Source organism: Trifolium pratense, linkage group LG5, assembly GCF_020283565.1.
Source record: "Trifolium pratense cultivar HEN17-A07 linkage group LG5, ARS_RC_1.1, whole genome shotgun sequence".
In the NCBI taxonomy this organism is placed as follows: domain Eukaryota; kingdom Viridiplantae; phylum Streptophyta; class Magnoliopsida; order Fabales; family Fabaceae; genus Trifolium; species Trifolium pratense.
This window is the reverse complement of record NC_060063.1, coordinates 11870598-12005049: the sequence shown is the minus strand read 5'-3', so window position 1 is coordinate 12005049 and position 134452 is coordinate 11870598. Positions and strand designations below refer to the sequence as shown.

The window sequence follows — 134452 nt, the reverse complement described above, 5'->3', positions numbered from 1 at the left end:
ATTCAAATTTTAGTTTGTCAAGTTGTATGCACATTTATAAAAAAAAAATCACTTTACTTAAACATATATATTAATTTATCATATTAACTTGTTCACTTAATGCTATGCCTATTTTGCATGGTTGAAATAAAATGCATATGGCCAATTCTAGCATAGGAGACCTTGGCATGTCTCCTACCAGTGGGAGACCAACTTTTAGCCGTGGTGATGGAGAGAAAAACACATAAGCGGCTGAGATTCATCATATGCAACCTGTTGCTACAGTGCAAGTGGCAGATTTGGAATTTTACCTTTTATTGTTTTACATTAATTCACCATTACATGAATAATATTAGATTCCTTTAAAAAAATAAATTAAAACTAGTTTTTTAAAAATAAAAAATACCATATGGTTTTTTACATTGACGGTAAATATAAATGTCTGAGTTATTTTAAATAGCACAAAGGTCCCTCTAAGTACGTGTTGTTGTGGTTTTAGTCCCTGGACATATTCATTTTAAACAAATCCCTGCATGTGAAATTCATATTGTGTTTAGTCCTTGTATAAGTAGACAACTGAAGGATGAAAACCAAAAATCATTATAGTCCCGCCCCTAATTCATCTATTTATAGGTAATTCAAGTGATAACCCTAAGATTAAGAGGAGATTTTGGAAATGTGCAAATTTGGGGTTAAGGGGCGTTTGATCCGCTAAAAAAATAGGGGACTGAACTAGACAACGTTTGTTGTACCATTTTTGATTTAAAACTGGTTATGGGATTGGACAAATTAGGCAGCAAGGGATAGGACAAAAAGAAGATATTTTGTCCCTCACATAACAACAAGACAATTTATTGTCCAAAGTACAAAGATAAAAAATCGCCACAAAAATATTATCACCATATATCTCTCCGGTACAATTTTGTCTTGCATTATCTTGTTATGTCTAGTTGTTATTGTTTTATGAATCAAACGCACCCTAAGTGTTTCAGCTCACAATATTTTGAACAAATGTTTTGAAATTACCATTTTAATTCATGTAGACAAGGAGTTGTTATTGTTAAAATGAGATGATGAAATTCATGGTCAACCTTCATATGTGCGACTCCCGATACATGAACATCGAAATGACACAACAAAATTCATGTGTGGTTGCAACTGCTCTGGGTGTGTCAAGAACATAAGTTTCACTTTTAAGTTGTTTGATGCAGTATTAATCAGTTTAGCAAGGCCTACGCCACGATGAATATGTGTAAGCCACAATTAATCAACCGGCTTACTAATTGTACATGAAAGTTGACAATTGCACGAACTAATAAGTTGTCTTACATAATCATAATCAAAATGCATATGACCATTAAGCCACATGACTTGTGTCAAATACATACCAACAAGGCATAACAAGTTGTCTTAAAGGCAATTAACAAGTAGCTTAAGGAGTTAACGATCTAAAATACATAATCAAAATACATATCCGAATAAGCATCGTAATAGCTCTTAACACACATTGCCAACTACTGAGTACATCGCCCGCTAATAAATCCCCAACCCCTCAATGCACCCAAGCATCCTCCAATCTTTGGGTCAATAAAGCTTGGCTGTGATGAAGGATGATCATCTTGCCTAACAGTAGGTTCTTCGTTACCTTCATCGAGTTCATCATCAAAAGTCAGAGGCTGAGTTGGATCACTTCCAGGTCCCTTAAAATTTTTGCATCTCAAAGTCCTTGTCCTATCACTCCTCCTTAAGTTTTTAGGATCAATTTGTCTTACAACCTTCTTTCTTGTTTTCTTTTTCTGCATAACAAGCAGTAACAAGTCAACTACATTGTAAAATGCGGACATGACCATCACATACTCACAGTCCAAAAAAAATCACTTACAACTCAATGACATTAATAGCAAGCTAATTAAAATACTTAACTGGTTTAAGAACTTCAGGGTTTGAAGAAGCACCAAATTCATCGGTAGAAGAGTGATGTACAACTTTTGTTGTTTTCTTTTTCTGTTTAATGAAAAGCGATGACAAAATAATTTAGTTAAATCAGTGGCAACATAATAAAAACACTCAACTGGTATATGCAATCTATGGTTTCTTGAAGAACTAACCTGAGAGGCAGGCACATCACTTTCAACAGGTTGCGACAAAATGAAATCATCTGCAGAAGAAATTATATCACCATCTGGATCAGCATATGTGAGAGCAAGTGTATTACACTTGGTCATAACACTTGCATTAGGAACAGCATCATTAGTAACAGCATTCACAGTTGGTTGAGTTTGAGTTGGTTCAAAAGCTGCTGCAAGATCTGCAGCAAGCATTTCAAACTCAACATCATCATCAACATTAGGAACCTCAGGAGGTGCTGCACTTGTATTCGGATCTTGGGCAGGTTCAACAATTGCATTTTTCTTTGGCTTTCTCTGCATAAATTAGGACAATATATTAGACACAACTGGGTTAAAAAATTGAGCATTACTAAAATAGCCAGATATTAATATAAGTTACCTTTCTCTTTTGAGCCTCTAGGTTAACCTCAAGACTTTTGCAAGACAATGCATTATGTTTTTCACCACCACATGTTGTGCAAGTATAAGTTGTTTTTGTCCTCCGTTTGCTAGGATCGGGATGGGGGTCCCTTCTCTGCCTTTTTTTAGGTCGTCGAGGCCTTCTATTGTATGCTGGAGGAAGCATTTCTTCAACTTCAACATCAGGCCACATGTCTTGGCCATTAATAGGACTCACATAAAAACTGTAGCATCTTTTATATGCTTCTCTTGAGTAAAAGTCATGTAAAAAATCCTCAGGATTTTCTGATATAAGCCCTAGTGCAGATACTGCATGTCTACAAGGGATACCAACTAATTCCCAGAAATTACAAGAACAAGTTCTCTTGTCCGTGTCAACAATATAGCTGCATCCGTTGTTGATATGCTCTACCTGAAATGTGTTATCACCAGTACAGTTTGCTACCCAATTACCACTATGTTCAACCTCCTTTTGTAACCTCAACTTTGGGTTAGGACAAATATTATGTTCCCACATATCAACCTTTTGTCTTAAAGTTGCATTTCTATTCATCAAGTATTTTCTTATCGATTCACACATGGTTAAAATTGGTTTATCTCTATCAGATAAAATTGTAGCATTAAAAGCCTCAGACATATTATTGATAAGTACATCACACTTAGCATAGAAAGGAAATGCATGCTTACACCACAATTTTGTAGGAATTTTTACCAGCCATTCCCAAGCATCTATGTTAATGCTCTTCAGTTCTTGCATCTTAGCCTCCCAGGCCTGTACATATGTTGCCTTTGCAGCTCTCATAATTAAGTCTCTATAGCGTATGCCTCCCCCAAAATTTTGTTTGAAATCAGCATATAAATGCCTGAGACAAAGCCTGTGCTGAACCCCTTCAAACATCTCCTCGAAGACTTCGATCAATCCCTACACAAAATTGAAGATATAATAAAATGAAAAAAAAATTTAAAAATTAGTACCTTGTAGAACAATAACAAGTATATATAGTACTTACATTTTTGTGGTCTGAAATGAAAACCCATTTATTATCTTGACCTATGTCATCCAACAAGAGTGTCATAAACCACCTCCATGATTCTGTTGTTTCAGTTTCGCAAACACCAAATGCCAAAGGAAAATATTGGTCATTTGGGTCCCTTCCAACAGCAATAAGTAAAGTGCCACCATATTTGGTCTTCAGATGGCATCCATCAACTCCTATGAATGGTCTGCAAGCTGATACAAACCCCTTCTTAATGGCATCGAAGCAAAAATAAAAACTGCCAAACCTAGGTTGTAGTGTGGGTCCAATCCTGTTAACATTGATCTTGCAAGTGTTTCCTTTATTTTTATTCCTCAACTCTTCAGAGTACCTCCACAGCAGATTGTACTGTTTTGCTACACTACTGTCAACAATTTCCATTGCAATTTGTCTTGCTTTTCGTGCCCTGCTCAAGGTTATCTCAACAGAATAGATCCTTTTTATCTCAGATATTATGTCACTCAACTTGATAGTGTCTTTTCTTGCCAGCATTTTTTCCACAGTTTTAGAAATCCATTTGGAACTAGCTGTTGTATTGTTCGAAGACGCGGGACACTTGTGAGGACCCACATATTGCTTCATTCTATAAGTTTCCTTATTCCCAACTTTACTTACAAGAGCCAAAAACCCACAATTGTACTTGCAAACCAACCTTACCCTAATTTTGTCATTCTTCACATATTTATGTTCCCTCTGATTCATTACTGCCCAGTCAGTAATAGCTAACTTAAATTCGTCGATTGATGCAAACTCCAACCCCTTTTTAAACTCGTAACTGGCAGTTAACTCCTCCTTTTTAAACTTATCATATTTTGGTAACTTCTCACAATCTGAATCATCAGGATCACTACTACTAAGGTTGTCACTATCATAATCGTCATCCATGTCAAACTGACGATCCCCAAGTGTTGAAGAACCAGTATTAACCACTTTGGTTTTCCCCTGGGATTTCTTTTTTGAAACTGGTTTTTTATTGGATTTTTTTGCACCAGTGACATCAGCATTTTGTGGAGGATTTGGGGGCTGTATGACTACATTAAAGCCGTCGTCCAATCCAAGAGCCCTCTCATCCTCACTGTCGTCAAATGATATACCATTAGCCATATCTTCACCACTGTCATGTTCACCTTCATCTCCCCCACCCCCTTCAACATAATTTGCATCACCTCCTGCTACCTCACATGAATTCCCCACTTCAACATAACTTGCATTGTTACCTGTTGTGCCTTTACTAGAATGCTCCACAAATAACTGCACATCGGTGTTCATTTTAGTGGCATATTTCGAAACCTGATTCGCACCCTTGTCATTAACAATTATTTTGTAAGTATCAAAATCAGGCTTATACCACCATAACTTATATCTACCTTCAACATGACATTCATCTTTCAATATATCCTTAGCTACACTAAAACTCCACCCATCAACATTCATTACAGGTACTTGATGTTTTTTACCCCCTTTGTAATACATCATGGAGTCCCTAACAAATTGACCCCCATAATGGAAAGTTATTTTGAAACTCATCCCTGTAAAATAATGCATATAAGTTAACTACACATGCCACATACATATGGATTGCAACCCTACCACAAAAAGAAACCAATATACACAAAAAGCAAATGGAAAAAAGCAGATAACAACAACAACAACTCCAAGGAACAGGGGGAATATACTAAATACAAATCTAACCCACATGCATAATGGTCCCCACAATGCCATCGAATGGAGTTTATTTACTGCACACGCACTCAACAAACAGCATACTAAGAAACAATCGACAACAGACAGGGAAAAAGTTTACCTCAAACGCAGCGACACAAATTGATCTCCGCTGAAATTGATCGAACGTGCCGGCTTATATTCTGTCACATATGTACCTTGTCATCGTCGATTGCTCGTTTTCGTTGTCGTCATCGATTTCGTTCCCCCTTTACTTGTCGTTGTCTGTATGTGTGTATGTCTAACCGTAAACCCTAAAGAGGATGTACCCAAAAACAGGTGAAAACGTTACTTTACCCTTGTGATTACGTTGTGGGAGGTGAACAAGAAATCTTGAATCAGGAGGTCCATTTACCATTCACCACGTCAAGCCTTGCCACCACACCATTACAACACGTCAGAATATTAGCCAATAGCCACGTCTTACTATATGTGGGTTCTTATATGATGAACACTGTGGTACACCATAGCTATTAGCTAAGGTGAGATACTATGGGGTCGCGGTGCGGGTACGCTACCGTTATTCGCTATGGGTTGTAGGGGTGCTCAAATCCAAACCAATCAAAATAAAAACGGAAAATCGATCCAAAAAAATCAAAAACCGCAAAAAACCGAAGTTTTTTGGATATGTTTGGATCCCTGCATGTGAAAACCGCTGCATCGAATCAGATTTCGAATTGATATCTTTTAACCGATCTATACCGAACCAAACCGCATACTTATAATTTAATATCTATTTATATTTTTATTAGTATAAATATATATATTGCATTAATTTTTTATTTCATTTTAAATTTTGTTAATACTATATGTTAGTTTAATTTCTTCGATTTTAAATTTTGATAATACTATGTGTTAGTTTAATTTAATCTTTTTTTTTTTTACATTTTATATGTTTCGAATATAATTGGTAATTTTCATTCCAAAATATTAATTTTCAATATATTATATGTTATAATTCACATAAAACTTAAATATTTTTTTTTTCAAAAATGTGAAACTATTTTTTGCATCGTTTTTTTGAATATTTATATTTAATACTAAATTTACAATTTATAATTTGGATGTCCGAAAACCAACCCAAATTAAACCGCATATTTATTTGATCGGGCCAAACCGCACGTGAATTTATTTTTGGATCGGATGAGTTTTTTCATCAAAACCGATCCAACCCGAACCGCGAGCACCCTTAACGGGTTGTACGGGATACATCTCTTTTAGAAAAATTAAAGTACCGGTACGTCCGAATACTTATTTTTGAATATAATTATATACACCAAATAACTTAATTATATTATTAAAACAAATAAATATGCGGTTTAACTGATATGTACACCAGATTAAAATTATGTTCAATTTTTATATACAACTAAAAATTGATGTATGTACACCAGATACATCAAACTTTCAATATATCTTAAAAGTAAATGATTACTTACAAACTAAGGATGGAAGGGAGTATATTTTTTTTTCCCCCGGAATTCCATATATGAATAATGTATGCTAATGCAACAGTGGACCACCTTCACAAGTGGTCTATCGTGGACAATTGATATACCGAATTTAAATTTTGAGAAATTCACTGTTGGATTGAATTAATAAACCGTTAATTTTGATGTGTCTCAATAACATATCAAATGATTTTAAATTTTTCTAAATTTTTCTACGGATGATCTATACGATATAAATTTTAAACCCAACGGTAGATTTTGTAAAATCCGTATTCGTTATAATGTTATTCATGACTGGTCCACGAAGGACCACTTGATGAAGTGATCCATATTAGAATTTACGGACTAATGTATACTATTTAAAAAGTAATTAAAAATTGGTTAAATATGTTGTTTTAAATCCCTCTATATATTGTATATAGACTTTTGTATCCCCTTATTGTTTTCTGTTAAGGATTTTAGTCCTTATTATTAACGGATGTTTTCTGTCACATGTTATTAACTTAAGATTAAATTTTTAGGTGAATCCACACCTAAGCATTACTAATTAGTAGAGCTGTCAAAATGGGCGGCCCGGACAATTTCGGGTCGGCCCGGTCGGGCTGCAGTCTTTATCGGGCCGGGCTAAAAAACCCCGATAAAAATCGGGCTATCAAAATTAGTGCCCGAGGCCGGCCCGGTACTGGTAGTCGAGCATTCGGGCCGGCCCGGTTTATTTTTAAATTTTATTTTTTACTTTTAGTGCTCAAACTCAACCATGTAAATAGCATTAATAATTTCGCGCGTCATATTTTTTACTCATCCGCTATATATATATATATATATATATTCTCGCGCGCCCTATTTTTACCCTTCCGCTACGTACGACTTTCTCGCGCGCCCTATTTTTATCCTTCCGCTACGTACGAGTTTCTTGGGTGCCGCATTGTTACTCATCTGCTACTTAAGTAACGGGCGGTGTTTTATAATTTATATTACAAACTAATTTAAAATCATCGAAAACAAATTATATATATATATATATATATATATATATATATATATATATATATATATATATATTAATTTTAATTTCCTTGTTTTTATTTATATATTATTATTAAATTATTTTTATACACGAATTATTTTATTAAAATAAAATTTCGGCATATCAATTTTTTTAATAAAAACATATAATTAATTTAAAAACTATTATTAAACATTAAAGATGATTTTGTGATTCAGTAGAAGTTAGTCGTACTTTTTAAACTACCTATAATTTTCTATGTGTTTCAATGAAACCCAGAAATAGTTTTAAGTTTGAAGTTGAATTCTAGATTGGTTTTATATCAAGTTTGATGTTGATGAAAGTTGCCACATCAAAAAAATTTGCCCTAAAATGGGATGGGATGAAAACCTAAAAAAAAGTTAAAATTGGGGGACTAAAAAGTTTGTTTTTTAATATATGGGAAAAAAACATCATTTTTTTTTAAAATATAGGGATAAAACATGGATTAAAGCCTAATATATTTCTTTAAGCATTCATTAGATCAATATTTTACCAATTTAGTTTATTTTTTTGTAAAAAAGTAATTTTTTTTGGTTAACAGTCTGCGGGTTAACCGTTAGTGATGAAAATGGGTATCGCATTGGTAGGGTACTATAGTACCATTCCCCATATTCGCGGATTAGAAAAAAACTCTTACCCATCATCTTTCCCGTGTGGGTAACAACTCTTCAATCGTCCCCATATCCTATGGGTATCTAGATACCCATACCCGTACACGTTACACGAATTGTCATCCCTATTAAACGTTTAACCCGCGGGCTTATGTGGACCAGGCTTAGGCTTAATATTATAACTCGTTTATATTTGCCGACGGGCATGTTCGGCCCGTTTAATATGCGGATTTATGAGGTCGGGTTTAACGGTCCGGCCTAGCCCGCAAACCCATTTCAATAAAACAACTGCAGATAACACTAAGTACATCAATTTTTTAATGAATATAAACAAGTTACTTTTGCTAATATATGATGCCAGGTTGAATATACCACGTATCTAGCGTATCATGTTTGAGTAATTCATAAGTCGGAAAATTAGCCAAAATTACATTACAGGTCCTTTATCTTATTTTTTTGTAACAGTTTGGTCCTTTATCTTTATTTTTTTGTAACAATTTGGTCCTTTATCCTTTTTTTTTTTTTTGTAACACTTTGGTACTTATCTTATTTATTTATAAAAAAATAAAGGACCAAACTGTTACAACTAAAAAAATATAAAGGACCAACTGTTACAAAAAAAGGGACTAAAGTGTTAACAAAAAAAAAATAAAGGACTAAAGTGTTACAAATGAAAGATAAAGGAGCAAACTGTTACAAAAAAAAAGATAAAAGACCAAAGTGTTACAAATAAATAAGATAAAGGACTTGTGGTGTAATTTTGCATAAAATTTATATACTTAGTTATAACTTTATTTGTTATTTTTTTTAATTTGGATTGTTATAACTTTTTTTGTTTAAAAAGTTCAAATGGTTTTCGGTCCTAGGACCAACTAATCCAGCGGCGTTAAACCCACCGACCATTATCGGGGGCCATGTCAAGCTGTAGTTTTTTTTAAATGCTATGTCTATATGTACCTAGCAATCGCAATTGCCACTACGAGGAATCTAACCAGAGACATTGAGATAACCATATTACAAGGGACCGACTCAACTGCAATATACCAATCCCAAATGGATTTTTTTTTTAATAAATTGTTACGCCCATTATATTGTGTTATCGGGTTTTTTTTTTGTACTCGACTAGAAATACTGTAAACAATTCGGGATATGATTTTGAAAGCCCAAATGTAAGGGAAAAAACTCCAGTTGTGATTTATATTTTTTGACAGGTGGATGTTGTATGCCTGGGGGCTATGTTGCCCAGGTACGGGTACGGTACCGGTATTCGGTACCGGTATTGGTACGCGGTACGATATTTTTAGAAAATTTAAGGTACGGGTACGTTAGTATAAAATATTAGAAAAATTATTTTTAAGTGAATTATTATCATCATGCTTTGAAGATTTAATTTTTTTTGTCTACCGTCTCAACTATTTTCATAAAAAGTGAGAGATAATTGAAATATAATAAAAAATTATAATATTTTAAAAGATTTTTCAACGGCCAATATGTTTTTTCCGTATTCATCATCACAAATCAACCAAATAAAAATGGGTACGGAATCGGTGCGTACCATACGAGTACCATGGAGTATCCGGTACTGATACGTACCCGGTACGGGTACTTCACCATTTTAGGAGTACCCATGCTACATAGCCTGGGGGGAACATTTTTTATGTGGGTCTCACACAACCTTTTATGGCATATCCTAGGTGAATAAAACGAGTTGCAGACTTACAAAATTCCCAAACAAACCGTAGCCTCCATGGATTAATTCTACTAGGTGTCAGTGACATAAATCTAAAATTGCATGCCTTGGTTATTTATTTCCACTTAGACTTATCAACCACCACTTCACATGCATTCAATCCAACGTTTATTACTGCAACCACCACCAACCAAACATAAATCCTCTTATATATTACTACACTGCAACAATTCTTTCATTCACCATTACCGAATGAAAAACAAGAAGAAAGAGGAAGTTACAGACCACCACAACATGAGTTTCTATGTAGTTTTCAAAGAAAATATTATGGGAGTTTACGATTCATGCCCCAAATGTTTGGAAACGGTGAGTGCTTGCGACGACAACAATTGCCAGTCATGTTATTCTCATGAGGAGGCCATCGTTGCATGGGATAAGTTTTGCAGTTCAAACGGTTTGAGCAACATGGAATTTAAAAACGGGTTACTGCATGCACACAAAATTTCCAACACAAATACAAAGAACAAGGGATCTTGCAGTGGAGTTTTCAAATGTGAGCAAGCTGTAACACATGCTCAAAATGCCAACTTAGATGAAGAAAAATTAGCTTGGGAAAAAATACGTGAGTGTCTTATTACTTTAGATTTACATATTTTTTTTCTTTGTAAAATTGTTTTAATATTTTTTTTGGATTTTTTTTTTTTTTTTTTTTATAGATATGGAGGTTACATTTTTTGCAGAGTGTAACAAAAATAATAAATGGATCATACAACATAGCATGCAAGAGGAGTTGAAGTACATGTGCATCACCATCGGGATTAAATCACCAGTTTACACGAAGGAGGAAGTGCATGTTCGACAAGGTGTCCCTTACGTTCGTTATAAGGTTACGTTAGAGGGAATAAGTCCAAGTGGGGAGACTTTTGTGTGTTATGGCCGATTTGCAAGACAATCAAACGATGCAAAAGAGGATGCGGCCGTAGTTGCCATGCGACGCTTGCTTGAAACCACCGGTCATCAGATACGCGATTTCAACTACTACAACGTCAAGATATTGGAGCAGAAAATTCAAGTGTTGGAGGCTGAGAAGATTTCAATGAGAAATGTCATTCGAACTTTGAATGAAGAAATTGATATCATTATGCCCGAATCTAAGTAAAACAACGGCATTACTAGTCGTATTATTAGTTATATTTTACGGATGTTTTAGTACTTATGTGTGTTTAATTATAATCATGTTTTTAAATTATTATGTAGACTTGTATGTATTGTGGGGGTGTCACATGTGGTGTTATCTTAACTAATATTATCAATTTGTCCCTAGTAGGATATAATAGGTTGTGTTTGTTTTTTTTTTTCGTCTTTTTTTAAAAAAATAGCATATTAAATTTTTAAATTTTATAATGTAATTTGATATGCTGTTGACTAGTTTAACTGTATGTAGTTTATCAGTTGACATTGCATTTTAGATTGACTAAAAACATAACATAATACCAGTTTCATTTAAAATTAAAATGGAAGGATGAAGTTCTAGTGCTATGTTCACTTGATAGTAAACTTAATTCATAGCAGTTTACAACCAAAGCTTCGGACAAATTGTAAAAATTACATAAACTTGTTACTTAACCAACACTATAAAAAAGGTTAAAAACACCATTAGTAACATTGAAGTGAACATCAACTTTGAACTGGTTGCAATGTTTTTGATTTCATCCATCACTCTGCTTGTTTTCTTGACATCATTCTCTACCGATGTGATTCTGTCCTCTAGAGCCTTCACCACGTCTGCAACATCTGATACATCTTCAATATCCGCAGCATTATGAGATGATTCTTTATCATGGCAAGGACAATTAATTGGGTGTGCCCAATCGACGAACCCACAAACATGGTCTTTGCATGCAAAAAACAATTTGTGAGGGTTTCGATCTGTAGTTGATATCCTAAGATCTGCAAATTTGTTACATTTACACAACTTTTTCATGTACTGTAAGATGCATGCTCGACCGAAATTTGTGCAGCTAAAGCTTGAAGAAGACATTGCAAATGAACAAACAAAAAACAGAGCACAAGACACCACAACCTCAAAGAGGAGGCTCACTATTTATTTTGGTGACTTACCCACTAGTTTGAAATTCAAAAACAATGTCTCCCGCGGCAAAACAGATTGGAGTGTTTATGTTAGCAATTTTTTAATGTTTGCAAGTTGTGTTGGTGTTGTGTTATATCAATTTAAAATTGTTTTGGGTAGAAGTGTTTGATGCAAGCTATGCAGCAATGACAGTATAGGCGGGTGAATTGCAGCAGTAGGTAGAAGCTACTTTGATTATTATATTGGAAGAGATTTTAATTTCGCTAACCAAGGCCGCTGTCAGCTTATTATATTCTTGGAAAGGAATTAAGGGAAGGTGAGTTAGCGATTTTAGCATATTTTAATGCAACTGCTTTATCCAAAACCGGTCACAAAGCCAACAAAGGATCTGGAAAAATATTTTTATAGTGGTTTACCCATATATAACCTGCATGTCAAATCAGTACTTCTCTGCACAATACCACCTGTGCATATTTGTATTTTCTCTTAGAAAAATAGTAATACCCCATTTGGTCATTATTATTAGCAAAAAAAAAAAAAAAAATTACGCATTAGTCTCGTAAAATTTTTTTACACCGTAAAAGTTTGTAATTTTCGTTAAAATGTTGTTTAAATTTTAGACGTGTATCATTTTATTTGCGTGTGGATATTGCATAATATATCACGATGTTAAAATTTGACAGTAATTTAACTCAAAACTTAACAAAAAAAAGTTACAAACTAATAACTAACAATTTAACGAATAGTTCAAATTTTTGTTTAAATGAAAAACACAAGTTACTTAGTGTATGTTTGGTTTCAATTCTGGAGCATCCAGAATTGATTCTGGACGTGTAGAATTGATTCTGACTTGTTTGGTTTCTCAAAAGTAGAATTGATTCTGCATCCAGAATTGATTCTACTTGAAGCTAGAAATCGTAGCTTCTGATTCTAGACTTGATTTTTACACTCAATTTTTTTGTTCAACTCACTTTTTCATTAATATATCCAAACATAAACCACTTTAGCTTAAAATCAATTTTTGCCAGAATCAATTTTACATAATCAATTCTGCCAAAATCAATTCTCTCCGCCGCAGAACCAAACACACGCTTAGTTAGAATATGCAAACACGCCGGATCATATCGAAGCATGAAATAAATAAAATGACTAAATATGTTAAGAGCGTCAATTTTTTAGTTTAAGTGTTAATGTAACTTACGCCGTAAAATTACTAACCAATGCTTAAATAGAAAACACAAAAATTATCAATTTTTTTAATAACCGTATGGTTAATAAGAAAAGGAACATGGTAGTCCAGAGTTTGGCCGTTTTTATAATCAACAACATGCTAGATACATTGGTTTTGCAAGCTACGTAAATAACAGTTTTTGCTTAAAAATAAGGCCGAGAAGGGAGAATTAATTCGTAACAAAAAATAAAGTTACCCTATAAAACTATTTATCCTGGAAAAAAAAAAATTAAAATAAACAAGACAAAGAGGTGTTAAATGGTTTGGGGAAATACCCTCGTATGGTTGAAAGTAGGTGCAATAAATCCAAATATTTTATTGTCATATCATTGCTTCTGCACCAAGGCTATTTTGAAACGACCTCCATTAGTCATGCATTTATTGTGATTAGCTTGGCCAAATCAAGGTCATCTCATCACAAGATTAATACTAATAATTTTTTTCCTTTTTTTTTTCCAGGATTAATAGTCAATTGGTCCCAAATAATAAAAAAAAAAATCAAAAAAATTGTAATGGATGTCGAGTATTTGGACTGAATACATTTACTTTTGTTGACCACATTTTTTATTTTATTTCTGGACAGAGAGGGAGTACTTATTTTCATTAACTATAATATTGATATTTTTTTAAAATGCAAATAGATAACTACTACAAACAATACAATGATTTTTTTTTCCTTATGTTATCAGATAACTTTTACGATCCCTAAATGCGATATATCATATATATCTCATGATTATTAGCCAAGGAATAATTATAAAATAACTCTTACTTTTTTAAAGTTCATTTTTACTTTTTATATTCGCAGTCAAAATAAACATGTTGTGGATTTATATAGTCTATATTGTGCCTTACTTCTCTTTGATCTTTATGTTTGTTGTTTCGACAGAAATAGTGAATAATTTTTTCCGGACACAAATACAACCAAAATAAATTTTTTTAAATATGTATTCGATATAACATGTATGTAATTTAAATTATAGTCCGAATAGATCCCTTAAAGAAAAAAAAAGTCCGAATAGGTCCCTTAAAGACATCTCCGTTAATCAGTTTGGTCCTGTTTAGACCACTTTTTAGGTACCAAACTGATTAACACAGATGTCTTTAAGGGACCTATTCGGACTTTTTTATCTTTAAGGACCTATTTGAACATTTTTTTCTTTAAGGGACCAATCTGAAACCAAAAATATCTTTAAGGGATCATTTTACTAATTAAACCTATTTTAATAAATACATATTTTACTTACACTTTTGCTTATATTTGGGTCCGGTGAGACTACTAATTAAACACAATAGAGTAGAGGTTACCATTGTTAGCAATCTCAGTTATTTTTTTAAAGTTATGTGTGAGATTTTTACTTACCTCAGTGTGATGATGCCCTCTAGTCCTATAAGTGTTTGTGCCTTTGTACCAATACATCTACTTCCATAACACACCTTATTGGTCTTCTTCTCTCAACCAAATACAGCTCAAAAACCAAAAATAAAACGCAGAGGCCATTCACGCTTCATCCTTCATCTCTTGAATGTACCAAAGCTATCACCATGGATTTCGACGACGCTTTTAGCCAAGAAATTGGGTATGTGACCTTTGCTATTTTGTTATAATTGTTCAAAAAACTTATTCTGATTTGTGAGCAATAAATTTCGATCCATTAATACTCACATCCATTAACTATTGTTCTGTTTGTTTAAATCTACAGGACAAACTTTAATGAACTTGAAAGTGAACTACCAAACGCAATGGAAGGAGTATTTGCAAACACCCCTTATGTGGTATTTACTCATGTTTTGTCTGTAACCTTATTCTTTTTTTAAAAAAAACACTAGATCATTTAATGCTACAAACAACGTTAGTAAAATATGGTTTGTTATGATTTGTTCCTAGATTTTGTCAGACACCAAAGAAAATAGTGAGGTTGGTTCATATTCCGAGTCATGTAGTCACGACGTCCTTCTAAACAAAGTAGTGAATGAACTCAAGGTTGTCATCTATACTTAACCATAAAATGAAAACTGATGCCTGATCTTGTTTTGATTTTTATTTAAACATATATTTCTTATGTTTTATATAGGAGCTTAAATCGAAAGTTGCTGAAATGGACTCTACAAACAATAAAATGCTTGAACTCATGATAGGCCTATTGAAATTAGAAATAAAAACACCAAATGAAACTGATAGTAGCATGTTTGAAACACAAACCACAAAGATTGACCATGAAAATGCAAACTTGACTGCGAAGTTTACAACGCTCAACACCAGGGAAAAGGATGTTAATGTTACAACTAAATTAAGGATCCCTGATTTAGGAAAACAGCCCTTCATGAATGATATTTCAACAGTTTTTATATCATACAATGATGAAAAGCACGAGTCTGATAATCTCAGCAATGTTGTGAGACCATATGAACATGATATGCACTGTAACCACCCAAAAAACATATATAAGGGTCCAACAACTTTGGTATTTGATTCTGATGCTGGTGCAAGAGGTGTTGATGAATTCACTGGCTCTAGATTCGTAACCGGTAGCTGCAGCTATAGACAATCCAAGGTTAAAATCTTGCATATTTAATTTTATGAAATTTATGGAACAAGCTGTGTCTAAATTCATTAATATATTGTGCAGGATGATAGGAATGATCCAATAATGTGTAACAAGAAACTGAATTTCCCTTCTCCGTCGCCAAATCATGGAAAACGAAGACGGTGTGACACACCTAGGCCAGGGTTCAATGCAAAACGCAACATGCCTCCGCCAAAGCCAAACACTGAATCTGCCAAAAAACCTCCTAGGAATTACAAGTTCAACCCAAATAAGGCTACATTGCCAAAAGTATGTCCAACATGTCAAACTTATTCTTTTGCACATGACTATTTGCAAATGTAAAGTCTGAATTTTCCTGCATAAACTTTGTTTTATGTATGTTATGTGACTAATAAATTCTTGTTAAACTTATAGCTTTTGAAATGCAAGTTTCGTCCCACCGGTGAAATGAGACTTAAGGAGCACCAGGCGAAGTTGATTGCTTACATATTTAAAGATGATAATGACAAGACGTATGTGGTTCATCAACAAGAAAACTTGAATACATTTCAATTTGAATCTTCAAAAATTTAACATGAACCCTATATATAATAAGTTATTCATGTTTTTATAAAAAATTATAGGGATGAAGATGTGGTCTCAATTGGCCATGATTTTGTTGGAAAGAGATCTGATTTCCAACATTTTGTCCCCGGAGGATATGTGGGAATGCCGGTAAATAATATAGTTATTTTATCGGCATCTTATATTTGCGATTTATTTCAATAACAATAGGACATAGTCTAACGTATATGTCGGTATAATGTATTTGTAGATCATAAACATGATGGTCAGGAAGCTTACATGGAATCAAGCTAATGCCGTGTCCCCAAATTTCTGGTGTTTACCTCCAGCATTTGCGGTATAGTAAAACTTATTTCATCCATTAACAAATAATTTTTTCAGTATCAAACATTCTTAATGTATGTTAATAATACTGCCATGTTGTTTCTATCGATAGAGAGACGCTTTAATGGGTTATGGTCCTGAAGAATTACAAGCAAAGTATCGAGAACCATACTTGCCTTCTATGCAAAACCTCAAGCTGGTAACTATCTACATTTTTTTATAAACCAGATAATTATTGAGTTCTAGAATTAATACTACATAGGTAAATATTGCATAAGTAGATTTTTGTAGTTCTAACATCGATGAACCTTGCTATAGATATATATTCCTATGGAGGATTCATGTGGCCATTGGTTTATGATGGTAATTCATCTTGAAAAAAGTAAGATATTCCATCTTGATTCATTCTTGGTTGATGACAAAATTGAAGGCAGGCGCCAACAAATTAGGAAAATTGTAAGTTGATTCAATTACCTTAAGTTATTAAGCAACTTTTTACGGTGTTTGTATACTATATTCATTAGTAAAATTATGTGTTTACAAATTTCGTAGGCGATTGTTCTTTCAAGTCTGCTTTTGCTCATATACAAAGCGGACACATCATTTTGTTTATTGCCGGACTTTGAAAAATGGGAGATTGTTGAGCCTAGGGGGATACCAAATGTTGGTAATAGGTATATGGTTTTTATTTCGTAAACTGATTAATATCTCGTAGATGATATATTTTGTATAATTTACTAAAGTTACACTATATTACAACTTTTGAAGCGAAAATTCTGGGTTGTGGGTGGCGGAATGGTTGAACATGGAACAATCGTTCAACGAGCAGATGACAGGAGTGGTAATATTTATTCTTTTTTTTTTTGTTAATTGAATCTAAATACGACACATCTATTTATTGTAATAATTCTTTGTTTGTAAACATTACAGCTTGAAGATCGGACTGTGAGGATGAAAATCGCGTTGAGGTTGTTAACGGGTCCCCACAATGGTCTCCGTCGAGTGTTGGAGATGAAAGCAGCTGACTATTGGAATATGCATACAGATAACACACCATAATCAAGTTTAAATGGAAGTTTGCTTGCGAATGCACAACTGTTTAATGCCTTTTGTAATGTTTTGATGATTATGTTGTTTATTTTGGAAGGGCATTCAATGAAGGCTAAACGTGATCCTCATGTAGGTGATTGCTGGAAAAAAAACCTGTTTTTAAGTTATCAGATTAGGAAAAAAATACTAATTTTAAATGATCTATTATTTTCTATGTTTATCTAGGTACTAAGGTTATATTTTGATCAGTAAAACTGCCTTAATTTTGTATCATTTATGAATACTACTTATTCATGGATTATGCATATATGTGACATTATGTTTATGCATTTGTAATTTTAGATTGCATCAGTCGAACTTGTTCTTAATGTGATAGCTTCTCCTAATGCTAATACCTTCATATTAACAATTATATTCCTTTTCATTTAGTTTGTCTGTGATTAATCTTCTTCTTGGATATGTTTTTCAAGGCAAAGAAAAACATTTTCAAAGTTATACAAAATGGTTTTTTTAGAGATGTTTTTTTCCTAGTATTTTGCGGACAAGTTTTTGAGGTGCCAACAATTCCATAGTGTTCAATTTGTTTATATAGTTGGATTGAATTTTAATTTTTAAATTGGTGTAGGGGAAAAGAGATTTATGGGGTTCTTAAATAAGTAGTAAGAGATTCGATATCCCACTCTTACGTATTAAAAAAAATCGGTTAATATTTCAGAACTCATCATGAGAGTGGAAACTCTACACATGTATTAGCAATTCATGGTTATTGGGATGATATGATGACTACAATAAACAGTCACAATGAGGTAAATTTCATGGAAAAAACAATTAAATTGGTGTTTGTATATGTAATTGACACTCAAATAGGCCACCAACCCTTTCTTCTCAATTTGGTCCCTCGTTTTAAGTGACACGTAGTCAACGGTCAATTTAAAACAACGACTATTTGATGATAAGAATGAAAAAGACATAGTCTAATTTGACGATAAGTTAAATAATATCAAGGATAATTGGTAATAGAAGGTGAATGAAGATAAAAACTGATTTGACAATTAGAATGACCAAATTAGAAAAATTTTGATAGAGACAAAAACTAATTTAAAATATTAAAGTCAATTGAATTTTTTTTTTTTTGTGTACAAAACATGAACTTATTTAAGAATGACTTAGAAAAATAAAAACTAAGGTCAATTCAGTGGTTTGCTTAGTATTTTTCTTTAACTTAAAAATTAGAAACTAAGAAATTTTGATTAGTAGTTTCAACCACCAATAAGGGATTAAATGGCCATTTGAGCTACCATTTACTTATAGCCTAGAGAAAGTTTAATAATGCATGAGTGAGTCACGCAGCAAATGCGAAAGTGTTGTTAATTTCCTCACTTTATACTATTTTTCCCGTCCAAAAACATCTACATCTACAAGGCCCTATGAAAGTCTCTCAGCCTATACAGAGCCCTCAAAGAATTAGGCCCAACACCATCAAATCCGAACCAACATGGACACCTCGAAAGAAATTTATTTTTGGGCGCGCAAAGTGTTTGCAAATGAAATGCACTTCTTGTAAGAGATAGAAGATAAAAAAAATTTCAATCAAACGGAAAAGGCGAGTAACATACGAAAAAGGATTTTATTTCATTGATCTCTCAATCATGGTGAGCATCATTACATATATAGGCCATAACTGGCAAAGCTAACAAACAAACAACACTAACAAATTATTCCTAGTGATCCCACAGGGCACGCCATAAATTTCATGAATACTCCTATATTTAGGGGTACATGACTCAAGTATCAGGTGAAGTCATATACTTCCAATCTATTAGGAGGTTTGATTGTTCTTTTGGGTATTTCTTTCAACTGGATCCTCGTGGGCTGCTTCATGACCCAGATAAATAGATCACCCATATAAGAGTATTACCAAACCATTGTCATCAGCATTTATTTCCATCGAACAAAATTTTTCCTTTTGTTTCGATTACATAATTGTCATGGGCACTATCAAATGTTAAATGTGTGGTTTTATGCAAAATTTCGACAACACAGTTTACACATAATAACCAACCCATCAACGTTCACATTAACAAAAGACCATCGAGGCCCTTAAAATTTCACAGAACAAAAACAATTGTCCATTCAACCAAAATTAAAACTACTAGAACAACACACCAAATACGATCAGATACTTTAAATATTACATCAGAACACATAACTAATTAAAAACGAAAATATACTGAAATGTTCATTTGGCAACATCATAACTGTATAAGACAACGACCATAAAGAACAACACTGCAGAATCGCCGGACCAGTGACAAGTCCTGGATCAAACGAGGATGCATTATATTATTACAAGTTTACGCAGTTCAACAAAAAATAAAATAAAACGGTAACTCGTAAGACACTTACATGATACAACTTTTATTACCACAATCCATAACCATCAACACGCTCAGTATTGCCTTTCATAACCCTACGAACAATGTTTAAAAAAGATTTCAATATTCACTCAACATGTATACAATGAAGAACATAAATTATTTTACTTAATATAACATTTCACTTACAGATTGACCAACGAACTCATAGGAATCGTCATAGTAGTGTCTTGATTCAGATGCCGAATATTGTGTATCTCCACCAAGAGGGGTCGTATGGACGTGAGGACAGCTACGCTTGTTATGACCTACCACGCGACAAACTCCACAGCTACGATGACTTCTATGATTGCTTGGCGTCCCGTTGGGCATTGCACCACACCCTTTGGTTCGAACAACATCAGGGTTCAAAATATCCACTTCTTCGATACCCGTCTGCAGTACTGGAGATAATTCACCACTTCGGTCGCCACTTTGGTCGTTTCTTTTAAGTTTCAACCGCCTTATTTCACCACCCAGTATGTCAACAATGTGATTATACTCCTCTAAATCATTAAACACCAACTCCGCAGCAACTTTGCACATCTGCACAATGGCAGAAAATCTAGCAGCCGGTTGTGCATCCCAGTACAAGGAACCACTAGCATAAGTATCACGAATTGAATCTTTGGCATATTTTGACCACCGGGGCAAAACTAAACACTCAGGAAGCTGATCAAAGTCCAGATACAGCATCGTGGCTAAAATATGATCGCATGGCAATCCAAGAGATTCCATCCTCAAACAAGAACATTTAAAATCGATTGGTTCTTCACAAAAGGTTACGTACCATTCACTGCCATCACCGCAATATTTTGAAACATTGAAAATATACCCCATAGACAGTTCTACACTTCCTGTAATACGTAGGAGCACTGCGTTCTTGAGTATAGAGCGGAACAACAAAAATATCTCCTTTGTAAACTGTTTAGCAGCAGATTTCTCAATGGACCTCATGCTCGTTTGTAATACTGGCTCGCCATAATTGGATTGGAAATCAGCCTCGATCTCTCTAAAACGGAAAAAAGTGAGGCACCTGTGAAATTGCTGAACAAAATCAGTCATATTGATCCGAGAGTGTAGAAACTGTCCAATGTGGCTGTGGAGTGCTTCACATCGAGAAGTAGTTCTTATACCCGCAAAGAAACTACCTCTGATATGAGCGGTCGCCCACATTTTCCTTTTCTCGTACATATCCTTCACCCAATTATTGTCTTGCAACCTAAATTTTTCAACCATCTCAGACCAAAGGTTTTCAAATTTCTCAACTTCCATGTCACCCAACATACATCTTTTGAGATGAGACATACATTCCGGAATCCCAATGTTGGACGATGCATTCCTTAACAAATGCCATGCGCACAATCTGTGGTGGGAAGTGGGGAATACCCTCCTAATAGCATTTCTCATTGCAAGGTCCCCGTCAGTAATTACTGACAACGGATGCTTGCCATTCATTGCAGTCAGGAATTGTTCTAGCAGCCACACATATGTCTCTTCAGTTTCTCGGGTTACAATACCTGTTGCAAACACTATGGTCTGATTATGGTGATTAACCCCGGAAAACACAACAAACGGGCAATTGTACTTGTTTTTCCGGTAAGTGGCATCGAAGGCCACAACATCACCAAATATTTCGTAGTTCTTTCGACTTTCCCCATCACACCAAAATAGCCGCTCAAGCCTTCTTTCTAAGTCAATGGAATGTGTGACAAACATTAGTGGGTCTTTGGTGCTGAGATCTCTGAGATACCTCACTGCACGGCACGTATCAGAATACACTTCTTTGCGCTGTTTCCCAACTTGGTTGTACAAATCCTTTTTAACAAACCCCACTTTGTGGAAACCGCCAGATGCATTAGCCATCGAACCATACACCTGATATGGTCTTATCCCTGCCGTTCGGTTGCGCTCAATCTCATCTATATCACCTTGAGCCATTTTCCTATATGCTGGTAAAAAACCACACATTGTTCCATTCAACAGCTCATGGTTGTGTTCAAATTCAAATACGGTGACATACCATTTTCTGGATCTGATGTCTATGTGCACTCTACATTTTGCCATACACCCACATCTTGTTGTGTTCTTTTGTTGACGTTGTCGATCTTCCGGATTTAAACCCTGCGAATGTCTAAATCCTTCGCGGGAACATAAAAATGTTTGCTGCAAAACATGTCGCTCCCGATTTCTAATCACATGGCCTTTGCGAACAGAAAACCCAGACATTTTAGCAAACCAACAATAAAACTTGTAGGCCACATCCAAGCTCGCAAATTCGTATTTTGATATATCAGTTAAATGAAAATTTTCTAAAGATATTTTCTTTATATCTGCCATGTCTCTTATAACAACAGTGTCTTCTTCAGCAGTATAACTTCCAGCATCATGTTCACTTCCATATTCATTTGAATTGCTATCATGTTCAGGACTTGACATGTAACTACCGTCACTTACATCGTCCTGTGTTATAGTATAATTTTAGCGAAAAACCACAATGATTTAATTGACATTCATACTGGAAAATAACCCTATCACTACAACTTACCGTTTCGAGATCCAAGTTGGTAACCTCCGGATTTTCACAGCTTAATTCTCCTTCCATTGTCTCCAATCCTAAACGTTTCAAAACATAAATATGAAGATTTAACCCAACCAGATGACATAAACATCTTCCAATTGTTTAACATACACATACAGATACACCTAATCGTCTATTGCATAATTTTGTTCCCTAAAGTTAAAATCATACTTTTGCAAGCAACTAACAATATACTTACGATTAAATCTGCAGGCGGGCTTGCTCTTCTTCGCTGATTAGAGTCCGATCTGCTCTTCAAATTGAATTCGTCGGTGTCAATGGTTTCTCTTCAAAGTTCAAAGAACAATCGTGTTCTATCGATGATAAATCTCGGTGAAAAGTGAATAATTTCACTTCTAATTTCTATTAATAAAGTATTGTTTTTAATGAATAAATAAATCAATTTGCCAAATATTTAGAAACATTATTTATTATGTCTAAAACTAAATAGTAAAATAATAAAAAATATATTGGTATTACCGGTTCCACCTTCTATAGCAGGTATTTTGGTCTCCCACTGGTAGGAGACATGCCAAGGTCTCCTATGCTAGAATTGGCCAAATGCATATAATTGCAAGCTAGCAACAACATGATTGAGTTAGAATAGACAAAAGGGAGAGACAAATTGAAAACTGCATGTATCAACTCACAATTGTTGTCAATGTCAGCCCAAATTGTCCCAAATGTATGAGACATGTTTCAATGTTTTATTCAGTGATATGAAATAGTTTTTGACATTCATTTGTACCATAGCTTATATATTCTTATTCTCCCTGTCGTATCGGTTATATTTATATTGAATTTAATGAAAGAATATATGGAATCTTTCAGATAATATTTCATTCTCATCTTGTGTCCTTTTATCTTTGTTGTGTAATTTTGTAGTATGCCCCACTTTTCTCTTTATAATTTTGGATTGAGATGAAAGAAAGTTACATAATATGTTAACGTTTATATCATAGCCTTTGGAAATGCTTATTTCTTATAGAGGTGTTATTATGGGTGTGGTGTGGGTCTACTCACAAACTTGGTATCCAAACCGAACCAATCCGCTAGGTACATACCGAATCCGTTTATATGCGAGTAAAATCCAACCCAATCCATAGGCATCCGTGAATGATTGGTTCGGTCTTTGGGTTTGGATTTTCGAACTTGACCAAACACATTGACACGGAGAATGTGGGGTGGGATGGGTAACCGGATGAGCTAAGGGTTAAAAAAAATTGGAGATCTAGAGTTGAAGTTTTGATAAGATGTAAAAAATTAACATACATTTAATATACTAAAAATTTGACATTAAAGAAATGATTTAATTGATATGTACAGACGGTGTCAAATAATTTTACACTGTCAACCAATACCAATCATGTTTTCCGCCACATCACCCCACTTTCTTGACATGACATGGCAAAATGATGGTTATTTATTGGACGGTCGTGTAAAACTATTTTACACCGTCAGTGCATATCAATTAAACTCTTAAAAGAACACAACGACATGAATGTAAAATATATTATTATTATTATTATTATTATTATTATTATTATTATTATTATTATTGTTTTAAATCAAAAAATATACTTATCCATAATTTAGCAACAAAACATGTAAATTTATTAAACTGAAGAGTAAGGGAATTCTAATTTCATTTCATCCTCAATCATTGATACCTATGAAGCCTAAATACTTGATACGACAAACATATGAAGCTATTAAATTTGATCTAGTAGTGAGAGATTTGAGTATTATGCATGAAGTCCTATGATCGATTCTCATTGACAACATTGTAAATTAAAATAAAGAAATTGTTCTTATAAAAAAAAACTTTATTTATAATTTAAATTTTGTATGTGTTTATATCAATATTTTTATTTTAATGGCAAAATAAAGGAAAGAAAAGATGAACGACCACAGTGGGAGTCGAACCCACGACCTTCTGATCCGAAGTCAGACGCGCTAATCCACTGCGCTATGCAGCCTTTGATGTGCTTAATTATATCAATACTGTATTTAGTATTGAGAAATCAATATGTATTAGTATGTTGTTGGAATTATCTTTTTTATTAAAACATTTTATGAAGCTTTAAAATTGTTACTAACTACACTAATGAAAACGTTATGGCTCTTAATTGATCTTTCTTAAAAGAAAAAATGACAGACATTAAACTGTTCCTGAGCATCATATTTGTATAAACAAATACAGATATAGGGGGCTATGATCATGATAAGAAAATTAAGATTAACTATAATAAGATGGGGCAATTCGCGGCTGAGGCCTAATCAAACGCATGCGAAGGTGGTGATAGTGAGCACGATGATAGAGTGGTGCAGATTTGGTGTTGTGTGCAGCTTGTGGACGAGACAGAGAGAGCCGAGGGGTGTGGATTTTGATTTGTAGTTTCTCTTGAGTGTGACAATTTTCACCGAGTGAGTACAACGGCAAAAAGGGGTTGCATAGTGTCCTTGTTTGCGACAAGTGATCGAGAGGGGTAAGAGTTATGGGTGTGAAAGGAAAGAGTACTTATGGCAAAGTCGAACATGAACTAAATATGAAAACAAATTTTTGTGAGGGTTAAGCCTAACACAGTTTGAAAAGTAGTAATCAATATAAAAAGTGAACTGGAATAATAATTTAATTTTTAAGATTATAAATTGATTTCACATTGAACTGATTGGAAAACATTTTTTGAATGAATAGGTTGTGATGTAACTATTTGATCACAGTAGTATGGCTACTTGAGAAATTGAGGTTTGGGCAAAAAAATGACAGTATGGCTATTTGATCAAATTGGTATGTCATTTTCTTCCTATACTCAACAAAGATGACTAGTCCGCAAAATTAATAATATTTATTAGTATGCTTAACTAGTGCTCCGGGGAACTATTTAGCATTTTCCGATCTAATAGTTACTTAGTTTTTGTTGGATGTGGTCTTAATTAGGTGTTGCATCTTGATATCATATGTCTAGTGACAGAAAGTATGTTATTGTCAATCTTATTTTAAGCAAATATCCTATGGATGTTTTCTAAATTTATACAATTGATCTTTTATACTTACCCTTTTTTCCCATACATCAACCCCTTTAATCAGAAAGGCTAAGGTTGAAATGCTTAGAAAGTATGTATATCACTCTGTTAATATGGAATATGCCGCATCGCAGCAAACTCGAATTGTTAATCGTGAATTTTTCATCATTACTTGCCTTCAATTTGAGAGAACTTTCTTTTCAGGACCTCATTTTCCTTTCTTAGTTTCATGATTTTCTGCTTAAGTGTTTCCACCTGCCAATTTGATGTCATTTCTTGTTGTTGATCAACCACCTTTGCTTTAAAAAGCAGCACTGCAGTGGACACAAATATATAATCACTCTACCACTAATTTTATAAGGTGATAGAATATGAAAATGCTTAAACAAAACAATAAACTGGTTTTATGTAAATTCAATTGCAATTAATTGAATTTGAGTGGAATGAGACTTAAGCTTACATTCTTTTTCCAAATGCTGCACTTTTCTATTTAAGTCATTTTTCTCTTCCTGCTCAGCCATAAGACAATCTTTCAAATCCCGAATTTCAGAACTATCTGTCAAACCATGATGAGCAAAGCAAACAAACTTTCAACCAATACAGAATACAGATATCTTAAAACATTGTCTTAAAGAAAATTTTATACTTCTAAAGCTAAAATATTAATGAAGTGCCTCACACTTTGATTCAACTTCAAAATGGTTTTGATCCAACCGGTTTGCGAGAACTTGCATATGAGTTTTATGGGCTGCTATATCTCCATGGAGTTGATTTATGGTGGCTTCATATGTTGCTTTGTCATGCAGAGATTCCCTAACATAATGTGGGATCAATTTGTTAGGTAGCAGGATTTGCAGCCTAAAAACCAAAATTACTTCCATATAGTAAATTTGACCTGAAACTGATATTTTCGCTCAATCTTAAGATAATGATTTAATGAGAATTTGCTTTAACCTTCAATATGGTATGCTTAATCGACACATACTAGTACATTCTCAATTATGTTAAAGACATTGATAACAGCTTAATTACACAAGGCCGTGTGTACTTTCGTATAAATAGAATTGAGCCAACATGCCGGCGTTACATGTCCATACTTGTCATGTGTCAAGTATCGCTCCCTAGTTGTTTCCGGTTTGATCCTCGGCACACTTCAAAGAATTGAGCTGACTTAGTTTTATGGATTGCAACAACAAATGAGTTATATGTAGGAGGTTCAAAGTTCGATATCTGCTACTAATATTTCCCACTTCCCCTAACAAACTAACCACTAACATTTTCCAATAATAAAAAGAGCTGATGTGAATATAATTTTCTCGGTAAATAATGCCGACAGATATTCATGCAAACGATAGAATAACCATTGAAGCATATATCTTAAATGTGGTGAGTACAATTTTGTAATGAAATTCATTCACCACTAACTTGAAATTTCACAATTCACATTGAATTTCCAATGGCATAACCATTAAAAGAAAGAACAAAACATAAGTTTAGTAACAGAAATACTCACTTAACTTGAGCTTCTAATCTAGTAATTTTTTCATTATATTCTTGCTCAAGCAATTTTAATGCCCTCCTATGTTCCTGCTCCAGAAAAAAAAAACTGAATCAAATTTTTCCAACAATTAACAATCAAATTTTCTATCTTTTATCTTCAATTGACAAAACTCACATCTTCTTTAGAGATAACTTCATTATTCGATCTTTCAAGTTCTTCTTTCAAATTCACGCATTTTGCTCGAAAATCAAGCTGTGCATCAATCAATCAATAAAATTAACAAACATACCAACGAAAAATTATTCGAAAATCCAAATAAAAAACAAATAAACAAGCGATTGATTGAAGAACCTGATCAGCAACATTCTTGAAGGATTCAGAATACAATTTCGCCAACTCTTCATTTTCTTCATTTTGCAAAATTACAACAAATACTATACAAATTGAAATAGGAAATCGTCGAATTCGAATTATTAATTCATCATCGTTGTTGAACATACCTTTTTTGAGGTTATTGCAAGTGATTTGGAGAGATTCACGCAATTTTAACTCTGAATTGTGTTTTGATTGCAGAGATTGGATTTCCGAAATCCCAATCTTCACATCCTGAATCATTACATTACCAGAGGAAATTCATGAAAAATTAACTATGAAAAATCAATAATTAGGGTTAATCGTTGATGATTGAAGCTTAGTTACGGTTTTGAATACCTCGTAGATCTGATTGAAAGCTGAAAGTAGTGATTCCATTTCTTCGTCACTCGTTGCCGCCATTTTTCTCTGCTTTTTTGTTTTTGGAAAGTTCAAAAATTCTTATATACCGTCGCTTTTTTCTCCGCATTTTTCAGTTTCGAGTGATATAATATAATCATAGTTTGGGCCTTGGCCCATTTTAAACATATATGTTTAAGAAAATTTCTCTTCACCCCCCCCTCCCCATGATTCTTTTTTCCCTCCCCAAAAAACTCATTTTACCCCTAAGCTTATTTCGGAATCTATTTTTTGAAATAGAAAAATATTCGGAAAATAGATTCCAAAATTCCTATTTTAGTAACAGAAACAATTACCTTACATTCGTGTTTTGAAGATCCAAAATCCCTCTTGCAATCCATAAACTCTATTTTTGTTAATTCTTACTTCTTGCATCAATTCAACATCAAAGACACTTAATTTTTGACACTTCATTCAACTTTTGTGTTCGGTTAAAGCATTCGGATATTATTTTGATAGTTTAATGATTGGTATTAAAACATTGGAAAATTGTGTAGTTATTTGCAAAAAAAACATGTTAGAACAGAAACAAACATTTCTGATTTTTTATTCTAAAAGGTTTCAGAATCTAGATTTCAAACTACATAACTAAATAGTTTGGAAAATGGATTTTGAATTCAATTTATTTTAGTTTCGGATTCCACTGTTGGATATTGTATATTGGGCCTAGAAATTGTGCAAGCTCAATATCAATTGATTGTACTTTAAGCCCATTGCTTGTATATGGTACATTGCCTATATAAAGTAAATGTGGCTAACAATTGGAATTAATGAGAAAGATCCCTTGACATTAACAAGTGGTATCATCACCAAAAGTTCCAAGGACCTAGTGGTGGTTTTGCAAAACCACCATCAAAAGTTTGTTACAACCGTTTTCCAACTGTTTCTTCTTCAACAAACTTCTTTCTTCTTCAGTTTTTCATCGATCTTGCAGCTTCAATCTGCATCTTTCTGCAAATCCATCAATTCTTTGGCTTTCTTGCGCATCAAGCCATGACAGAGAATTCAGATTTTCTGAAACCTTCAATCCCTAGGTTTGATGGATTTTATGATCATTGGGCAATGTTGATGGAAAACCTGCTGAGATCAAAGGAGTATTGGTCATTGATAGAGAATGGAGTTACAATTGCGCCTGCAAATGCACAAGAAGATCAAATCAAAGCTGCAGCTGCAAGCAAGATTACTGATATGAAGGTAAAGAATTACCTGTTTCAATCTATTGATCGTGCCATTTTAGAAACAATTCTTGCTAAAGATACTGCAAAGGATATTTGGGAGTCAATGAGATTGAAGTATAAGGGATCTACTAAGGTGAAGAGAGCTCAGCTTCAAGTTTCTCGCAGAGAATTTGAGGTAATTGAGATGGGTGAAAGTGAAACTGTGACTGAGTATTTTGCAAGAATCATGGCAATTGCAAACAAGATGACTTCTCAAGGTGAAAGAATGGAGCAAGCAACCATTGTTGATAAAATCTTGAGGTCCATGCCAGAGAAATTCAACTATGTCACTTGTTCCATAGAGGAGTCCAATGATGTGACTACAATGTCTCTTGATGCACTTCAATCCAGCCTGATAGTGCATGAGCAAAAGATGAAAAGCAAGAAAGTGGTGAACCATGATGAACAAGCTCTCACAATCTCTGGTGCAGGGAGAGGGAGAGGAAGGAATAGTTCATCAAGAGGGTGTGGCAGAGGAAGAATAAGTAAAGAAACTGTTGAATGTTTCAAGTGTCACCAGTTAGGCCACTACAAGAATGAATGTCCTACTTGGGAGGAAGCAAAATATGCTGAAGCAGACTATGAAGAAGAGTTTCTTCTTATGAAAGGCAAAGATTGTGAAGAATTTGAGGTTGAAAGATGGTATCTTGACTCAGGTTGCAGCAACCATATGGTTGGCCACAAGAATTGGCTCTATGAATTTGATGAAAATTATAGAGACACTGTGAAACTTGGAGATGATTCAAAGATGAATGTTGTGGGCAAGGGAAATATCAAGCTAAGAATCAATGGCAGGATACATGTTATAACTGAAGTGTATTATATCCTAGGCCTAAAGACCAACCTTCTAAGCATTGGTCAAATTCAACAAAAGAATGTCACAATCATCTTCAAGAATGATACCTGCAAGATCTTTCATGATGACAAATGTTTGCTGTTCACCACTCAGATGTCAGGCAACAGGATGTATACATTGACTGTTACAGTTATCTCACCCAAATGCTTAGCAGTTTCAAGAGAGGATTGGTCACAATTATGGCATGATAGATATGCACATTTGAGTGTTAAAGGCCTAAATGTGCTAGCTAAAAAGAAAATGGTAGATGGATTACCAGTCTTGAAAGAAATTGAGTACAAGTGTGAAGATTGCTTGACTGGCAAGCAACACAGAGAAATCATTCCTAAGCAAGCTATGTGGAGGGCAAATGAGAGGTTGGGGCTGGTACACTCTGACATATGTGGTCCCATAAACCCTACAAGCAATGGAGGCAACAGGTACTTCATTACTTTCACAGATGATTTCTCAAGGAAGACTTGGATTTATTTTTTGAAAGAAAAATCTAGTGCATTAGATACTTTCAAAACATTTAAAGTGCTAGTTGAAAAAGAATCAGGTTGTGCTATCCAATGTCTGAGAACTGATAGAGGTGGTGAATATTTCTCCACTGCTTTCAATGATTTTTGTAGCAATCAAGGCATCAAAAGACAGTTAACTGCCGCTTACACTCCACAGCAAAATGGAGTTTCTGAAAGAAAGAATAGAACATTGATGAATATGGTTAGAAGTATGCTAGCTGGTAAGAAAGTACCTAAAGTTTTTTGGCCTGAAGCTGTGAAATGGGCTACTTATGTCATGAATAGAAGCCCTACCCTGTCTGTTAAAAATATGACTCCTCAGGAAGCTTGGAGTGGGAAGAAGCCTAATATGCAGCACTTTAGAACCTTTGGCTGCTTGGCATTTGTTCATGTACCAGACAGTCAGAGGATTAAGCTGGATAACAAGAGTGTTAAATGCATACATCTTGGAATAAGTGATGAATCCAAAGCCTACAAGCTGTATGATCCAGAGAAAAAGAAAATTATAGTCAGCAGAGATGTAATTTTTGAAGAAAAGAAAGGGTGGGATTGGAACAAATCAGAAGTCAAGAAAAATAGTGAGTTTATTGATGAGCCTGAAGAAGAGGATAATGAACCAGTCAATGATTTAGATGAGAATGTAGAGGATGGTGGAAGTGATTCAGATGCAAGTCTCCCTTCAAACCCTATTCAAACTCCAAATGACTCTGAAGATGATGAACTTGATGTACAAGCCTCAACCTCATTGGGTCCAAGGAGTAGAAGACCACCAGTTAGTCACAATGACTATGTATCTGGTAGTGAGCTAGATAGTGATGATCTGCACAATCTGGCTACTTATACACCAGCTGAAGATCCAAAGACTTATGCAGAAGCTGAGAAACAAGATGTGTGGAGAACTGCAATGGATCAGGAGATGGAGTCTATAAAAAATATACTTGGGAGTTGACAACTCTACCTGAAGGATCCAATGCAATTGGAGTCAAATGGATTTTCAAGACTAAATACAATGAAAGGGGTGAATTTGAGAAGCATAAAGCTAGACTGGTAGCTAAGGGATATACTCAGAAACATGGAATAGATTACAATGAGGTTTTTGTTCCTGTAGCTAGATGGGATACTATAAGAACAATCCTAGCTCTTGCTGCAAAAGAGAGCTGGAATGTGTTTCAATTGGATGTAAAAAGTGCCTTTTTACATGGTGACTTAGCTGAAGACATCTATGTTGAGCAACCGCTTGGATATCATAAGGGAAATAAGAATAGTGTGTACAAATTGAAGAAGGCCCTCTATGGTTTGAAACAGACTCCAAGAGCATGGTACAGTAAAATTGAAGGGTACTTCAATGATGAGAAGTTTGAAAAGTGTCCTCATGAACATACTTTATTTGTGAAGTATGATAGAAATGGTAAGATTCTGATTGTTAGCTTATATGTTGATGATTTGATATGCACTGGAAATGACTTGCACATGGTACAAGCATTCAAAGAATCTATGAAAAAGAGATTTGCAATGACTGACTTAGGAAAGATGAAATACTTTCTTGGAGTGGAAGTCATTCAATCTAAGGAAGGAATATTCATAAATCAGCACAAATATGCAGTTGAGATATTGAAGAGGTTTGGCATGGAACATTGTAATGAGGTTTGCTGTCCTATAGTGCCTGGATCCAAGCTTGTCAAAGATGAAAATGGAAGTGCTGCAGATGCTAGAGAATACAAACAGATGGTGGGTAGTTTGATGTATCTGCTAGCTAGCAGGCCTGACTTAGCTTTTTCTGTGTGCTTGGTTGCTAGATTCATGGATAGACCTACTGAGCTTCATGTCACAGCTGTTAAAAGAATAATGAGGTATTTGAAAGGTACTCTTGCTGATGGAATAATGTACAGTCATAACTCAGATGAAGCTAAATTGGTTGGATGGTCTGACTCTGATTATGCTGGAGATTTAGATTATAGGAAGAGTACTTCTGGATATGTGTTTATGATTGGAACTGGTGCAATCTCCTGGTCTTCAAAGAAGCAGCCCATTGTAACTTTGTCCACCACTGAAGCTGAGTATGTTGCAGCTTCACTATGTGCTTGCCAAGGATTGTGGTTAAGAAATGTCATGAGTCATTTGAAGGTTGAACAAGGCAACTATTGTCTACTATGATAATAGTTCGTCCATTAAGCTGTCCAAGAATCCAGTTATGCATGGTAGATGCAAACATATTGATGTTAGATTTCACTTCTTGAGGAATCTTGCAAAGGAAGGCACAATTGAGCTCAAGCACTGTCCATCTCAGGAGCAACTTGCAGATATAATGACAAAACCATTGAAGATTGATGCATTCTACAAATTGAAGGCTGGTTTAGGGATGAAGAATGCTGTGAAATGATGATGTGATGAAGACAATACAGCTTGCTTGTGGATTGGTTTGTCTAGCTGTGTTGCCTGCAGCAGTGGCCTGCTTGACTGGCTGGCCTAACCAGCTTGCTAGGCTTGCCTGTTGGCCTAGGCGCGCGCACATTTTTTTCTTGTTTGGCTTGCTAGTGTGTTTGCCTTAGCTTGGCCTAGCAATTTCTTCTAGTTTGTGTATTATTTGTTGATTGTTTTTGTAATTGTAGGGTTATACAATTAGGGGAGGATATGTTGGATATTGTATATTGGGCCTAGAAATTGTGCAAGCCCAATATCAATTGATTGTACTTTAAGCTCATTGCTTGTATATGGTACATTGCCTATATAAAGTAAATGTGGCTAACAATTGGAATTAATGAGAAAGATCCCTTGACATTAACATCCACGTTCCAAAAATGTTAATCTATGGATTATTTCAGAAACTAGAATCCAAAATACTAGAAAATAGATTTCAGAAATTTTCGAATTCTATTTTCCAAAATATACCAGTTTTAGTTGCAAACATAGTTTTAAAAACTGGATCGGATCGGCCGGTTGGACCGGTCTGGTCGGGAACCGGAGGAGTGGACGAGTCAATCAACATGCAGAACCAATTCTGTAAATAAACCGGAAAACCCGTAGTGACCCGACCGGGTTTACGGTCAAACCGGCAAACCGTGTAGCCCGGACAGAACCGGAGAAGAAAATAGCCTAATGGTATGTACTTTGGTTTAAAATGGCTTAATCTTGATATTTTATTGGATGGCCATATATGCATCACATAGTGACCTCACTAAAACTTAATAAATAACCTACTGGTATGACATGTACTTATGTTTAAAATAGCCTATTGTTTTTCTGTGATAGATAAGATATTCAGTTAAACAAATTCTAAAAAGTAAATTAGAAAATTTAAAGATGAAAGTTTGACGAAATTTTTTTCACAAGAATAAAAATGAAAATTGATATAATTAAAGAACGAAAAATATATTTAACTCATTTAGTATATATAATAGTTATCTTAAATTTTTATCAGTTATAATTTGTTTCGTATATAATAGCATATTTAGTCCCAAGTATAATTTATTTATTATGATGTATATGATAGTACTTATTGAAATTGTCTCGTTGTATTTGGAAGAAATAGTAACTTGAAGTTGGGTTGTAATTGAAACTAAGTTGGTTGACAATGTTATAATAACCCAACACAAGATGACAAAGTAAAAGAAGCTATGCCAAGTTCACATAAGCATGGTTAGTAGTAATGAAACATAATTTAGCAGGTACACAACTAAAATTTTATCCGTGGAATAAAGTTGTAATATACTTCCTCCGGACACAATTATAAGCAAAAATTCACTTTTTAGGTTATTGAAAAAGTAATGTATATGGTCAATAATATAGACCAGATACATTACTTTTTAAATGAACCTAAAACGTGATTTTTTGTGTCCGGAGGGAGTATTATTATATCATTGGAATTTCTAGCAAGTTGGCTAACTTAGACTAAAAAAGAAAATTGTAATACATCACTACTAGTTGGTTCAGTGGTGATTGACATTGAATTTGATAAAGAAGACCACGATTCGATGTCTGCGACTGTGATTGGAAGAGGGTTGAAACCATTTGATTCCAGAACTGACATCCAAATCAAATTAAGCGGGTCAGTGGGCTAGATAATGGTGGTGAAAAAGAAAAAAAATTGTAATACAGCAATGGCACCACTATATTGGTTGTAATAAAGTTGTAATAAATCTATCGATCGTCAATTGGTTTAGTAGCAGGGGCGGACCTGTGTGAGGCTTGGTGTGGTTATAGCCACACCAGCCTAGCCCAAATATTTTTTAAAAATAATAATAATTTTATAAATAATTTGAAATTATTCTGTACACATATTCGTACAACTATTGATGTAAATATTAGTTTAGAGTTTATTATTAATGATTGTAGTCTCTCGATACATATTAGTTTAAATATTAGTGCAAATATTAGTTTATAGTCCACTATTAATGATTTCAATTCTTTGGTTATACATAGTGTATTATTTTAAGTTATGTACTTTAATTGTATAATAATCAACTTTAACTTTGTTTGTGAAAAATATTTGAATTTTCGTAGTATTAAGTAAAATTAACGATTGTGACATATAAATATGAAATCACATAAACAATAGGTTTAATTTTTTCAAGTAAGTAGATATGGGTAAACTTGGAATAAAAATTAATAAGTTATAAGCTAATTGAATTAGTTTATTAAAATAAACTATAAGCTAGTAAAATTTTGGGTCTATATATTATGGTTAGAATATTGAGATGTATTAAATAATAGTAATATGTATGATTTCACATATATTCAATAATTTATAGTCGTTTCTTTTTTCGAATAGAAATTTTGTGCTTTTCTAGATATAATATGTTAGTTTGTTAATTGTATTAATAATAATTTTATATGTTGTTCGTTGTTTAACTGAATTATTAAGATAACGATGAATTTTTTCAATAATGCCTAAAAAATTTAGCCACACCGGAAATTAATGTCTGAGTCAGCCTCTGTTTAGTAGTGATTGACGTTGAACTTGATAGAGAGAATCACGGTTCGATGCAACTGTAAATGGGAAGAGGCTGGAACCACATCATAACGCACTCCCGAACCAGATTAAACTGAGGTGAAAGCAAAAAAAAATATTGCAATAAATCTTTTGACGGTTCAAATTAAAACAAACCCATAGAAACAGCTTGCAAGCATACTGAAAGAAGTAAGAAACAGATTTTGAAAAGAGAGAAATCGAAAAGCAGAATATTTAAGCATGAAAAGGGAAATGTTGAAAGCTAACCAAAGGATACTAACCATTGGACATAAAACATCTCTTAACCTAATTTTGGACTATAAATTGAATGAAAAATTGATATCAAAATACAGGCTGGAAAGAAAAGAGGCAAAACGGCAGCAGGACCATCTTCTCCTTCAAATTTGTAGCTTCCAAACAACCTCTGGTCCCAGTCACGGACAATAATCAAAGAAAGAAAATGGATTCTGATATGATCAAGCTATGCAAAGAAAGACTAGAGAAGGTATCCAATTTTCCATTATATAGCCTCTAATTTGACATATATATTTAGTTTAAATAGTTACTATATTCATTACTACATGTTTCCAAAATGTATTCAAACTTTTTGAAATTGGTTTGATTTATGATCTTGAATCTTGATGTAGAAATTCATTTTGAGGGTAATATATAAGTACCATTAAGCATTCTTTGAGGCTTGTGACATAAAAAATAGTAAAGATTGGGATTCTAATTGACCTATTTGTTTATGTGTTGTGTGATAAATTTAGAAAATTAAGAAACAGAAAGCTGATCTTATTCGAAAGGAGGTTGAGCACCATCGGTCGATAATGACTCCTTTGTATGAAAAAAGGAATGAAGTAATTAAGACGATTCCGAACTTTTGGCTTACTGTTGTAAGTTATTTATTTATTTAACTTTGAGATTCATTTTTTTTTTATTTTTTTTTTATGGTTGTGTATTCTATTTTATCTTTGTGCAGTTTCTGAACAATAAAACTCTAAGCAAACAATTGAACAACACAGATAAAAAGGTTTGGCTTCTTTTATGTGTGCTATTAATTTTTTCTTATATCCGTATACACTGTAAATTTCATAATTTTATTGTTGTGTATCTTGCTAATTATAATACGATTTGATTCATGATTCGTTATAAGATTCGATACTCGATTTTAATCTTGATTCGATAACTACGGTGTTGAGTGTTGTTCAATTTAGTCACATATATCTTACGAGTAATTCAAATGACAAATGATCTTTTTTTTAATAGATTTTCGAGTTCTTAAGTTCCATTGAGGTTGACAAATTTGAAGCTGGTCATTCAATCGATTTTGTGAGTTGCTTCTTCTCTTTTCCTTGAGTCTATTACATTTAAGTTCTAGAAAATTTATATTTTAATTTAAATCATTCATTTATTTTTATTTTTTGCTTTAGGTTTTTCAAACTAATGACTATTTTAGTAATACCAATCTGAAAAAGACTTTTACCTACAATGAAGATGGTGAATTAGTAAGCATTAACTCTACAAAAATTGACTGGAAACCTAACAAAGTAAGCTGCTTTTATTTTTTATCTTCATCTATCTGCATTTTCTTTTTCATTTTATTGATTTATTTATTTTTTAAAACATGAAGGGAATTCCGGACAAAATTGATCACAACAATGAAGGATTGTCTACTTCCAATCTGAGGTTGGTGTCCAATTATGTTTGTTTCTACACAAAATAGCGATTAAAGCAATTACGAAAAATAAGTTATTTTTGGAATAAATCTAACTGTTTTTTTAATGAAAAACCGTTATATTCAAGAATGATTTTTAAGAGAAGCTACTCAAAACAATTTATTATACTCATTAGAACTTCAAATGTTTTGTTTTTTATATTTTTATTTAATTTATAAAAGAAAAACATTTGTTACTTATTAGCAATTGTAATTAAGTTTATCAACTAGCACATGATGAATAAACACTGATTAGTTATATCTACTTGAGTTATTGAACCATATGAAATAAATAATTAATCATGGTATGGTATGCAAATAAATGCAGTTTCTTTCATTGGTTCTATAGCACAATGGAGAAAGATGAACTGATTTTTGAAGATAAGGTATATTTCATTGGTTTCTTGAAAAATCATTTGTATCACATACATATTTTCCATTGATGTACCTTGGTTTGTTTTCTACCATATTGCCTCTCTGATTTTCACTTTAAATTGTAGATTGCAGGGATAATTAAAGATGAAGTATTCCCAGATGCTCTCAAATTTTTAGACGATGTAAGTTAACTTTTGATTAAAGTGATAATTTTTTAATGTTTTGCACCAATCAAATAGAGACTACGGTAGTTTTGTAGCGAGTGAAATTCAAACATACAACTATTTTCTATGATCTGTGATTAATTACACTATTCATAATACCTTGACCTAGCTTTTAGGGTTTATTTAGGCGCAATCTTTTCACGATTCTGACATTATATCGAAGTCTAACTTAGGCTTGATCTATATCCAGTTGCATGTCTGGTCCTATAAACGTCGTCGCATACTACAATGTGTGTTAAGATTCATTGTTGTCTAGATATATGGCCGATGTAAATTTCATTTTATTATATTCATAAAATTCCATTTTATGAACATATTTATTTTTATAGATATTATGGTGGTGCTATTAACAAGTGCAAATTTTTTTCATTGGTAGGATCATAATAACCTTGAAGGTGAAGGTCCATCAGAAGAAAGAAATTATTAAGTAATTGATGACGATTGAGGAGAAAAATCAGTGTGAAGTACATTATCTGACTTTATTTATTTATAGGAGTATGTTAGTGGTTATTAAGGGATGATGAAAACCAAGGCATGTTAGTTGTGTCAACATTTAATGTTGGATATGCCTTGAAATCTCAGTTACAAGAAGTCAGAAAAAATTTTGTTGAATCTTTTTGTATCTTTGATGTTTTGAAGATTTTTTGAAGAAAAAAAAAAAAAAAAAATTCTTGGAAGATATTCTGACTTGGATTTGTTTTATTTTAAAACAGATTTGTTACTAATTTTTTGGCATGTATTTTTCTATAAATAGGGAGTGCTTTATTCATAGAAAAATTGAGAGAGAGAGAGAGAGAGAGAAAGAGAGTAGAGATGTAGAGGCAAGGATTAGAGTTTGCCACCACACAAGGGCTAAAGTCTTAGAGAGGAAAAAAGGGTTTTTTCTCTTGGTACAACTCTAGGGTGGACGAACTATCTTTGTGGTACACCTTGGGAAACACTTATCAAATTGAGTCTCTTGGCCACGGGAAGAGATTCGGGTTTTGGGTAGAATTAGGATTAATTCTTGTAACCCAATTTGGGAATTTCTTGTAAAGTTACTCATTGATATAGTGGAACGGAGGGGCTGCTCTCTCCCCCAGACTAGGTCATTATTGGACCGAACTGGGTAAACAAATTATCGTGTTCTTTCTTCTCGTTTATCTTTTATCGGTTATTATTATTATTGCTTATTCCGCTTAATTATTTGGTTGCCGTTCTATTGCTCCACACATCAAGTTCTTTTATTGGTGTGATTTTATTGACGAATTCACAACATTTAAATATTTTAATGTTATTGATGTTGAAGCACTCTTTGTTTTTTATTGTTGCAGCAACTTCAGGATATATACATTATATTCAATTTGAATGTAAGATTGTTAGATTCCGAAGTTATATTGCAAGCTTTCTAAACAATAATTATAATAATAACAATAATAATATAAAAAATTTGATATATTGAGATTATGATAATATTTTCATTGGAACCTTCCATCACTGTGATCTAAATCTACAACATGATAAGTTGATAACCAATACATTGAAGTTGCTAGCTTTTGTTTACATTTTTAATCAAGCATTAAAATAAATATAAGACTATAGTCCTTAGCATCGTCACTCGCTTGACATTCCACGCCTACCAATATCCAAATAAATGTGGGATTTGTTGAGTTGTTTAACAAGGTGATGACACTCTATTTCCAATGCTTTGCAGCATGGTGCTCCAGTTCTTGGTGTCATTCGAATCGATGTGCAGAGCAGGAGTTTTCTGAGTTAATTCGGGTTTGCATAAAGTTTGTTTTGATCATATTTCAACCGGTGTGCTGCAATGAAGAAACATACTTTGGAAATTTGCTCTTAAGCCCTCCAATTTGCTCCCAAGCCCCCCCAAAATTTCGTTCTTTCAATTAAGTTTGGAAATTACCTTCCAAACTTAGATTGTTGTTGGGTGTAGTTTTCGTCAGTTTTGTTTTCCCTGTATTTGTTTTAGAATTTAGTGTTGTTCTAAGGATTAGGCATGGTGTTATATAAGTGAATGAAGAATGGTAGGTTACATTTTTATATTTGAAGAGTGGGATCGGAAGATACATTCCGAATTGGATTAATGTGATATTGGCTCGGTAGTTACGTCCCGAACTAACATGTTCGGAACGTAACTTTCAAACTGAATTTATGTGTAAAAATGGAATTTTGAGGAGCTTGGATGCAACTTAAGAGGCCTAAAGAGCATATTTCTACTAATTGAGCCAAATAAAAATAGCCTTCCAAAACTTCCTAGCTTTATCACAAGTAAAAAACAATTGATTATGTGTTTCGATTTCTGCAAAACAACACAACATTGTTGTTACACATCTCTTATAACAACACTTCTTTGCCACAAATCCACTCTTATTGAGAGGCGATCTTGCAGCAGTCTCCAACCAAACACCCTCACTCGATGTTTTCTTCTACTTTACGGTCTTGTGCAATACTACCCGATCTAGGGGTCCATCTCCACGATATTCTCCATGATCCCTTCTTGGAGTTTTATAGTCGAATATGGAAGTATGGCTAGTCGACTTCTCTTGGTGTTTGATAGATCTAGAGGTTTTCTTTTGTGGAAAACCTTGCCTCATCTCCTCATTGAGGACTATTTCTGTTCTTTTATTTCTCTTTCTTTTGCTTTTTATCTGGGTAAGGTTTGGTCCCCCACTTTGTATAGTTTCCCCTTTTTTTATATTATATATATATGAGCAAAGAGATATAGGATTAGTGTTACTAGATGTCTCTCTCTGATATCTACTAGTCATTATAATATCTCATAATGCTCTTAATTCACCTAAAAAAATGGCAAACAATTTTATTTTTTTTGGTACAGACATGGCAAACAATTTAAATGACCACAAATACGAGACTAGTTTCTAGTTTCTAGTTTCATGAAATCATAGAATTTACGGATTCTAACATTCTCTAACAATTCTTTGTCAAAAAAAAAAAGCATTCTCTAACAATTCAATGAGTGTTAAGCATGACGATGGACCTAAACACTTCCATCAACCTTGGTTGCAACTTGCAAGATGGTCAGCAAATTAAAATGAACAAAATAAAAATAAAAAATTGGAGACACAAATAAAAATAAAAACACTTCAAATTGGAGACGTGTCCGGGTATCTCACATGTGTCATTGTCCAACACGACATTGACATTTGTAACTACATACAATCATTTCTATTTTCTAAAATCATTACGGTGATCTATGTGTCGGCATTTGTATTGTGTTCAGTGCATGTCTTGTGAGTGCCTAAGGAAGCAGAGTAATAGTGCAATGATCATCTAGAAAGCAATCGATCCCATAGGACTTGTTCATCAATTTTGCTCATTTTCTCATCATCAAGTCGTTTCCAAGTCATAATTCTCTGCACATTTGTCCATGACTTTTTTCCCTTCTGAAGTTCAGCCTGTATAATTCTTGCTCTCCTTGGCCACCCAGCTTTTCCATATCCATGGTAACCGATTCCACTGCCGTAACAAAACCATATCTCATCCAACTTCCCACAGAAGTCATTGGTGTGGTCGTGGCCTATGAACACGGCCTTCACATCTCCCATGGAGACAAAGGTTTGCAATACTGCTGAGTTCACCCGAGAACAAGCTACACCCTCTTGAAATTTCCCTATAATCTCTTTATAAAACAGCTGCCGAATTTCTGGAATAGGAATATGGAAAAATGCAAGTGCCGGTGTTTTGATTGGATAAGTAGCATCAGTCTCTTGTCCCTGTTAGTGTGTGACCTGCAAGATGTTAATGGGATGTGGGAATCGGGAAACCTCCCTCGAGGGAAAAGAAACCACAAATAACAGAAGTATGATAAAAATGATTAACATTAATTTCATATTCTCATTACGTTCAACAGATTTAGCCATTTTTTTGGGATTTTAATTATTCTGAGGAGGTAGGTTAATAAGGGTGAAAGCCAAAAACAAGAAGTGAAAAATATTCAACTTAAGGCAACCATTACTATCTGCCCCACCTAATATAGTTATTTCTTCTGTGTACTGCAATTTTAAGACAAAAATGGCATGTTGTTGAAAAACTCTGATGATTTCACCCATTTAAGCGTGCATTCAATCCATACTTATTCGTTTCAGAGAAAAAATTGCTTCCATATCCAACATGCGCAAGCTACTTTTTTTTTTTCCCCCTAAGGTCAAATATCATTTTTCCCACGTAGTTCACTCCACTCCATGAGGGCAATTTTTCTTTTATACAAATTAAGAAATACTACATAGTATACCTAGATACCACAATTTATTTCAAACTCCCGATACAAAATATAATCATAGCAAAAATATAAAAACTCACTTCCTATAAAAGAAAAGGATTAAAAGTTTATCTGTTTACAGAAACTAATTCACAAATCTAAGTCAATGAAGACAATCATGGTTAGGAAGCATATAAAAAATGTAGTATTTGGAAAGAAATATTTTTAGCATCTTCATAATCATCATCAAATTACTATGATTAACACATCTTTAATTGTAGTGTTAGGTTGCATAACTAGATAACAATCATAACAAAGTGATATCCCATTAAGCGGAAGCGGGTAAGTTTACTTACATGGATCAGACAAAGTCGTGAATCCTTATCATGTATTAAATTTGAAGATACACCTTTTAGTATTTCTTTTATTAGAACAAGGGGCTAACTTAACTACCCATGACAGTTTTAAAATTTTGTTATTACCTGGAGTTCTCGAGAAACATGACGCAGCCATTGAAGTTGGGAGTCTTTGATCCATCCATAAGTTCGAATTCCCTGATAAACAACCCGGTCACCACTGTCAAGAAAGAAAAGATTCAAAACACTGTTGTTTGCAAGCATTGAACCTGGGGCACCATAAACTCTTAGGTTATAATTTCCGAAGCCATCAATTTTAGAGATCATGCGCCCAGTAGCAGAATCAGTAAGACTATCAGCTGATGGATTGATCTGGGAGACTGAATAGTCCATAAGGGAGATTAAGGTCATTAATTCTTCACGATTCAAAGTTGATTCTTGGTCATGGTTTCCCAAAATTGCAGCCCAAGGAAGTCCTGATTCCATGGCAGGACCAAATGCTTTAAACATAGATTCTGCAGCATCAGGACTGCTTGATCCAAATATATTATCTCCTAATATCAAGAACTGAATCCATGTTAATGAGGCACATTCAGAAAACATAAAACACAACTATCATATAATAACCCCAGTCAAATATCACATGGCTACTAAACATTAAAAATGCCAAGGATCAAACACGAGTACTATTCTAACGATTCAACCTTGAGTAAAGCACGATAACTACTAGCACTCAAACACTTAGATCGTATTGGTATAGTTTCATTTATACAGAAATAAGCAAGAAGAATTTATTTTCAGCTCAAGAATGGTTTAAATGTTATTTTGAAGAAAAAAAGTGGGTCCATCAAGGTGCAAATGCAAGAGCTTGAATTCAATAAGTGTATCCTAAGCTAGAACCCATTTTTATTCTATTTCATTTGGTCATTTTTATTGTAGTCCAAGACGAATCTAATAGGTTGAATAAGAATTCTATTTTTATCTTTACTTCTATCTAGTTAAGGAATATGATTTTCTAAATAAGCAACTACAAATCTAATAGGTTCACTAAGTAAATGCACTCCAATGACCTGCTTTTAATTCACATTACTATCATTATAGTTCAATTTCTGAACAAATTCATCCTGTATTCCTGTTGGTTAGGTTTTTCATCCTTTTTACATACCTCGAAGAATATAGAGGTTTATCCATACCTTCTTTAGATATAGTTGACATAATTCAATGCAAGCATAAGTGTCGATGTCGTATCGGTGTCAGACACCGAGCCATGTCCGACACTGGGACACGCTGAATCCAAGGAGTTTCCGTGCTTCATAGCTTAGCATCATAGTTCAATTAGTTCAGTCGATGACTAATAAATAAATAAGTGTTTAATATGTTTTTTATAAATATAAAAAAATAAATGGTTGAACCACCGTTCAATTCAGGTCGATCCAATTCTATGCTTCAATTGTAGTTGAACCAACTAAAAGATTGGGCCGTTCTAGTTCCACCTGTTGAACCATCCGGTCCAATCCTATCTAAAGAGTATGTAATATAACCTTGAACTATCCGTTATAGTTAATTCTTCACTTGTTTTAGTCTCTTTTCTATTATGGTCACACTATCCATTTATATACCATACTACCAGAACAAGATATACAATCACATAAACACAAAAATATAGCCATATGCCACTACTAATTATGCTACTTTACTATCCATAAATAAAATCCCAAGAAAAGAAAATAAATGCAGCACAATAAGTCCAAAACTGAAAACTAACAAACAAGGAAACAAAAACCAGAACAAGCCAAAATCAAATAAATGAACTGAAATCATTAAGTACTCTAATAAATTACCGGTAAATGCAATCAAATCAGGATATTCAGAACCAATATGATCTGTTTTTTTTTTTTTGGCCTAATTAGTCTTTTGGTCCCTTAAAGATATTTTAAGTTTCGCAATGGTCCCTTAAAGAAAAAAAGGTCTGGATTGGTCCCTTAAAGACACGTATGTTTCTCAATTGGTCCTTTCTGTCAATTTTTTATAAAAAACGTTAGTTTTAGTTGACTGAATTGTGGATGTCATTAAGTGTAAGTGGTCCACCAAAAACCTTATTGATTTTTAAAATTTTAACCAGTGGAATTTTTTGTTATATTTGGAGTTAAAATTTAACGAAAAGGACCAATATGGCAAACATATATGTCTTTAAGGGACCAATCCGGACTTTTTTTTTCTTTAAGGGACCATTGTGAAACCTAAAATGTTTTTAAGGGACCAATAGACTAATTAATCCTTTTTTTTTTATATAGGTAATATGATCTGTTTGATAATACACACTTTTTTATTCTTCTAGCTTGTAAACTCATGATTAAAAATATCAATTTGATAACTATCATTTTCTTATGAGCTTATAGCTTATTTGATAAGCTAATTCAATTATCTTAAAACTTATAGCTTATCATTTTATTTTTCAACTTTGCGTCTATCATCTTACTTGAAAACACCTAAAAATAATAATTCAACAGCTAATTTTATCAAACACTACAAATTCAATCAGCTGCCTTATTCGCCATAAGTTCATCGACTATAAGTTAGTCCGCTATATTTTTACCAAATAGAGCCTAATTCAACAAATTCAATCAAACTTATCTTTTATAAACTAACTTATAAGTTATTCACTATAAACTATCCGCTATAAACTATCTTATCAGTTATCTGCTATGTTTTTGCTAAACAGAGTCAAAATCTATAACTTGAAAATTCAAAAAAAAAAAAAAAATCCGGAACAAGCCAAAAATAAGTAAATGAACTCAGATCAATAGATAATTAACTAACTAATTAATTACCAGTAAATGCAAGAAAATCAGGACTTTCATCCTCAATAACACGCTTCAAAAATTGAGTAGTATTGAGATCAGAACAAAACTCAAATTCAGAAGCTAACACATCTCTACACCTCGTTATTCCATTTCCATAATGCATATCAGCAACCTATACATAAACAAATTAAACAAAATTAATTAATTATATTAAAATCTGAATAATCAAGATTTTTATGCCTTAGAAGTAGAGGAACGAACTTGGAGGATTTTGAAGGTACCGTCGGAACGGAACCGGAGAGGAAGTTCTGGATTCTTCTTGATACGCACTGTTTCGTTGCCGAGAATTAATTTACGTGAGAAATTTGTTTGATTTGTAAGGTGAAGAATTGAAATGATGAAGATTAGATAGAGAAGAGAGTGTTTCCAGTTTTTTTCTGTTGTTGTGTTCTGAGAATCCATTTTCTTTCTTCTTCTTCGTTTTTTCTTACATTATTACTTTTTTTTTTTTTTTGCTGTAAATCACACTCTCTCTGTTGATCAGTGTTTGATTGTTATTGTTAATGACGAGACGATGACAATACTAACTGCCTAGTTGGGCCTGGTGGGCCTCATATCTTGGGCTTACTTTTAAATTTAGGGAGTTACTTTTGTCATCAAAAAATTCTGGGACGCGTCCTATAAAATTACCAATATGTTTCTATTTGGTCCGCTATTTAAGTAGCGGATTATATGTAGGAGGGTTTTTTTTCTCAAAAATCTCATTTATAACGTCATGACATCCGCTACTTAAGTAGCGGACGTTATAAAAATGAGATTTTTGAGCCAAAAACATCCTATCAAGATTTTTATAACGTCAGTTACTTAAGTATAGATGACGTTATAAAAATGAGAAATTTTGAGGGAAAAACACCCTGCCACTCTGCCAGAATTTTTATAATGTTCACTACTTAAGTAGCAGAAAGATAAAATGATAAACGCGAAGGGCGCGCGAGTAACTGGTAGGATTACAAAGTAATTCTCTAAATTTATCCTTGTTACATACACCATACAAAATTAATATCTCTCTCTCTCACACACACTAAGTTCGGAGAATAAAGTTAGTAATATCAATTGTTGATAAATAAGGTGACTTCTCCCATGAACTTAACTCAGTTAGTAGGAATATCATATTTTATATGTAAGGACCGAAGTTCGAATCTCAGACACCCCACATATTCATCTCAAGGATAAAATTTCTAACTATTAAACTACCTGACAACAAAAAAGGCGTATGAGTCACTCGTGTTGTCCACGGTGTATTAATTAAAGGGTAAAATATGTTTTGAGTCCCTACTTTTATAGTGAGTTTTAGTTTTCATCCCTATAAAATAAAATCACTTGTTTTCATTCGTACAATTTTTTCTTTTGTTTTTAGTCCCTAATGAACAAAATTTTGACATGTTAATGTCAATATTATGTTCAAAATGGTCTGTATTATGTCTATATATCATGTTAAACCTATATAAGTCCATATTATGTTATAAAAATGTCAAATTTTTTCCCATTAGGGACTAAAAACAAAATAATTTTTTTTGTAGGGGTCAAAACAAGTGATTTTATTTTACAAGTACGAAAACCAAAACTCACTATTTGTTTGGTTTGAAGGAAAGAAAGTGGAAGGAAAGAAAATTACGGAAACCAATGGATGAACTCATTATCTTGTTTATATAAATAAATAAGATGCCCTTTTTATTCAAGTAATACCGAATGCAACACCTCTACAATACATATAACAAAGACAACAAAAATCCCCATAACACTAACATTCAGTCTTAACCAAATCACATACATGAAACTAGTTAAGTCTGTGTGCAGTAATTGAATTAAATAAAAACAACATGAAACATAAAATTCTAAATATAATTCAATGATTAAGGGCATATAAGGTGCATCTACACCCTCAGATCAAAAGAATCCAGAGGGTCCATATCCTCCTTGGCCTCCCATATTGTTGAAGCCAAACAAATGAGGTTGGAACAAGAGATTCTGAAAAAATTGTGTCTCAAAAAATTGAGCCTGTTGAGCTTGTTAAGCAACAAGTATCTTCAAATCCTCCAAAGATTTCTTGAATATTTCAAGTTCATCTTTGTTCATCCCATCAATGGGACAAGCCCACCAATGTTGAGCCTGATTCATCTTGAGCATCTGATTCAGCTCATCATTACGCCTCTTCTCGAGGTCTAGTGTGTTGTTGAACATAGTCAACTGAGCATTGAGCTCATTCACGTTGGCGCTACGTTGAGCCTCAATGAATTGCATGGTTCTACTGTTTTGAGGTGGGACGAGCGAGAGGTAACGATCTATGACTGTATGAACATTGGGATGACCAAAAGAAAATACCTTCTCACCAGGAGAAAATAAAATGAGTGCAACATCTGCACCACAAAGAGTGCAAAGTTCACTAGCTTTCTTGAAGAGCCTGCTACGGCGCTTCCAGAAAGTCACTTGCAGGTGTTTCTCATTGCTCATCTTTTTTATCTCAATCTTTTGGCGACCTCGGCCTTTCCTTCGGCTCGACATGGCTTAACCATAAAACGATAAAAGAGAGAATGAAAGGGTGAATGTGTTTGTGACTTTAGAGTAAGGAATCACACATTGAAATAGGGTGTGAAGGAGTAATCTTATAGTCAAATTATTTCTATATTAAATCATATTGTGATGTGGCTAAATATACGCAGTTCTCTTTTTTCAAATGCTGCACCTTTTTACTAGATTAAAATATTTTCTAGATCGAGAGGTTTTCATCAAATCCCATTTGTCCATGGCTTATATGGTAGCTAATTCAATGTAAAAAAAATAATGCTCCTTTGCCAAGAATATATTATCTTTTAAGTTAATATATATTCTGATAAAAAAATCTTTTTTAATTTCTTTAATTACATATATGGAAATTGGTTTATTATTTTTTGCAAATAATTAAATATGCCTCGTTGTTTATTTATCATTTAATGTTAAATTTCGTTCAGCTAATCCCAGAACTTGATTTAGTATGACTTCTAAAATAATTTAATTTTTTAAAGGAATGATTATCTTTAAGAATGATTATCTTTAAGTTAATTTATTAAAAAAAAAAAATTCACATTACATGTATGGAAATTGATTTATTGTAGTTTGCAAATAATTCAATATTTCTCATTATTGTTAATTTATCATTTAATGTCAAATGCCATCCAGCTAATCCTAGACTTTGATTTATTATGATTTCAAAAATAAATTAATTTGTTAAAGTAATTATCTTTAAGTTAATTTATTCTGATAAAAAAATCATTTTTAATTTCTTACATTACATGTATGAAAAAAAAATTACGCTTTATTGTTTATAGTTTAAAATATTAAAATTTATTCAATGTTTTAATACTATTGTATTTCTAAAATTAAGTTGAAAGACATCCTTGGCATCTCTCATATATATGATTACAAGGTATATTTTCTTACTAAGTATCTTCACGTGTAATTAGAGAGATTTTTTTATTTTTTGTTAAATAGTTTAGTGGCTAGAAATTCTACTATTAAGTTGGATAAGTGGGGTGTCCAGTCTATTTCTTCATGTGACTTATGTTCTTCACGTAGCATTCAGACCCCTCGGTCCTGCATATAATATGCGATGTCCCTTACCAACTGAATTACGCTCATGAAGACAGAGATTTTAATCTTTACTTTTTTTACAAGAGTTAAATCTTTACTTAGATTCATTTAATTAGTTGATTTTTCTCCTAACATATATTTGTTCATATGTAACAATCGAATCACTAACTAATTAAATACTTAACTCTAGTGTTGAAGATTTATATTTTGAAGTATGTTTCTTTCGATGTCTCATATTTGAATATTTCTATTGTCAATTTTTATGTTGAATTAGTCCATACGGAACAAATTAGTCCTATCGGCTCAATGATGAACATTAAGATTATGTTTCTCATATTAATCAATCTTTGGACCCACCAAGTCTTAAAATAAACAACTGATTTTTATTTTTATAACCAAACATGATTGAAGTTTTGAGTACATATTAATAATAATGTTGAAAGAGATATAAATATATAATTTAAAATAAACTCAATTAAGTCATGGAATTAGAATAACAACTGTAGTTAGAGTATATTACAATTCACCCCATGTCCTATGACGCGGTATCATTGACCAGCTATACTATACTATTAATTGAACGGTTTGGATCTTTCTAGGAAGCAACAAACACAAAAATTCCAAAGTTGAATAAAAGCATACTACTATAGTACATAGTAATAATTACTTTTTTTTATTTTTATCCTAAGTTTTAATAACACGTGACTAAATTCCATCACACTATATATACACACACAAAGTAGCTAGGAAAAGCAAAAGACACCAAATAAATCAAGTACCTTAAATTTCCTTCAATCAACAAAGTATCATATTCATCATCATATAATTAATATATATTCTCTTCTTCATTTTCAACTTTAACAACCATGGAGAATATTGGTGATGAGTACAAGCATTACTGGGAAACCAACATGTTCCTCCAAACTCAAGAACTTGACAGGTAATTTACTAAAATAAAAAAAAAACTTCTTAATTAACGAAATTATTTAGAGGTACAATTAGTGAAATTAAATTGATTAGAGCTAGATTTAAAATATATCCTACGTACTATTAGTTGTGTTTGCGTTACAATCCTTATATTTCAAAGGATTGTGGTTTAATACAGTTGATGCGACCTCAATTGAGCTTCTTTTTTTTTAATTAACTTTGAATTAGGGTCGGTTTGTTACAATTAAGTAAAGTGATTAACTAGTGTTGATAATTGAGATATGGTTTTGTGGTGGCAGCTGGGGATTGGATGAAGCTTTTTCAGGATACTATGATTCAAGCTCTCCTGATGGTGCAGCTTCATCAGCAGCTTCATCTAAGAACATTGTTTCTGAAAGGAATAGAAGGAAGAAGCTTAATGAAAGACTCTTTGCACTTAGAGCAGTGGTCCCCAACATTAGCAAGGTAAACATCACTAATTAATTTGATGGCCCATTAATTATTAATTAGTTCTGAATTTTTGGGTGAAATTTTACTATAGTTTTTTTTTTGTAAGTTATTTGGATGAGGGGTACTATTTCTTTGTAAGGGTGCGTTTGATCTGCTAAAAATATTGAAGGCTGGATTTTTATACTCTGTTTGATTCAGAAATTGGTTATGGAGGACAAAAATAACTAACTAAACCATAAGATAATTTTTTTGTCCATAATACAACTATAAAAAATATGAAAAATATTCATTTTATTTTCAAATATAAAAAATATTTTTTTTCTATTTCTCCTATGCAATTTTGTCATATCCTATATTATCTTGTTTAATCATGTACTGTTCTATCTAATACTTACTATTTTTAGAGACACACTCTTAAAAAAACAAAAATATGTATCTAGCTCATATTTATACCAGATACATATATTTTGTTGCGGAGTCAATAATTAATATAATATGACATGGTTGATACTTAATATAGGTAGTTGAATTTTTTTAAATATGCAGTTAGAAATTCAATTTCAGAACTTTGTCTATAACATTTTTGGGAAAATATTGACCCTCAGTATGAGTTTAATTAAGTACTTTGAAATGATTAGTCTCTAACATTTTTGGGAAATTACCTTTTTTAGATGGATAAGGCTTCAATTATTAAGGATGCAATTGAGTACATACAACACTTACATGAGCAAGAGAAGATTATTCAAGCTGAGATAATGGAACTTGAATTAGGGATGCCAAATAATATTAATCCAAATTATGATTATGATCAGGAGCTTCCTGTGTTGCTAAGGTCCAAGAAGAAGAGAACAGATCAATTATATGATTCTGTCAATTCAAGAAACTCTCCTATCGAAGTCCTTGAGGTTAATTGGCCCACTTTCTCTATCATTACATTTCTCTTGCTTTTCTAGAAGAATCACAATGAATGAATATAGTAAAAAATTATATTCCAACTCAAATACATGAGTTTTTAATATGAACAAGATTTAAAATTATTAACCAACAAAGAATTTGTTCAAGTGATAATAGTCGATTCCTGATTCATACATATCGAAAAAATTTGGTTAGAAAAGGAAGAACTTGCCTTATGTGTCCATAAGTTCTCCGACATAGATTAATCATCGCTAACAAAATATCATGGTAACCAAAAAAAATTAAAATTAAAATTATTATTTTTACATTTGCTCTCCATATTTTATTAGAATCAAATTCTTTTTTTTTTTTTACTAAAAATGATAAGAATTCATTTTTGGACTATTTTTTAAAGATTCATATTAGATTCACCCAACTCATATAGTACAAAATATATAAACTATTTATTTTAATAAGCAAACAAAATTTTCATGATAAAAATTTCATCTTATAATTTCAAAAGACGAAGTTGAAGTATATTAGAGACAATTGTAAACTAACATTAATTAATGTCACTTTAATTAATAATAATTTTTCATTTTCTATTTTTTTTTAATAATTTTTCATTTTTTTTTTAATTATACTACATCGATCAATAAATATAAACAAATACGAGTATAAGATGCAAAACCACACATGCACCTAGGATGCTGTATATAGCATAAAACTAAATAATGACTATCACCACAAACTAGATCTTATATAAACACTGTTAGATCAAAGTTTATTTAATATGGACTTCTTAAAAATAATTCAAGAGTCAGTTCATAGCATTTTGATAATGAGATCTACAGTTGACCCTAAATTGCTAACATTTATCTATAAAAAAAAAATATATCCACCTTATTATTTTCAGCTTCATATGAGATGTAACAAGTAATTCAACTGATTGAACTAGTGATACTAAGGATTAAAAGAGTTTGAGATCAGAATTCAAGTTCTGATAAAGTATAAAATAACTAGGCAAAATTACATTGTAGGTCTTTTATTTTATTTTTTTGTAACACTTTGGTCCTTTATTTTTTTTGTAAGATTTTGGTCCTTTATCTTTTATTTATAACACTTTGATCCTTTATTTTTTATTTATTTATAACACTTTAGTCTTTTTTTTTGTAACGTACTTTGGTCCTTATCTTATTTATTTATAAAAATTAAAGGACCTAAATGTTACAAATAAAAAACAATAAAGACCATAGTATTACAAAAAAAATATAAAAGACCAAAATATTATAAAAAAAATAACATAAATGACCTGCAGTATAATTTTGCCAAATAATTAATATAACAATATACTAACGATTTATATCTTACTAGCACGTCCACCATAAAATTGACCTCATATACTAGTATTCTATTTTTGAATTTTGGCCCCTCATTCTAATAGCAAATCAAAGTCATCCACATTATCTCTACCTAAACCCAAAAAAGAAGAAAATATTAAACAATAGAGAGATTACAAAGGCATCACCTCACTCTTGTATTATTGATGCTAAAGAATTTGATGTGGGGTATTAACATTAAAATTATTTTATAATATCTTTAGATTTATAAATTAAGTAATTGATTATGAGAACTTTTATTATATGGTGGAGTGCAGCTTAGGGTGACATACATGGGAGAGAATACAATTGTAGTGAGCTTGACATGTAGCAAAAGGACAGACACAATGGTAAAATTGTGTGAAGTGTTTGAATCTTTGAAGCTTAAGATTATTACAGCCAATATCACTTCCTTTTCAGGCAGGCTTTTGAAGACAGTCTTCATTGAGGTTAATTTCTATCCTTTAATTTCACTTTCTTACTTTTGTTTTTCAAAGAAATTTAAAATAAAAAAATAAATCTTTTTTAAATATGATTTATCTGACAGCAAGGCTGTATACAATTCAAATCCATAACAAATTAATGAGACATCTATCTTGTTATTCAACTATTCAAAATTATTTTAAATTAGAAAATTATTGTTAAACCATTTATTCATATGACTGGATTGTTAATTAATAGTTTCGGTGTTAAGAAGTCTTACATTGAATGTAAAATAGTCTCTACATGTGTTTATAAAATAGATCGAGATAATTCTTATCTTACAAGTCAGTTTTGTAGGGTTGAATACTTGAATTAGACCCGAGTCCCAATTTTAAAATGGTATAAGAGTCTTTCCAAAAACTGTTTAACCACCTGCGATCAAATTTCCTCCATCGACATATCTATCATTTAAAATCTACACATCAAACTCAATTATAATAGACATGAGTCATTACAAGAAATTTGATTTTTGGCAGCGCCTTTTTTGTTACAAGTCGTTGGCAAAACTACATTTTTTCTAAAAAGGTAATTTTTTCCAACGACTTGTAACAAAAAAAGACGCTACCAAAAATTAAATTAGAAATCTCACATCTGATACGAAAGAGTCTCTACGTAAACTTCTTTGCTTAACTTATGTAGATACTATCTTTGATGCGAGACTTCTTTATTCTTCCCACAGTGTCTCTTTAAATTTTTAAATATTCACTATCAAGCACGAAAATTATGAATTATAAAAGACAAAATACAATATTACAGCTACAATGAGGGCCCACATGCTTCAAAATCAATAGCCACTTTTACAAAAGTGGAAATAATTATGGAACACCCATTAGTATTACTTGATTAATGAATATTTTTTATATATAAAAAGGCAATCATGAGGGGCTCTAACTTATTAGAATAGTGAAGATCTTTTATATAAAATAAAGAAAAATGTTAAATAGTATTCTATGACACTCTTTAAATATTTTAAATAGTATATTTTTATGAAAATTTTATAAAAATATATGAAATTAATGCATTGAAAATTGAAATATTTTATATTTGAATAAATAATTTTTTTAAATAAAATTCTTAAACAGTGTCTCGAAACAATAATTAACCCTAAAATAAAAAAAGGTCATCATGAGAGGGCTCTAAACCACATAATGTTAGAATTAAGTCAAGTGAGAAATAGTGACTTTTTTTTTTTGGTACAACGAGAAATAGTGACTTTATTAATGGAAAAATGGATGGCTGAATCACAATAAAATAGTATTACGTATTTTAAGGATGTATTTTATTTTTTTTTTGGCAAAATTTGAGGATCGATGTATTTATTCTATTAAAAAATAAAAGATTGAATATAATAACTCGAGTTTTATTATGTTTGATTTTACGACAATTTTTATATTAAAAAAAATTGGAGTGTAAGACATGGGACAAAAAACAAAAATTATTGTTTAAAATAACTTTTAGTTTTTTTTTTAATCGACAAAGAGAATAAAATAAAATTATAAAAGTTAGCCGCTCACTACCTAGATAAAAGTCATAAAACAATCAAACCATAAATAACAGTACAGCTACATCAAATCCAATCCCTTACCCTAATATATTGATTAAAAAATTCAAAGAGAAAATTTATTTTTTAGATTCATTGAGAATCTAATGTATTTTGTTATGATTATGGACTAGATACATTAGATTCTCAATGAATCTAAAAAGTAAACATTCTCTTATATTTGGGACCGGATGGAGTATATTATAGTTATTTGATATACGAGCAACAAAATTGTTATACATCTAAATATTTACGAGACACAAAAATGTTATTAATGACTTTTAAACTCGTTTTAATAAATTCACAACATTGTAAACATTTTTAATTAATTTCTTTTTAAGTAATCTAGTAGCTAGAATTTCACTTTTTAGGTGAATAGGTGAGAGAATCAATGCCTGTATTTTGATTCTTGCATATTACATGCAGATTTAGTTTATATATACAAACAATATAAAACTATTTTGCACATGTATCCAATCAAATTATCACTTGTAGACATTTGAGACTATATTTTAAGAACAAGCCTATAAAAATAATTTCATTACATACATATTTTAAAATGTTTTATTTTTTTTTTGTTAAGTACGTAGCCTAGTGGCTATAAACTTCATCCTTAAGGTGGACACTACAAGAAAACATTCATTTACCGGCGGAAATTACTGGCGGTTTTGGCCCTCAGTAGCTTACTGGCGGCCTAAGCCCCCAATAATTATATAAAACCGCCACAAACTTAAAAAATAATATTTTTTAATGTGTATAGGAATTTACTGGCGGTCCTGGCCGCCAATAACTTCCTTTGGAGTTAGTGGCGGTCCAGGCCGCCACAAAAAGTGTGAGAGGAGGCATTTACTGGCGGTCCAGACCGCCTGGAATTATCTTGGGAATTAGCGGCGGTCTAGGCCGCCACAAAGTTGGGGAAAATTCAAAAAAAAAAAGCTGGCGCGTCTTGAAGATCGCACAACATTTATTGGCGGCTTGGACCGCCACAAACGAGGCGAGAACCAACCTGGCGCGTCCTGGATTTCTGGAACATGAATTACTGGCGGCCTAGGCCGCCGCTAACTTGTTGAAATTCAAAAAAAAAATACCGTTGTCATTTCCTAGGATTTTGTGGCGGTTTTGACCGCCAATAAGTTGCAAGCCAGCTTCGACCATATCACCCTCCCCATCTATATATACATTTCATTCACTCCATACTCTCTTTTACACAATCCATTATCACTCTAAAAATTCTCCAACATATCTCTATAAATTCTCCAACTCTTTATCATTTCACTTTTGTTCTTTACTTGTGTAAGTATTTTTTTTTTAATATTTGATGTTTATATTTAGATGATAATTTGTGTTTAATGTTTGTGTGATCTTTTAAACTTAGTAATTTTTTCGTTATTATTAAAATATGTTAGTTTTACAAAAAAAAAGTTCATTTTTTTTCCGAATAGTATATGTTTAATAACTTGACCATGTGCATGTCATATACTAATTTTGTTTTAATTTTTATTTTAAAAAAGTTAAATATTTTTTAAAATAATAAATAATGATGTTTTATAAATTAATAAACAAATTACTTAAAACAAGTAATTTTTCATTTAAATAAAAAAAAACGTTTTTTAAAATAATAAATAATTATGTTTTATAAAATAATAAAATAAACAATTATGTCATATAATTAATGTACTTAATTATTAATTTTTTAAAAAAATATTATATGATAATTCTGTTTTATATAAATAAAAAAATGGCACAAATTTTTAAAAATAATAAATAATGATGTTTTATAAATTAATAAACAAATTACTTAAAAAAAAGTAAACTTTTTATTTAACTTAAAAAAGACGTTTTTAAAAACAAAATAATTAATTAAAAACGTTTTTTTTTTAATTTGAGACAACATTAGTGGCGGCTCAGGCCGTCACTAATTATTCAAAAATTTTGGCCATTTATGGCGGTCCAAGCCGCCAGAAAATATTCAAAAGTTACGCGCCCTTGTATTTTGCGGCGGTCAAGGCCGCCAGTAATTCTTATGGTCTTGACATGACCGTTACTCACTTGTGACGGCCAAGACCGCCAGTAATCGTCGCCAGTACAGTTTGCGACGGTCTTGGCCGCCAGTAAAGCTACCAACGCCACATTTACTGGTGTTTTGCGACCGCCAGCTGGTCGCCAGTAAATTATGACTTTGTGGCGGATTTTGCCTCTTCTAGAGGGCTTTTGGCCGCCACTAATTGCTTGTTTTCTTGTAGTGGGATAAATGGGATGATCGGGGTTCGAACCCCGACTCCTGCATTTATAATGCAATGTCCCTGCCAACCAAACTAAACTTACGGGACTAAAAATGTTTTATACTATTAATGCATAACAAATAATCTCATCAAACTTTATCTACTTTTCAAAAGTATTAAGTCTAGGGTTCCCCTAAGTTTATTTTCCTAGAAAGGAAGGGGTAGTACCTTGCATCATGAGAGGGGACATAAACTAGAATTGTAATAAATTTGAAAACGTGTTACTCATTCTTCTGCACAAGTGTACTATGTACTATGACTACTATTTGCATGTAAGCATGTTAAATTCGGCGTGACTTTGACCTTGTGGCGAAGTTATGTTTTTCACGCACGTTTTTCACTTCTTGTTACTATTTTTATTTTCTAAACTATAGTTCTAAAATTCTATTAATGGAAATCGTAAGGGACATAATTATTGCATAGTGTGAACTTCCACCAAAGCCACTCTTTCTCTCACACACACTAAAATGTCGTTGAAATCGTTGCATATATGAACATTATGTGATCAATTCTGCTAAAAAATAATTGTCGTTTAGCTTGTGACTAATTCTAATTGATCGATCAATCTTAATCATATAGAAATTGACTATTGCATATAGTGACCATGATTGGTCTATAAATTTAGATCATATATAGTGATATGATATTGTACGTCTTTTGTTCAAATTTAAATCTGAAATTTCAAGTGTGGTTGAATTTTAGTGACACTTGTCGCTTTGTCTATGGATAAAAAGATAACTTCTTAGTTATATTGAGTATTCTACTTTAGTATTAGTACTAGCACACACCAACTTAGAAGAAGGGCTTAAATAAGTATAAGAATATAGACATCAAATTTAGGCCCACAAAAAAGTTAAAAAAAAAAATTAAAAGAAAAGTGAAAAAGTCACATCGGTTAATTTTTTTTATTTTTTTTATTGTGAGTGTGTCTATATATAATTTACTTGGACTTCCAATATAAGTATTTCTCCCAACTTAGATGATTTCAATTTCTATAAATATTTTGATTCTCATCAAATCATGTGGAGTATAGTATAGTATTTCATTTATTTCTTATTTAAAATTGTTTTTTTCTTATTTAAAAAAATTAAAGACTTATAGCAACCAAATCAAGTAACAGGATTTTGTGATTTAAGAATTCAATATAAAATCATACATCGATTGATTCTTAGCATTAGGTAGTTAGCGACAAAATGTAAAAGCTTTCTAGAATGTGAAATTTTTGTTAAATATATTTTTTTCTTTTGTTGATTTTTATATTTCTCAGATGCATCGCGTTTGCGTGTCGTTATTATTATTATTTTATAAGAGATCTGTCATAGTATTATATTGTTAAAAGAAAAAAAAGAAAAATAGAGATCTGTCAAAATATATATATATATATCTATATATATATATATATATATATATATATATATACACTCCTATAAAATACAGTATAAAATATTGTAACCAAAAAAAAGTATTATAAAACATATATACTCCTATAAAGCTCTCTCTCTCTCTCTCTCTCTATATATATATATATATATACACTCCTATAAAATACAGTATAATTTACCAATCGTTAGTTGGTTCAGTGGTGATTGACGCTGAACTTGGTAGGGAGGACCGCGGTTCGATCCCCCGCAACTGCGATCGGGAGGGGACTGGAACCACTTGATGTCAGAACCGACCCCCGAACCAGATTCAACTGGTGGTGAAAAACCAAAAAAAAAAAATACATATTCAATTGGTGGTGAGAAACCAAAAAAAAATATACAGTATAATTTATTTAAACAAAAAATAGCTTCCCATGAGTTTAACAATATTTTATATGGAGTGGTTGTTCAAATCCCGAACACTCAACTTAATGGTGAAATTTTTAGTCCCTAGACAAATCTTATCCAGTATATATTACTAACATGTGCATTTTGTGTTGCCTTTGCTTTTATCATTTCACAGGCAAATGAAGACGAGAAAGATCTATTGCAGATAAAGATCCGAACAGCCATTGCAACTCTCAATGATCCTTTAAGTCCTATGAGCATCTAATGAAGTGCATTTATATATATATATATTTATCATTTTCAAGCCACTAGTATATAAGTATAGTGTTGAGAAACTGTGGCTTTTAGGTTTTGATAGGAGTCCCTTATTGTGTGTTCTTATTCCTGTTCAATGTTCTAATTATTGAGGAGCTTTGCTAAGTTTGTAAGTTTTCCTCCTTTTCATCCATATTTGTGTCGCTTCATGTATGCTTAGTATAATAATCAAAGCATAATGGACCTATATCGATGTCGATGTTCCGTGGTATTGGTGGAGTATTTACCGGGGGTACTGCAAAATATGTGGGAGCCCCCCTCAAACGGAAAAATAAAATTTAACGAGGATTTAGTTCACCCTACACGTAGACAATATAGATATCCTGCTTTTATATGTAATATAGAGTTGTATGTAGCTAACGAAAGTCACGATATTATATGTGATTGTTCCACCAAAAAAAATTTCTATTAGTTCAAAACGATGGATATGTAAAATCTGAATAAGTGATTGCCGACTCTATTAAAATTCCACATTGTTAAAAATTTCTCACATTTTTTTCCAGACCCCCAAATTTCTATTTTTATCTTCAACTCAGTTTGAAATTTATGTTCCGAACCAAGATAAAGTTTGAAATGTAGATTCCAATTCAATTTTACATTGACACAGACACACAGTTCAAATTTTATATTTCGAACCATTTCTAACGTTTCATGTTTGTAGTCACTATCTTTGATCTTGTTAAATTCTATGGGTTGGATAGGATTCATATAGAGGATGCCAATGAATTATAGAAATTTTCTCTTTAGGATGATGACATATGGAACTAAAGAGAAATTTTCAAGGTTGAGTGTATAATCGACGAATTGGAAGAAACAAAATTGGGAGTGGAATTAACAGAGAGAGTTGTGTATATTAACCTTAAGAATAATGACGTCATTTTTTGTTGCAACTGAACAAAGCAATGTGGTGATAAGATCGTAAGAGAATTGTTCAGTTCCTCAACACAAGGAATGAATCGTTTGAAATATAAAATTCGAATTGTGTTAATGTAAAATTGGTTCATAATCTATGCTCCGAACTTTGTCTTGATTCATTTTGAGCTCAATTTTAAAGGTAAAAATGAAAATTTGGGGGGCCTAGAAAAATGTGGAGGCCTATTGAGAAATTTTGAGTAATCAGTTAATTTAGTCCATAAACTATCACTTTCTCACCAACTTAGTCCCTAAACTATTAAAACCAACTAAAAGGTCCCTAAACTATATTCACATCCTTCAATTTAGTCCCTAAACTATTAAAACCAACTAAAAGGTCCCTAAACTATATTCACATCCTTCAATTTAGTCCCTCGGTTAACTTTTCCGTTAAGTGACTGTTAGTAGTCCCTAAACTATAAAAAATACTTCAATTTATTCCCTAAACTATCTTAAAAAACAACAAAATAGTAACAACACTGTTAAATCATTACTGCTAAATCAAATTACTGCTAAAACAAATAGTCTCTAAACCATACTGTTAAATCAAATTCATTTTTAACATAATTCATTACTGCTAAACAACACTGAAAAAGCAACTGTAACACATAAGAGCAGACACAAACATTTGAAATATTTATGTCTCATGATTCTACTACTAGTTCTTATCTTGAAGAAGAAATTGTATTACTGAAAGGAGCTAGATCAATAGATAAATGAAAAAAGTAATGCGCCCAGTCAAGGACAAATCCTCTTTAGCCCCAAGCTATAAGCCAAAAGAGGAAAATACAACCAGAGGATCGATTCTCTGTTACATTCTTATAGAAGAAATTTCACGAAACAGAAAAAATAAGGCAAACGAAATGAAGCAAGCTCCTTAAACGATAACAATTAGGAAAGCAAGGTAAGGCCAGTAGCCTGATAAAAAAAGAAAATGTTCCTCAGTACAGCCTAACCAATCACCTGAAGGAAAATTGATACGATAAAAGCAGCGGAATTTTAAAATTTTCCTTTTGTGATCCTTACGAATGGTCATGAATTGTGTTTAGAGTTTTACCTTTTGGTTCGAAAACTCCCTTTAAATCACGAACGGCTATCGAACACTTCGAATCACGAACAAGGTCACGAACAATAACCTCGAACCGTCACGAACAAGGTCACCACCAAGTCACCAACGAATTTGATCACAAGCGTTAAAGGTATAACGCCTCTAGCCAGTCCACACGAACAACCTTCAATGGAGTGCTAGCTCCAATGGTTTGAAGGGTTAGGAGAAAGGAGGCACAAAATAAGGATTAGGGTTTTTCACAAAAACTCTAGAAAGGTGATTAGGGTTTCTCAAGAGAGGAGAGAACAAAGGCTCATGAGAATGAGTAACAAAAGTGTGTAACTATTTCTCCTTACCACAAGGGTTCTATTTATAGAACCACTTGCCATGGCAAAATTACACTAAAGCCCTTTTAACTAAATGGGCTATAGTGGGCGTCATTCTCATGTAAATATGTCTAGTACATATTTGCACCCCCTTCTTGCTACATCATACCATATGATGTAATGCTCATTTTAATTACCATAATACCCTTATCATATTTCCTTATTTCTCCAAGGTGCACCGTACCTTACGGTGTTCCAATCTCACTAGATTGTTCTTATGTGTGTGACCCTGTAGGTTTCCGTAATATTGACAATTATAATAAATCACTATTTATTACAATAAACAGTGAGCGGTATCTAGCAACACATCACTGCTACTCAAGTTACGAGAAATTAACATGTGATCTAAACATAACCTCTTGTGATAATATCAGTGTGTATAATTACCCCTTTGCCCTTTATGTCTATATTGAACACAAAACATACTTGGTGTCATCTTTGTCCAGTTCAATATTGGGCCCATGACATTTATCCTATTATGCAGGATTGGCAAATTCCATCTAGGTCACTACTGTCCCTCAGCATGCTTTGTGAAGTGCCCATCAACTGCCTTTATGGTTATCCTGTTACGGACAACGTTAGATCAGCAACAAAGTACTTGACTCCACATCTAGGGTACAAAGTGGTTTCAGGTCTAAGGGCGGTTTACACCATTATCACCATGAGAGTAACTTATGACACTTTGCATAACTTTGCATGTAGTACTCTCATAGCGGGTCAATCCAGTATAAATATTACTCCTAATATTTATACCTACGTCAAGACTTGATAACTCCTTATCCCATGATCCATGAGATGTGATCATCAGTCTATCTTCATAATAGTCTTTATGCTTTAAGGTTATCCCCTTTACCTTAAAGCTCGACTACGGATACTTTAAGAATAGTGTCCTTATGTTTAATATTATCTCATGATTAAGTCACACTTAATTATTAAACGGACTTTCTATTCTAGGGACTTCATTATTTTGCAACCTTACAAATATAATAAAGAAATGCCATATTTATATTCAAACTCCTAAAGCAAATACTATGAAAATAGATTGGCTCTTAGGGCTTACTCCAACAATCTCCCACTAGCACTAAAGCCAATCTAGGTTTCTCTTAATACCTATAGACTTAGTATGCCCATCACGCTTCAACTGCGCAAGAGGCTTTGTTAGTGGATAAGGAACTATTTCCTATGTTGGTATCTTACGTATCTTCCAACGTTCTATTTCGATCTCTATCGAAATATATAAGTGTCTAAGTATATTCATGAATCGTCGGTGAGATCTATTTTCAAGTGTTCTTGCAAGATTAAACTATTACCATCACTAATGTGATTAATGTGACTTGTAACACCGGAAACATATCTTTAGCTCAATCATGAGCCAAACGATCCAATCTTAAATACTCAACTTATTTAACTGAAACAAACATATTACGAAGCTTATCTTATAGCTTTCAATGCTTGTATTCAGCCATGATATACAATACATTGGTATGGAAACTTCCTTCATTATAACTTCCTTATAATGATCCTTCCCATACCTATCTATTTCAAGAAATAGGCCTTAGTTCCTTTAAGGTCCTTAGGGATATTCTTGAAGGTAAGTTAGTGTCAAACACTAATTTCAATTTTGGTACATAGGTTATTCCTAACTCTTTAGGAATTCTTGCCTAAGTGTTTCATCAAGAGTTATTTTCCTAGTCATGTCTCACATGTATAAGAAAAATGTCTTGATGATTAATATGATATCAGATATTATCACTCCCACTAAAACTTTGTATGCACAAGATTTATATTTGTCCTTCATTTGTTTTCCACAAAACTTTCAAAAGGAACAAATATTCAAATTTATTCGATCTAATCAAAGTTAGATAGGTTTGTCCTTGTTAATTTGTTTTCATAAAACTTCATAAAAGGAACAAACAATAATTTAATTTTCTGAGAACTCTATCTAATCAAAATTAGATAGCTACAAGTTATATACCTTTCTAGCATCATTTGGATCAACAAAACCCTTAGGTATATGTCCAACACATATATATGAGGTCATTCCAATTAAGGAATGCAACTTTGTTATCCATCTACCAAAACATGTAGTACAACATTTAGCAGAAGCAATCAAATATTATAAGGTATTCTTAATACCATCCATATCAGTGTTCAAAAAGAATACTCACTTTCATCGTATGAGTCTTACTCATCTTGAAGACATAACCATTATCTACATAAGGTTAGTGTATATGGATTCTGTATGAGATTTCATGGCATTTAGCCACTTCTCATAATCTAGATCGTCTTACGACCTTTTAGAAAGTCAAAGACTCATCTTCCATGAGAATCATATCACATTGCTGAGTCATGATAAAACCATACATTGTAGCCATATGTGATATGTTAGACTTATCTTGGATTTGTGCAACTTTAAAACAATGGTTCTTCAACAACCTTGAGGAACCGGTTTGCATTCCCTTTTAAATAAATATGTTTTGTGGTACTTGAATTTATTCAAGTTCTATATCACTCCCACTGTCTCTTTTAGAGACACACTCCCACTAGAGGAATGTTTCAAACCTAGCAACAAAACAACCTTTTGTCCTTAAGAGTGATATAGGACCAATATCCCTTTCTTTAGGATATTTCCACTTATTCATTCATTCATTTGGAATTAGATTTATCTAATAAATTTTAATCCAAAATTCTCATAAAGACAAACTTGGTACTCTTACCTCCATATCGCATATGGTGTCTTTATGATCATTTTAAAAGGGAACTAATTGTGGGTGAAGATTAATTATAAGTAAAGAGATTTATAGAAAGAGTCAATATATAATTAAACTATCCTTAAATCATGTCAAACATGATGTGATAAAATAGTTATTATAGTCTTTTAATTAAGTATTTACTGATATGACTCATTCATATAACTTAAATACTTTTGTCGAGTTCTATTTTCTTCATTGTTGAATTTCTTTGACAAATTCAAAGATTTCTAATTGGTGTCATACACCTACCAACATCTAATGATTTTAATCATCAATGTTAATGAAGTAAAATAAACTCAATATACAAAATATGTTTAGTGGTCGACATACATCTCATGTATATTGTTCAAATAGGTCATGCGTTATTTTATTGACACATCGAATATTTGTACTAAACAACAATGCTCTTGATATATTTAAGGTCCAAATCATATTTGGCTCTTATCACGATTGTTATAGATAACCCTATCAAGACCATGGAACCCTAGTCCATTACTTGACTTGGAGTAATAGTATAGAAAACTTTGCTTAAATGATAGGACCATTACTTGTCTTATCATTTAAGGCTACAATTCATATATTGTCAATACAAGATATACAATTGCTACTTCTATTACTAGATGGAATTCAATAACAATTATTGTGTTCCATTTCAAACTCGATTTTAAGTCATTGCATAAGCTCTCATTATCAATGAAACAATTTTCATTCTAGATATGGGTTGACTTAAAATTATAGCCAATGTTCTAATTCTTTAAGCATCTCTATTTTCGAAAAATTGAGATTCAACATCTTGTATTATATACTTTTGATGTAGAAATAGAAATTTTGACTTTCTATAACAATATGTGCATTATTGAAGTCTCACTTCATACTTTTGGTTTGACTCTTCCAAGAACTATTTACGTCATTTTTATTTAATGGTCTAACCATAGCCGTTCTACTTTGACAACCATTTTGTACTATTCAAATAAGAGGAATATAAATCTTATTTATATTATATCTCAAATCTTTGATAGTGCAAATTAATTCTCATTCAACTCAACAAATTCCGGTAGATATTCAAAACAATTTTGTCTATATCTATTCCATTATAATTTGTTAGATTGATCCTATGACCAACTTTTTGATCCATTGAGAAATTTATCATACTCTAAAGTTCTTTCAAAAGGATCTTACTTGAGATTAAATGATCACATCATTTATTATATATTCTATATCTAGACGTCAACTTGATGCTTCTAACAAGTATCCCTTTTCCAATCTAGTTATGGTAGGTTGTTCACAGTTTATAGTTCAAGACTTATAGTTTTCTCGCATTTGAGAACAATTCTCAATTTGTACCAATACAGAAACTCCTTTCTGAAAATCTTGTCCTTCATAAGGACAACTTAATATGTATTGTATTTCGAAATTCTAATTACAAAGATATGTAAGATATTATGACTAAATCATATTTAATTTGGTCTTTAATTAAATACGCTCTCTCACTATTTTACTCAAAACAAATGACCCTCGACATTTGATTCGGAAAATCCCGTTGGAAGATTTTCTAGTGAGAATGAGATCCATATTTCACTTCGTTTTAAGTCAGCGTTGGGCTGATTACACAAAACTTAGTTATTTAGGTAGGAAACTCCTTTCCAATTGTATCTCATACAACTCTCATATCCTTTCTATTGGGTGAATAACACTTATTCTAATCCATCACATGGAATGACCCAATACTTGCTTCTAAAGTCATATAATCTTATTATATTTTCTTTAGTTAAGTTAGACCCATTAAATAGCGATCGGATAAATAAATTACCTCACCGCAACTTATCAATATTGACAATGCACTTCGCGTTGGCAAAACCTACATTGATCGATATTGATCTTGAAGGGCGCTATTCGTTGGAAAGCAATAAAACTTAATATTAATTCCTTTGAGGGCTTTTATAATTAATTTGATCTCACCTTACCAAGGCTTACATACAATGACGTCACTCCATTCATAACATGCATCAACATACATAATATAATAAAATGAAACAGTTATGGCCCATAGCGCATTTGTTCTCCCAAGCCAATGAGAGAACCTAATCTAACCTAAAACGATCTATACTTCTCCAAGCATGATCTCCAAGGTTGACCTCCATTGTTCTTCTTCTTCATAATATTACATAATAATATAAAAGAATACTCGTTTTACATACGAGGGAGTGGATGAGAAGAGAATATAGAGAATAGAGATAAGGCACGACACGCAGGCCGTATTTAAAAACCAAATGCAATAAAATAAATAAACTAAGGCCATAACCGATCATCAAATATAATAATAACAAACAAACTTTATTATTATTAAAGTCTCATAATTAATTAAATCCGGCGATTGATCAAATCAGGTAAGTTTGATTCAAATATTTAATTCACAATTAAATATTTCGAATCAAAATTTGCTAAAATAAATAACATTATTTTAAAGTAGAATTAAATCTTTTGACAATTCTCCAAATATGGAAAATTATTTAATCAAAACCTTTTTGAATAAAATATTTCCAAAATTGGTAATATTATCTTTTAAAACAATTTTAAAAGATATTTCTAGAGATTTGAAACGATTTCATAATTAAATATATATTTGTCAAATATGGAAAATTATTTAATCAAAACCCTTTTGAATAAAATATTTCCAAAATTGATGATATTATCTTTTAAAACAATTTTAAAAGATATTTCTAGAATTTTGAAACGATTTCAAAATTAAATATATTTATCATCTACTTTTCGCATCAACACTTGATACGTTTTGCAAATCCTAATTTTAATGACACAACATTTGTGCAACCCTTTCATGCCGTCAAAATTCCTTATGACCAAATTCAATCCAATTGATCAACATGTCATTGTTTCACCATACAAAACATATCGCATGCTCCACCATACAAGTGTCGGATTCCGGAGCCGTTTCAATGTTAATCATCCAATTTATACACAAACAACCGTCAAATTTTAATTACTCGATTTTAATCTTTTATTAACTGTTTTAATCATATTAAAACTGAATTCATGAATTTAAACAAACATCAATTCATGGTTTCGTAAGTGGCTCTGATACCACTGAAGGAAAATTGATACGATAAAAGCAGCGGAATTTTAAAATTTTCCTTTTGTGATCCTTACGAATGGTCATGAATTGTGTTTAGAGTTTTACCTTTTGGTTCGAAAACTCCCTTTAAATCACGAACGACTATCGAACACTTCGAATCACGAACAAGGTCACGAACAAGAACCTCGAACCGTCACGAACAAGGTCACCACCAAGTCACCAACGAATTTGATCACAAGCGTTAAAGGTATAACGCCTCTAGCCAGTCCACACGAACAACAACCTTCAATGGAGTGCTAGCTCCAATGGTTTGAAGGGTTAGGAGAAAGGAGGCACAAAATAAGGATTAGGGTTTTTCACAAAAACTCTAGAAAGGTGATTAGGGTTTCTCAAGAGAGGAGAGAACAAAGGCTCATGAGAATGAGTAACAAAAGTGTGTAACTATTTCTCCTTACCACAAGGGTTCTATTTATAGAACCACTTGCCATGGCAAAATTACACTAAAGCCCTTTTAACTAAATGGGCTATAGTGGGCGCCATTCTCATGTAAATATGTCTAGTACATATTTGCACCCCCTTCTTGCTACATCATACCATATGATGTAATGCTCATTTTAATTACCATAATACCCTTATCATATTTCCTTATTTCTCCAAGGTGCACCGTACCTTACGGTGTTCCAATCTCACTAGATTGTTCTTATGTGTGTGACCCTGTAGGTTTCCGTAATATTGACAATTATAATAAATCACTATTTATTACAATAAACAGTGAGCGGTATCTAGCAACACATCACTGCTACTCAAGTTACGAGAAATTAACATGTGATCTAAACATAACCTCTTGTGATAATATCAGTGTGTATAATTACCCCTTTGCCCTTTATGTCTATATTGAACACAAAACATACTTGGTGTCATCTTTGTCCAGTTCAATATTGGGCCCATGACATTTATCCTATTATGCAGGATTGGCAAATTCCATCTAGGTCACTACTGTCCCTCAGCATGCTTTGTGAAGTGCCCATCAACTGCCTTTATGGTTATCCTGTTACGGACAACGTTAGATCAGCAACAAAGTACTTGACTCCACATCTAGGGTACAAAGTGGTTTCAGGTCTAAGGGCGGTTTACACCATTATCACCATGAGAGTAACTTATGACACTTTGCATAACTTTGCATGTAGTACTCTCATAGCGGGTCAATCCAGTATAAATATTACTCCTAATATTTATACCTACGTCAAGACTTGATAACTCCTTATCCCATGATCCATGAGATGTGATCATCAGTCTATCTTCATAATAGTCTTTATGCTTTAAGGTTATCCCCTTTACCTTAAAGCTCGACTACGGATACTTTAAGAATAGTGTCCTTATGTTTAATATTATCTCATGATTAAGTCACACTTAATTATTAAACGGACTTTCCATTCTAGGGACTTCATTATTTTGCAACCTTACAAATATAATAAAGAAATGCCATATTTATATTCAAACTCCTAAAGCAAATACTATGAAAATAGATTGGCTCTTAGGGCTTACTCCAACATTACCCACTCCCTATTTGCTACATTCTCTCAAACCATAAACCATAATCTTCATTACATAAATCAACTAAACCATAATCCATCAAATTCATTACATAAGTCAACAAATCCATTATCCATCAAAAGAACTAACTAAATCACAATCCATAGTTAACTAAAGAACAATATTAATCATAAACCATAATTTCATTACTAGAAAACTAGCATGCATCATTTCAATAACCCACTTTCTATCAGCTTGACTATTCGTGAATGTTCCTGGGCATGAGTGAGTTGTATTTTCAAAAGTCTTGATTTGAAAGCTATTTGTTATACTACTACGCGAACAAAGTATCTCCCATTTGCAATGCTCAAACACACATTTTGCTCTTGCTCTTACCTTGTCATTCTTTATCCATTTGATTTGTCTTCCAATATGGATGGTATAGTCTTTCACAGCTTTTTTAAATTCAGCCAAAGTTGCAAACTCCATCTCTACAGCTAACCTAACTTCCCCAAATTGAGCTTCAGCATTGAATTGTGGATATATAACTCTCACTGATTCATTCTCTTCATCAGATGAACTAATAGGCCCTCTAAGTTCTTCTGAGTGATAAGAGAACCTTCCTCCATCACTTGTATCATCATCACTTTCAGCCATCTAATATAATATAATGTATAGTATTAACAAGGAGCACAAATTGAGAAAACATTGAGGAGACAAAACAGGGACCACAATAGGACCACTATAGAGAGGCAATTGCATAAAAAAGAAACAAATTAGGACCACTATAATACTTAAACAAATTAGGACCACAAAGCAACATAAACAATAATATAGATGGTAATAATATAAGAGATACAAAAGCTTCAAAATAGCAGCAACATGAATAAGCGAAAAAAGAAGCAACAACAACATGGTTCACGCTAAAACAAATTTGGTTCAAGCTAAAACAACATGGTTCATTGTACTAAAAAACACAAATTTCATTCATGAAAATTAACAAGTGAGAATAAACCCTTACAAATTTATAAAAGTTAGAACGAAAAACAGTGAAAAACGTACCTTAAAACAACGACGACAATCGGAATTGGAGCGTATAGGTGGCGCTAGGGTTTTCAGATTGAGATGATTTGAGAGAGTTGATCGAGAAGAGAGAGATACGAAGATGCAATTGAAGGGGGTTGAAGGAAAAAGAGTTGGTGACGGAGGACTAAATTAATGGAGTTGAGAGAGTTGATCGAGAAGAGAGATATAAGCGTAAAAGTAGCTTTTGGATTTTAGGGTTTTAAAGAACAGTTAACGGAAAAGATAACGGAGGACTAAATTGATGGATGGAAAATAGTTTAGGGACCTAATTGATGGATGAAAAATAGTTTAGGGACCTTTTAGTTGGTTTTAATAGTTTAGGGACTGAATTGGTGAGAGAGTGATAGTTTAGGGACTAAATTGACTGATTACTCGAGAAATTTTTCACATTGCTTTGATATCATGCTACATAGGTTGTTGGACGTATATATATGTGATTGGATGAATTTGGATTCTCTGCATTCAAAAATTCTAAACTCACTTACATTCACTTGCATTCAGTGTAGAAATGCTAGGAGAGAGATAGTATGGTAGGTGATAATGATAAAATTGACCTTAAAAATAAACTAAATGGAGGTGAATGTAGGATTTTTGAATGCAGAGAATCCAAATCCGTGATTGGATATCCACATCATTTCGAGAATTTTTTTTTGCCACACCCTAAGTTTATTGCGTGTGCACCCTCTGCATTTTTCAAAATATAGTTCGAGTTTTAGAACTCGAATGCCCCCAATACATATATGAAATTTCAGGATTTTACATGTTCAAGTTCTAGAACTTGATCGAGCAGCCTATTTTGGATCTACAACTTGAAACTTGTGTTTAATGAGACAATCCTAATTTCTTAAGTTGTTTACATTGATTTAGATATTGATGCTCTTCATAACTCTGACGCTAAGGTGAATCTAAATATTGCACTTAAAGTTGTGGATCCTCCGGATGATGTGAAGTCGGATATCACAACTTTAGCTAGGTGCAATGTCTGACTTCACATTAGGAAAGGCAACAAGAGATACCTCTATCTGAAGCAGCGTAAACAACTTAAAAAATCAGAATTGTTTCAATAAAAATAAGTTTCAAGTTATAGAACCTGAACTGGCTACTTAAGTTCTAGAACTTGAACAACTTGCTCGAGTTCTAGAACTTAAACATGTAAAATCCTAAATTTCAAACGTGTATCAAGGATGTTGGAGTTCTAAAACTTTAAGTGTAAAAGAATGCTCGAATTTGAGTTCTAGAACTCAAGGATGATATTTTTTGAAATTTAGGGGCACAAGAGGCTAAGGGGGTGGCAAAGAAATTCCCCATCCTTTAATTAACTTTTAGGATGAAATCAATATGTCTATTTAACATGCTTATAAAAAAAAAAAAAAAACTATTTAACATAGTATTATCAGGATGTGAAAATAGGTATTTTAAGTTGTATTTTAGGATGCGTTTGATCCGCTAAAAAATATGGAACTGGACAGGACAACTTTTGTTATATCCGGTTTGATTTGAAACTGGTTATGGGACTGGACAAATTAGGTAGCAAGAGACATGACAAAAATAAGATTTTTTGTCCCTCAATGAACCACGGGACAACTTTTTGTTCATAGTACAACTATAAAAAATACAAAAATACCCATTTTATTTTCGAATATAAAAATATTATAATCTTATATCTCTCCGGTACAGTTTTGTCCTGTCCTGTATTATCTTGTTTTGCCATGTACTATTCTTTCCGATTCTTGCTGTTTTACGAATCAAACTATTAAATTGCTAAAATTTTCAGATTGTTGGATGCATATATGTGATTAGACACAATCATAATTTCAGCTAATTTTTTAGATGAAATTCACATATATTCACCTCGTGTACAACATCCAGGTAAAAATGTGAGCTCAAAAATCTTCAATTGGATATTATAATCTAATTTTGTTGTAAAAAAAGTGTTGTGAGGTTCAAGGACCCAATTGAGATTCATGGTGCAGTTGAAACATTATACACCTGAATCGTACAATTACAATAGAGAGCACGTTTGAAAACTTAAATTAACTATAATAAACAACTGAAATAATTACACAGATGAATAATCTTTATATTATCTCTAGACTCTAAATAGGTTCATGTAATATCTCTGGCCTTGCCATGAATAATCTTAATAATATTATGCTTGATTAAAAACTTGGCAATTTTTGTACCCAAAAAAAAAAAAAAAAACTTGGCAATTGAAGCTGTGAAAAATAAATGAACATAAATGTACGTAGAAAAAAAAAAAAACTTTAATTGATAGAGCAAGCAAAAAAAAGGGATATAATCACTTACATCTAGAGACAAACACCAGATATCAAATTTGCAAGCAAATAAAAAATAACTTGGACCTAAGATTTGGAACAACTTAGTTTAAATATGAACGTTTGAGCCATATATTCATAACGTAATAATCAATCTATAAGATGATGATGATGATCTACCAATCATTGAGCAGACCACCGGCGATGGCCTTTAAGCTAACTTTCTTTTTCTTTGTAGTCGGAGGCTGTTCGTTGGAGATTTCTGGTGGCTTCTCTTCCTCAACATGACATTTCTCTTCCTGAACCTGGCGTTTCTCTTCCTCAATATTACGATTCGTAGGTTGCTCAACTTTGTTCATGGCAAGGCTAGGAATCATGTCAAGTAACATTGCCTGCACAGGATCAGTCATAATTTCAAGTTTCTCAGTCCCCTGACTACTATGGTCATTGCGCACGTCATTCATTTCAATTTCGGGAACAAACATCTTTTCATATTGGTTGTCCTTGAAATCCTCTAGCTCGAATCCCTTGTTTCGTTCAGAACTTTCTACCACTTCAGTACCTTGGACATTATGAGTTTTCTCAGTCTCATGTGGTTTCGAATGTTCATTGTGAAAATCAAGACTTCCTTCTGTAATGTCAGCCTCTTTCTCATATGGTCTTATATCAAGAGAATCACTTTCATCTGATTCATATTCACTTATTTTAGCACGTTTTTTCGCAATTTGCGATCGTGCTCTTCGAGCCTGGTTTCTGTCTGTTTTTATTTTTTTAATACCTGTGCCCGCAGGTCTTCCTCGTTTCCTTGGGCCACGCTTCTCTTGTGATGCTAAAGCCAAACTGTCTTGAGAAGCAGCTTTGGCACTACTCTGCTTACTTCCCTTGTTGGAGAAAGATTCATTTCGGTCTCTTACATTATCTTCAACCAGATGAACATCTGCCGCCACATCATGTTCACTAAAACAGAGCGGAAAAAAAAATCAAATGCCATGGAAAATAATGATAGAATACAAGTGCATAGGTCCTGTAGAGAATCCTCCATTTGACCAATAGCCAATACCATTGAAATACCAATTGCTGCCTGGTGTGTCATTCTAAACACCAGAGGGATATCATCATCATCATCAATGATTTTAGCAACTACACTACAAAGCTGGAAAAATAAATGTTTTAAATGCATAAAAATTGATGTCTGTTGTGCCTAATCTTTGTTTGAAATAAGGGGGTTTGTTAAATATCATTTTTTTTTGTTTCAAATTCTCAGTTTGTCAGATCTTAGTAGTCTAACAATATCATGATGAACATAGACTGAAGATAGAGTTTTAGTTCTTGAATTATCCATTTTTCAAAGCCTATATCCTATATATACATCAGAACAGAGAACTCGCATTCTCACAATAGTCAATATGGAATAGAAAAAATCAGTAAAATAAATTATAGGTAACAAAACTTGTGAAAAGCATGTAGTACATAACAATATCAAAGCATTTGCATGCACTCAGATTTACAACCTTGTCATCCAAATATGTGACAGATTGTAAATTCTGCTCATGCATTAACTTACCTATCCTCAGCAGTTGATTCTTCTATTCCATAAGGCTTCAAGCTATAAGTGTCTTCTGATAATCTTTGGCAACTATTCAAACAATCTTCTAACCACTTGGAATTAACTATATGCAACTTCTTGCTACCGAGAAGCTTTCTCTCAACTGAAGTAAAACTACTTAGTTGAAGTACCCCCACCAAAATGAAATCCAAAATAGAAGTGTTAAAGGCTATAAATAATAAATAAATTACATAAAATAATGAATATTCACCTTTTGCTTTCAAACCAAACGTAAGTAGTCAATAATGAACATTCAACATGACAAGTTGCCAACAAACAGATCACTTACCTACTATGTATTTCGTCATCATAGTTGGTATGAAAACTTGGTACAAACAAGGCCACCACATGAGTTGCAGATTTAAGATTAGAGGTGACTTTCCCACCACCCATGAGAACTTCAAGCTTGAATCTCTTTGAAGAAAGTCCCAATAAAATTTGCCAATCTTCTTTCCTGTATAAAAATACAGAACAATCAGAAAGTTACAGAGCAAACTAGGAACAAATAATACGATAACGATCAAAACCCTAAATTCCATATTATGTGCTTATTATAAAAAACATATATCCAAGTTTACATTTACTGTATCTTACAATGATGGCATTGTGGTGTGGAAATAAATGGAGCATCCATTGAAGACAGACCACTTGTCCTTTGGGCAGTATTTTTTCCTGTAATGGTCGACAGTACTGACATCTTCTGACCTATTAATATTGCTTAAGAGCTGCAAAATAATGAATGAAAGTTAACTCAATTTACTCAGATATCAAATAAGTAGATTTTGGTAAATATTAAGAGGAAAAAGTCAAGGCACATCAATGAAGTAGCTACAATTTGTAATGAAAACAAACCACCTTATAGTAGAAGATCCATGATACACAAAAGGAAAGAGAGGATATGACTCTTGTACACACACACACACTAATGTTATTACCTGTTTTATGTCTCGAAGATCAAGATCCAAGTAGTAAGAGTCCGAGAACTCGTCAATTTCTTCTTGTAACTTCTTCTTGGTCAGTTCAGATACGAAGAGGAAGTACCTTTAAAAGGAAACATTGAAAGCGATTTATAATAAGAGTTTTACAGCATTAAATAAGTCCATATTCAGTTGGAAACTCACTTCGACTGTAAGGGGATGAGCTTCTTTTGTGCATAGCAATCCAATACCCAAGTATAATGAATGACATCACCACGACGTTTTGCAGCTTCAAATTTAAACCCTACATACAGCAGTCTTTATTAGATATGCAGCCAAAAAAAAATTCTTTTTTCAAACAGTGTGTAGTTTATCAGACAGAGACAGAGAGAGGACCTTTGTTGTCTGCTGCAACACAATGGGTGACTGAGTTATTCAAATTCATTGAGAAAGTGCCGCCATTCTCTGCAACTAATTTATGGAACGACTCGAGAGAATGAGATGGAGGGACATTAACAAAGTCTACACATGTCAAGGCAAACTATTTTGCAAAATTAATTTTCAGATCAGTCAGGATGATTAATATAATGAGTTATTTCTCTCATTCAGCTGCACTGTAAAAATCTTTAAAAAATTTAGGAGGAAAGAGGCTAAAAGAACATAAAACAACTTTGTAATGGAAAGAATTGCATTTCTTTTTCTCTGTGACAACAAAGGGCCCTTAAACTACGAGGAATACAAGTACCATGGAGCAGGAAGGGATTGTGATTACATCTTGTGCATAAGCAAATGCTTTCTTTTGAGATATTGCTTGTGTAGTGGGCAAATATGTTAACACATGCAAGCACAAGAAACTCAAAATAAAAAGACATCCATGTGTGTCTCCAAAGCATAGCCCAGGTTGAGCTGGGACATCGGGAGGTGTTTGAGAAGGAGGTCTAGGGTTTAAACAATGAATATCAACATAATATACTAACAATCAGCATTTGCTTATTAAAAAAAAAGACATAAGGTATGAAAATGAGAGGGAATTTGGAATGTAGCACCCCATAGGGGTCTAGGCTATGTTATAGATTAAAATAGGCTACTAAAGGGAGTAGAATGGACTAAAATATGAATGACCATATGCTTAACACACTACTTTAACATGAAAAAGTAAGCACAACAATAAGTACGATTTTGCCAAAATGTGGCTCTGCGTGAGATCTGAAATAGCAGAGCACTCCTAACATAGTGAATTCGTACGATTTTTACTTCCATGTAACACCCAAGCCTTATCCTAATAGTTAGGGTTGGTAACATATATAACAACGCTGTAATTTGGAAATATAAGTATAAAGCATATTTCTAAAACAATATATATATATATAGAAGAAATTCTAAAACAATATATATAGAAGAAAAAAAATATGCAGCTGGACAGATGATTGGTAGCTAGCAAGATTTTCAAGGATACAGAACATCATATTTGAAAACATTAAGGAACCTCCCTTAACACCGGAAACATCAGTTTGACTTAAATGAGAAGGAACAATGGACACGTTTTTCTTTTCTCCCCTTACAGAGGATTTCATGCGTTTTGGTTTACTGTCATTGGTCCCATATTCTGGATCCCTCTGTGTGGTACCGTTGCTAGATTGCACCAATTCTATAAATGCTGCAAAGGGAATTAAATAAAGGAATTAACTGTATAGTAAAATCACCAACGAGTATGCAAAAACATATTTTGTAAATCCCTTACATTGTACATCAAGACATTCATGCCAAGCCTTATCATATCTCACCCTGTCAATCCGAGGAAATCTCAGAGAGTAAGGTGCAGCGAATACCTGCAAATAAAATCATTCAGATTAAAACTGTGCAGTTCAAGAGACAAGAAAGATTGTGTAGACTGCAACCCTTCCAAACTCAGACAGACACTTTATTTTCAAGGCCACACCTCAGATTCAATAGTTCGGATTTCACTGGTTATAGACAGAATAATTGATCTGCATAAAGAGAACAGTAATTGTGGATCAACATTGAAAATGCAAGTGATATATAATTCTGAGTTCAAACGTATGCATAAAATACTCACTTTTCAGGGCTATCAACCCACACATCAGGTCTTTCTTTGGAATGATGAGTAACTTGATAAAAGCTTGGTTGCATCTTCTTTGGATACTTTCTGAGGGAGAGGGAAAAAGAGAAAGCAGACTTAAACTAAAAGTTGTAAATATTTGATTGAAGAGATCATTTAAATTTTTCTGCTTCAATACCAGAAAATAAAGACAACTAAGACACAATAAAACTAATCAGATATTATCTCATGAAAAAATTTGACACATAAAACCTTTTAGTTTTTTATATTGTGCCTAACTCATCCTTACAAAAAAGGTTTGTGCAATGATGAGTGGCCTCCTCTTTACAAATTATTTTCAGGTCTTACCTCTTTTCAATGTAAAAATTGAGCCTTCAGAATATACTCCTCACGTCCAGCACAATTAGGCTTGACGTGTGGATACTTCAGTCGGCGGCACGAATTAGATAGGCTTTGAGACCATATTCAGTTTTTATGTGGGGCGTAACTCATAATTACAAAATGGTTTGTAAGGTGAGAGGTGCCTCCTATATATGAAACAATTTTCAGGCCTTTATCTTATTTCAATGTAGGACTTGGGTTTTTCCCAATATAACCTACCTGAAGTAAGGTTTTAGTTTGGTTATTACTGCTTCAAGCTCATCATCAGAAAGTCCGGTACCAACTCTACAAAAGGAGATAAATCTGCACAAAAAAAAAGGACAATATTAATAGAACTATGCATAGATATTGTTGGAACCCTGAAATACAAACATATGAAATAATGTGTTTATTGACTTAAAATGGAGCAAAAGCTCTTACAATGGCAAATAGCAAAAATGAAAGATAAAATGTAGAAGGAAATGAATTCCAATCTGTTGATATTTAATATTATTGTAAATATATTCTAGAGTATTCTTAGCATAGCATATTCCATAGTAATATTCCCTTGTAATTAATGCTCTTAGTATTATATAATGGAATGTCCGTGATGCTCAAATACACACGGTTTTCACCAATGCCTCTTGTGTTCTCTATTATTTTCTATTTCAACATGGTATCAGAGCCTATTAAGAGGCAACCCTACACCGTGCTTAACCGGGGGACCCACTGTCCTCCGTTGAAATTTTTTTTTTCCGGCAAACTGTGTGTTACCACCAGTTTGTCACAATATCTCTCGAATCAGTTTCAGACTAAAGACCTTGGTAAACTCCGGTATTTTTTGGGCATTGAGGTAGCTCAATCTAAGGATGGTATTGTGATCTCACAACGAAAATATGCTATGGATATCCTTGAAGAAACAGGTTTATTGAATGCAAAGCCTGTTGATACTCCTATGGATCCAAATGTCAAGCTTCTACCTAATCAGGGGGAGCCTCTATCAGATTCAGGGAGATATAGGAGATTGGTTGGAAAATTGAATTATCTCACAGTCACTCGTCCAGACATTTCATTTGCAGTCAGTGTTGTAAGTCAGTTCTTAAATTCTCCTTGCCAAGAACACATGGATGCTGTAATCCGGATTCTGAAATACATCAAAGGTGCTCCAGGAAAAGGTCTCATTTATGAAGATAGAGGTCATACTCAGATAGTTGGTTACTCAGATGCTGATTGGGCAGGCTCACCCATTGATAGACGATCAACTTCTGGGTATTGTGTACTTGTTGGAGGAAACTTGATATCTTGGAAGAGTAAGAAACAAAATGTAGTAGCAAGATCAAGTGCCGAGGCAGAATATAGAGCCATGGCACTAGTAACATGTGAGCTGATTTGGTTGAAACAGTTACTCAAAGAACTTCAATTTCAAAATGTTAGACCAATGACACTTATCTGTGATAATCAGGCTGCACTGCACATTGCCTCAAACCCAGTTTTTCATGAGAGGACCAAACATATTGAGATAGACTGTCATTTTGTCAGAGAGAAGATCGAATCAGGCGACATTGTCACGAGCTTTGTCAATTCTAATGATCAATTGGCAGATGTCTTTACAAAATCACTGCGAGGTCCTAGAATCAACTACATATGTGGCAAGCTTGGTGCATTTGACTTATATGCTCCAGCTTGAGGGGGAGTGTTGATATTTAATATTATTGTAAATATATTCTAGAGTATTCTTAGCATAGCATATTCCATAGTAATATTCCCTTGTAATTAATGCTCTTAGTATTATATAATGGAATGTCCGTGATGCTCAAATACACACAGTTTTCACCAATGCCTCTTGTGTTCTCTATTATTTTCTATTTCAACACAATCAACCCTGAAGCTAAGCTCCTCAAAGAAAGAAAACACTCTTTCTTTGATTAACCATAATGGTTCCAACTAAAATCTTCCATAATGTCACACTTCCCTCACCTCACTATATATATACTACTAAGGCATAACAACTTGCGAACTAAGCAACCTACCCCATTCATTATTTATCATATAATCTCACCATACTCTTTATTACAATAATTAGCTCTTTTCCTTTATCCCTCATAGTCCTATCTCTATCATATATATGCACATATGTTAAAGCAAACTAGTCTTAATTATAATGGGTCTCTATTTTATCCTGAAAGAGGTACGCTACTTCTCTAACCATACCATAAAAAAATGAAACACAAAAAATGGCAATGTTTCTGATAGGGCCCTTAGGCCCAATTCGGAGGATAAGCTAGAGCTGGATTAAGTGTTAGATCAAACCCCAAAGAAGCCCATAGAGAAGGTATATTCTAGACAATCATATAAGGTTAGATTCTCTAAAATGTCATGTTAGACCTCCGAAAAGATTTATGCATTCAAATAAATCAGAGTTAGATCTTATAAAACTCAGTTAGTGCCCATCTTTCATTTATCTCTATTTCTCATGCCTCTTAGTAGTGTTTTTAAATTTTAGATTATATCATAAATAAATAGAACTTAACCTCATTGGCCTATTAGCATATCAGTATATTTAAATATATGTAAAATGACTTAATTTAAGACGTTGATAACAAATAGACCTTTAAATAACATGTTGAGATGTGGCAAATCTAATCTACTTGCCACATCAGCACTTGACATAATCATTTGAATATTAAGGATTAAATCGGACACTTCTAAAGAACAAGAAATCACAAGCTAAACCCAAACTATAGATAGAGCAAACCCAAAATTTGACACATTAATAAGGACAAAAACATAATTACTCCCTAAAACATTTATACCGTTTGGGATGTGTATTTGGGGATGGACGCTCTGCAAGACCCACCAAGAACTGAGCAACCTGTAATGAAAATATGCCGCTATAAGTCCATTTAAGAAAAGAATAATTTATTATAAAGTCAAATGCTACGAAATAATGATGAAACCTCTCCACCACGTCGTCCGGAACCATAGTAGCCACCTAGAAATCATCAAAAACAGGAAAGTTAAGACAACTCTGTTAAACAAACTACTCCAAGATGGAAATAAACTGCAAAATTTAAGAAGATAAATCATATAGACCTATGATAAGTACATCCAGATCAGAGCCAGCTTGAACGTAGTCAGGCTTCAGTTTTAGCCATTTTCCACTGCGGTCACTAGGTTCCCATTTGGAGCTGAGGTCTTTTACTACAATTCCCTCGTCTCTATGTAAAAGAGACAAATAGAATTCTTAAGAAACATATCCAATGTCTTCTTTTTTTCTGCTTTTATTAACGATATCATAGTTTACAATGAAAGGAAATAAACCATATTCTTCACACAAAAATAATCCAAAGAGAAATGTAGTCAAGCCTGCTGAGACGTGAAAAAGGAAGACACTAATGAGCCAGAAGTGAGCCGCTAGTCTCCTAAATCAATTTATTGCAAGATTATGAATATTCTGTTTTGGATAATTACTCATGCTTAAGACCAGAATCATTTTAGCTGGAAATATAAAATAGCTATCAACTGTTTGAGGCATTTTAACCCTCCTAGATTACATTGTCATGAGACAAATCACAAGAAAATAAGTGTTTGATTAAATAAATAAAAAGATTCAATTATGTTTTTTCCTCACCTATTTTCAATGGTTTCTTTGAAAAACCTTTCAACTTCATCTGCATTATGAGCAATAAATGACCAACATGGTTCACCTGCATAACATTATCGGAGAGAGATTGTTCAATCAATTTAAAATATGGAACATGGTCAGCAATGCTATATGAGCATATGCTAACTCATTGCAACACTGGACAAATAAATCTGTGAACAGAGTTTCCATTTCTACTCATTTACACCCTTTTCATAAGGTATTAGCATCATCCAACACCCATTTAAAATGGTTACCTCAAATTAAATGTCCAAAATTAAAATAATTGAGTATTTATTTTGAATCCTTTTTTCTGAAATTAAATTAAACTCAACTATGAAATAACAATAAATGTTAATAATATCTTATCTATTCATTTTTTAATCATTTTTTAATGAAGATAAATTCATGAAAAGTTATAAATTTTTTTATTTCCAAAAAGAACCAATTTAAATTCTAAAATAAAAAAAACAAATTTATGAAAATTTATTTATGGCTTGACAGGGGTATTGCCTGCTCTTATTGCTACAAAGTTCAAAACAATAAGATTCATAAGCAACAATAAAAAATATAAACCAAAAAATATTTATAAAAGTAAATAGAAAAGAGTGATGAAATAATAGGTGAAAAAAAAGAACTGTGCATTGATATTATCTACTACAATGATATTAGTTATCTCCATTGAGAATTTACTTCACAATAATATGAGGAAAATAATTGAAATTTGGCTAAATTGCACTTTTGGCCCCCTAAGTTTCAGAAAGTTGCGATTTTGGCCCCCTATGTTTCAAAATAGCACTTCTAGCCCCCTATCTTTACCCCTTTTGCAAAAGTTCAATTTTGACCAAGTTCAATTTAGGGGGCCAAAAGTGCAAAAATTTTATTAAATAAACGGATTTAAAAAACAACTGTTGCACCACTTCATTGATGCATGATACATACCAGGCAATGGAATTCAAAATTAATTTTAGTCTTTCATAAAATCAAAATTAAATCAATAGTAAATGCTATTGGACAAGGATTACAACTATGCATGATTACAATGATTAGAGTCTCCAAATCTCGTGCAACTTTCTATCTATTTCCCTGAATTGCAACTAGATAAGGATAACAAAATTGATTAAAAATGTTCTAGAATATAAATTTCTTTCACATTCGCCAGAAAACGTTCAACTCAGACCACATAACCAATAAAGCCATCATTAGAGCTGGATTTAAGTAAATGAGCAAATTGAATCCACTGGGATATTATAATCAGTAAGGAAGAAGAACCAAATCTAGCTTAGCCCCGCCTATTGCTAGATTAGAGAGCTGAGCCACCAACTAGACTACATATCAACAAAGACAATATGATACCAAAACAAAGCAATACTTAATCAATCAGTAACCAATATCCAATTTATGGATCAGATGAATAACTGTTAACATGCAAGGAGAAGTCTTTCAACATAGTAAGTATGCATGACAAGGCAAATTGATCAAAAGGAAATCTTACCAGAAGATGGATGACTGTTGATACCACCATTAGGTATTAAAATTTCGAAACGACCTTTCAATGGCTTCACAACTTTACGTAGAATCTCATGCCGCTCCTTCAATGTTTGGTGAATTACACTAGTATCTCCAAAATAAAGGATGTCAAATGCAACGTCTAATCATTCTTGAGTCAAGGCATTTGGATTTAATCTTTCTTGCATTAGAAAATTTTCATAATATACAGAATTAGATACTCATTCTATCATTGAAACCAAATCACATCACATTTGCTGATAGCTGAAATTAATAGTTGAACTGCTCGGAGACAAGGATACAGCATAACTGCAACAAGAAAAGCCCAAAAAAAGTTAGAATTACAGTTTCACAACAAAATTAAGATAAAGAATATCCAAAATTGAGAACCTGTCTATTACTCTCAAGCCCATCCCTTGCTGCCTTGGCTACCATGAACAGAAAACAATAAATGGTTGATACAACTGAAAATTAAGGCTTTACAGTGACTAAGACATATTAAAGTACATGCCTATTTCCTGATTAGAGCCAAACTCAGCAAAACGATTCAAGGATGTATCCCAGACCAACATTTCACCATCAAGTATGCATCTAAACAAGATCATAAGGTCAGAAACAAAACAAAAAAAATAGATAAGCTTTTTCACACGCGCACACTATAATGATACAATATTAATGTCATTAGAAAGTTGCATATTGTATGAATTAAAAAAATGAAAACTTGGTAGAGGAATTCTCTTTAAAAATGGTGAAATCTGTCTCTGAATTTTTTATAGCAATGAATAAATTTTGTTAATAATCGTTGATTATTAAATTTGTAGTGGAACAAGACACCTTTAATGTTATTAGTGCTTACGAACCTCAGGTACGGTCAGAAGAACACATCAAAGTAAAGTTTCAGGAGGATATAGAAGGCTTGATCTAGGAAATACCACTAGGAGAAAAATAATTTCTAGGAGGGGATCTAAATCATTTCATGTTTCATTTCACTTGTTTGGTTTTAGGGTTGCAGAACCAATTTTAGGGTTGACCCATTTTCCAATTGTATGGCTACAGAACCACTGCCAGAGTCTAAGCAAAAACAGCAGTTAGAGCAACCACCAGTCACATGCACCCCGCCATGCTTATCAAAAAAATAAATAAAAAATGCACCCCGCCATTAGAATCAAAAGTCAAAGATCTATCATCCACCAGAGCTCACACCGTCAACAGCCACAATTTTAGAAGCTTTCCCGGTCATAAATGGTGATCGGAGATCTAATCAGACACTTTGTCGTCCATGACGATATTTTTCAAGAGATAACATGAGTCTAAAGTCAAGATCAAGATCAAGATATTATAAGATATTTTTTATATTTTCTAACATGTCATAAAACTGCTCTTGATAGTGGATACTGTATGCTTGAGTATTTTTAAATGTGACCTTGTTATTCCGATTTATTGATATATTTTGATATTAGAAACAAACCCATATGAGCCTCGTTGCTATATGTTTAATTTCACACACACCCCACCCCCTCCAGATTTGAAATACATTTCCTGTCATGTCAACAAATGGAAATCATTTGAAAGGAACATAACTATAATACATGAAATGTTCTCACCTATCCACAAGAATGTTTTGAATTATGATTTCCGACATGCCATGTGCATATTCAGAATGATCAATAAAGTTCCTGCAATCATGGGTGAAAAGGTATATAACAGACCACCTATTTGGGCAAAAATAAATAAATAAATATTTTATACAATAGTAAGACATTTTCAGAAATACCCAGGTATAAGGAACAGCCACAAAAGACAGAAATATTATCATGACATATTAATCTTGTAGTTTCTTCACTTTATAAGTAGCCATTTATTTGAAGTATAAAATAATTCACTAAGCATATTTTATCTTTTTAAGATTAGAAGTAACTGATCTCGCACACATATACAGACTTGGAAGGTAGTGTAAAAGCAAGAATCCCCCTGATATGAAACGGCCACAGTCTGATGTAAAAATAATTACATTGTCACAAAATACACAAGAGCAATTACCTTGAGAAGAAATGTATCTCTGTTCCATTTTTATGAATTTGAATGCGATCACCATCAAATTTGCACTCAGCAACCACTTCCTTGCCATGAAGCTAAATAAGAGGAAACATACAAAAATAAAAGTATAAATATCAAACTAATGAATTCTCTATGCATGAAATCATGCATTTTTTACCCAATAGTTTTCAAAATAAAGGTCACCGTTTTCAAGAAGTCAACTAATATGTGGTCATTGAAGTTGAAATTATAGGGGGGGTTTTGTATTGAGGAGGAAAAGAAAGAAAAAGATTTTCAACGGTATTCTCTTCTCTCTTCAATTGGAATAGGGAATAATGATAACATGATGTTATACAGAAGACAAACAGAAGCTCTAATTTATACCATGCATTAGGTTAAGTACTAGACTCCTAACACAGATCAAATAAGGGAACAAACTCATTATTAGGATAAAATCCCTAAGAATAAGATATTGTGGAAAATCTTGCAATAATTAGAGAAACATGTTTATTTAGGAAATAAATAATATCCCTTCTATTAGTGTACAGATTATTATGATTAGATGAGATCTCCTTTATTCAGTCCTTCCTTAATTAGCATAGAAACTGTGTATATATTCTATGTACCTCTCAATGTTAATATATATCAGAAATTATTCATTCAGCCCTAATTTCTTACATGGTACCGAGCATCCGTTCTGGGTGCCTCTGTCCGCTGCATGCTGAAATCCTAAAAACGCCAGCCTTCATTGCTGTTGCGAATTTCTGTGCATTTTTTAGCACATAGTTTCTTAAACTGCTACTGCAGTTTCTATTGGTGGAATTGGATTTCAAACCATCAATTTTTCCCTTCATTTATTCTACAATGTCTGGATCTGGAACCCCTGAGGAGAAGACCAAATCTGAGACAGGAGATGTCCCTTCTCAAAATCCTGGAGAATTGCAGAATATTCATTCTGCTTACAGGCTGAATGAGAAAAATTATCTCAAATGGTCTCAACTCATTAAAACAATCTTGAAAGGAAAGGGAAAAGTGAAGTATATAATGGATGTTGCACCTAAGGAGAATGATCCCAACTTTACCAAATGGGATGAGGAAGATTCAAGGATCATGGCATGGCTGTGGAACTCCATGGATCCGGACATCAGTGACACGTGCATGTTTCTAAGTACAGCAAAGGAGATTTGGGATGCTATGGAGGAAAGTTATTCCAAAGCCAAAGATGCTGCTCAAGTGTATGAAGTAAAGGTGAAAACCTTGGCAGCAAAGCAAGGAAACAGAACTGTCACTGATTATGCCAATCAGCTAAAGGCACTATGGATGGAACTTGATCATTATAGGGTCATAAAGACTCAGTGCTCTGCAGATGCAGCAATTCTGAAGAAGTTCATTGAGCAAGACAGGGTGTATGACTTTCTGGTTGGTTTGAACTCTGAATTTGACCAAGTTAGAATCCAAATCTTGGGAAAACAGGAAGTTCCAAGCTTTAATGAAGTGATAGCCATTGTGAGAAGCGAAGAAAGCAGAAGGAGTCTGATGTTAGACACTCCAATAATTGAGAATTCAGCTATGATGACTGATCTTAACAAAGGAGAGGAGACAACAATGAGTGCTGACCGAAGAAAGGGAGAATCAACAAATATTGAGAGGAAAGTTGATGATACTCGGTGTATCTATTGTCACAAGCCTCGTCATATTAGGGAAAATTGCTGGAAGTTGCATGGAAAACCACAAAATAGAGATAAAGCATGGGGACACAAAGGGAGCTTCCAAAGAAAAGGAGGATATACCCACATGGCTGCTGAAGGGAATAAATCTGCTGAAACTGTGTACTTTAATCAGGAGGAAATTGAGAAAATGAAGAATTTTTTGAGTAAACTAGAGAAACCATCAGGTTCCAGCTCCTTGGCATATTCAGGTAAACTTTTATCTCTTAATTATGATAAGCTTCCAATTTCTTTTGGATTAAATGTCTCAGATGCATCCTCTAACCACTGTTGGATATTAGACTCCGGAGCCACTAACCACATGACACCTTTACCTCGCCATTTTTGTACCTATTCTCCATGTCCAAGCAACAAGAAAATTGCCACTGCTGACGGCACTCTTATAACTGTTGCTGGCCAAGGGGATGTCCAAATTAATCATTCAATGACCCTAAAAAGTGTTCTCCATATTCCAAAATTAGCTATTAATCTGATATCAATACAGAAACTCACACAAGACTTGTCATGTAATGTTATTTTTCATAACCATGATTGTGTGTTACAGGACAAGATTTCGGGGAGGACGATTGGACATGCTAGAGAATGGAATGGCCTTTACTATCTAGAAGATCCTGATTTATCTTCCAAGAAAGACTTACCGCATTCCCTCATTTCTGTTTTGACAAACAAGGAAAAAATTCTCCTTTATCATTGTCGTTTAGGACATCCTTCCTTCCAAATAATAAAAATGTTATTTCCTTCTTTTTTCTCTAAGTTAGATGTTGAGAGTCTTCATTGTGAGGTGTGTGAGCTTGCTAAACACAAGCGTGTATCATTTCCAATGAGCAATAAAATAAGTACTTTTCCTTTTTATCTTGTTCATACTGATGTGCGGGGTCCCTCTAATGTTCCAAATGTGTCTGGTGCTAAGTGGTTTGTAACTTTCATAGATGATTGCACCCGTGTCACATGGGAGTTTTTGCTTAAACATAAATCTGAGGTCAGCTCCATTTTTTTAAATTTTCACTCCATGATAAAAAATCAATTTGGCGCTAACATCAAGAGACTTAGATCAGATAATGCCAAAGACTATTTCAATAATGTACTTAATTCTTTTTGTCAAAAAGAGGGCATTATCCACGAATCTTCTTGTGTTAAAACACCACAACAAAATGGAGTGGCGGAAAGGAAAAATGGGCACCTTCTCAATCAGACCCGGGCCCTTTTATTTCAAAATAATGTCCCAAAGTCCTTTTGGGGAGAAGCTGTCCTCACTGCAACTTACCTGATTAATAGGCTACCCACTAGAGTTCTAGAATCAAAGAGTCCTATGGATGCCTTATCCTCCTTCTACCCGTGTCTGTCTACAACAAATAATCTCAAACCAAGAATATTTGGGTGTGTTTCATATGTTCATATTCATAGTACAGGTAGGGGAAAACTTGACCCTAGAGCCTTAAAGTGTGTCTTTGTAGGGTACTCTTCTATACAAAAAGGATATAAGTGTTATCACCCTCCATCCAAAAAATTCTTCGTGTCTAGGGATGTTACCTTCAATGAACATGAGAGCTATTTTAGTCAACCTCATCTTCAGGGGGAGAACTTGAGGGAAGATGAGGAAAACCTTTTTTCAGATTTGACATTTGAACCTGCTAGCCAATTTGAGCAGGCTACTCAACCCGAGCGTGTGGACTCTGAAAGTGAAACCAACCATTCCAAACAATCCAGACCTGAAATTGAGGATGTCAGATATGGAAAAAATCTGGTTTATTCTAGAAAACTTAAGGCTGTTCCAGACACTACGCAGGTTCAAGAGTCCACCCATAATCAAGATCCTAATGAGGTAACGATTTCTAATACCCCTTCAGCTTCTGACTTACCAAATGAGTTAACAATTTCTAAGTACCCTTCAGTTTTTGACTTACCAAATGAAACTGCAACAACTAAAAACGATGACCTTCCAATTGCCATTAGAAAAAAACCCAGAGAATGTACTAAGCACCCTCTTTACCCTCTCTCAAATTACCTTTCCTTTAAAAATTGCTCACCTGCCCATAGAGCCTTCCTTACAAATTTAAACACCACTTCAACACCTACTACCCAATCTGAGGCTTTATCTGATAGAAAATGGAAGCTTGCCATGGATTTAGAGATGGAAGCTTTAGCGAAGAATAATACTTGGGAGTTGGTGACTTTACCAACAGGGAAGAAACCGGTTGGGTGTAAGTGGGTATATACAATCAAATACAAGGCTGATGGTTCAATTGAGAGATATAAAGCAAGGTTGGTAGCCAAGGGTTTCACACAAACTTATGGAGTTGATTACTTGGAAACCTTTGCTCCTGTTGCCAAAATGAACACAGTAAGAGTGATATTATCCCTTGCTGCTAATTATGGCTGGGATTTGCAGCAATTTGATGTAAAAAAATGCCTTTTTACATGGGGAACTTGAAGAAGAAATTTACATGGAGTTGCCTCCAGGATATGGTGGAAAAGGTGCTGCCAACACAGTGTGTAAATTGAAAAAGGCCTTGTATGGGCTGAAACAGTCCCCACGAGCATGGTTTGGCAGATTTACGAAAGTTATGACAAGTCTGGGATATAAACAAAGTCAAGGAGATCATACATTGTTTATCAAACACTCAGAGTCAGGGGGAGTAACTGTGTTATTGGTATATCTGGATGACATCATACTAACTAGAAATGATGTTGAGGAGCAGAAAATGTTGGGTCAATGCTTGGCCAATGAATTTGAAATCAAGACTTTGGGGAGGCTGAAATATTTTTTGGGAATTGAGGTAGCTCACTCAAAGAAAGGGATCTTTATATCTCAACAGAAGTATATAACAGATCTACTTAAAGAAACTGGGAAATCAGCTTGCAAACCTGCAAGCACTCCACTGGATTCGAATCTAAAACTTGGGATTGCAGAAGAAGCTGCTGCAGTAGACAAGGAGATGTATCAAAGACTTGTGGGCAGACTTATATACTTATCTCACACTAGGCCAGATATTGCCTATGCAGTGAGTTTAGTCAGCCAATTTATGCACAACCCAAAGGAAAATCATTTACAAGCTGCACTTAGAGTTGTACAGTATCTTAAAGGAACCCCAGGGAGAGGAATTATATTCAAACGAAATAGGAATGTTAGTCTTGAAGCCTATACAGATGCTGACTATGCAGGGTCAATTGTGGATAGAAGGTCAACCACAGGGTATTGTACCTTCCTTGGAGGAAACCTTGTGACTTGGAAGAGTAAGAAACAAAGTGTGGTAGCAAGGTCTAGTGCTGAAGCAGAATTTCGAGCCATGGCACAAGGTATATGTGAACTCCTTTGGCTGAAAATCATCCTTGAGGACTTGAAGATAAAGTGGGAGGAACCAATGAAGCTTTATTGTGATAATAAATCTGCAATTAGCATAGCACATAGAACCAAACATATTGAAGAAGATAGACACTTCATCAAAGAAAAGCTTGACAGTGGCTTAATATGCACATCATTTGTGTCTTCTCAAAATCAACTTGCAGATGTTCTAACTAAGGGACTAAACAGCCACAATTTTGAAAGGATTATATCCAAGCTGGGAATGGATAACACCTATTCACCAGCTTGAGGGGGAGTGTGGAAAATCTTGCAATAATTAGAGAAACATGTTTATTTAGGAAATAAATAATATCCCTTCTATTAGTGTACAGATTATTATGATTATATGAGATCTCCTTTATTCAGTCCTTCCTTAATTAGCATAGAAACTGTGTATATATTCTATGTACCTCTCAATGTTAATATATATCAGAAATTATTCATTCAGCCCTAATTTCTTACATGGTACCAGAGCATCCGTTCTGGGTGCCTCTGTCCGCTGCATGCTGAAATCCTAAAAACGCCAGCCTTCATTGCTGTTGCGAATTTCTGTGCATTTTTTAGCACATAGTTTCTTAAACTGCTACTGCAGTTTCTATTGGTGGAATTGGATTTCAAACCATCAATTTTTCCCTTCATTTATTCTACAATGTCTGGATCTGGAACCCCTGAGGAGAAGACCAAATCTGAGACAGGAGATGTCCCTTCTCAAAATCCTGGAGAATTGCAGAATATTCATTCTGCTTACAGGCTGAATGAGAAAAATTATCTCAAATGGTCTCAACTCATTAAAACAATCTTGAAAGGAAAGGGAAAAGTGAAGTATATAATGGATGTTGCACCTAAGGAGAATGATCCCAACTTTACCAAATGGGATGAGGAAGATTCAAGGATCATGGCATGGCTGTGGAACTCCATGGATCCGGACATCAGTGACACGTGCATGTTTCTAAGTACAACAAAGGAGATTTGGGATGCTATGGAGGAAAGTTATTCCAAAGCCAAAGATGCTGCTCAAGTGTATGAAGTAAAGGTGAAAACCTTGGCAGCAAAGCAAGGAAACAGAACTGTCACTGATTATGCCAATCAGCTAAAGGCACTATGGATGGAACTTGATCATTATAGGGTCATAAAGACTCAGTGCTCTGCAGATGCAGCAATTCTGAAGAAGTTCATTGAGCAAGACAGGGTGTATGACTTTCTGGTTGGTTTGAACTCTGAATTTGACCAAGTTAGAATCCAAATCTTGGGAAAACAGGAAGTTCCAAGCTTTAATGAAGTGATAGCCATTGTGAGAAGCGAAGAAAGCAGAAGGAGTCTGATGTTAGACACTCCAATAATTGAGAATTCAACTATGATGACTGATCTTAACAAAGGAGAGGAGACAACAATGAGTGCTGACCGAAGAAAGGGAGAATCAACAAATATTGAGAGGAAAGTTGATGATACTCGGTGTATCTATTGTCACAAGCCTCGTCATATTAGGGAAAATTGCTGGAAGTTGAATGGAAAACCACAAAATAGAGATAAAGCATGGGGACACAAAGGGAGCTTCCAAAGAAAAGGAGGATATACCCACATGGCTGCTGAAGGGAATAAATCTGCTGAAACTGTGTACTTTAACCAGGAGGAAATTGAGAAAATGAAGAATTTTTTGAGTAAACTAGAGAAACCATCAGGTTCCAGCTCCTTGGCATATTCAGGTAAACTTTTATCTCTTAATTATAATAAGCTTCCAATTTCTTTTGGATTAAATGTCTCAGATGCATCCTCTAACCACTGTTGGATATTAGACTCCGGAGCCACTGACCACATGACACCTTTACCTCGCCATTTTTGTACCTATTCTCCATGTCCAAGCAACAAGAAAATTGCCACTGCTGACGGCACTCTTATAACTGTTGCTGGCCAAGGGGATGTCCAAATTAATCATTCAATGACCCTAAAAAGTGTTCTCCATATTCCAAAATTAGCTATTAATCTGATATCAATACAGAAACTCACACAAGACTTGTCATGTAATGTTATTTTTCATAACCATGATTGTGTGTTACAGGACAAGATTTCGGGGAGGACGATTGGACATGCTAGAGAATGGAATGGCCTTTACTATCTAGAAGATCCTGATTTATCTTCCAAGAAAGACTTACCGCATTCCCTCATTTCTGTTTTGACAAACAAGGAAAAAATTCTCCTTTATCATTGTCGTTTAGGACATCCTTCCTTCCAAATAATAAAAATGTTATTTCCTTCTTTTTTCTCTAAGTTAGATGTTGAGAGTCTTCATTGTGAGGTGTGTGAGCTTGCTAAACACAAGCGTGTATCATTTCCAATGAGCAATAAAATAAGTACTTTTCCTTTTTATCTTGCTCATACTGATGTGCGGGGTCCCTCTAATGTTCCAAATGTGTCTGGTGCTAAACAAGGAAAAAATTCTCCTTTATCATTGTCGTTTAGGACATCCTTCCTTCCAAATAATAAAAATGTTATTTCCTTCTTTTTTCTCTAAGTTAGATGTTGAGAGTCTTCATTGTGAGGTGTGTGAGCTTGCTAAACACAAGCGTGTATCATTTCCAATGAGCAATAAAATAAGTACTTTACCTTTTTATCTTGTTCATACTGATGTGCGGGGTCCCTCTAATGTTCCAAATGTGTCTGGTGCTAAGTGGTTTGTAACTTTCATAGATGATTGCACCCGTGTCACATGGGTGTTTTTGCTTAAACATAAATCTGAGGTCAGCTCCATTTTTTTAAATTTTCACTCCATGATAAAAAATCAATTTGGCGCTAACATCAAGAGACTTAGATCAGATAATGCCAAAGACTATTTCAATAATGTACTTAATTCTTTTTGTCAAAAAGAGGGCATTATCCACGAATCTTCTTGTGTTAAAACACCACAACAAAATGGAGTGGCGGAAAGGAAAAATGGGCACCTTCTCAATCAGACCCGGGCCCTTTTATTTCAAAATAATGTCCCAAAGTCCTTTTGGGGAGAAGCTGTCCTCACTGCAACTTACCTGATTAATAGGCTACCCACTAGAGTTCTAGAATCAAAGAGTCCTATGGATGCCTTATCCTCCTTCTACCCGTGTCTGTCTACAACAAATAATCTCAAACCAAGAATATTTGGGTGTGTTTCATATGTTCATATTCATAGTACAGGTAGGGGAAAACTTGACCCTAGAGCCTTAAAGTGTGTCTTTGTAGGGTACTCTTCTATACAAAAAGGATATAAGTGTTATCACCCTCCATCCAAAAAATTCTTCGTGTCTAGGGATGTTACCTTCAATGAACATGAGAGCTATTTTAGTCAACCTCATCTTCAGGGGGAGAACTTGAGGGAAGATGAGGAAAACCTTTTTTCAGATTTGACATTTGAACCTGCTAGCCAATTTGAGCAGGCTACTCAACCCGAGCGTGTGGACTCTGAAAGTGAAACCAACCATTCCAAACAATCCAGACCTGAAATTGAGGATGTCAGATATGGAAAAAATCTGGTTTATTCTAGAAAACTTAAGGCTGTTCCAGACACTACGCAGGTTCAAGAGTCCACCCATAATCAAGATCCTAATGAGGTAACGATTTCTAATACCCCTTCAGCTTCTGACTTACCAAATGAGTTAACAATTTCTAAGTACCCTTCAGTTTTTGACTTACCAAATGAAACTGCAACAACTAAAAACGATGACCTTCCAATTGCCATTAGAAAAAAACCCAGAGAATGTACTAAGCACCCTCTTTACCCTCTCTCAAATTACCTTTCCTTTAAAAATTGCTCACCTGCCCATAGAGCCTTCCTTACAAATTTAAACACCACTTCAACACCTACTACCCAATCTGAGGCTTTATCTGATAGAAAATGGAAGCTTGCCATGGATTTAGAGATGGAAGCTTTAGCGAAGAATAATACTTGGGAGTTGGTGACTTTACCAACAGGGAAGAAACCGGTTGGGTGTAAGTGGGTATATACAATCAAATACAAGGCTGATGGTTCAATTGAGAGATATAAAGCAAGGTTGGTAGCCAAGGGTTTCACACAAACTTATGGAGTTGATTACTTGGAAACCTTTGCTCCTGTTGCCAAAATGAACACAGTAAGAGTGATATTATCCCTTGCTGCTAATTATGGCTGGGATTTGCAGCAATTTGATGTAAAAAAATGCCTTTTTACATGGGGAACTTGAAGAAGAAATTTACATGGAGTTGCCTCCAGGATATGGTGGAAAAGGTGCTGCCAACACAGTGTGTAAATTGAAAAAGGCCTTGTATGGGCTGAAACAGTCCCCACGAGCATGGTTTGGCAGATTTACGAAAGTTATGACAAGTCTGGGATATAAACAAAGTCAAGGAGATCATACATTGTTTATCAAACACTCAGAGTCAGGGGGAGTAACTGTGTTATTGGTATATCTGGATGACATCATACTAACTAGAAATGATGTTGAGGAGCAGAAAATGTTGGGTCAATGCTTGGCCAATGAATTTGAAATCAAGACTTTGGGGAGGCTGAAATATTTTTTGGGAATTGAGGTAGCTCACTCAAAGAAAGGGATCTTTATATCTCAACAGAAGTATATAACAGATCTACTTAAAGAAACTGGGAAATCAGCTTGCAAACCTGCAAGCACTCCACTGGATTCGAATCTAAAACTTGGGATTGCAGAAGAAGCTGCTGCAGTAGACAAGGAGATGTATCAAAGACTTGTGGGCAGACTTATATACTTATCTCACACTAGGCCAGATATTGCCTATGCAGTGAGTTTAGTCAGCCAATTTATGCACAACCCAAAGGAAAATCATTTACAAGCTGCACTTAGAGTTGTACAGTATCTTAAAGGAACCCCAGGGAGAGGAATTATATTCAAACGAAATAGGAATGTTAGTCTTGAAGCCTATACAGATGCTGACTATGCAGGGTCAATTGTGGATAGAAGGTCAACCACAGGGTATTGTACCTTCCTTGGAGGAAACCTTGTGACTTGGAAGAGTAAGAAACAAAGTGTGGTAGCAAGGTCTAGTGCTGAAGCAGAATTTCGAGCCATGGCACAAGGTATATGTGAACTCCTTTGGCTGAAAATCATCCTTGAGGACTTGAAGATAAAGTGGGAGGAACCAATGAAGCTTTATTGTGATAATAAATCTGCAATTAGCATAGCACATAGAACCAAACATATTGAAGTAGATAGACACTTCATCAAAGAAAAGCTTGACAGTGGCTTAATATGCACATCATTTGTGTCTTCTCAAAATCAACTTGCAGATGTTCTAACTAAGGGACTAAACAGCCACAATTTTGAAAGGATTATATCCAAGCTGGGAATGGATAACACCTATTCACCAGCTTGAGGGGGAGTGTGGAAAATCTTGCAATAATTAGAGAAACATGTTTATTTAGGAAATAAATAATATCCCTTCTATTAGTGTACAGATTATTATGATTAGATGAGATCTCCTTTATTCAGTCCTTCCTTAATTAGCATAGAAACTGTGTATATATTCTATGTACCTCTCAATGTTAATATATATCAGAAATTATTCATTCAGCCCTAATTTCTTACAGATATGATTCCTAAAATGATAAGATCCACAAAAATAAGATAACACAACTATACCTAAAATGAACAACAAAAAAGAACAGCGTATCCAACTACATAATACATCATTCTCCCTCCCTGAGATGTTTTGTACATATTCTAACGATTGAAAACTGGCTTACAGTCTTACACGTTTAAGACAAATAAATACCATTTCGTTCCAGATATTCATAGTTCAGGATTTTATCATAGTTAAGGATCGAACCCTGAAAGTAGCAAAATGTTTCCCCATTTCCATTTAATAAGTGACTGGTTAAAAGGCTAAGTGAAGCAAACCTTCTTCCATGCTTGAGCTGCGTTAGCAACTCTCTTAGCTAATTGAGGACGCACAGCTTTTCCAATTTCAATATCCTACAAAAAAAATAAAAAAGACATGCACATGCAAGAAGCGATTTTCTGTTAGGAACCTCTATATTTATATTTTCCATAGCAAATAATTCAGACAAAAAAATGGGAATAGATCAAGTAGCCCTATATAGCAGCTTAGCTAATTTAAAAGGCAGGATATCACCAAGTATTAAACAATATTTATATGACAGTTCTCCATGAGAACAGTTTTACCTACACGTTGCTGAGTTTAACAGAGGGGTGCTAGTATTCAAACATGCCTTGTTTAGAGCCATGTTAAAAGAATAAAAGGACAACCTAGTGATGTATGTAAGACATGTGCAATGTTTTTTTCTTTAAGCTGTATAGAGTTTGAAAACTAATTTTAAATCACAACTAACCTGCCTCTTATGACGTTGGTTCCGATCCCTTAGCTTTTCACAAACTAATTTTAAGTCACATGTAACATTAAACAAGTCTTCAGCATCTGGATGGAATTCATGAAAAATGCTTTTTTCACTAAATCCCAGCTTCAAATCTGCGATGAAATTTAGTTACATGCCTGAGACTCATTTAAGGTATTAAAGTGATTTACTGGTGCAAATGAAAAACACCTTTCAGGATTATCATGATAATCCATTTCATTTCCTGTGCATTTGTCTTTTGGATAAGGGTTGAAAGAACCAAAGTCTTCTCAGCCCTGTAACCATAGTCACCCCATAAAAGAACCATGTTAAACAAAAACTACATAAAGAATGGTGAAGCCAATTAAGCTTAAATCACAATAGCAGCACTTGAATATGAATATTTCTCATTAACTTGAAAAAGGTTGAAACCACTATTTATATACATAAGAGATGGAGCATATCTAAATAGGAATGCTATCCTGTCAAAACTCCAAAAGATACTAACAAATCATACTACAATAAATAACAATATCGCAACACTCCCCCTCAAGGTGGAGCATATATATCATATGCATCCATCTTGTCACATATGTAAGTTATACGAGGACTTCGTAGAGACTTAGTAAAAATATCAGCAAGTTGATCCTTAGAATTGACAAAGGAAGTTCTGATGACTCCAGAGATAATCTTTTCCCTAATGAAATGACAATCGACTTCTATATGCTTTGTCCTCTCATGAAAAACTGGGTTGAAAGAGAGGTGTAAAGCTGATTGATTATCACATACAAGTTCCATTTGACCAACCTCACAAAAATGCAATTCTTGCAATAAATGTTTCAACCACACAAGCTCACATGTAGCATGAGCCATAGCTCGATACTCGGCTTCTGTACTCGACCGGGAAACAACAGTCTGCTTTTTGCTCTTCCATGAGATAAGATTTCCACCTACAAAAATGCAATAACCAGAAGTAGACCGTCTATCACTCGGATCTCCTGCCCAATCGGCATCTGAATACCCAACAATATTAGTGTGACCGTTATCGGTGAAAACAAGTCCTTTTCCAGGTGCTCTTTTGATGTACTTCAGAACTCGAACAACTGCATTCCAATGACTGTCACAAGGTGAGTTAAGGAACTGACTTACGACGCTAACTGGAAAAGATATGTCTGGTCTGGTTAGGGTGAGATAATTCAATTTTCCCACTAGTCTTCGGTATCTACCAGGATCAGAATATGGCTCCCGCTTGTCAGGAAACAACTTTACATTAGGATCCATAAGAGTGTCGACTGGTTTGCAATCTATAAGACCTGTCTCCTCCAAAATTTCAAGGACATACCGATGTAGGAGGATTTCTTCTGTATTTTATTATTTTAGTTAGATTTAGTTTTATTATATTTTGGGTTGATTCCTTATTTTTATATATCACCTAGGTTAGTTATTTTTATATTATAGGTAGATTTGTAATTTTTATTTAGCTAGGTTTGTTGTTTTTATTTTTACAATCTTTTAGGACATTTGTTAATTTTATTTTTCACACCTATTTAAGCTAAATTATTGTAGCCTTGAAGGCAGTATTTGATTCAATAAAAATATTCGAGTTTTATCTCAACTTTCGGGGGACTCCGAAACCCTATTTTGACAAGTTTGTGTTTGCGGCTTGTCTTTATCCATTAGGTTTAGCGTTTTGCTAACCTAGCGCTTCCGTACTGCGTCAGTTGGCATCAGAGCAGGTTTCTCCTGTTCTTTTTCTAACGTGATCAGATGGGAGATCAACCGGTGACGAAAGCAGAGTTTTACGGTGCCATGACGGCTTTAACCGCGGCCATCACAGCTCTGACAACACAGGTGACAAAGTTATCCAACAACAACCGAAACTACAACAGCAATAGAAACAATAACAACAACAGAAACGGCGACAACAACCGCAACAACCCATCTACTGATGACTCGAGTTCTGAGGATGAGGAAGTTGTGTCCGAAGAGGGAGGTGAAGAGAATCCAACTAGGATAAAAAAAATTGTCTTGTGCAAGTCTGGCGATCCACAACTTGATGTCGACCTACCTGTGGCGGCTCCGTCTAAGCCAGATGTATTTGTGCGAAATCCGGCAACAACCTCACCGCCACTAGAACCTCCGGACACTAGGATGCAGGCGGCGACTTCCATCTCAGCAAAACCGCCGCATCAGAGCCGTCACATTGAACTCAAGGATTTGCTTATAGATCGGGTTCAATTCAGATTTTACCTTAAATCTTATGGTTTAGGCACTAGCTCAAAAATGTTAACTGAGTTGGGTCAAATACCCTTTTGTGATAAATTTCAAATTCTGTGTTCTATCTTTGAGCAATGGAACCCCGGTGGTTATTTGGATGTGTTGACACGAGACAGGTCCTCTCACTTAATTCAATGGGATCTAGGAGGTGGTCTCTTGTTCATTGGAGGAGTCAACCTGCAAAGGAAGCTCTTTATCAAGGCGAGAACTCGGGGTCGAGTTCTTTTGAGGTAGAGGAGACTGATGTAGGAGGATTTCTTCTGTATTTTATTATTTTAGTTAGATTTAGTTTTATTATATTTTAGGTTGATTCCTTATTTTTATATTTCACCTAGGTTAGTTATTTTTATATTTTAGGTAGATTTGTAATTTTTATTTAGCTAGGTTTGTTGTTTTTATTTTTACAATCTTTTAGGAGATTTGTTAATTTTATTTTTCACACCTATTTAAGCTAAATTATTGTAGCCTTGAAGGCAGTTTTTGATTCAATAAAAATATTCGAGTTTTATCTCAACTTTCGGTGGACTCCGAAACCCTATTTTGACAAGTTTGTGTTTGCATATCTCAACTTTCGGTGGACTCCGAAACCCTATTTTGACAAGTTTGTGTTTGCGGCTTGTCTTTATCCATTAGGTTTAGCGTTTTGCTAACCTAGCGCTTCCGTACTGCGTCACATACTTCCTCTGAGAGATAGCAATGCCTGACTTTGATTGAGCCACCTCAATCCCGAGAAAGTAACGTAGAGGACCCAAGTCTTTAGTCTGAAAGTTTTGAAATAGGTGTTGTTTTAATGCCTTGATACCGTCATTATCATCACCCGTAACCACAATGTCATCAACATAAACCACAAGATAAATATATTTATTCGATGAACATTTAACAAATACTGAATGATCTGATTCACAACGGGTCATCCCAAATTGTTGTAGAACTTTGCTGAAACGGCTAAACCATGCTCGAGGTGATTGTTTCAAACCATATAAGGACTTTTGCAATTTGCATACCAAACTACGCCCCCTCTGAGCAACAAACCCAGGAGGTTGCTCCATATAAATCTCCTCTTCCAAGTCTCCATGCAAGAAAGCATTCTTGATATCCAACTGGAATAAGGGTCAATGTTTCATAGCAGCCATGGCTAAAAAGAGACGAATAGATGACATCTTTGCAACTGGTGAGAAGGTATCACTATAATCCTGACCATAGTAGACCTGAGTATAGCCTTTTGCCACTAACCGAGCCTTTAATCTATTAATTTGTTTATCAGGTCCCACTTTGACATTAAACACCCATCTGCAACCAACAACAGATTTTCCAGGAGGAGGTGGAACAAGCTCCCAAGTATGGTTAGATTCTAAAGCTATCATTTCATCAATCATGGCTTGTTTCCACCCCGGATGAGATAATGCTTCATGAACTGTCTTAGGAATTGAGACAGATGATAAAGCAGAAACGAAAGCAACATAGGAAGGAGACGATCAGTGGTAGCTCAAAAGTTGTAAACAGGGTAAGGATTAGCTGTAGACCTTTTACCTTTATGAAGAGCAATAGGTAAGTCAACAAGAGGTTCAAGTGGGACCGCAACAGGAGAAGAGATTGGAACAATATCTGAATCACTAGAATCAGTAGCAATATTCTGTGGAGCTGAATCACTAGAATCAACAGGAGTTGTTTTTGGAGCTTCAACGTGTCGATGCTCAAAAGTAATACCATAGCGGCGGAACTCGGGTTTACCTTTTGACTGTGGAGAATTGTGAGTAGAGACAGATGGCTCAAATAGTGGCTCAAATAGTGGAATAGGTAGCACTTCGGAAGTAGTAACATCTGTCGTAGAATCTGATGTAGTGGGTGAAGCAAAGAATGGTGTATCCTCAAAGAAAGTAACATCTGCTGAAACATAAAAACGATGTGTAGATGGAGAATAACACCGATACCCCTTTTGGGTTTTGGAATAGCCCAAAAACACACATTTGACAGCTCGTGCAGATAATTTATCGCGGACAGGAGAGAGATCATGAACAAAACATGTTGAGCCGAATACACGAAGTGGGACGGCGTACAAAGAGTCTTTAGGAAACAAAAGTGAGTGTGGAATCTCATTATCCAATACTGAAGATGGCATGCGATTTATCAAATAATTAGCAGTGAGCATAGCATCACCCCAAAATTTAAGTGGTGCATGTGCATTGATCAATAAGATTCGAGCTGTATCCACCAAATGACGGTGTTTTCTCTCTGCGACACCATTTTGTTGTGGTGTGGGGGCAACTGGACTGATGTATGATACCATGAGAAGCCATGAAAGAGTTGAATGGTGCAGAAAAATATTCTTTTGCATTGTCACTACGCAAAATTCGAATTGTTTTTCCAAATTGGTTCTTTATCTCTGAACAAAACGTCTGAAAGGCACCAAATAATTGTGTATGGTCCTTCAATAAAGTAATCCAGGTGCATCTCAAAAAATCATCGATGAATGTGACATAATATTTGTATCCCAAATTAGATGACACCCGACTAGAACCCCAAACATCAGAATGAACAATATCAAAGGGAGACCTGGATTTTTTGTTGGCACTGCTTGGAAAAGATGCTCTAACATGTTTGCCAAGTTGACATGACTCACAGTTCAATGACTTCAAATGTGAAAGATGAGGAACCAACACCTTCAACTTATCTAAACTTGGATGACCCAAACGACAATGAATGATATCCGGAGATGTAGAAACACCACAAACGGTGGATGAATGATTATGAAGGTAATATAAACCTTGTGATTCATATCCTGTTCCATTAGTCTTTCCCGTACCTCGCTCTTGTATAGAGAAAGAGTTAGAACAAAATGTTATGGAACCATTAGCAAGTTTACTAATTGAGATCAAATTAAAAGGTGAGTCAGGTACAAACAACACATAATTCAACGATAGAGATGGCAAAGGTGAAGCTTGACCAATATCAGTAACTCGTGTTTTAGAACCATTAGCAAGAGTGAGACTATGAGGTATTTTAGGAGGTAACAAGTTAGAGATAAGAGAGGGGTTACCAACGACATGATCTGAAGCACCAGAGTCTAAAATCCATGATCCCATGGAGTGAGATAGACAAGCTGTAGAATTATCAATCAGAGCCGACGTGGCTGCAGCGGAAGTTTGTTGGACAGCCATCAACCAAACAGAAAATCACAAGAAACAACCAAAGAAAAGCGTTCTAACGACTGCGAAAAATGCGCAGTAATAGATACACAGTGTCCAAGGGTCTATAAAGCTTAACTAGTAGGCCTTGGAGTGCAATCACAATGATGATAGACCAAAAATATTGCTGTAATAGTCTTCTAGGCGATAAAACAACATAGAAAAACTCCAAAACATGTGTCAAACGTGGGACCCACACACTGAAAGTTGTCCCAACAGAACCAGGAAAGAAAATCGAGTCAGATGAGACTAACAACGGCAAAAAACAGGTGGACGGAGAGTAGCGCAACTTCTGTAACGACGGTGTGATGAACAGTGCGCGCGGAGTGAACAGTGACCGCGTATGAACAGTGCTTCCGTATGAACAGTGTTTTGTGAAAAATTAGGGTTAGCCTTGATGGCGGCTGAACCCAGATAAAAACCAGCTCTGATACCAACTTGAATATGAATATTTCTCATTAACTTGAAAAAGGTTGAAACCACTATTTATATACATAAGAGATGGAGCATATCTAAATAGGAATGCTATCCTGTCATAACTCCAAAAGATACTAACAAATTAGATACAAACGCATGGAAATAAGGTTTTCTAGTTTAATATACTGCAAAGTGTTTTCATGTTTTATACACAAACGGTAACCGTTTTACAAAACAGGGCATTTCTAAAATGGTAACCAGCAAACAAGGAAGCGCCAAGAAAGTGTAAACAATCTTGTTCAGTTTTCAATCCTACCTGCAGGTTGTTAAGAACATACAAAAGTTCTGTCCTATAGAACCTACAAAATTATAGTACATAATAGAAATGGTACAAATTGATTTATCCCATTGGCACCAACAACTAAAAACATTTTCATAATTCTAATTCAGAGTCCAATTACACTGTTATCAAAGCCGCTACCAAAATTGATCACCTACTTTGTGCCTTTTTTTCCGTTTTTATCCCTCCATTAGAATTTAGAACTTCAAATGAAAAAACATCATATAGTAAAAAATTGCATCACCAATCACATATTCAAGACCTTAGGCATGCAAATGCAACCACACACATAAGAAACAATCAAAGCAAGGGTCTAACAACAAACATAGCACATAGATATCAAAGCGACAAAAAAATAAAAGCAAAAACCGTGAACCTATTTTCACTCGAAGACAGTTGATCAAGCAAGTCATTCAACTCCTTTATCGTCAATCCACCGGAAGCAGTACCTTGCCTAAGCTGCAGCACCTGTTTCATAATAAACAATTACCAAAACAATAAGCAACCACAACAAAACCCCTAAATAAATACAAAATTCAACATAAACCTCACCAAAAGGAAGTTATGTTGAATGAATGATAACAAAAGACCCAAAAAAAAAAATTACTACCTACATCCCTAAATATAAGCCTCATTTCAAATTATTAAATACAACGATTGTCATTTTTCTATCCAGTTGACTCACTAAAAGTGAGCTGAATGTAAAGTGATTTATTTTCAATGCTCCAAGCTTTACAAAAAATTCAAAGCTAAAAATCAATTGTACTGATAAAAACTCCAAATTTTAACTTCAAGCTAGAATCAATTTCGGCGACAAAATCAATTATACACGAAAACATCCAAACATATCAACATCAATTCTACACCTCTAGTATCCAATCTGCCTCTTCTATTGTCATTTTTCTAGACAGTTGACTGTAGCTAAAAGTGAGTTGAATGTAAAATGATTTATGTTCATGTACATTTACATAAAAGTGGATTGAACAATAAATTTGAGGCTAAAAATCAATTGTACATGTAAAAACTCCGAATTTTAACTTTAAGCTAGAAATTTTGGTGACAAAATCAATTATACACAAGAACATCCAAACATATCAAAGATCAACTCTACATCTCTACTCCCTCCGGCCACACACAATTATGAGCAAAAGCCTACTTTTCAAATTCATCGAATAATTGGTGTATTTGGTCTATACACTTAATAGACACAATAAATACAATACAATACACTACTACTAGTACTTCAATAAAAATATGTAAAAATTGTAAAATGAGGTGATAACAACAGATGAAGGTAGTAGAAGACAACCTCGGCGGCGACAAGGGCGAAATTACCGGCATTAGCACCGGTTTTAGAACCACCTTTCCGCCAATTGATAAGGCGAAGAGCGTCGTGCGAGTCTTTGGACAAACCAATAGCATCGATAAGTGAAGTAGCGAGAACGGATTCTTTGAGACCATAGGAACCACGTTCACGATCGAGATTAGGAAGAATGAGTCGAATTGCAGGAAAGTAGTTACGATCGGTGCAGAAAGAATCGAGAAACTTCCGGAACTTTGCGCGTTTCTTCGCCGGCGATTTGGTTCGTTGTGACCATGTTAATAAGCTGCATAATACGCTGAACTTAATTCGCTCCGTCATTTTTTGAAACGCGCGTTTGTGAATTGAATTTGAAGTTATGGAGAAGATAATGAAAATAACCGCTAAGGATGGGTTATTCGGTGAGTTTTTTGTGTTGGTTGTGACTGAGAGAAGTGAAAAGGAGAACTCAAACTGAATGAATGAATGAATGAATGAATATACTAACGACTTCTTCAGTACGTCTTGTTATTCTGTGGTATTCCGTGGCAAAATTGGAAATTGGAAATAGGGTTTTCAACGAATAAAACAATGTATTGTCTTGGTTTTTGAAATTGGACAAATTAATCAATCGTTAGTTAGTTAGTTCGGTGGTCATTGACACTTGACTTGATAGGCGGTTCGATTCTTGCAATTGCAATCGGAGGTGATTAAAACTACTTGATGTCAGAACTGATACGATCCAATGGTCGGATACTATGGTGAAAACAAAAAAAAAAATAGATAAATTAAATGAGAGTGAAATGTCAAATACCCCTGAAATTCCAGAATTCGTCCAATATCTACTTGAAATTTACAAAATATCAAATACCCCCTAAATTTGCAAAATGTCTATCAAATACCCCACTACTTCGTTTACTATGAATGTTGTGATGATATGTCTGTCAACTGCATACGTGAACGTGACGCCACGTCACAGAGCGGTATAATTAACTTCACATTTATGTATACACAGTACTGTAGTAGCACTAAAACTCTTCCAATTTTCTTCTTTCTTTTCTATTCATTTTTTACTTCATCTCTACTTTATTTTAATCCAGTCGAGAGCTATGAGTCTTGTTCTAAACTCGATTGTTGGCCTATATATACAACTCTTCACAACCTCACAAGGTAGACATTACTCTAACCTCTGCCTCCATCTCAAACTTATACTAACTTAGGCATCGGAGTGTTTTCTACATGTACCCCCTTTCTCCATCATCGGTCCCCTTCAACGCTTGATTGAATTCTGACCTCCGCCTCGGAGAAATCCTTCCATTGATCTATCAATGTGAGTTCTCTATCCTCTCTTTTATCCTCTTTGGATAATTCTTAGTTTTGTGCAAAACATGTCTGTTAACCATTATCGGCACCGCCGTGGTGATCATTTCCTCCTCCATTTAGTTTGCTTTGGTGTTTCGGATTTGAGTCAATGAAGTCGGCTTCCCTTGTTGTTATTTATGTAAATGAATAAGTGAAGTGTCTGAGTTTCGAACCCCTAACTCCTGCACATATAGTGCGATATCCCTATCAGCTGAGCTACGCTCACAGGGACATGTATCAATGTATTTATTTTCAAATTTTAATTTATTACTTATATTTAAATTAATTTATAAATCAACTTTTATTTATATTTTTTTCATAATTTGTTTTATATAAATCTGAATAGTGAAAATTATCATTGGATTTTTTTTTTATTAAGAAATTGAAATTCCTGGCACACAGTGGACAGGTGTTGCTCAAGGTGTAGCAACACTTGTCTGTTGTAGACAGATGTTGTTACTAGTGCGCCAACACTTGTCTATAAACAGAGCAAATAACATAAAGCAATACAAACAGTAAAGTAAATAACACACGAGAGTTGTTAACCCAGTTCAGCCTAAAGCCTACTCTGGGGGATACCAATCCAGGAATGAAGTCCACTATCAGCAGTATTACTTCGAAGCTAAACTCACCCGTTTACAACTTCTCACTTAATCACTACCCAATGACCCTTCTACCTAGGAACTCCTAGATATGAGACCCCGTCCCAATTCCCACCTTAGCAACACAGACAGCGCTGCTATTCAATTTCACAAACACAACAGGTGGAGACACACTCCTAAGAAACTAGGATTCACTCTTGCTTAAAAGCTTGCGAGTAAACCACACAACACAATAGAACAATCTCCGTACTTCAAAGCTTAGGAGAAGTTCACACTTACAACTCAATAACACTCAGGTCCTAAGCTTGCATCAATGAGACACAAGATAGGCTCACAATTAACACTCTAAAATCCCTAAAACACACGCTTTGTAAGAACACGATTTTAGATGCTTGAAACCATATGCTTGCCTTCGTATTTATAGTAGTAGAATGACTTGGGCTTCAAGACAAAATTAGGGCTTCTAGAATTGCGGCAGCAGTGATATATTTTTGAAAATAATAGTTATATTTTTGAAACCGCAAAAATATATTTTTTATTTTTTAGGATTGACATAATGGTGTGGGCAAAGTAATTTACATGATATATATTTGATATTTTCTTGTATTCTATGAATGACATAATTGTGAGGGTCTAGTGTGGAGTTGAATGACATACTCAAGTGGATTGTTTTATGCTTCTCATATTGTATGTGGACTATATCTATGGGGGTTTGGTGTGGAGTATATATTGGTTATGGTACAGGGCTGGTATGTGGCTTAAAGGTTAGGCTACATGAATCAAAGGTGTTGATGATGGATGTCTTATTTGCTTGGTTTTTCCTGCTAGTAGTTTGGTTGTGTTTTGTTTGTTTCTAGGTGTGCTTCTTTTTTAGTAGATCAAGGGTCTGGTGTGTCATGATTAGAATTGGAGTATTGGTAGTAATATGTTGGATACAATAAGCTAATTTATAGTGTACTCATTGTGAATTTTAAGTTGTATACTTCTTTTTTAGTAGATCAAGGGTCTGGTGTGTCATGATTAGAATTGGAGTATTGGTAGTAATATGTTGGATACAATAAGCTAATTTATAGTGTACTCATTGTGAATTTTAAGTTGTATACTACTGTTATAAGTGTTTTGTTATGAAGTTATTTACCCCTTTAGTTTTAACTTGGTTTGTGCAAGTAGAAAAAAGTCGAGACTTGTAGATATCTAACAATCCAATGTTCAAGTAATTTAAGGCTTAGTTGGATGTGATATTAATGTGTTATTATGCTTGTTATCCTATTACTATAATTTAAGGTTGATGTATGTTTAATATTAGGCTTGTTTTCCTCTTATTACTCATATTTGCTACTCTCCTTTTTTCAACTAGTTAATTCTGAATCTAAATCTATAAGAAAAAAGTGTTTTGTTTTTAAGATTCTGAGTTCTCTAGCTAGATGACTAGTGTATCTTTCGGGTTTGTTTTGTTTAGCCTGACCTTGGTTTTGGATTTCTGAGATTTAATGTTGTCTATCTTTTTCTCTCTGCAGCTGGGATTCTGTTTTGAGCATCTGTTTTGTGCTGGTGGTTTTTGGGCTTGTTTGGCTAATCTGTTGTTATGCTTGAGGCATTTCATATTTTTTGGCCTACATTTATCTGCGACTAAGGCAACTGATTATAAAAGGATTGCTGCAAGCTAAACATGCAAATATAGATACGAATTTAATGGATTTAGATGAAGTAATATTTGATGATTTTGGAATGTAGAAAATTATTTAAAGTATGAAATTTTGTAGCCACCTTCAAGTTATTAGAACTTCAACCTTTTGGATGTATTGATAAAACTTTGATATTTTGTTATTGAGATACTTATGTTTCTGATGGAATGATTGATGTTTGCAAACAGTTTGTAGTTTGGGGTGAATTTTTGTTATGTGAGATACTTATGTTTATATGGAATGATTGATGTTTGCAAACAGTCTGTAGTTTGGGATGAATTTTTTAAACTAATAAAAGCATTAATAGGTGGAAAAATTATAAATAAAACCAGTCACCCATAATTTATCTGTGACGGAATTTTTGTATAATTATGTCCCAACATTTGGAAATAAATAAATAAATTGGGACGGAGTGCAAGTAATCTGTTGCCAAATTGGGACGGAAATTAAGAAATTTGTCGCAATATTGGGACGGAATGTATTAATGTGTATAACCAAATAATTATATTTCGTCCCTAAATCCGTCTCGAATGTGTGACGGAAGTAAAAATTCCGTCCCCAACAAATTGCGACGAGCGAATTGCGACGAAAATATTTTGTCCCAAATTCCGTCCCAAAATGAAATCGGGACGGAAATTTGTACTACTGTGCGACGGAAAATTCCGTCCCAGATTAATTTTTTTCTAGTAGTGATATAATTCTTTTGGAAAATAAAACTAGGGTTTAGCTGCCTCATGAAACACATTAAACACGTGCGCCTTCCTCTGTAAGAAACCTTGAAACAATTCTTCAAACAGATCTTCAAAAGATTGAGTAGAAAATAATAACATCCAGCTGGCGCGCGCAGAACAGAGTCAGGTGTTGTTCCAAAGTGTCACAACATTTGTCACAACACTTGGGGTCAGCACACTTGTCTCAACACTTGGCTAAAATATGTTTTTGCAAAATGTAGCCAATATACAAAAACCCAACAATCTCCCCCTTTGGCAAATTTTGGCTAAAACAATATTAGACCAGTATATAGAGAGATACAGTATTACCTTTCCTTCGAGTCAACACGATCACACAACTAGGAAAGAAAGTAACACACAATAAAAACTACTTCCAAGATAGTCAAGTAGCATCAGAGGCAATGCAACAGCGGAATAAAAACACAACTAGCCTCATGGAACAACACAAGGGAGAAATAAACTCCCAATAGTATAAAACGTATTTCTTCAACGTAAAAGCAACAGGAAAAATAAATTCCCATAAACATCTGAGAAAAATAAATTCTCAGTCATAATAGATAGTGGACTCAATAGTCAGGTGCCATAACACTTGACACAACATTTGTCATCAAATACATTCAGGCGATCAAGAGATAATTTCACTCACACTCCCCCTGAATTCATGCATACACACACCAGATAGAGAAAGAATATTTACTACTCCCCCTCAGTACATGCATATTACTCACACTCCCCCTCAATACGAGTATACGAACATTTCATGCAAAACAGTCAACAGTCTCCAGATGTGAGAACATCTGTCCACACATTTGACACACACACACACACACTACTCCCCCTTTTTAGCCACAATTTAGACAAACATCATGAATAGGAAATCATAGTGTACCAGAGCATAGAGAATATCAGTGTGCAGTTATTACAGACCATAGAGCACACACAGGTGCTAGAAATTCAGGGCCTAGCCCATAAAGGAACAACAAAAGAAACACCAAAAGTACATCAGAAACAAATATAAGGAAACATCAGAAATCAGATTGAAGAACTTTCATCAGAGTCCTCCATCACATCCTCAGAACCATCCTCAGACTCACTAGCCTCTTTTCCTTCTTGTCCATCTGGCTCACCCTCAGCCATTTCAGCAGCTTCCTCAGCCTTGAGTGCCTCAATCACACGGTCTATTTTCAGCTTCCTGGCCTCAAGTGCTCTGCTGGTCTCAGTCAAGTCTGCAATCATCTGCTTCCTAGAAAGAACACCAGTCTGGACAGATGTGCCAACACCTGCTGCAACATTTGTCCCATTCAGCAGCCTCTGCTCAATCACCAACACCCCTTTCCTTTTACAAGGAACATCAGTACTTCTCAAAATATCTAGGTGTTGCTCGAGTATTATATTGCATAGCAGAGTGGGAAGAGCAACTGGTTTCTCAACAGCATATGTTAAAGCATGGCTCAAAGTTTCTTGAAAGAAATAAGCTCCATAGTCAAAATTAGCCTTGGTACCCACAGCATAGATAAACTTTCCCAATCCTCTTGCAATATCACCTGAGTGAGTGGTTGGTACCCAATTATGGGCAGCAATCCTATTTAAAACAGCATAGAATGGTGAGAGGGAAGTTGCAGACAACTTTGCCTTGCTTGGCCACACTTTAATTTTTCCACCAGTGAGGACCTTGCAGATTTCATTATCTGTGGCTTTTAGAGGACCCACTTCATCAGAACTTCTTTGGAGATATTGGTTTATCACAATAGGAGAGAATTGAACACACTTTCCACGAACAAACACTTGCCTGTATTCAGGACTTGCTGGATCATTACAGTCTGCAGCTACATTGATCAAAAATTCCTTGACAAGCCTGTCATAGCACTTGTCCAAACCCACAACAGTTTTCATCAAACCAGCATACTCAAGAGCTTCAACAACACTTGGACATTCAAGAATATCATTCTTTAAATTTCTTTCGAGAGCTAACCTTCTATGATACACAAACTTCCATCTTGCAGATCCATTCTCCAGATGGAATGAGACATTATCTAAAGGAGCATAGGGAACAGTTTGAGGAACCTTCTTCCATCCTATACTCTTTCTAGATGTGCTGCCTGATGCAGCAACATCTGTCTCAGGTTCAAAATCAGAATCACTTGTTGGTGGAGCTTTCCTTTTCCTAGTCTCAGTTCTAGGAACCACCTTACTTACAGGTTTTGGAGGTCCATATAGGGGCTTTTTACCAGTAACTTTTTCAGCCCTAGATGGTTTGGGTGTTTGGACAGGTGTGTTAGTAGCCTCTACAGCTTTACCAGCCCTACTTCTAGTCCTCCTAGCCACACTAGCTTCAGAATGTGCAGGAATACCCTTATCACTAACAGTAGTTTCATTTTCATTAACAATTATCACCTCAGGAGTTTCATTCACAACTTTATCAGGAACAGCCTTTTTATCAGTAGCCTTAGGTGGGGGACTCTCATCAGATTCATAATAGTCCACAAGGTTTTCTTGTGCCAAAGATGTGGTAACATCTGGCACCACATTTGGCGTAGCGCCATGTGTTGCAACACTTGGCGCAACATGAGTCTCAGGAGCAGTTTTCTTAATGGACTCATCAGCAACATCATTATTGGTCTCAGTAGAAGCACCAATATTATCATCAACAACAACAGGGGAGTTAGGAACACTTTTCCCCAAATTTTCAGACACAGTAGGTTTCTCTAAACCTAGGTTGTCAACAGAATTTTGAACATCAGAGTTTTGATTAAGTGAGTTCTTACCAGATGTGTCAACATCGTCCTCTGTAGTATCAACGACAGGAGTAGGAACATCTTTTGATGGCAGAGGATCAACATGCAGTTCAGACATTGTATAAGCCCTTCTCGATTCAGTTCGCGATTTCTTGCTCTTCTTCTTCGTTTTCTTAATTGAAGAGGAGGGAGATGAAGGATTTATGCTCGTTCGTGATAATTTTTCCTTCTTCGCAACTGATTTTCTCCTCATAGTTGGACTTATGGAAGGTATGGTGGTGAGAGGAACAGCATCGATTACCACCTTTTGTAGTGATGGAGTAGCATCTGTCTTTGTTGGTGAAGATTTGGCGGAGTTAGACATGATTTGGAATTGAAATTTTCTGAGAAGAGGAGAAGTCAGAGAAATGTTGATGAGGAAGATAGAGAGTTTTTGAGCGTGAGAGAGAGAATAGATGAAAAGTAATGATTGTGGTTGATGGAGGTTGTGGGAAGTTGAATGAGAACTTCCTTGATTAGCGTGTAACTTAAAGTGATGAGAGGTAGTTACACGCATTGCATGCTGTAACTGCTATTTGTCTTCAAAAAGGCAAATTCCAAGTTTGCCTCTTAAATTTTCAAATTGACTTGCATCCAACGCCTTAGTAAAAATGTCTGCTAATTGTTCTTCCGATGCAATGTGCTCAAGTGTAACAATTTTTTCTTCTACAAGCTCTCATAAAATGATGACGTATGTCAATGTGCTTAGTCCTACTATGTTGAATAGGATTTTTAGAAATGTTTATAGCACTAAGATTGTCATAGTAGAGTGTCATGACATCTTGCTCCACACTATACTCTTTCAACATTTGTCTCATCCATAACAATTGAGAGCAACTACTTCCAGCTGCTATATATTCTGCCTCAGCTGTTGATAGAGACACACTATTTTGCTTCTTACTAAACCAAGATACTAGATTGTTTCCCAAGAAGAAACAGGCACCAGAGGTGCTCTTTCTATCATCAGCACTTCCAGCCCAATCTGCATCACAATATCCAGTTAAGGTAGAATCATTACCATGAGTGTATAGAATTCCATAGCCACATGTTCCATTGACATATTTGAAGATCCTCTTTACTTGAGTCAGATGACTCATCTTGGGTTCAGATTGGTATCTAGCACAAACACCAACTGCAAACATGATATCAGGCCTGCTAGCTGTGAGATATAGTAAGCTCCCAATCATACTTCTGTAGAGACTTTGATCCACATCAACCCCTTTCTCATCTTTGGTAAGCTTCAAATGTGTAGGTGCAGGTGTCCTTTTGTGACTACCACCCTCCATTCCAAATTTCTTCACAATGTTTCTTGCATATTTTTCTTGAGAGATAAATATGGTGTCTTCCATTTGTTTGACCTGAAGACCTAAAAAATAAGTTAGCTCACCTACAAGACTCATTTCAAATTTAGATTGCATTTGATGCACAAAGTGTTCCACCATTTGTCGCGACATTCCACCAAATACAATATCATCCACATATATCTGAGCTATCATTAGCTTCCCTTTCTCTTCTCTTACAAACAAGGTTTTATCATTACCACCCTTCTTGTATCCATGGCTGACAAGGAATTCAGTCAATCTTTCATACCATGCTCTAGGGGCTTGTTTCAATCCATAGAGTGCTTTCTTTAGTTTGTAAACATGGTTAGGAAAGCTTGGATCTACAAACCCTTTTGGTTGCTCAACATATACCTCTTCATTTAGATAGCCATTTAGGAATGCACTTTTTACATCCATTTGATATAGCTTGAATTTCAAAATGCATGCCACAGCCAAGAGTAATCTTATGGACTCCAAGCGAGCAACTGGAGCAAAAGTCTCATCAAAATCTACTCCTTCTATCTGGGTGTATCCTTGTGCTACAAGTCTGGCTTTATTTCTAGTAATATCACCATTTTCATCAGTTTTGTTCTTGTACACCCACTTTGTACCAATAACATTTATACCATCTGGTCTAGGTACTAGATCCCATACCTCACTTCTTTTGAACTGAGTTAGTTCCTCCTGCATAGCATTGATCCAGTATTCATCAGTCAAAGCTTTTTTAACATTCTTTGGTTCAATCTTTGATATGAAACATGAATTGAAGATTGCTTCTTTTGATCTTCTTGTTGCAATTCCTTGATTTGGATTTCCAATGACAAGTTCCAGAGGATGATTCTTCTGTGTTCTAGTAGATGGTCCCTTGTTTGGTCTAGGAACCTCTGTAGTAGACTCAGAATGTTGATCAGGTTCAGGTTCAGTTTGATCATCATCAGGTGTTGGGACAGGTGTTATGACATCTGTCTCTTCAGCTGGATCTTCACTTGTTGTATCACTGTCATCAACAACAACATTAATTGATTCCATCATAGTTCTTGTTCTGGAGTTAAAAACCCTGTACGCTCTGCTGTTGGTTGAGTAACCTAAAAATATCCCCTCATCACTTTTGGGATCCAATTTTCTCCTAGGTTCTCTATCTGCCAAAATATAACATTTTGACCCAAACACATGGAAGTACTTCACAGTAGGCTTCCTATTCTTCCATAGTTCATACAATGTTGTAGCAGTACCTTTCCTTAATGTTACTCTATTGTGAATGTAACATGCTGTATTCATGGCTTCAGCCCAGAACTTGTAAGGAACATTTTTGGCATGCAACATTACTCTAGCAGATTCCTGTAAGGTTCTATTCTTTCTTTCAACCACACCATTTTGTTGAGGTGTAATTGGTGAAGAGAATTCATGAATTATTCCTTCAGCAGCACAAAAATCAGCAAATTTAGAGTTTTCAAATTCCTTACCATGGTCACTTCTGATTCTTACAATACCACAGTCTTTCTCTTTTTGAAGTTGTACACAAAGATATTTGAATTCTTCAAAAGTCTCAGATTTTTCCCTAATGAAATTCACCCAAGTATACCTAGAGAAGTCATCAACAATAACAAGAACATATTTCTTACCTCCAAGACTCTCAACTTGTATGGGCCCCATCAGATCCATATGTAGTAACTCAAGAACTCTAGAGGTGGACAAGTGTTGCAACTTTTGGTGCGACACTTTGGTTTGCTTCCCAATCTGACATTCACCACAGATATTGCCTTCCTGTATCTGTAAGATTGGTAGTCCTCTGACAGCTTCTTCTGATATGACTCTCTTCATGCTCTTCAGGTTAAGGTGTCCTAATTTTTGATGCCACAGCTTAACCTCTTCATTTTTAGTTAAGAGACATGTAGATACATTACCTTCTTCAAAAGGGATCCACAAGTAGCAGTTGTCTTTTGATCTAACACCCCTCATAAGGATGTCTCCTTCATTATTGCTGACCAGACATTCATTTTTTGTAAAGTTGACTTTCATCCCTTGATCACATAGTTGGCTTATACTGATTAGATTGGCAGTTAGTCCTTTTACAAGGAGAACATTTTCAAGTTTTGGTAGACCATGGTCAACAAGTCTTCCAATACCTTTGATTTCCCCCTTTGCTCCATCTCCAAATGTCACAAAACTTGTGGCATAAGATTTTACTTCCTTCAAATATTTTTCAACACCAGTCATGTGTCTGGAACAGCCACTATCAAAGTACCAATCTTCTTTTGATGATGCTCTGAGAGATGTATGGGCAATCAGACTTTTCCCACTGCTTTCAGCTGTATACTCCTTGGTATTGGTTGCATCATCTTTTTGCTTCCATTCCATCTTTGTTTTAGTGATGGATTGATCAGATTCTTGTGGAATTTCATTTGGATAACCATACAGTTTGTAGCAATAAGGCCTTATGTGCCCCTTTCTTCCACAGTGATGACATCTCCATGAATGGTACCTGCTTCTTGGTCTAGGTATAAACCTAGGTCTCTGCCATCTTTGCTGATGTGGTGCCACATGTGGCAACACTTGTCTCTGCTGTCTATGAGACAGGTGTGGCGACATCCTGTTGTGCATGTTTGGAGACGGTTGTTTACTTATCTCAGGCATAAATTTCCCTTCTTTGTTGTAATCCATAATCCTATTAACATTTTTGTATTCATACCCAATGCCTGTTTTGGATCTACTAGGGGCAGGCAAAGTTTCCAGGATTTCATCTAGATCACTTCCTTTGAATAGCCTAAGAACATGCTTCTTTAAATTCTCAAGATGAGAGTTTAATTCAGTTACCTCTTCATTCAGATGGGCTATCTCAGTTAGTTGTTTGATCTTGTCAGCTTCTAAGTTGATGATAGTTGCCTTCTGTTGCTCAATGATCTTTAAACTATCTTCCCATTTAGTACCAAATTCAGAGATTCTTGACAAATTAGCAGCTTTCTCAGTTTGCAACTTAGTGATTGTCTCTTTTTGCTCTTTAGAGACTCTGCAGACTTCTGCACTCTTCAGACACAGCTTTTTATATGATTCAGCAAGCTCATCAAAGGTTAGTTCTTCTTCACATGATTCAGTGTCAGATGTGCAAACACTTGTCAATACATGTATAGCTTTTGCAGTATCGGCTTCTCCTTCAGAATCTTCATCTGACCAAGTTACAGTTAACCCCTTCTTTTGTTTCTTCAGAAAGGTTCCACATTCACTTCTGATGTGACCAAACCCCTCACATTCATGGCATTGAACACCTTTATTTGGAGCTGATTTCTCATCTGTTACAGGTTTTCTGAAATTCCTGTAAGTGTTGCGACCAATGTCAGCTGCACTTGTCTTAGAGCGTTTGTCCATTCTCTTTAGCACCTTATTAAATTGTTTTCCCAAAAGAACCATTGCATCAGAGATGCTTTGTTCAGATTCTGTGTCACTCAGTTGATCTTCTTCCTCAGCATTTGAAGCAAAAGCAATACTTTTGTTTTTCTTATCCATCTTTTCATTTGTGGCTACCTCATAGGTTTGTAGTGAACAAACTAGTTCATCTAACTTCATATCTGTGATATCCTTTGCTTCTTCTATAGCTGTGACTTTCATGTCAAACTTCTTAGGTAGAGACCTGAGCATTTTTCTTACCAGCTTTTCTTCAGGTATCTTTTCACCCAAGGCATCAAATTGGTTGTCAAAATCAAGTATGGTCATGTGAAAATCCTGAATGGTTTCATCATCATTCATTCTTAGATTCTCAAACTTAGTTGTTAGGAGTTGTAGCTTAGACATCTTCACTTTAGAGGTACCTTCATGAACAGTCTCAAGAATTGTCCAAGCTTCCTTAGCACAGACACACTTTTTGATGAGTCTGAATATGTGCTTGTCAACACCATTATATAGCGCATATAATGCTTTTGAGTTTGCAAGAGCAAGCTCATCTTCTTCTTTGGACCATTCTTCAGCAGATTTCAACTCAAGAGTTGGTTTACCATCTTTGTCCATCTTCACAGGTGGAGTCCATCCTCTCAGAATTGCCTTCCATGTCTTGCTATCAATTTGTTTTAGGAAGGCCATCATGCGGGACTTCCAATAGTCATAGTTTGAAGCGCCAACCAAGAGAGGTGGTCTGGTAACAAAACCTCCTTCTTTGTCCATCCTTGCCAGAAACGATTTCCCTGGAGCTCACCCTAAAATTCAGAACAGGGTGCCTGCTCTGATGCCAATTGAAATTCCTGGCACACAGTGGACATGTGTTGCTCAAGGTGTAGCAACACTTGTCTGTTGTAGACAGATGTTGTTACTAGTGCGCCAACACTTGTCTATAAACAGAGCAAATAACATAAAGCAATACAAACAGTAAAGTAAATAACACACGAGAGTTGTTAACCCAGTTCAGCCTAAAGCCTACTCTGGGGGATACCAATCCAGGAATGAAGTCCACTATCAGCAGTATTACTTCGAAGCTAAACTCACCCGTTTACAACTTCTCACTTAATCACTACCCAATGACCCTTCTACCTAGGAACTCCTAGATATGAGACCCCGTCCCAATTCCCACCTTAGCAACACAGACAGCGCTGCTATTCAATTTCACAAACACAACAGGTGGAGACACACTCCTAAGAAACTAGGATTCACTCTTGCTTAAAAGCTTGCGAGTAAACCACACAACACAATAGAACAATCTCCGTACTTCAAAGCTTAGGAGAAGTTCACACTTACAACTCAATAACACTCAGGTCCTAAGCTTGCATCAATGAGACACAAGATAGGCTCACAATTAACACTCTAAAATCCCTAAAACACACGCTTTGTAAGAACACGATTTTAGATGCTTGAAACCATATGCTTGCCTTCGTATTTATAGTAGTAGAATGACTTGGGCTTCAAGACAAAATTAGGGCTTCTAGAATTGCGGCAGCAGTGATATATTTTTGAAAATAATAGTTATATTTTTGAAACCGCAAAAATATATTTTCCAAAAATATAATTCTTTTGGAAAATAAAACTAGGGTTTAGCTGCCTCATGAAACACATTAAACACGTGCGCCTTCCTCTGTAAGAAACCTTGAAACAATTCTTCAAACAGATCTTCAAAAGATTGAGTAGAAAATAATAACATCCAGCTGGCGCGCGCAGAACAGAGTCAGGTGTTGTTCCAAAGTGTCACAACATTTGTCACAACACTTGGGGTCAGCACACTTGTCTCAACACTTGGCTAAAATATGTTTTTGCAAAATGTAGCCAATATACAAAAACCCAACAGAAATAATCCATGGAATTTCTAAAAATTGTTGGATGGATTGAATGGATTTAGAGTTGATAGATTTGGATGGATAAAGGATAAATGAATAAAATTGCCACCCCTAAATGTCTACATCTACATTATAATTAAGGAATTGCATTTTCATGTTATATTTTTTTACACACTTGTAAATTTTAGAATTTGTATTATACTGAAAATATAGTGTTGGGTTATTTGTGCATTTTGTTTCTATAGTTGCATTTCATAAAACTTGCATGATGCATGGAGATTGAACATAATAATAACCTTTATTTATTTATCTTGAAATTATTTTATTTCATTTTGAGACTACATCAATTCTACTGCAGAACATAACTCAGCTTGCCAAGGTGGTTTTCTCACAACCATCATGCACACATGCCAAGACATCTCTATAGTCCCTGGAAATGGTAAAAGAGTCATAGACCTTTCCATCACTACTTTTCTTGTACTCAAACAAGAGAAACGAGTGATTGAATGCTGTTAGTTTGCCAAAACCATAGTCTTTGTCCCTGAAAATACTCCAAACCGGAGGTGCTTTGGCGAAGTCTGATAAGTGACTTCCCCCTCCTCCAACAACAACATGAATTGTTCCATTCACAGTGCCAGAGTAATGAGATTTTTCCTTATTCACGCATTGGTTCTGCATCATACACATTTGGATAATTAGAAATGGATGCTGGTGCATTTACAATGAGATGTGACAATACTCCCTCTGGTCCGTAATATAAGAGAAAACCTACTTTTTAAATACATTCAGTAACTAATGTATCTGACTCTGACCTATAATATAGGCTAGATACATTAGTTATTCAGGGTATCTAAAAGTAAACTTTCTCTAATAAGGACCGGAGTGTCTGACCTATAATATAGGTTAAGATACATTAGTTACTCGGTACATCTAAAAAGTAAACTTTCTTTAATATTAAGGACCGGAGGAGGCAGTAGTTTTTATACCTGATAAATGGGGCATACTCTTTCATAGTTATGGACATGACCATAAAATCCAATGTCTACTTTGTACTTCTGCCAAAGCCGTTGCAAACTTTCCCTTCCCATTGGCTCTTCAAATGAACCCTCTTGGGCATACCAATCATTAGAGGAGTAACCGAGTGGGCGATGTGCTGCAAAGATTAACCATGGTTGTTGTTTTCTATCTACTGTTGCAAGGCAATGCTCAATGAATTTGTATTGTTCTGATCCTTCTCTCCAATCATGCTCACTGTCTGCTATACAGAAACGAAACATACCATAATCTGTTGCATACCTGCATATTTCCAATTTTGAACATATTATAGGTACGGAGTATTCATCGCTGTTTAACAGTCAGTGACTAATCTCCGTCGAGTAATCTGTTGGGGCTCACATTGTGGGTCATTCCCAACCAGATTTTCTCTACGCACGAACTAGGAATTGAACCTATGGCTACATGATTAATGTGTCCGAGTTCTTTACCATACGACCAAACATAATTTTGATGGTTTGCATTAGATTAATATAACTTACCAGAATTTGGCTCTGTTCTCAGCAGGAAAATAGTACATGGTTTCAGCTGGAACTCCACATTCTCCACCTGAATCTGGAGTGTCATAGAAGGATCCCGTGTTTGGCCAATCACGTTCATGATTTCCACTACAATATCAATAAATGTAACATCCTTTCGGTCTTAAAGTATATGTAAAACATAATTCAAATGTTGATGGCATAAACTGATTGCAAGAAAACAAACCTTGCTATCATATATGGAACTGTTGAAGAAATTTCTTGCACTTGAGCTGTGAATTGATCCCACTGTGAGATGTATCCATTTGCATATGGTAGATCTCCTATGTGGAAAACAATGTCAAAATTGTCTAAATCCTTGATGAGTTGGTCAGTGGTGTTAAGTGAACCAGGTTGATAATTTGCATATTCGTTTGAACCATCACGCTCGGCCTAAAAGTCATGTAAAGTAAATTAAGTATTTTCCTTATTGTACTACTCAGTAACCATAATCCTTAAATAATCAATGCTACCTTTCCCATGTCGCCAAATATGATAACACGCTGCAATGAGTTTTGTCCAGGATATGGGGATGCTTTGAATGAATACCTCTTGCTCCATACATAAGATCCATCAAGCAAGAAATGCCCCAACCTATAGGTATACCTGGGGGAATAATTGTGACGGTTGCTAAGCTTTCAGACCAAACTCTATCGACCGAATCATAAACAAAAAAAAATATAGTATAACATATACCTCATATTTGGCCAAAGTTCTTTAAGGAAACTTGTGTGTATAAAACCAGGATCACGCCAGCCAACAGTTCGCGCAGGTTGACCTACAGATCAACAAAATGTTGTCATTATTTGTTGAGTTCTATGTTATGCTTCCTAATGACACATCGTTCCTTTAAATTACGTAATAATTCTCACCGCACAAGCTGTTACGATTAAATGTCAATGTTCCTGCAGCAGATTGTATCTGCTTTCTTCCCTTTGGACCCCATTCCACAAATGGTACAGCTTCGCTTATGTCATATCCACTTGTCCAGGTAACCGTCATCTATCATAGATGAAAAAATAGATGTAGAAAACTTATAATTATTCATGTTTAACTTTTAGTATGGTTAGTAAAATCATGTCAACAATATTTGATAAATTTGTCTCTACAAGTTTCAACTTACTTCATTCCAAGACTTTCCTTGAGCAAGGCGTGGATACACAGGTGCTTTAGGATTTGCAAACGCGATGAAGTTCGAAACTGCCACAAGTTTAGGCTGCAATATATGGTCAATCACATAAATACATGTTAGCATAAAATTGAATAAGACTCATTCATGCTATAAGAACACTAGTGTCTGGCACTGATTATGACTTACATTGGATAATCCACCTGAAAATAATGCAAAGGAGAAATCTGCACGTTGATTGATCAATTGGAATTTCAAAACAGCTTTCCCTGTCTTATTATAGTTAGGATCAGAGTGGTTGGCATATTTGTACTGTTACAAAGGTTAAAATCACAATTAACAAACATGATAAGTTCATTCTTGATTAATTCATTGTTATGTTCATTCATGTGAAAGTAATATGAGATGGATCAGTTGCATTTACCTTTATTGGAGCTGTGCATATATATGGAATATCTACCCATCCAATGTCACTGGGGTTGGGTGGACATGTTGATGAACTGTGTCAAGAAAAATATATTGGTTATTTGCTTTTGCTTAACTAGCTTTTAGTGTCATTGCTTAACTAAAACATTTTTTTTTGTTTTCACCACCAATATCCAGCCTATTGCACCGTCTAATCTGATTTGGGGGGAACTTTTGACATCAAGTGACTTTAGCGCCCTCCCGATTGCAGTTGCAGGGATTGCAACTGGACCAACTAATGATTTGTTGCTTAACTAAAACATTACTTAAAAGATAGTTTTCAAATATATACACACAAAATGAACAAATTAATGTGATTAGTATATGCAGTTGCACGAATCCGTCTCATGGTACTCGTCCGAGTCGTCCCTCTTGTAAAAAACAAGGTTTTTTTTTTTTGTAAAGAGTTACCTTTATTGTTTATTTTTACAGCTAAATATCTCATTTGATTTAATAGGAGTTACTAGTAAAAACAATTCTATTAAAAGTGAGACAGATTTATATGTATGTGTACTGTACTTAAAGTTTGCTGGAGAGAAAACTCCAACCCAGTCTTCATTGGTTGGTTCAGGCCCCTCAAGTTCCACTGTCACCCATTCGGTGTCCTCGCCCTGCAAGCAACAATAGAGTACGTACGACTTTTTAGATTTATTAAATAATTAATATATCTGATTTATATCATATTGAATAAACCAAGAGTACGCATGTACTATTTAACTTTTGATGATTCTCTCCATATAAACATTATATAATTTAAATTGAAAATCAAATAAATAGGCCAAACTAGTGAAACAGTGAAGAAAATCAAATACTATATAGTACATATTATAATGATATATTAAAATTGATTTTATACCTTATTACCAAGCAAAAAGGGGGAAGCTGTAATAGAGGCAGAACTATGAAGTGCAAGAATGGTTTTGTGAATTGCAATCTTTGACAATGGCTGCTCTCCAATTCCATTCATATCACCCAAACCCATCCACAAGTTGGTGAAGAAGAAGCACAATATTAACAAACTCATCTTTAAATTGAAAAACGTAGTACCAGCTTCCATTTACAAATGAAAAATTATGAGGCTCTTCATTTTCATAATAACTATGGGAGGTAAGGAATTATATATAGAGAAAAAAGAATGGTCCCTCCCTACCTACTCTTAAATAATTGAATCTTAAATATATTATTTGAGAATCCGGCAAATAATTCAACCTTTCATATTATTTTATTTTTTTTATCAAATAGTTTAGGTAAATGATTAGAATTTCACCTTTTTAAAATTGAATATTAGACGGTCAATCATTATGTTGTGCTACTACAGTACCACGTTATGGCTTGCTTTGCTAGTGTGGTTCGCTATAGAATCCAATCATGTTTGTGAGTTTTAGCTGTGTCAATGTACATTTATTATCGCAGATGGATATGGTAGGCCTACTCATCTTAGAGTGTCCTCGGAATTAAAATGAACATTATAATTAATTTGTGTTATACTATTTATTTTTATATTTAATGTTATGAAAAAAATTATGTTATGAATTGACTGAATCATGTACCGCGATGTAATCACCACCTTAGTTGGATAGACTTATTAGTCTCACCCCATGACTCTCAATTGTTGATTTGTTTCGGATAGACAGGTCGGTGTTTTGAGTTGGAGTTTGGAGGTGCGATCTTCGGGAAATTGGATTACGTGATCGAACAGATGTTATGTTATCTTATAATCTAAATAAAATTTAGTTAACTTGTATTCAGTTTGTTAGTTCAATCATGTATATTATGTTTGGTGTATCCTTCCTCAAGTAGGAACCACACACAAATATAAAAAATAAAATAAAAATTGTTTTTGTTGTTTGGTTTTGCCCACGTGAAGTGTGTGTCTGTTTATAAAAAGGGAAGTAATCTCTATGATCAAAGAGGTAAACGGATCCAGAAATTAATCACACCGGGAGTCAAAAAATAATAAAATAATAATAAAAATAAATGTAGATTTTTCTATTACACATGTCCATGTAATTTTTTTTAATGTTATCGTATTATATTTACGAATTTCTTGTTTAATGGTGACCGGTGACTAATCGCCTCCGGGAAATATTTGGGGCACAAAAAATAAGTTCTTCCCCTCAATCGAATTTTATCAATACGCAAGAGTCAAATATGAAACTTTTGACCACTTACTTAAGAGACCCAAAACTCTTACCACTCGAAACAACTAATTTTTTGTTTATTAAAAAGCTGTGTTTTTAATAATTCAACACTTATAATTGTTCGACAATATAAATATTTTTACACCGTAAATACATATCAATTAAATTCATATTTATATAATGTAAATGATAAATAATAGATATATTTATAAATTATAATATACTAATGGTATATGATATAATATGATATATTATATATATGTTTGTATGTAGATGAGCGGGAGGGGGGCCTTGGTCACTGTTTGTCTAGGTCCGTCCAAGGTGAGCTACAGTATCCAAAATATAGTATTGCTATTGCAATTCTGCAATTTGTCACATGCAGCGGCACAGTGACGAGAAGAGAATGAGAGCTTGAGAGTTCAGACAAAAGAGGAAGAAACGTGTTCGGCAAACGTTCTCCGTTTTATCTGAAATTTGAGTATGTTGTTTATGTCACTTTATTAGTTACTTAGATAATTTTATTTTTATAAATAGTTTTATCTTCTGAACCGTTTATGTTTTATCGGTTCCTAAAGAAATTAGGAAGACATTGGTTGTACTCATTATTTGATAATTGTTGAGTTATTTTTTTGGTCTGGATGACCCGTGATTTTATACTCTCACATTGAGTTTTTCTAGTTAAAATTGACGCGTCTTTATTTATAGTTTTTACTCCTTTTATTGTTATTATTGTTGTTTGTTGTGTGGGATAATTTGGTTATTCAGGTTTCACAAGAAAAATTAATTTAAATTTTTTTGTATCATTCGTTGTGCACTCTGGTCCCACTTCCATAAAAAAGATTGATGCAAGTGTGATGTGAGTTAATGATAAAATATTTTTAAGGGACCAAAAGACTAATTAAGCATTGATTGAATTAATGATAAAATTACAAAATTAGTATGGTCTATTTTTTTTATAATTCGAAAAAATAATTAAAATTTGAAATTTAATTTAAAATAATATTGCCAAATTTTAAGAATTACATAATTAAAAAATAATTTAAAATAATTAATAAAATGGTAATTTTGAGAGGTGTAGAATCTTTCAATTTGGTTTTGATTTATATGATAGGAGTATTTATTTTTTTTCCAATGGTAAAAAGAAACAAACAATGACTACCAATGTCTATATATGGTTGACATTAAATTTTTATGCCAATTTAAAAGTTGTGATTTTTTTATTTTTTGAATATATTAAATAAAGTGGGTCCCATTAAAAGAAGAGAGAGAGAGTTCTTATATTAGAATTAGTACCTATTAAGTACTAAAATGTGTTGTGCTCTAATGGTAGTACCTAATAAGTACCATGAGTACCTAATGAGTACCTAATAGGTACCTAATGGTCTCAACGAATTAATTGTCTTGGTTTTTGAAATTGTCTTGGTTTTTGAAATTGGACAAATCAATCTTTGGTAGTTAGTTGGACCAGTGGTCATTGACACTTGACTTGATAGGCGGTTCGATTCCTGCAACTGCAATTGGAGGTGATTGAAACTACTTTATGTCAGAATTGACACGATCCAATGGTCGGATACTATGGTGAAAACATAAAAAAAATGGATAAATTAAATGAAAGTGAAATGTCAAATACCCCTGAAATTCCAGAATTCGTCAAATATCTACTTGATATTTTCAAAATATCAAATACCCCCTAAATTTGCAAAATGTCTATCAAATACCCCACTACTTCGTTTACTATGAATGTTGTGATGATATAACTGTCAACTGCATACGTGAACGTGACGCCACATCACAGAGTGGTATAATTAACTTCACATTTATGTATACACAGTACTGTAGTAGCACTAAAACTCTTCCAATTTTCTTCTTCCTTTTCTATTCATTTTTTACTTCATCTCTACTTTATTTTAATCCAGTCTGGAGCTATGAGTCTTGTTCTGAACTCGATTGTTGGGTTGGACCAAGCCACATTCATCGCCTCAATGCCACATTCATTGGCCTATATATACAACTCTTCACAACCTCACAAGGTAGACATTACTCTGACTTCTGCCTCCATCTCAAACTTATACTAACTTAGGCATCAAAGTGTTTTCTACATGTACCCCCTTTCTCCATCGTCGGTCACCTTCAACGCTTGATTGAATTCTGACCTCCGCCTCGGAGAAATCCTTCCATTGATCTATCCATGTGAGTTCTCTATCCTCTCTTTTATCCTCTTTGGATAAATCTTAGTTTTGTGCAAAACATGTCTATTAACCATTATCGGCACCGCCGTGGTGATCATTTCCTCCTCCATTTAGTTTGCTTTGGTGTTTCGGATTTGAGTGTGATATGGGTTTTTTCTCTGGATCTCAACCTCAATGAAGTCGGCTTCCCTTGTTGTTCTTTATGTAAATGAATAAGTGAAGTGTCTGAGTTTCGAACCCCCGACTCCTGCACATATAGTGCAATATCCCTATCAGCTGAGCTACGCTCACGGGGACATGTATCAATGTATTTATTTTCAAATTTTAATTTATTAATTATATTTAAATTAATTTATAAATCAACTTTTATTTATATTTTTTTCATAATTTGTTTTATATAAATCTGAATAGTGAAAATTATCCATTGGATTTTTTTATTAAGAAATAATCCATTGAATTTCTAAAAATTGTTGGATGGATTGAATGGCTTTAGAGTTGATAGATTTGGATGGATAAAGGATAAATGAATAAAATTGCCACCCCTAAATGTCTACATCTACATTATAATTAAGGAATTGCATTTTCATGTTATATTTTTTTACACACTTGTAAATTTTAGAATTTGTATTATACTGAAAATATATAGTGTTGGGTTATTTGTGCATTTTGTTTCTATAGTTGCATTTCATAAAACTTGCATGATGCATGGAAATTGAACATAATAATAACCTTTACTTTTCTTTTTTCTTTTTTTGACTAAAAAAATAACGATATTCATTCATTCCAATAATTGAAGTAGTACATCAGATCCAAATACACATTCAACATCGCTAAAAACAAAAAGGATGAATCTGCGAACAAACTCACAGCATCCATGTTAATAGCATACAACGGCAAAATGCCTACAAATAATAATATGATAAAACTAAAGTCACCGAAATATCCATGCTTCCGGATCTGCAACGTTGATGCCCAAATCATTGATTGAATTTGCAATTGATTGAAGATGATCTTTCAATATGAACTAAACGAACACCGTAACAAGACGGAGAATTCAACAATGTCGTACCAAGACGACGGTTAACACAAACGCCGCACTCAGACGACGATATCACACAGATAAAAAAGAAAAACAACTAAAAAACTTAATCTATGTGAAAAATCACTTATTTAGATTAAAAACAACAAGAAAAAAGGTGAAGAGGGGTGATTTTAGGCCAAATATGACCTAAAATTATTTTATTTCATTTTTAGACTACATCAATTCTACTGCAGAACATAACTCAGCTTGCCAAGGTGGTTTTCTCACAACCATCATGCACACATGCCAAGACATCTCTATAGTCCCTGGAAATGGTAAAAGAGTCATAGACCTTTCCATCACTACTTTTCTTGTACTCAAACAAGAGAAACGAGTGATTGAATGCTGTTAGTTTGCCAAAACCATAGTCTTTGTCTCTGAAAATACTCCAAACAGGAGGTGCTTTGGCGAAGTCTGATAAGTGACTTCCCCCTCCTCCAACAACAACATGAATTGTTCCATTCACAGTGCCAGAGTAATGAGATTTTTCCTTATTCACGCATTGGTTCTGCATTATACACATTTGGATGATTAGAAATGGATGCTGGTGCATTTACAATGAAATGTGACAAGACTCCCTCTGGTCCGTAATATAAGAGAAAACTTACTTTTTAAATACATTCAGAAACTAATGTATCCGACTCTGACCTATAATATAGGCTAGATACATTAGTTATTCAGTGTATCTAAAAAGTAAATTTTCTCTAATATTAAGGACCGGAGTGTCTGACCTATAATATAGGTTAGATACATTAGTTACTCAGTACATCTAAAAAGTAAACTTTCTTTAATATTAAGGACCGGAGGCAGTAGTATTTATACCTGATAAATGGGGCATACTCTTTCATAGTTATGGACATGACCATAAAATCCAATGTCTACTTTGTACTTCTGCCAAAGCCGTTGCAAACTTTCCCTTCCCATTGGCTCTTCAAATGAACCCTCGTCGGCATACCAATCATTAGAGGAGTAACCGAGTGGGCGATGTGCTGCAAAGATTAACCATGGTTGTTGTTTTCTATCTACTGTTGCAAGGCAATGCTCAATGAATTTGTATTGTTCTGATCCTTCTCTCCAATCATGCTCACTATCTGCTATACAGAAACGAAACATGCCATAATCTGTTGCATACCTGCATATTTCCAATTTTGAACATATTATAGCTACGGAGTATTCATCGCTGTTTAACAGTGACTAATCTCCGTCGAGTAATCTGTTGGGGCTCACATTGTGGGTCATTCCCAACCAGATTTTCTCTACGCACGAACTAGGAATTGAACCTATGGCTACATGATTAATGTGTCCGAGTTCTTTACCATACGACCAAACATAATTTTGATGGTTTGCATTAGATTAATATAACTTACCAGAATTTGGCTCTGTTCTCAGCAGGAAAATAGTACATGGTTTCAGCTGGAACTCCACATTCTCCACCTGAATCTGGAGTGTCAAAGAAGGATCCCGTGTTTGGCCAATCACGTTCATGATTTCCACTACAATATCAATAAATGTAACATCCTTACGGTCTTAAAGTATATGTAAAACATAATTCAAATGTTGATGGCATAAACTGATTGCAAGAAAACAAACCTTGCTATCATATATGGAACTGTTGAAGAAATTTCTTGCAGTTGAGCTGTGAATTGATCCCACTGTGAGATGTATCCATTTGCATATGGTAGATCTCCTATGTGGAAAACAATGTCAAAATTGTCTAAATCCTTGATGAGTTGGTCAGTGGTGTTAAGTGAACCAGGTTGATAATTTGCATATTCGTTGGAACCATCACGCTCGGCCTAAAAGTCATGTAAAGTAAATTAAGTATTTTCCTTATTGTACTAATCAGTAACCATAATCCTTAAATAATCAATGCTACCTTTCCCATGTCACCAAATATGATAACACGCTGCAATGAGTTTTGTCCAGGATATGGGGATGCTTTGAATGAATACCTCTTGCTCCATACATAAGACCCATCAAGCAAGAAATGCCCCAACCTGTAGGTATACCTGGGGGAATAATTGTGACGGTTGCTAAGCTTTCAGACCAAACTCTATCGACCGAATCATAAACAAAACAAAAAAAAATAGTTTAATATATACCTCATATTTGGCCAAAGTTCTTTAAGGAAACTTGTGTGTATAAAACCAGGATCACGCCAGCCAACGGTTCGCGCAGGTTGACCTACAGATCAACAAAATGTTGTCATTATTTGTTGAGTTCTATGTTATGCTTCCTAGTGACACATCGTTCCTTTAAATTACGTAATAATTCTCACCGCACAAGCTGTTCCGATTAAATGTCAATGTTCCTGCAGCAGATTGTATCTGCTTTCCTCCCTTTGGACCCCATTCCACAAATGGTACAGCTTCGCTTATGTCATATCCACTTGTCCAGGTAACCGTCATCTATCATAGATGAAAAAATAGATGTAAAAAACTTAAAATTATTCTACATGCTTACCTTTTAGTATGGTTAGTAAAATCATGTCAACAATATTTGATAAATTTGTCTCTACAAGTTTCAACTTACTTCATTCCAAGACTTTCCTTGAGCAAGGCGTGGATACACAGGTGCTTTAGGATTTGCAAACGCGATGAAGTTCGAAACTGCCACAAGTTTAGGCTGCAATACATGGTCAATCACATAAATACATGTTAGCATAAAATTGAATAAGACTCATTCATGCTATAAGAACACTAGTGTGTGGCACACTGATTATGACTTACATTGGATAATCCACCTGAAAATAATGCAAAGGAGAAATCTGCACGTTGATTGATCAATTGGAATTTCAAAACAGCTTTCCCTGTCTTATTATAGTTAGGATCAGAGTGGTTGGCATATTTGTACTGTTACAAAGGTTAAAATCACAATTAACAAACATGATAAGTTCATTCTTGATTAATTCATTGTTATGTTCATTCATGTGAAAGTAATATGAGATGGATCAGTTGCATTTACCTTTATTGGAGCTGTGCATATATATGGAATATCTACCCGTCCAATGTCACCGGGGTTGGGTGGACATGTTGATGAACTGTGTCAAGAAAAATATATTGGTTATTTGCTTTTGCTTAACTAGCTTTTAGTGTCATTGCTTAACTAAAACATTTTTGTTTGTTTTCACCACCAATATCCGGCCTATTGCACCGTCTAATTAATCTGTGTCATTGCTTAATCTGGTTTTGGGGGCACTTTTGACATCAGGTGACTTTAGCGCCCTCTCGGTCGCAGTTGCGGGGGATCGCAACTGGACCAACTAACGATTTGTTGCTTAACTAAAACATTACTTAAAAAATAGTTTTCAAATATATACACACAAAATGAACAAATTAATGTGATTAGTATATGCAGTTGCACGAATCCGTCTCATGGTACTCATCCCTCTTGTAAAAAACAAGGCTTTTTTTTTGTAAAGAGTTACGTTTATTGTTTATTTTTATAGATAAAGATCTCATTTGATTTAATAGGAGTTACTAGTAAAAACAATTCTATTAAAAGTGAGACAGATTTATATGTATGTGTACTTAAAGTTTGCTGGAGAGAAAACTCCAACCCAGTCTTCATTGGTTGGTTCAGGCCCCTCAAGTTCTACTGTCACCCATTCGGTGTCCTCGCCCTGCAAGCAACAATAGAGTAGTACGACTTTTTAGATTTATTAAATAATTAATATATCTTATTTATATCATATACATCACATATTGAATAAACCAAGAGTACGCATGTACTAATGATTCTCTCCATATAAACATTATATAATTTAAATTGAAAATCAAATAAATAGGCCAAACTAGCTAATGAAACAGTGAAGAAAATCAAATACTATATAGTACATATTATATAATGATATATTAAAATTGATTTTATACCTTATTACCAAGCAAAAAGGGGGAAGCTGTAATGGAGGCAGAACTATGAAGTGCAAGAATGGTTTTGTGAATTGCAATCTTTGACAATGGCTGCTCTCCAATTCCATTCATATCACCCAAACCCATCCACAAGTTGGTGAAGAAGAAGCACAATATTAACAAACTCATCTTTAAATTGAAAAACGTAGTACCAGCTTCCATTTACAAATGAAAAATTATGAGGCTCTTCATTTTCATAATAACTATGGGAGGTAAGGAATTATATATAGAGAAAAAAGAATGGTCCCTCCCTACCTACTCTTAAATAATTGAATCTTAAATATTTTATTGGCAAAATTATGCTACATGTCTTTGTCCTTTATTTTTTTGTAACACTTTGGTTCTTTATTTTTTTTTGCAACACTTTGTCTTTTATTTTTTATTTGTAACACTTTAGTCCTTTATTTTTTTTATTTGTAACACTTTAGTCCCTTTTTTGTAACAGTTTGATCCTTTATTTTTTATTTTTTGTAACACTTTGGTCCTTTATTTTTTATAAATAAATAAGATAAGGACCAAATTGTTACAAAAAAAAGATAAAGGACCAAATTGTTACAAAAAAAAAGATAAATGACCAAACTGTTACAAAAAAATAAGATAAATGACATTTAGTGTAATTTTGCCTATATTATTTGAGAATCCGGCAAATAATTCAACCTTTGATTTATTTATTTTTTATCAAATAGTGCAGGTAAGTGATTAGAATTTCACCTTTTTAAAATTCAATGTTTGGAATATTAGACGGTCAATCATTATGTTGTGCTACTACAGTACCACGTTATGGCTTGCTTTGCTAGTGTGGTTCGCTATAGAATCCAATCATGTTTGTGAACTTTAGCTGTGTCGATGTACAATTATTATCACATATGGGTATGGTAGGCCTCTGAGACTGACTCACCTCATAGTGTCCTCGGAATTAAAATGAACATGATAATTAATTTGTGTTATACCATTTAATTTTATATTTAATGTTATGAAAAAAAATTATGTTATGAATTGATTGAAGAGTAATGCTAGGGTCACACCCTCTAACACACTCTTTAAACGCACACCAATGTTATGAAGCCATGTCATCCTCTTTTTTTATTTTTTTACCGGATAACCGGTTGAAGAAGTTGAGAGAATTTTTTATTTTTTTTGTCTTTTTCGTTGCCCTCTCAAGTCTCCAAAAACACCATAGATTTATCGATCTGCACTGTCTTGCTGTTCATTATCCCCACCGTCTCTATCTGAACCTCTTGCAGTCTTTGACTACATTTCAGTTACCATTATTGCTCTGCTTTATTTTTTGATTTTGTGATGGATCTAAAAATTAATTTTACAATTCACCGTCATTAAGACATTTCCCTTTCATTCATCTTCTTCCTCTCACTCTAAAATTCACAAAGATCTAAATCCCCAAATTTCTTAAACCTTCATTTTCAAAATCAAGGCTTCATTTCCTTTAGTTTCTTAAACCTTCAATTTTTTGTGGGTCTGTTTAGATTTCTTTGTTGAACAAAAACGTAATGGTGTTGGTTAATGGGTGAATTTTTTATTGTTTTAGACTTTGTTGGATGAACAAAAATGAAAATTTCCTTTGGACCTTTGGCATAAGAACGAGGAAGGTACGGTGAGAAGCAATGGCTGGGAAAGAGAAGAGATAAGTTTTGGCTTTTGGGTGAACCTAGAAGATGACGAGTTAAAATTAAATAATAAAAAATAGAAAATAAATTGGAACCGGTAACCAGGAAATGAATAAAAGAAAGAGATGAGGTGGCATCACAATATTGGTGTGTGTTAGAGGGTGTGACCCTAGCACTGCTCTTGATTGAATCATGTACGCGATGTAATCACTACCTTGGTTGGATAGACTTATTAGTCTCACCCCATGACTCTCAATTGTTGATTTGTTTCGGATAGACAGGTCGGTGTTTTGATTGGAGTTTGGAGGTGCGATCTTCGAGAAATTGGATTACGTGATCGAACAGATGTTATGTTATCTTATAATCTAAATAAAATTTAGTTAACTTGTATTCAGTTTGTTACATGTGGGAGTGGATTATCTCCCGTGAATTGTTCTCTCCAGTCCAATCTAGGCCTTTCATTGGAAAATAAAAAAAATTAAAAACATGAAAAGATAAGATTTTAATGGTATTGATCACCACTGCACCCTCTCCAGTGAATAACACACTGGAGGGAATCCTTTCCCGTTACATGTATATTATGTTTGGTGTATCCTTCCCAAGGTTATCAAAACCGGACCGGACCGGCCGGTCGGACCGTGAACCGGTCATGAAAACGGTTCGGTTTTGAGCAAAAAACGGATAGGAAACCGACCGGCAAAAAAAACGGTTGAACCGGGGTCGAACCGGGACGAACCGGTGAACCGGCCGGGCGGTTCAAGCGGTTTTGCAGATTTTTTTTTATTTTTTTTAAATACATGGCAAAACGACGTCGTTTTTACTTTTTTTTTTTAAAATAAAAAATCTGAAACAAAACAACGACGTCGTAGGAATAGGAAAGATTTTTGTTTTTCATCTATTTTTCATTTGGTTTGAATTATAAATTTTATTTTATTTTGACTTGTGATATTTTATCTTTTTAATGTGTGAAATTATGAAATATTGAGCAATTATTCATATATTTTTATTTATATATTAATTAAAATATATATTTAATTAAAAACGGTTCGACCCCGATTGAACCCGGTCCGACCAATTGAACCTTGAACCGATGAGCTCGCCGGTTCGATGACCGGTCCGGTTCTGACAACCTTGATCCTTCCTCAAGTAGGAACCACACACAAATATAAAAAATTAAAAAAAATTGTTTTTGTTGTTTGGTTTTGCCCACGTGAAGTGTGTGTGTTTATAAAAAGGGAAGTAATCTCTATGATCAAAGAGGTAAACGGATCCAGAAATTAATCACACCAGCAGTCAAAAAATAATAAAATAATAATAAAAATAAATGTAGATTTTTTTATTATACATGTCCATGTAATTTTTTTTTAATGTTATCGTATTATATTTACGAATTTCTTGTTTAATGGTGACCTATGACTAATCGTCTCCGGGAAATATGTGGGGCAAAAAAAATAAGTTTTTCCCCTCAATCGAATTTTATTCATACGCAAGAGTCAAATATGAAACTTTTGACCACTTGCTTAAGAGACCCAAAACTCTTACCACCCGAAACAACTAATTTTTTGTTTATTAAAAGGTTGTGTTTTTAATAATTCAACACTTATAATTGTTCGACAATATAAATATTTTTACAACGTAAATACATATCAATTAAATTCTTATTTATATAATGTAAATGATAAATAATAGATATATTTACAAATTATAATATACTAATGGTATATGATATAATATGATATATTATGTATATGTGTATGTATGTAGATGAGGGGGAGGAGGGGCCTTGGTCACTGCTTGCCCCCCTCTAGGTCCGTCCCTGGAGGTGAGCTACAATATCCAAAATATAGTATTGCAATTCTGCAATTTGTCACAAGCAGCGGCGCACAGTGACGAGAAGAGAAAGAGAGCTTGAGAGTTGAGAAAGCGTGTTCGGCAAACGTTCTCCGTTTTATCTAAAATTTGAGTATGTTGTTTATGTCACTTTATTAGTTACTTAGATTAAAAAAAATTGAATAGTTTTATCTTCTGAACCGTTTATGCTTTATCGGTTCCTAAAGAAATTAGGAAGACATTGGTTGTACTCATTATTTGATAATAGTTGAGTTATTTCTTTGGTCTGGATGACCCATGATTTTATACTCTCACATTGAGTTTTTCCAGTTAAAATTGACGCGTCTTTATTTATAGTTTTTACTCCTTTTATTGTTATTATCGTTGTTTGTTGTGTTGGATAATTTGGTTATTCAGGTTCCACAAGAAAATTTAATTTTTTTTGTATCTTTCGTTGTGCACTCTGGTCTCACTTCCACAAAAAAGATTGATGCAAGTGTGATGTGAGTTAACTCTCACATTACTTAGAAAAGTGGAGGTTGAACACTTTATAAGTGAAATCCCATAAACTTAACGCCTTTAAATTTTGCGTAAAAGTGTGGTGTTCAACTCACTTGTGAGGTTGTTCTTAAGCTCAGTGTGGATGATCCCCGACTGTCTCTAGTGACCCAACATATTATTCCTGGATATGTCAGTACCATTTAGTAATTTTATTGTATCTTGATCCATTGTGTATGCTTGTTTACACTGATTTTTGGTAAACAACCGCTAGTTTAAATTAATTACTTGAGATATCAACTAGTAAATCTCGGGACAATTGTTCATGCATTATATTAAAAGAGGTTTGAATATTCATCATTAAAGACATCCTTAGTTTGTAGAAAAACAATGTGTTTGTTCTATGAAAAAGTAGTTTATGAAACACAGACGTGAAATATAAATTGAATGCGAATAAAAGAGAAAGTTCACTCGAATGAGAGAACCAATTAAATGCAGAAAGTTGTAAATACTTTGAAAGTAAAGACTTGTAAAAAGTAGAATTGCATTTAAAATGTAAAAGTTACAAAGAAAATAGAATGGTTCACTGATTCATACATCTTTCTCGAGTAACTCGTTTCTCGCTTTAACATGGGTACTTTGAGTGTTTGAGAGTTTGTGTAAATGAATTGTGACCCTTATTTCGACTATACAAACTCCTATTTATAGAAAAACTAAGTAACTGCTACTTTAACGTTGAACTAATAATCTTCTGCCACGCGTCCCTTTACATTTGAAATGAACCAAGGCCATGAACTGTTGTAACTGTCGAAGTCGAATCACATTTGAAGGATGAAAAATACTCTAAGTCCATGACTTTAAACGTTTCGATTCATTAATTGTCATCGAATCACTTATCTACTTTGAAAGATAGAATCTCTTCATATCTGGTAGATTCATATGAAGCCATATAAAGAATACTTTCCATCAGAACTCTTTTATTCTTAAAGACATTACCCTTAACCTTCATTAAATGATAAGATAAGAGAGTTAAACTCTCTTGTTCTTGAAGACATTTAAAGCCTGGCACTATTTAAAG

At 34.2% G+C, this 134452-nt stretch overlaps 8 protein-coding genes, 1 non-coding gene and 1 pseudogene across 13 annotated transcripts; 2 read left to right on the top strand and 8 right to left on the bottom strand.

The window, feature by feature from the left end:
• Positions 1-19728: 19728 nt before the first annotated feature.
• LOC123884554 (protein FAR1-RELATED SEQUENCE 5-like) lies at positions 19729-23408 on the bottom strand. Its single transcript, XM_045933671.1, has 6 exons — positions 23352-23408; positions 23071-23124; positions 22839-22906; positions 20441-22753; positions 20283-20346; positions 19729-20194 (listed from the first exon to the last, which is right to left on the bottom strand). The coding sequence occupies exons 3-5, from the start codon at positions 22893-22895 to the stop codon at positions 20326-20328; spliced, it is 2391 nt and encodes a 796-aa protein (XP_045789627.1). The 5' UTR covers positions 22896-22906; positions 23071-23124; positions 23352-23408; the 3' UTR covers positions 19729-20194; positions 20283-20325.
• A 1368-nt stretch (positions 23409-24776) lies between these two features.
• On the bottom strand, positions 24777-24850 carry TRNAR-UCG. Its single transcript has one exon. It is a non-coding gene; the product is annotated as a tRNA-Arg (tRNA).
• A 962-nt stretch (positions 24851-25812) lies between these two features.
• LOC123884553 (protein At-4/1) lies at positions 25813-28173 on the bottom strand. Its single transcript, XM_045933670.1, has 8 exons — positions 28111-28173; positions 27900-28005; positions 27751-27806; positions 27574-27651; positions 27412-27485; positions 26578-26711; positions 26359-26454; positions 25813-26212 (listed from the first exon to the last, which is right to left on the bottom strand). The coding sequence occupies exons 1-8, from the start codon at positions 28171-28173 to the stop codon at positions 26067-26069; spliced, it is 753 nt and encodes a 250-aa protein (XP_045789626.1). The 3' UTR covers positions 25813-26066.
• A 7788-nt stretch (positions 28174-35961) lies between these two features.
• LOC123884552 (NAP1-related protein 2-like) lies at positions 35962-40173 on the top strand. 4 transcript variants are annotated; one of them, XM_045933667.1, is made up of 10 exons: positions 35962-36196; positions 36462-36587; positions 36674-36724; positions 36961-37023; positions 37125-37241; positions 37325-37380; positions 37737-37794; positions 37909-37965; positions 38384-38453; positions 39701-40173. In XM_045933667.1, exons 1-9 carry the CDS (start codon positions 36152-36154, stop codon positions 38432-38434), a joined length of 624 nt encoding a protein of 207 aa, XP_045789623.1. In that variant the 5' UTR covers positions 35962-36151; the 3' UTR covers positions 38435-38453; positions 39701-40173. The 4 variants fall into 4 exon arrangements, with proteins under 4 accessions (XP_045789623.1, XP_045789624.1, XP_045789622.1 ...); XM_045933668.1 differs by having other exon boundaries at positions 38384-38471; XM_045933666.1 differs by lacking the exon at positions 39701-40173 and having other exon boundaries at positions 38384-38547.
• A 724-nt stretch (positions 40174-40897) lies between these two features.
• Positions 40898-45939, bottom strand: LOC123884551 (probable inactive purple acid phosphatase 28). The gene is made up of 4 exons (XM_045933665.1): positions 45648-45939; positions 45414-45558; positions 42709-43136; positions 40898-41741 (listed from the first exon to the last, which is right to left on the bottom strand). The coding sequence occupies exons 1-4, from the start codon at positions 45846-45848 to the stop codon at positions 41295-41297; spliced, it is 1221 nt and encodes a 406-aa protein (XP_045789621.1). The 5' UTR covers positions 45849-45939; the 3' UTR covers positions 40898-41294.
• Positions 45940-47333: 1394 nt separating this feature from the next.
• On the bottom strand, positions 47334-47948 carry LOC123884550 (annotated as a pseudogene).
• A 1809-nt stretch (positions 47949-49757) lies between these two features.
• LOC123884549 (transcription factor bHLH35) lies at positions 49758-59463 on the top strand. Its single transcript, XM_045933664.1, has 5 exons — positions 49758-49953; positions 50240-50405; positions 51062-51295; positions 52942-53112; positions 58913-59463. Exons 1-5 carry the CDS (start codon positions 49880-49882, stop codon positions 59000-59002), a joined length of 735 nt encoding a protein of 244 aa, XP_045789620.1. The 5' UTR covers positions 49758-49879; the 3' UTR covers positions 59003-59463.
• A 12586-nt stretch (positions 59464-72049) lies between these two features.
• LOC123884548 (DNA ligase 4) lies at positions 72050-103769 on the bottom strand. Of its 2 annotated transcripts, none has more exons than XM_045933663.1 (27): positions 103216-103688; positions 102283-102374; positions 95898-95983; positions 95685-95821; positions 95233-95307; positions 84293-84384; positions 83857-83928; positions 82764-82843; positions 82643-82680; positions 82555-82561; positions 82239-82394; positions 80732-80807; positions 80194-80318; positions 80058-80092; positions 79914-79972; positions 77341-77424; positions 76738-76827; positions 76600-76648; positions 76402-76489; positions 76117-76317; positions 75057-75182; positions 74865-74964; positions 74679-74784; positions 74338-74468; positions 74033-74197; positions 73702-73857; positions 72050-73094 (listed from the first exon to the last, which is right to left on the bottom strand). In XM_045933663.1, the coding sequence occupies exons 1-27, from the start codon at positions 103546-103548 to the stop codon at positions 72314-72316; spliced, it is 3540 nt and encodes a 1179-aa protein (XP_045789619.1). In that variant the 5' UTR covers positions 103549-103688; the 3' UTR covers positions 72050-72313. The 2 variants fall into 2 exon arrangements, with proteins under 2 accessions (XP_045789619.1, XP_045789618.1); XM_045933662.1 differs by having other exon boundaries at positions 72107-73094; positions 73702-73860; positions 103216-103769.
• A 13470-nt stretch (positions 103770-117239) lies between these two features.
• On the bottom strand, positions 117240-121285 carry LOC123884835 (nucleotide pyrophosphatase/phosphodiesterase-like). The gene is made up of 12 exons (XM_045934066.1): positions 120956-121285; positions 120619-120710; positions 120059-120134; positions 119824-119946; positions 119629-119721; positions 119378-119507; positions 119202-119283; positions 118979-119111; positions 118693-118898; positions 118470-118595; positions 117921-118230; positions 117240-117606 (listed from the first exon to the last, which is right to left on the bottom strand). The coding sequence occupies exons 1-12, from the start codon at positions 121154-121156 to the stop codon at positions 117301-117303; spliced, it is 1878 nt and encodes a 625-aa protein (XP_045790022.1). The 5' UTR covers positions 121157-121285; the 3' UTR covers positions 117240-117300.
• A 3852-nt stretch (positions 121286-125137) lies between these two features.
• LOC123885648 (nucleotide pyrophosphatase/phosphodiesterase-like) lies at positions 125138-129699 on the bottom strand. The gene is made up of 12 exons (XM_045934948.1): positions 129383-129699; positions 129041-129132; positions 128475-128550; positions 128240-128362; positions 128043-128135; positions 127789-127918; positions 127613-127694; positions 127387-127519; positions 127101-127306; positions 126878-127003; positions 126333-126642; positions 125138-126018 (listed from the first exon to the last, which is right to left on the bottom strand). Exons 1-12 carry the CDS (start codon positions 129581-129583, stop codon positions 125713-125715), a joined length of 1878 nt encoding a protein of 625 aa, XP_045790904.1. The 5' UTR covers positions 129584-129699; the 3' UTR covers positions 125138-125712.
• Between the last annotated feature and the right edge of the window lie 4753 nt (positions 129700-134452).

Coding starts and splice junctions, on each gene's coding strand:
- LOC123884549 (XM_045933664.1), top strand. CDS start 49,880: ATGGAGAATATTGGTGATGAGTACAAGCATTACTGGGAAACCAACATG. Junction 50,406..51,061: donor TGGTCCCCAACATTAGCAAG/GTAAACATCACT, acceptor TACCTTTTTTAG/ATGGATAAGGCTTCAATTAT. Junction 53,113..58,912: donor TGAAGACAGTCTTCATTGAG/GTTAATTTCTAT, acceptor ATCATTTCACAG/GCAAATGAAGACGAGAAAGA.
- LOC123884835 (XM_045934066.1), bottom strand. CDS start 121,156: ATGGAAGCTGGTACTACGTTTTTCAATTTAAAGATGAGTTTGTTAATA. Junction 118,231..118,469: donor GAGAACAGAGCCAAATTCTG/GTAAGTTATATT, acceptor GGAAATATGCAG/GTATGCAACAGATTATGGTA. Junction 117,607..117,920: donor GAGTATGCCCCATTTATCAG/GTATAAAAACTA, acceptor TGTATGATGCAG/AACCAATGCGTGAATAAGGA.
- LOC123884554 (XM_045933671.1), bottom strand. CDS start 22,895: ATGGAAGGAGAATTAAGCTGTGAAAATCCGGAGGTTACCAACTTGGAT. Junction 22,754..22,838: donor CCAACTTGGATCTCGAAACG/GTAAGTTGTAGT, acceptor ACTATAACACAG/GACGATGTAAGTGACGGTAG. Junction 20,347..20,440: donor ATGAGTTCGTTGGTCAATCT/GTAAGTGAAATG, acceptor CATTGTTCGTAG/GGTTATGAAAGGCAATACTG.
- LOC123884548 (XM_045933662.1), bottom strand. CDS start 103,548: ATGACGGAGCGAATTAAGTTCAGCGTATTATGCAGCTTATTAACATGG. Junction 80,808..82,238: donor CAACAGTCATCCATCTTCTG/GTAAGATTTCCT, acceptor AATGTTATGCAG/GTGAACCATGTTGGTCATTT. Junction 74,965..75,056: donor TGTTGCAGCAGACAACAAAG/GTCCTCTCTCTG, acceptor TGCTGTATGTAG/GGTTTAAATTTGAAGCTGCA.
- LOC123885648 (XM_045934948.1), bottom strand. CDS start 129,583: ATGGAAGCTGGTACTACGTTTTTCAATTTAAAGATGAGTTTGTTAATA. Junction 127,695..127,788: donor TAATCGGAACAGCTTGTGCG/GTGAGAATTATT, acceptor GTTGATCTGTAG/GTCAACCTGCGCGAACCGTT. Junction 127,004..127,100: donor GTTCCATATATGATAGCAAG/GTTTGTTTTCTT, acceptor TTGATATTGTAG/TGGAAATCATGAACGTGATT.
- LOC123884551 (XM_045933665.1), bottom strand. CDS start 45,848: ATGGATTCTCAGAACACAACAACAGAAAAAAACTGGAAACACTCTCTT. Junction 43,137..45,413: donor TGATTTTCTTGCATTTACTG/GTAATTAATTAG, acceptor TCTTGATATTAG/GAGATAATATATTTGGATCA. Junction 41,742..42,708: donor ATGTTTCTCGAGAACTCCAG/GTAATAACAAAA, acceptor ACACACTAACAG/GGACAAGAGACTGATGCTAC.
- LOC123884552 (XM_045933667.1), top strand. CDS start 36,152: ATGGATTCTGATATGATCAAGCTATGCAAAGAAAGACTAGAGAAG. Junction 37,024..37,124: donor CTGGTCATTCAATCGATTTT/GTGAGTTGCTTC, acceptor TTTTTGCTTTAG/GTTTTTCAAACTAATGACTA. Junction 37,242..37,324: donor TTGACTGGAAACCTAACAAA/GTAAGCTGCTTT, acceptor TAAAACATGAAG/GGAATTCCGGACAAAATTGA.
- LOC123884553 (XM_045933670.1), bottom strand. CDS start 28,173: ATGGCGGCAACGAGTGACGAAGAAATGGAATCACTACTTTCAGCTTTC. Junction 28,006..28,110: donor CTTTCAATCAGATCTACGAG/GTATTCAAAACC, acceptor GTAATGATTCAG/GATGTGAAGATTGGGATTTC. Junction 26,455..26,577: donor TTTTGAAGTTGAATCAAAGT/GTGAGGCACTTC, acceptor ATGGTTTGACAG/ATAGTTCTGAAATTCGGGAT.